The sequence below is a fragment of the Amphibalanus amphitrite genome, unplaced genomic scaffold, assembly GCF_019059575.1.
Source record: "Amphibalanus amphitrite isolate SeventyFive unplaced genomic scaffold, NRLGWU_Aamphi_draft 000050F_arrow, whole genome shotgun sequence".
NCBI lineage: Eukaryota > Metazoa > Arthropoda > Thecostraca > Balanomorpha > Balanidae > Amphibalanus > Amphibalanus amphitrite.
Window position 1 is genome coordinate 813,153 of NW_024881546.1, and position 144,179 is coordinate 957,331.

At 48.8% G+C, this 144,179-nt stretch overlaps 2 protein-coding genes across 3 annotated transcripts; both read right to left on the bottom strand.

Annotated features, from left to right (window-relative positions):
* Positions 1-6,250: 6,250 nt before the first annotated feature.
* LOC122377760 (homeobox protein abdominal-B-like) lies at positions 6,251-99,439 on the bottom strand. 2 transcript variants are annotated; one of them, XM_043358154.1, is made up of 5 exons: positions 99,054-99,439; positions 52,959-53,056; positions 16,720-16,797; positions 14,040-14,684; positions 6,251-7,331 (listed from the first exon to the last, which is right to left on the bottom strand). In XM_043358154.1, exons 3-5 carry the CDS (start codon positions 16,724-16,726, stop codon positions 7,048-7,050), a joined length of 936 nt encoding a protein of 311 aa, XP_043214089.1. In that variant the 5' UTR covers positions 16,727-16,797; positions 52,959-53,056; positions 99,054-99,439; the 3' UTR covers positions 6,251-7,047. The 2 variants fall into 2 exon arrangements, with proteins under 2 accessions (XP_043214089.1, XP_043214088.1); XM_043358153.1 differs by having other exon boundaries at positions 6,251-7,343; positions 99,054-99,180.
* On the bottom strand, positions 35,025-49,037 carry LOC122377785 (basic proline-rich protein-like). The gene is made up of 4 exons (XM_043358202.1): positions 48,958-49,037; positions 47,931-47,953; positions 44,805-44,975; positions 35,025-35,938 (listed from the first exon to the last, which is right to left on the bottom strand). Exons 1-4 carry the CDS (start codon positions 49,035-49,037, stop codon positions 35,025-35,027), a joined length of 1,188 nt encoding a protein of 395 aa, XP_043214137.1.
* Positions 99,440-144,179: the final 44,740 nt, after the last annotated feature.

A 144,179-nucleotide genomic window follows, 5' to 3' on the forward strand; every position in this document is an offset into this window, starting at 1 on the left:
TTCACTGCGTGACAACCCACACAGGCATTCCGAGGTCATGGTCAATGGCATGGTGCCGTTCCCACCCGAAATTCAGCTTGAAATGCTCGGCAGAACAGCACTTCAACTCGCCGGCCCGTAAGCTATTAGAAGAATAAAACATATTTCGACGTCAAAGCCTATTTTATGCTTATAATCAGACATCGGTAGGATTGTGATTGCAGGATTGCAAAATCCTGATTGCATTCCTTTTTGGTGGATTGCACCTGGATTTGAAATCCATTCCAAAAAGCAGGATTTGATTGCGGATTGGATTGCATCATACTTCCAATTTTTGCAATCCAATCCGGATTGTGTTTGATTAGTGCTTTGAAATGGTTTGTTGCGATTGAAAATTATGAGATCGGCTTCATCGGCTTAATGTACTTTGCTATCAAGGGCTTTACATCGAAACTTGAAATAATTTCAACGCTTTTAATTTAAACGCTCAAAATAATATACGCTGATGAACTGCATAGGAAGGGCAAAATTACTTATTTGAGGGCGAGTTTTAAAAATATAAAACACTGGTTGGGTAGAGGTTTAAATGTGGAGGTGTTTGAGGCAAAAAAATATTTCCCATAAAATACCTGTGCCTTAGATAGGAATTACTCGCAAGACTAGGTACCTACTAGAAATGGGTGATTTGGGGATGGAGGCACGGCCCTATGCCCCCCTCCCTCCCCCAGATCCACTAGTGCACATAATAATACAACAGGATTGCAAAAAAGGATTGCGGATTTGATCACAATCGAAGTTGAAAAAAGGGGATTGCGGGTAGGAATGCAATCCACTTCGGCACTAGGAATGTGGATTGGGAATGCAATCCTTTCAAAAAGGATTTTACCGATGCCTGCTTATAATCCATCTAACTTTGAGCTGAATTGATCTCACCACCAAGACTCGTCATCCGCAAAACCTACGCAAAATAAAAACATTCACAACCCTGCCAATCCATCATCGCTTCTATCATGTCGGAACTTCCGCACCGTGCGTCCCGGACCAGACTCGACACCACCAGGTGGAACCACCTGTCTGCTAGCGCCGCCACCGCCACCGCCACCGCCGCCACCGCCGCCGCCGCCGCTGCCGCCGTTACCGAGCCGGTTGCCGGGCTACACGCCAGGGCCACCGCCCGGGAACCGGCGTCGCCTGTTCACTGCCAGTAATGACGCCATTTAGACAGGGCAGGCCGCCGGCTGTCGACGCTGATTTGAGTGGGGGCCGGCTGCAGTCCTGTCGTTGCCCTACCCAGCCCGGCACGCAGCGGCCAGACCCGGCGGCTGGGGCCGTTTCGGCGGCCGGGCCGACCGGGCCAGCCGCCGCCGACGGCAGCAGTTAGTGCGCTCGTCACCGGCTCTATGGCCGCTATAGAGGTAATGGGTGTGTTTCAGTGGCCACAAGTGACACCTCTGGTCGCCGCCAGACACCGCACGCGCTCAGAACGGACTAGATGTCTCCGCCTGGTACTGAGACGGCAGGTTTACGTTTTACGGGGTAACACTGGCCGTGGCTGCTGTAGTCGGTGATCTCAGCACCTCAACACTCGCTTTGCAGGGGCTTCTGGTCTGTGGAGTGTGAATAACACATTCACAAACAGGAGGCCTAGATGTTGTTCGCAACATCAAAGTGACAAAATATCGAAAAACAAAATATCGAAATGGCCATTTATCGAACAGCAAAATGTCGAAAACAAAATATATACTGATAAACAAAATACTGGAAGGACAAAATATCAAAAAGGCAACACATCGGGAGACAACTTAGAACGCAGGATATCAAAAGATAAAATACCGAAAGCAGAATATGGAAAAGACGAAATTTCGAATGTGGAATATCGGAAACGAAAGATAGCGAAAGTAGGGCAGTAACAAGAAGAAGGCGATCGGAAGCTGGAGAATTGCTAGAAACATCTTAAAAGTCATCTTCATCCTCCAGCAAGGGCATCCCAAACAACGCTTGCATTATTGTAGCTACGATGCTGAATGCTGATATCAAATGTGCAGCGATGAGACATTTCCAGCATCGTCTTGGCGCTTGCACCTCTCGCTACGAAGCTTTTTTCGGAGATCATCTAGAGGGATCATTTCATTTGATCATTTGATCATTTGATCATTTGATCATTTGATCATTTGATCCAGGGGTCATTTCATCCTCTTAGTCGTTTGACCTAAGGCTCAGTCGATACCTACGTTTGTGTTTGATGTCTTGCTAGATTATAAATCAGCTTTTAAATATTTTGCACTTGATTAATTTGCCTTTTGATAAGTTGTCTCTCGATTTTCTGTCTTTTCGATTTTCTTCATTCAATATTTTCTCTTTTCGATATTGTGCATTCAATATGTGTTCGATATTTTCTCTTCTCGATATTCTGAATTCGATATTTTGTGATTTGATATTGTTCGCATCGGTATTTTGTCCGGAACCCGATCGGGGAGTCGGGCATGATGTCACGCATGCCCGATTGGTACAAATCCCTTGAAAATGAAATAGATGTAAAAAATAATTATAAAATTAAAATGAAATGCCTCTAAAATGGCACGTTTCAATTATAATTTAGACTATATTTGAGAAGTGTGCTTCTACTTCGTTTGGTTGCTTGGAATAGTCATTACCTACCTGTTGCGTGCATGCCATTCGCTTATACCTTTTTTTCCACGTAATTACTTCTTGTTGAGTAGTTGAGATAAAAAACACATCTTCGCTTCCGTTAATCCATCGCTTCAATGATTAATATGAATACGCAGCACGCTTAGTGAAGCGCTGAATAAAAATTACATTCGTCGTTTTGTGTCATTAGTCAAACCGATCAAAGGGCTAGAGCCGCTTACAAATAAATCACCGAAAACAGATGTAACGCTTCATATGTAACATGTCTCAGTGAAATGTGCTTTTATTTTAAGCTGTTGCAGAGTGAATCGACTTCAATGAAAGTATTTGCCTATAACTAAATGGAACCCTCTGTTTCCGGTGAAAAAAAAAACATTTACAACAACAAAGCGGATGACAATATCAAAATTTAGGGCAAAATTGTTGACCACGGCATGACACGTCGGAAGTCATGCGGTCGTTGCGAGTCGTTGTAAACTCATTGTGAGTCGTCTAGGACGGTTGCACGTGCTTACTTTACGTGCCATGAAGCATCACGGTATGAATGCGCTACCTCCTCTCACCCCCCCCCCCTTCCCACGCCGCGGTCCAAAACGTCTACATATCTGCATTCTGTCCGATGAGTTCGTTTCCGCTGTGAATGAACACTGTGCCGGAGCTGTCTGTCAGTCAGTGGATTCATGTCAGCGAGCGACTGTCTCCAACACTTCAGCTGGGGTGGTGTATCACCGGGTGCACGTTTGTCGTTACCTCATTATCATCTATTTACTTACCAGAAAGTCGCCGCTCGCCGAGACCACCGCTCGTCGCGGTCGTCTTTGCTGCCACCCCTGGCCGTCGTCGCTACTTCCATCTCGCCGATGTTGCCGTCGACCGTCGTTTTCCCTGGGTTCCAAATGGACGTGTGCAAATAAACCAGACAAATGTGCGTTGTCAGCCCGATTAAGAGGGTTGCAAGTCGACGTGTATTACATACATTAGAATTATTAGACTGTTAATACATTAGTCATACGTTTGAGAAGGCAGTATATAAGATCATGTTCACGTACCTAATATCGGTTCTCTCTCTCTCTCTCTCTCTCTCTCTCTCTCTCTCTCTCTCTCTCTCTCTCTCTCTCTCTCTCTCTCTCTCTCTCTCTCTCTCTCTCTCTCTCTCTCTCTCTCTCTCTCTCTCTCTCTCTCTCTCTCTCTCTCTCTCTCTCTCTCTCTCTCTCTCTCTCTCTCTCTCTCTCTCTCTCTCTCTCTCTCTCTCTCTCTCTCTCTCTCTCTCTCTCTCTCTCTCTCTCTCTCTCTCTCTCTCTCTCTCTCTCTCTCTCTCTCTCTCTCTCTCTCTCTCTCTCTCTCTCTCTCTCTCTCTCTCTCTCTCTCTCTCTCTCTCTCTCTCTCTCTCTCTCTCTCTCTCTCTCTCTCTCTCTCTCTCTCTCTCTCTCTCTCTCTCTCTCTCTCTCTCTCTCTCTCTCTCTCTCTCTCTGTATATTTATCCATATATCTCTCTCCTCTTTCCTCTCTACATCAAACGAATAAGAAAAAACGTCATGTGACTGATCTCTTTTGAGCTATAAACTGAATCGTTTTTTTTTTCTTTTTTTCCCCTACATGCATTCTGCTTTGTGGTTCAAACTCTTCCGTCCATTGCTTCACCAGGACATTGTTATTTTCGTTTTATCCAAGACATTATCTTCGTAATAATCCATAAATAAGTCCTTTTGATTACAATTTACAATCACAAATATTCTAACGAATGCTCTTGCTCTGTATGTAAACATACTGACCTCTCTATTTTGCATTATCCACCCTAAGCACAATTGAAGATTTCACCAACTGTCGGGATGATGCAGAAACACATTCCGTCCCTCACACAACGTTCACATGATTTTCCTATCAGTCACTCGCCCTCCGCTCCGTTGAGGGCTGAAGCTCAGATGTGGCATGCATAAATCGCCATTATCTAACATAAGCCGTCATAGTGACGACTGCCCAGCACCGCGGCGCCTATTAATGTGGGAAAACGGTTTGACCCATTGCCCTGCTCGCTCGCGGCAGTGCGTACCAAGCTTTCTCGGTTGCAACACTCAAATTACAGTGGCGCTAGCTCGAGCAGACTTTATCACCGCTTGTAGACGCACATCAGCCGTGCCTTACCTGCTTATGAAGCGGTTACAGGCTAATGGCATTGACTAACAACTGGCGGCGTGAAGCTGGAACGCTTGATAGCGCACACAATATCAGTGCGTTATCAGCATGTTTTTTCCAGTGAACGTATGCATCCGTAGCTTCCGTAGACAGAAAGGAAGTTGGTGCTCGGAAGCTGTTAGCTTCCTCACTCATTGTGGCCTACGCTCGTTATTGCTCGATTAATGTGCTGTATAACTGGGTTATGGCGGTAATTTCAATGCAGCCTCAGGAGGATCTTATAGGAGTGAGACTGTCTGCAACTCAGCAGCGAACTTGCGCTCTGCAGGATGTTGATTGCGAATCAATCATGAAATCAATTGAATCGTCTGAAGTGTTTTAGCAGTAATTGGGAAATGATTATTGCTGATGTAGTAATTGCGTTTTTTACTGCTGAAAGATGTGTCCCTTCATCCCCATACATGGTATGTGTGGCTGGTCTTTTCTTGCTAAAACTGAACCTAAGCTATCAGTTCGCCACGTCGGTGAGGCCCAGACGCTTGGCAGGTCCGTCCGACCGGCTCTCACCTCTAGTGAAGATATCATCCACATAACTGTCTCATCTGCATTCCCAATACGCCTCTGCACAGTGCGGAAGCGCCGTCTGATTGGGGCTAAATATGTCTGAAACGACTCGCGTCGATCGCCCATTAGACCGGCTGACATGCCGCAAATCGGGAGCAGCCGCTCGCCGGCCTGCATGGTAATTAGACAGTCTGGGGCAGAATTCACTTCGTTCCTGGACGGGCGGCGATTCTGCTCTTATCGCTATGTATCTGTGTTGAACACTGTGTTCCTGTAGACCTCCTATTTATTTGTCTGCTGGTTGTTTGACTTAGATTTGTGCCACTGATCGCTTCAAGTAAACCGTTGATCCGATCATGACGCGATCGAGTCTGCCTGTCTCCCAGAATTCCGACAGCATTAGAGTGCTGCTGGCGAATTATGCCGGTAACCATCAGCCGTCTGTCTTTCCGAGAATAACCGTCTCCCCCGCTGCCGTTACCATACATCGAGACCCCGTCTCCCCGTCGCCGTTTCCCGTTTCCCAGACGCCGTTTCCCTCCCCGATCCCTTTGAGTCTGTCTCCCGGCGGTGACTGACGCCTTGTCAGCGGACCATTCAAACCATTCAATCCACCGTCCGGCGGTCCTTTGGACAGACACCGCCAGCCGGCCTGCATAATCAGCGCGGCCGGCGCGCGCCATTACCGGGCGCAACATAAACACGCCGGTGTAAATATGCCCGCCGAGTGACTAATAACTCCGAGCTAATTGCCGGGTGGCGCGCGTGATGTGGCGGCGTAAGTTGCCGGGTTCCATGTTCTGCCCCACATTGCGTGTAGCCGACGGCGGCGGCGGCTGCCGGCGGCGATTCGGCGCCGATCGGCCGCGACCGCAGCGCCATCTGCACCACCGTGACGTCATCGCGGGCTGTCAGAGTCGCCGGCCAGTGTCTCCGTTACTTTATTAGCTTCCATGACGCTCATATAAATGATAAATAACAAAATACCTCGTGATGAGCTCGCGAACACATTGATGACTCGAAGAGGCTGAGGCTCGGTCGGGGTGAGTCTGATCACAAGGACAGAGTGGAGGAAGGAGGGGAGAGAGGGGCAGAGGTCGCCCGGAATGAGCCGGGGCGTCAATCAAGTCGGGCATTTTCACAGTCGGGTCAGCTAAACGACACGTCAAATCATGGCGTAACTCGCGCGGCAGCGGGGTCAGAGAAGTAGCGAATTACTCGTGAAGGTCAGTGCAAAGACAGCGAGGCGAGCGGGCAATAACAAACGAAGAAAATGCATCGCCAATCCCATCATTTGTACCAATTCTACGGAAACACTCTCACGCGCGCGGTCAGACATACACACGGGATGATCAACTCGCACGACGAATGAAAGTGACAACACTATAATATCAAATCTTCCAACACAATAACAAAAACACTGCACAACACCTAGCGACGCCGGTCTGTCGACAGCCGTGTGCACCTGGCGCCGTCTCAGTCGACAGCCTTATGCACTATGTACAGGCGGCCCGGCGCCCACGGCCGGCGCTCGGGCGGCCACATATGACGTCACACACCGGCGGGCTGAGTGACGTCACTGACTGCCAGCGGGGGCACCGCGGCCCGGCCCGGCCCCCACATAGTACGGACATCTTTGGCCTGCCTGAACCCACGGGCACGCGGCTCGGAACACTCACACGCCTCTCGCACACACACGCATCGACTCCAACTCGCACCGAGCTACCCTCCTTTGCCGTTTATGCTGCCGTTCGAAGAGCTCTCCTGGCTCTGCGCCCGCTGCGTGGCCTTCTTGTTCTTCATTCGCCTATTTTGGAACCAGATTTTCACCTGGCGCTCGGTGAGGTTCAGGTTGCGCGCCAGCTCCCAGCGCTTCTGCTTTGACACGTAGGCGTTGAAGAGGAACTCCTTCTCGAGCTCCAGGGTCTGGAACTTGGAGTAGGGTTTCCGCTTCTTTCTGACCGACACGTTTCCGGTCCACTCCAGGGGGTTGCTGCTCAGGCTCCCTGGAAGGTAACCAGAACAAACAAATACTGTAAAAATCGACGAACTCGAAGTGAGGGAAGCTATGCAGTCAACAGTACCTAAGTACAACAGTTAAAAAGGGATGTGAGAATCAAGCAGCATGTATGAAAAGTTTCGCTAACGTAAAACGTTAAATTATTGGTTAAATAAGTAGCTTACTATCATAATGGCAACACGACCAACGAACAACATCAGCTATCAATGCCTGCTCGGATAGCTTATAAAAAAAAACAGGCTGAACGTCTTTATCAAGGTAGGTTAGCACTCATTCACACCCAACATGCGTTTGACAAATATGTAATTTTGCAGAGGTCGGGCGGCTACATGCTCAATTTGCTCATGGGGGGGTTAGTGGCGGTTAGTGGAAGGGCTCATGCAACTTCGGTTTGACCTGGGAATGCATGCGTATCAAGCACTTCAGTTTTAGTCAGGGCTGCGGAGTCGGAGTCGGAGTCGGAGTCGGAGTCGGAGTCGATTTCGGAGACTGGAGTCGGAGTCGGAGTCGGAGTCATCGGAAATCCATCGGCTTCGCAGAACTGGCAGGGCTGCGGAGTCGGAGTTGGAGTCGGTCGGAGTCGATAATTCTGCCTGGAGTCTGAGTCGGAATTGATTTTTGAAAACTGGAGTAGGAGTCGGAGTCACCAAAAATCTATCGACTCCGCAGCGCTGGTTTTAGTGCATCATTTCCGTAGTGCAAATCCGCATATTGTTTTTTTCTTATAATTGCTAAGCCCTTATAGTTGTAAGGCTGCTTAAAATGTAACGTTTCCGAAACGAAGTACCCATGAATTGTCGTGTCACACCAAACGTAGCCGTAGCTCACTGGCGTACGCAGTACTTTCAGCAACTCTATGTTCGTTTCGGGTTTGTATTTAGGAATATCATATCTGAGACGCATCATGACTTGCCAGCATTTGCACTCTGCCTCAAAACATAAACTACGCCGTATAATATAAAATGACATTGATAAACGACTAGAGGTACTCATAGTTCGGCCACAAGCGTGGTCTAGCTTACACTCTCGTATATGTACCGCAGTCTTATCTTCAGGTGACCACGTTACAAACATATACCACAACGAATGTTCAACTTCATATACGATCCTCTCAAGATGTGGCTAATGAACACTTCAATGATCTGCTGGCTACCTCGTAGGCCTCATGCCATAGTTCAGCGTTACGACCTATTGGGCTGGAAATGGCCAAATGAGATGCTTAATGTCTTGATTCCGCATGTTGCCGATAAAACACAAATGCAGTAAACGGGTGCACGGAATGAGTTCGGAATGTATGCGGCCCACCAGCGGTGGCGTAATCTGCAGCGGCTCTAGTTTCACATCAACGCCTGCAAACCAAGGGTTGTAGCGCTAACGCATGAAGCGAATTCGCCACGAGTTTCCATGTTACGTGTCAAATTAGTACGGTGCGGGCACTGAAATATAAATTCGTCTGCCGCAGGATTGTAACGGTGCATTGATTTCACTAAGATGTATGATGTTTGTGATGAGCGTAGGGTTCCCATAAGGGCGGGCTAAGCAGCGCAGTGCAGACCCAGCCCGGGTCAGCCCCCAGCTGGGCCCGGCAGGCGCCCACTGCGGTGGCGATTGGACCTCCCAATGCCAGCCGCCCCGACAGCTAATCACTGTCAATGCTATTCGACGGCCGTGATTCAGCGCAGACTTAGCTCCGGCGCCGGGCGGACTCAGCCGGGCGTGCCGGCGGCTGCGCTGAATGCCGCACCAGGAAGCTGCAATGGAGCATTAGTAGCGCGGCGAATAATGACGGTTTCTGGCAAATTGTGTAATTAGCCGGTGTCGGGTGTAGACTCGGCCGCGACCAGGTGATCTATTTCAATCTAGCGCCGGCTCGTTAGCGTGCGGGGCCTCCACTATGAGCCAGCCGCGAGAACAGAGCCCCACCCCAGGCCATCTGGATACAGGGTGGGCTATCAGCGGTCCCAGAAAAACCGCCGACTCTGCGGCAAATAGGCAGTCTGCCGTACCCTGTGCCACTGACGTCATTTCAACCAGACGGTATGTATTACCCTCACTGTAGGTGTCTGAATCACTTAATTACTGGACAACTATTTCATTTCCAATTCCAGTTCCATGAATACAAATAAATGTAAGTGAAGTGAAATAGAATTCTCGCATGTCGTCAGGCTGTCGGGTTTCAGAAAAATGCGGGGGGGCCCTATCGTGGCGACCACTCAGACGATGAGGGTCCTGGGCCGGAGCGGAGCGTCACAAATCGCCTCAGTCTGGGGCGTCACGGCGCCGGCGCTCAGAGCGCGGCGTCACGGTCCGATCGGGGCGTCACGTCACGCCCCGTGACGGCAGGCTGGCATGTGACGGCGGGGGAGGGGAAGGGAGCTCACCTCAGCTCAGCGCCGGCTCAGGTCGGCAGAGCTATCTGGAGATATCTATAAGGGGTAATAAGTAGAATGGAGTGAGAGGGGAAGTGATTGATAGAGGAAAAGGCTGGCTCGGAACAGTGGTCGATTCAGCTCGAGGCTTGGGAGGGTAAATTCAAAATATCAATCATTTCATTCACTAATGAATGAGTTTTTTTTTAAGTGGTGTTATTTATGTTCAAATATCAAAGCCCGTTTTCTTGAAACGTTTCCCAAATGTTTTCGGAAATACATTTCAAAAACTGAGGTAACAAGAATACGACAATTTAAAATTTCAATCGGTGACCGGTGTACCAGTTCTTAGAAGCAAATGACATTACAAATATATACAAACATACAAACAATACAAGCAGGTGAATGATCTAAATCCACTTTTTTCTTTTTAAGAATGGCAAAAGGAATTAAGCCCACAATAGATTTTTACAGCCACACTGCGCTAAAAATAAGCAAGCGGAATGTTGCCACGATGCATGCAAGAGACACTCCAAACGAGTTATTTGGCAGGCAAGTCGATGCATTTCATATTCATGCAACACATTTAAGCAAATTATCAGCAATTACCAGATGGCGTTGCTATCGAACCGCAATTTCGCCTCCTCGGCCCGCCCCTAAGCTGCACCTTGGCACATCGACCCCACGCTATTTCCCTTGAGGCCGTCCACCATTAAGCATTGACCGTCTCTTTGTCGTAAATTTTACCTTCCACTGCACTCCCCCCTACCGGTCAAACAGCCCCCCCCCCCCACCCTCGGTATAACATCCCCCTCGGTAGCGCAGTGTCTGCCGACCGTGGCGGGCTGGACCTCCAACACAACCCAGCCATCCGTCGGCCGCCGCCCGTAGGCGGACGCTGTTGACGGCATCGATTTGCCATGCATCAGCCGCCGCGGCCGCCGCCCGCCCGAGGTCCGCCCGTCCGTCCACCCGCCCGTCCGTCCGCGCAAGGTCCGCCCGTCTAGCTCAGCTGGGCCCTACATCAGCCCGACCCCCGCCGTTGACGGCGCGAGGGCGGGTCAGAGGGCACACACACACCCTGCACCGACCCGCCCGGGTCAGAGCCGGCCAGTCTCCGTGTCATCGCTCTGTGTACCGCCGTGTCCGCGAACAGCCCCACCGTGACTGTAAACTGTCCCACCGGCCGCCGCCGTCCCACCGTGTCCGCCGACTGTCCCACCGGGTGTCCGCGGACTGTCCCACCGGGTGTCTGGGGACGGTCCCACCGGCCGCCGCCGTCCCACGCCGTTCCGCGAACCGGCGTCATCGCGAGGAACGGCGCCCGCAGCACGGCTGTCTGGCGGCGGCGGCCGTGCCCGGCGGCGACCGACGCTCGCGTGCCGGCCTCCAATCTGGCCGGATCGCGTTACGGGGCCTCGCGCCGTGCCGCCCAGCGCTGCATAAATCGCGCACAGACAGCATACGCCATCTATTGAGGGGAATGATTAAGACATTAGAGGCGCTACGGTCGGCGGCGAAAACGGCCCGGCGCCGGCCGGCGCGGCTGTGAAAGGCGGTCGGCTGCGGTGGTGAATTGGCCAGGACCGGATGCAGGATGGAGGCTGGGAGCGCGGCGGCCCGGCTCCGTGGGCCCACGTCCCACGTCCCACGTCTCGGGGTCGGTCCGCGGTCCCCGGCCGACCGACCGAATAAGGCGCGACATCGGCGCCCGCTCCAGCCCTCCGCCCATGGCCGGCGAAAAACCGCGCGCGCCCGCGAGACAGTAGTTCCTCTGGCAAATAAAATCATCGTAACCGCTTGTCGGCAATGGTGTAATAATTATGTAAAGAGCACCCTGTTGACAGTATAGTCTCGTTTATGGCGTATAACAGGGGCAATAAAATTCGGCTATTCCCCAGGTTTAAAGGTACCCAGGTCGCGTGGCCGGCTCAGAGTTACGCCCCATTTACAGGTGTTTTTGATGGTTTTAGGGTGCCGATTCGGCCGCCGACCTTACTACTGGTCTCAGAATCGTAAACTGTGGTACCTCTTTTACACTAATCTTAACGAGCATTTCACTTTGTTTAATGGAGATAACTCGCAATAACTTCTTTACAGCCCATTTTCCGCTAGTATTTTTGCGAACTGTGTAAATGACTTTATTAAAACGTGTACTACGGCAAGACTACGACAATACATCACAAGCTACAGAATTTAATTGCTCCATATGTAAGCCTGCAATTCTTCTCTTATTACTTACATAGAGGTCTTTTTTTTGTAAACGACAGGGACTTCGACCATCTGGTCATTGTTACATTGTATTTTTTAGTCAATAACTGATTTGTAGTTTACTTTATATTTAGTTGTTCATCTCTGAACAGGGAGCACTCTTATGAAAACAATATTATAGTGAGCTTGCTTTTAACTTTTTAAATTTGTCCAATCGCTATTTATAAAGCGGCATTTATTACAATCCAAAGCATAATTTCTCACCGCTATGCACCCTTATCTTTAGCCCAAAAGATCGCTCAGAGGCCATTTTTGCCAACAGAAAAATCGTCAGCTGCCGTTTTTTTTTTTTACAAAAGTCTCTGAATTTCGCCATCGAGGTGAAAAGTGAGTGACGATGTGAAGAATGATAGCAGCCAGCCTAACTGATCTTTTTCTCATTAGCGGCTATTTTCTCGGGTTATGAGTTAAGCTTAACAGAGACTTCTAGAAATAAAAATACCGGCAGCCGGCTATTTTTCGTTGGTAAAACTGGCCTCTGATCCCCGTTTCACTCCAGCCTATCCTTATTCTGCCGCTTTCGGACTCGATGCCTAGCTATCAGCATCGCTCACCCAAATGCTCCCCTGTCACCACGTGTCACCATTATTTCACCGGACCGTCACTTTATGTCACCGGACCGTCAGCGTATGTCACTGAGCCGTCATCGCAGGAAATGACCATCACAGGAGGACCGCTCGACGATCTCCGACGCCCCGGGGCTCCGAACTCGGAGGACCGGTGTCTGTGACTCTGGTGATGCTTCGGTGACGAATAAGTGACGGCTCAGTGACGCTTTTTAGTGACGCCGACGTACGCTCCGCCGCCGCCGTGTCACCGGGCCGGGGAGGGACGTGCCGAGACGGTCCTCGGCGGCGGCGGCGGCGGCGGCGGCGGGTCGTAACTCAGGCCGCGGACGGCTCACTGCCGGACCCCTACAGCAGCTGAGAGGGAGGAGCGGCCGCAGAGGTCGGAGGACGGGGTCGGTGACGGAGACAGGGATATTTCACCGCGTCACCGACCGAGTCTGGGAAGTCACCGCGCACAGTCCGAGTCACTGCGGGAGGGAGAGGTCGACAGGATTGCAGAATTGGATGGGAGGTCTGACACTTGACAGGATTGCAGAATTGGATGGGAGGTCTGACAGGATGGAGGTCGCCGATTTCGGCTGAATATTCACGAACCACCAGAATTCGCCGGGTTGGGGCACAATGGGAGCCGTGCCGAACAGACGGGAATCCCGATTTCCCCCGTTTTAACTTTGCACTTGTTCGGTGTCTGGTACAGATCGGCGGAGCGCCCGGCCGCTCCCCTCTCCCCCTCTCTCTCCGCCGTGACAAACGGCTGTGCGCGCCCACCACCAATCAATGCGGGCCCAGTCAGCGGCGAGCCTCCACAGAACATCAGTCAGCGAGCTGCTTTGTGTTCAGGATGTGCCCCCGACCAGGCCGCGATCCACCTGCGAGGCGACACAATTCGGGACAGTATCGATTGCCCGCTGACCGAGAAACTGTGTCAGTGTGCGACGGTGCGTCGATGAATATTATCCGACGCGTGCGTGAGCGTGCGCCTGTGATGCCTCATCGGCGATCCCGCAAATCTGTGACATCTCACTCTGGTGAGTGCGACAGTAAGCTGGTCAGAGCTCACTGGGGTCCGCCGAGTGGGCCGTAAATAGGCTTTATGGCAGCCCATAAACGGGCCAAATGATTGACGTAAGCATAAACGGGGCGGCAGCGCAGCCACGGGCGCGAGCGACTCCTCGCCGAAAACGTCTTCGGAGACGCATCGTCTCCAGCATGCGTATGGACATGCAGAACACCAACAGTATATAAGTATAAGCAGAAAAAGCCATGCATCTACGGGGAGAGTAAAGCAAAGAGTGAAGACGAATTACTGTTATGACGCGCACAGGAGGGTCACTGAGATATGCAGGTAAAAAACTCGGTGGGAAGCGGAAGCGTTAGCGGGGACTACTGATGAACTGGCCGGTGCCGCGGGAGGTCCGGCCGGGGCGGGCCGGCCGGCGGGGGCGGCGGCGGCGGCGGCGATAGCGGGTCAGGGACGAGTCTCACCTGGGTGGTAGGGCGCCGGAGGGATGCCCTCGCCGCCGGGGTAGTTTCTCAGGCCGTAGGCGTCGTGCGGGTAGGAGACCTCCATGGCTCGGCGCGAGTCCTCGGCGGCGTGCAGGTAGGGCATGTGCTGGCCGGGCGCCTCCATCGGTGCCGGCACCCGGCCGTACGCCGAGTAGTTGCACCAGCTCTGCGCGGCGAACGGCTGGCACTCGGCCGCGCCCGGCATCGTGCTCGGCCCGGCCGAGTAGTCGTACTTGTTGGGCCAGAACGCCAGCGGCTTGCGGTCGTGTCGCGTCTCGGCCAGGTTGTAGTAGCTGGAAGCCATCGAGGTCATGGCGTCGCGGCCGAACGACGGCTGGTAGCCGGCCGCCGCCGCGTCGAAGGCGGCGCCGGCGGCGGCGGCCGGGTGCGGCGCCTCGGCGTAGCCCCACGGCTGGACGGCGCCGTGCCGGATGACGCCGTCGCCGGGCTCGGCGCCGCCGAATCCAGCCGTCAGCGTGGTGGGCGGCCTCTTGGCCGGGATGTGCAGCGGCGCCGGGGCCGAGGCCGGCGTCGGCGGCGTCACCTCGAGCGGCGCGGCGCGGTTCTCGTCGTACAGGGCGCCGTTCATGGTGTCACGCGAGCTGGGCGCCTCTGCCGAGGTCACTGCCGACAGCACATGCCGGTGAGGCGCGGCGAAGGGGGGCGGCCCGAGCGCCGCCGCGTCGCCGCTGGGTCCGAGCGTCGCCGCCAGTTCGCCGCCGTTGCGAGCACGCCGCCGCCGACGCGCAACTGCCCGCTTCGTCGGCACCCGTCCGAGTAAAGCGAGCCGGCGGCGGCAGCACGGCCCCGGCGACCGGCGCGCCCCTGGCGGCGGCGCTGCGAACCCTAATTGGCGCTGACGTCACAGCTCGGTCCGAGAAGGAGGCAAGTGGCTGGCTGCACGGAAGGCGGCGACGCGACGGTCGTCACTGCCCGCCGGCTACACTGCATACAGACCTGACATGAGCTGACCTGACCTGACCCGACCTGAGCTGACCTGAGCTGAGCTGACCTGACCTGAGCGCTCCCCGAGGTCCCCTACCCTCCCACCCTGGCCGGTCCAGCCGGGGTAGGCGGGCGCCAGGCGATGACAGACGCTCCGATGACCTCACCGGGCCCGGGGACAGCTGGGAGCGGACGGATGCGCCGCGCCGCGTCTGCCTCCCAGCTGACACCGCGCCGCGTTTGGCACCCGGCGCCGTTTGATCCCGGCACGGCCGGCGACGACCGACATAAATGTTTCTGTAACCCCTCATTGTTGATTAGGCGGCTTAATGTCTTGTTGATCGTTAGTTGCGGGTCTGCAACGTCAAATCAAATAATCCGCCGTCGGCCGTCTATTTTCGCTGGCCGTATGTTTTAGCGTGGCGAACATTGCGCGGCATGTGAGACGCGGCTGCAGGCGGCGGCGGCGGCGGCAGAGCGGCGCGGCAGGTGGCGACCGGCCGGCCGGCCTTTCAGACCGGCACCCGGCTGGTGTTACTATTGGCGCCGGCCAATAACGACTGATCACAGAACGGCGAGCGCCCCTCGGCTGTGGACCGAACCATGCGCCGGTACCGAATTAGCGAGCGTGGAATGAAACCCTGTTTGTTGTTGTTTATTTGTTTACTGTTTGCTGCGCGGGCTGCTCCTCGTCTGCCGTTCAAGCGGTGCCGACTTTTCAACGCGCCCGTTCGCTCTGAATGGTGAGTGCAAAGTTCTGCGGCTTCGTAAATCTTTTTCCACATGGCAATAGGCAGCTCGTATAGTTCTCTTTTATGCCTGCTTTTATGGGACGTTACGATAATCGTTTCCTCTCTAATTGGTTACATAAACCACGATAAACTGCCGAATGCTGACGATCTCCCGTGCCGCCACAGAGGAGAGTCGGAGACGCAGGGCAAGCTGCTGCTGAGGAGCAGCTTCAGAGCAGCTACCGCGGGAGCTGAGCTGCGGCAGCTCGCTCCGGCCGCCGCCGCCGCCGCCGCCCGACCAGCAGCCGGCCCTGCCCGAGGTACCTGCCGCGCCATCTGTCTGGCGTTCTACTAACTACGCGTAGCCACCTAGCGGTCGGTAGGTAAACTATCACTAGAGTACGGTCGGAAGTGTATACGCACGATTCGCGGTATTAGAGGACGAATTTAGTGCTTAAACGGGTGCGTAGTTGGTTTATGTAAACACGGAAAGCTATGAGTGTTTGAAGAGGTAATCAAACTTTCATAAACTGACCTGTAAGTGCCATCATGTTCACACTTGGCCTTAACAGCTAAATACAACGAGGGCAATACCATAAAATTTTACGAACTATCTCGAGGCAATAAAGCGGGGAAATTGCACATACCTTGTGGTAGGCACACGGTAGGATCTGAGTAGCCTTTTACAACTCCGTCGCTATGAGAAGAATGCAAATAAAAGAGGGATAAAGTGTGTCCGGCCCGCCTGACATGGGCACGCGCCTTCCCAAAAAAGATGTCGGTAAATAGCTATGAAACGGTTGCGTAAACTGCTCCTGGCGATTATGTAGGGGAATGTAATATCGTACAAGGATGATACAGCAAAACACCTTTGTTCAATGCAGTATAAAACAACATTTGGGTATACAGCTACTTTTACACACATAGCCATAATCATTTTGTAGACACAACACACTACGAGCAAGCATCGACGGTGAGCTTACCGATCATGATGATGCCTCATCGTTTTTCATGGCAATCAAAGCAGCAGCGACCCTCCCCCGAGCAGGTGGCACCGAGATCTGTAACAGAAAGCAAGTGTAACGTGTGAGATGGGCTGATGCTATAAGTTGATACTTGCACGGGTGGAGAATTAGGGGTTTGCAGTGCACCCCCTGAAATTCAAATGTCACTATATAACAGTGCTCCAGTGGCTGCTTAAATTACGTCTGAGACACAAACAAACTGCTTTGCGTAAGTCGCGAGAAGAGTGATGCTGTTGGGAAAGCGTACTTATGTGTGTTTTTCTACGTACAAATTCGACGCTTCCATTCGCCAGGTGCTGAAAGCACCCCCTGGGATTATGACGATTATCTGCCCCTGGATACTTGATCAAATGCTACCAGCTCTCCACCATGTTTTTTTTTACCAAGCGTGTCAAATCAAGATGTCTATGTAGGTATAAAAAAAATGTGAGACATGATCAGTCATTGTCCAGATTTGCTAAAAAAAAAATATTTAACTTCAAATGAGCATTCGATTCAGACTAGGGCATTTGAGCCACAGGTACGCAGCCGCATGCTCCTACCATAGGTACCGTCCAAAATGTAGGCGTGCAACTTGTCTGTTTTTCACTGATGTTAGGTATTTGTCGGACTTTGGTCACCGTCGCCTGTTTTTATCGAGCTTTGTACCTAAACAATTTTTATGATAAAGTGGCTCTTTAGGTCCACAACAACGCAAATGGAAACAGATCCGAGATTTTAAAGCTGGAGATTTAAAGGGAATTTCGCCCCCTCCATTGCAAAATTAGATGACAATGCAAGTGGACAATGTTACGTTATATGTTGATTTAAATTTATATCGAGTAGCGGTAAGCAAATATCTCTGTTAGCCTGTTAGGTTCACTGGTGGATCCAGAAGACCATTCTTGGACACTGGCGCATGCCCCCCCCCCCCCCCACCCCAAAGTGTCTTCAATTTTCAAAACTCCTCGGATATTAATCTATTTTTCCTACACTGTTGTGCAACTTGAAAAAAAAAGTTTCTACATATTAAATTTCAAGTTCTAGAAAACGGGATTTCGTTATCAAATCTGGCGTTGCGAGCGAGGGGGGGGGCGAATCCACCAATATCAATTGTTATTTGATAGGTACCTTATATCCTTTGACTTTCCCAAGGAAGTTTGTTTTCAATGGCTCTGATCCCGTGGTAGGTCTCGAAAAAAAAAAATATCGGAGGAGGTTGGATGAACTTCGAGGAGAGCCGTTATAGAGCAGCCACAGGAACATTTCTGCGAGGAAATCAGCTGTTTGTGGGCTGCAATGGTTGGCGATTTATGGCTCGCTAATATTGGAAATGAACAGGTATCTAAAACACTTTATTTTCTTCAGAGTCCGCAATTATTGATACGTCACCCAAAACACAAAACTAAATAATTCACCTTTTTATGGCGTGCGCCAGTAGGTAATGTCTACAACAGAACCTCATCAAAAAATCCAACTTTCGTTTGTAATAAGGGATGAGGCAAATAGTGGTGGTGAGATGTGGAATCAAGATGAGCTTGGAGGAGCTTGGAGGAGCGACGGGAACGATTTTCTGAACGATTTTTTTAAAGATGAACGATTTTTTTGGCGGGAGGAAGTTAGATGAGCTTGGAGGAGGTTGGAGGAGCCACGGAAAAGACCCAATGAAAAGAGTGATTCGTGCCGCTTTGCACGGTAAGCCTAACTACAGGACATCCGTGTGCGAAGGATTCTATTTCAAGCTTGCGTTTGGTCAACGATTCACGGTTCCGCCGCAGCGTCGAGCGTAGGCATATGACGTCATACCTACGAGCTCCGACTGTATGACGTCATCATTATTCCTGACATCTGGCGGAGAGATGGCGAACCTTCTCCACCTGTGTATGATGCTGAAGGCTCTAGTACTAATCGAGACCTGTAGATGTCGCTGTAGGCAGAGTTCGATCCCTCCGACTGCTACGGTTACTTGCATGCTCTGTGTAGGTAGCAATTAGCATGATTCAATATTTCAATAGAGGAAGCTTGCTATCATTCTCCAATGAATTCGCTAGCGTTACATTAATTTGAATGAATAAAAAATCAGAGATCATTAAAAGATCACGGCCTGCAGTGCAGTCAAAAGCGTGAGAAATGTCCCACTCCGGGGCGCCAGTGAACGCCTAACTCCGCCTCTCTGGGCGGACACATCCAGCCGTCAGCTGGCTCGACGCCATGCTTCGCTGTTGATTGGTCACTTTATGGCGGCCATGCTTCTCATTGGCGAATCGATGTGCAGCACGTGCAGTTCCCACGGAAACCAGTTCAGTGGATGTGTTAAGCGTGAGAATAATTGTCAAATGAATGGAATGGATTCACCGCCGCCGAAATACATCCTACGGCTTATGTTAAAAACGTACCTACAGAACTGAATCCACCGTGATTGAGAAACCCACGGCGACAGGCGAACACGACCGAGTAGGACTAGGAGCCCAGAGCTATTCGTGATCGTGCAAGCTGCAAAGCTGCTCGTGATCGTGATCGTCAGCAGCAGAAACTTCATATCAGATCAGCATTCAGCCAACAGAATACGGGGACAGGTGACATAGGGTGTCCACACAAGGTCAGCAGACTGCAAGACCGATCCTTGGGCACGACCTCAGGCAGCCTAAGCCTGCAAACTACGACATTTGAAAAATTGTTTACAATTTTCTTGAGAAGTCTGGAGTGATGTGTACTTATTCAAATAAGATTGCAACCATACGACGAACTATTTTTTCTGAGAAACCTTCAGGTATCAAACATAATCATAGACTGCAGCAAGAAAAGTGTAAATAAAAATTAAAAATGTAAAAGAAATTCGGGTAAATTGCTTAATGTTTCACCGATAGGGCAAGGAAAACCAAAAAACAAAACGGAATCGCAGAAAATGCATGATTTGGTAACTATAAACTACCAGCATCTTTCAACTGCTTAAGAAGAGCAATCACAGCATTGTAAGTTGAGGATAGAGGCGATAACTAAGGGGCGGAAGCACCAGTCACAGGAGATCGGCGCCTATTTTAGGGGTGAGTGTCTATCTGAGGGACTTGTAGGGTGGCACATATAGAAACTTATAGAGTGATGCCTATTTGAAGCGTTCCTAACTAGCTCTTTGAATCCGTTTCTAACGTTCCTAATCAAATAAATTTTAAAGCTTAAAGTAATAAACTAAACAATAAACGTTCAGAGATTGCCTCTATAAGCGGCACCTTTTTGGGGAGAGGATTGGCTCCTGGTTCAGGAACGGTTTCGTCTTCAGCATTGGGTAGGGGTGTTTAGCTGAGAAGCAGCTTCTACCTGATGGCGGTAACTATTTGAGGGACGGCATTCACCCTTCACGTGTGAAACTTACTAGAGAAGTGACATATTGAGAGCTATGCATATTGAGAAGCCACCTGCAGAAGCGATTGCAGACAACTGCATTTGTTGCGCTGCATATTTCAAAGTTAGGGCCCAATACAACCGCAAAAATAATTACACATTTTCATTCCGGCTCAGTAAAAAGTTATCGACTTGCACATAGGTGAAACAACAATTTCACTGCAGCTGCACGCATTTATAGATTTTTTTTTGATGTAAAGAAATTTGACTTTGGACGCTGGCCCTTACAAAAAAAACACACACACAAGCATGAACTACTTGCTGACCAGTGACCAGTGACCATTCATCTGCATGTCAGACTAATCTAATCCTACCGTGACATATTCCCCATGAACTAGCACTAAAATGATAACTTAGTTACTATGGCTAGCAGAAAATGGGAATTTAAGTCTCCCAATCACAGACAATAACACTGCTATCACCGATTGAGCTTATAAATTATATCATTTCCTCTTCTTCTCAGTACGGGAGACTGGGGCAAAGCGGCCACCTGGGGCAGAGCGGCCACCCGGGGCAAAATAGCCACCCATCGTTTTAGTCCTTTACAGGTGACGTTAACTCCAGCTTATGGTTGCCAGTTATGCACTTCTCTTTGCCGTGGTTTGAATGAACCACATCGGGGTTTCCGGCCCGTCACCATTGTTCCGTGACGGACGGAAGGGCACTTCTTCCCCACTTATTCTTACTATTCCAATATGCTTACGCCTTTTAGATGGCATTTTACCAGTGGCGCAGCCAGGATTTTGTTTCGGGGGGGGGGGGGGTCATCGCCTCCAAAGCGGGCCCCCTAGTGTGCGGGCCCCCACCCATTTTTCAGAATCTCTCCATATTTCATACACATTCTGCTGAGCGGGCCCCCTTTACCTGCACGATAACCCTGAGCGAGTTTGAATAAGAAAATGTGGATAGAACAATAGCTCGGATATCACCCGGTGTTCAATCTTTACGCAAATTGACCACGACAGAAATATGTTACTATGACGTAAAAATTCGTATCTTTCGAGGCCGAAATGTGCCTCTTCCGCAATATGCATAGCATACCTAAATGCAATCGGAACTGTTGCCTGCTTCTGTCGGACAAGATACTAGTTCCATGTGCCTGTCCTAAGTCACCTATTGGCTGCTGTAGTAGATTGTGCCCTTATTCTTCTTCATTACGTGAATTCGCTCACAAGAAGTTTTAACCCTCGCCGGCACAGGGGGGATGGGGTTGATGCAACCCCCTAAAGTTTTTTTTTCGCGAATTACTCGCGTAAAAAGCGGCTGATCGCAACGTAACTTTTAGTACCCTCGCGTTGATCAATTTTACACCTATCCTAGAATTTTCATGACCCTGACCCAAATGAACTTTGACCTTCTTTCCGAGACCATGTTCCGAGGCCAGAATCGCGGTTCGGCGTATGCCGGCTCGCATTAGCGGCGCGTTTGCAGTCCTTTCGTGGTTTCAAGCGTTCAAACATGTGATTTGATGTTGCTCCCATGCATAAGGGTGGATGTCAATGTCACCTGAAGGTCAGATCAGGTCATTGACCTATGAGGACCTCAGTACACTTTTCAAGCTATGCATGTTTCTAGGCTAGTTTTTGTTAGCTGAATTCGAATTTAGCAGCCATTTGAACATTTAAGAAGTAGTTTTGGTGCCTTCGTAACATGTTACGAAGCTGTCAGAGGCGGTTGACACGTATGCACTACGAATATCTACCCGTCACGATCCCTACTGGTTGACCTGACCTTACCTGACCTGACCCGACCTCGCCTAAATGTATAAAGACATCATCTGTGATCAAAACTAACATAATTTGTTCATGACTTACTTAATTACACGGGTTTTGCTGCATAACCTGGCACGGTTGACTATTGAAAATGGCATAGTTGAAAAGAGCATACAATTTTGTCCAAGATCCAATCATCGCTTTTGCATGACGAGCAACAATATTCTTAAAAATATAAATGTTTCAAACCTCTACATAAGTAATTCATCGATGGCCTTCATTTTTCAATAGGTAACTTTACGTCCTAAATAAATTACGTCCTTAACCTATGTTATAAAATACACTTGGCATGTTCTATAGAAGAACGCATGGTTATCAGACACGAGCACCTCGATGCGATGGATATTTTTCCCAAACCAAAATACTTAGCCGTCAAAAGGCAATCGACCGAAACGGATACATAACCCACGGAGTACGGACACAATAGCAGCCAAACGCCCACCGATCGAAAATACCCCTTATTCGCGTTGTGGAGCAAGCGGGTCACCCTAGCGGGCCCCATTTACCCGAGGGCCCGGGCCCTATCCACACGGGGGCCCGGACCACGTCCACCCGAGGCTCCGGGGCCCGTCCACCCGGGGCTCCGGGGTCCGTTCACCAGGGGGCCCGAGCCCGATCCACCCGGGGTCCGGGCCCCCTCCACCCAGGGCTCGGGGTCCGTTCTGCCGGGGCCCGGGCCCCATCCACCCGGGGGCTCGGGCGTGGGCCCGTTCTCCTCGGGGCCCGGGCCCATCCACCGGGGGTCCCGAGCCCCATCCACCTGGGGGCCCGGACCCGTTCTCCCGGGGGTCCGGGCCCCGTCCACCCGGGGCTCGGGGCCCGTTCTCCCGGGGACCCGGACCCATCCACCGGGGGCCCGGACACCATCCATCGGGGGCCCGGGTCCCATCCACCCAGGGGGCCCGGGCCCGTTCTCCCGGGGGCCCGTGGTGTCCCAGTAGGTATTTCTCGAAGCGGGCTCGTCCGATTAGATTAGGACATCCCCCTCTCTTTCTCTTTCTTTCTTTCTTTCTCTCTCTCTCTCTCTCTCTCTCTCTCTCTCTCTCTCTCTCTCTCTCTCTCTCTCTCTCTCTCTCTCTCTCTCTCTCTCTCTCTCTCTCTCTCTCTCTCTCTCTCTCTCTCTCTCTCTCTCTCTCTCTCTCTCTCTCTCTCTCTCTCTCTCTCTCTCTCTCTCTCTCTCTCTCTCTCTCTCTCTCTCTCTCTCTCTCTCTCTCTCTCTCTCTCTCTCTCTCTCTCTCTCTCTCTCTCTCTCTCTCTCTCTCTCTCTCTCTCTCTCTCTCTCTCTCTCTCTCTCTCTCTCTCTCGAGCGGGCCCCTGACAGAAATTTCGGGGGGGTCAACTGACCCTCTGACCCCCCCCCCCTGGCTGCGCCACTGCATTTTACTTCATAACCGTTTTGAAATTTATCTAAGCATTCTCATTCTTTGCATTGAGTGTTTATCGTGCATGTCCCCTGCCAACTTTTGAACATAATAGCGCAAGTTTTTATGCATTATGTAAATGGGCTTGCCGAAAATCAAGAAATACATCCAACTTAACCCGCGCACCGACGGGGGTCTGCGCCAACTTCGCACCGACGGGGGGCGGATGACCACCCCCCCCCCCCCCCCCCCTGAGATCTCGAGAACGAAGCAAGATAGCGACAAGCGGTAAACGGCATCGGATATGCACGGACAAGGTCTACAATTTTTACAAAGATCATTTTCAGGTCAGGTCAAAGATGACGTCAGAGGAGTCGAAAAAGTCAAAATGGCGGCGCTAGATATGGAGAGAGTTTTTCTCGAACAACTTTCGAATTAGTCAAGATAGGAACAAACTAAGGGCATAATTGTGATCCTCTCGTCAATCCGCATCGAATGATATATATGTTGACCTCGAAAGGTCAAGGTCAAAGGTTAACCTCAGGTCACGTGACCTCGAGGTCATCATGTATATCATTCGATGCGTCTTGACGAGCTGAACACAATGAGACCATCCGCGCGGCTGTATCTTGTTCCTGTACGGAGTTATTGGCAAAAAACCGCTGGTGACCTTTGATGACGTCACATGACCTTACAGCTGCCCAACAGCAAAACAGACCTCAAGGTACTGAAGGCTGATCGTATATGAAGTCATGTATGGTATATGGGGCCATTCCGACCCGTTTTAGTGGTAAAAACAGGGAGTTGATTTTTCCCCCATTGACTTATAATGGGGAGGTCGCGAAATTGACCTGACCTTAGGTCACCGACATCAAAATTCCGAGATATACAAATTGTAGCTACTAATGACCTAATAACATCCTGCGACTTTCAAAGGCCTCCGACATCTACTGTAGCTCTGGCACGGTGACAAAGTTGCAAAAAAGTGACTTGAGGTTGGGTCATTCAAAGTGACCTGGTGACCTGACCTTGAAAGTTAGGAGGTTCAAACTTGCACACCATGTGCAAAATTGATGAGAGAATAGTCGTACCAAATTTCTTTTCCCGCTATCCGCGAAAAACCTCAGGGGGGACGGATATCCGCCCCCCCCCCCCCCCCCGTCGGTGCGCGGGTTAATTTAGGTAATATTTTATGAAGCCTATAGATGCTATTTCTTTTTATATTATCTGAGATAATTATTTAACGCCTGTCTTCAATAGCTGTAAGGTGCTCATCTAATTACCAGGTAAGATAGATTTGAAAGGGATATGACAATGCAACATACATTTTCTGAAGTTGTCAAGCTGATGAAGGAACAACTGATATAATCAGTCATCTGTACAGGTGTGCAAGCTCCCTTACCCATGATAGCAAATGATGAAACCATTACAGGTTTGCACAGGCTTCACCACTTCAATGTTGCTGGGCATCCTTAGCGTGATTTTTACCGGTTAGACTGCTTATCAGAATGTAAGTTTAAACGTTAAAAAAATTATACTTCAGTATCTAAGACTGAGCTTGAAATCTCACAACCGTGGCTACAGCCGTAGCCGTGCTCTTAGAGATATTTGGAGCCGCCCCGCCCCATAGCCGTGGGATGCAGCTAGCCGCGGCTGCAGCTGGCTGGTGCAGACATCTCACCTTTTTAGGCGCAATTTCAAAAAGTTAAAGACCAAATTCAAAAAGTTTACATTCGAAATGCACGTGAACGTTTTGAATTTGGTCATTGAATTTTTGAAATTGCGCCTAAAATGCTGTAGTAGCAGTCACCGGTATCTGCTTTGCCCCATGGTTTTAAGTACTAAGTGGCCAAATTCATATGTTTAAAGTTTTGTCAATATATTCTTCATGTGATCGTCTTTATGAAATAAAACGTAGAAATGAAAGGCAATTTAGTAACAAGGATCACATTGGTACAAAAATATTAGTTTAAAAGTGAAGCGCCGGCATCGAGAAAACCTTTCGGGTGGCCACTTTTCCCCGGTCTCTCCTACTCGATCAACCATTTGACGTTAATAATTCACCGACTATTATGGGCATGGAAAAGCTGCGTAGCATTGTTCCAGCACAGCCACCCCGAGCAGGAGTGCGGCACACGACAGAGAGGTTCTGGCCGGAGCTCTATTTACTCTATTTACGGAGCTCTATTTACCGACACGGCGCGGCGCCGGTAGGTCGTTTCGTAAGGTCACGAGTAGCCCTCCCCCCAACCACATGCGACTGGAGGCAGTGTGGGGAATTGGATTCCGTGATTGGTTTTGGCCGTGCGACACCGAAGGAGTATACCAGGGCTGCTTGATTTGGTCACTATTGTTTGTGTTGTTTGGTTGCTAGTTTGTGGGACTTACCACAGTTAAGTTCGGGTAAAAGTGAAGTTTTTGTCGTCATGTCCAATGTGACTTTCCGGGTGTGCGGTGTGACCATCATCGGTATATCACCGTCTCACCGTCATGGTTCATAAGTGCATGTATACATGCTAGGACATGTTTTGTATTCGTTGATTATTGTTGTGGAGCTGTTATTGCTCATGCATAGGTGATAGATAATGCACATTTTTTCTGAACTGCCTTCCCCTTTTCTTTTCAAGGGTGAATGGTGTCATTAATTGTATTGGGAAGTATCAAAATAAATAAATAATGAATAAATAATGTCATACCCAATGTAAGTTAGAGGCCATCATGTATGTATGTACCTATGTATAATGCATTGTCGCTCAAAACATTGTATTTCCTTTCAGTTGAACCACTGTTTGAGTGTCTCTCTCCTCTATAAACTACCGATCATGCTGTCAGAAGTATTTACTATATATAGCATCGGGTCGATTAATTAAAAATATACATACATTTAGCAATATCCAGCGCAATGTCGTGTGGTAAATTCCTTTAACCCTATTCCTGGCGGGCTCCGCCGGGACAAGAAACTGGCGGGGGGGGGGGGGCGCCCAGTAAACATGCCGACGTCGGCCCGACGTCGGGGTGACGTCGGCAACTCGGCATCCGCATGCCGACGTCGGTCCAACCTCGGCACGACGTCGGCTGGATGTCGGATATGCCCGCATGTTCCGACGTTCAGCCGAGGTCCAGCCGACGTCGGCCCGACGTCGGACCGAGATCAATTGCTGAGGTCCAGCCGACGTCGGGCCGACGTCGGGGCGACGTCGGACCGACATCGGCCGCTGTTTTGACCGTTAAAATAATATAAAATGCATGTTTCATGTTTCATAAAGAGCTTCTGTATTCAAAATATCCTCAGGAAACTCAAATCTTCCTCCACGCCGCTACCCCCTGATCCGGACTGGACGGGAAACTTTATCCCATTTGGGATTGCCCGTAAGCCGAGCTCGCCCGTAGCCGGGTGCGGTGAGTGCTTGCGGGCTGCTCGGCCTATCCTTTGGTCAGGCTCAGCCCCGGCAACTCACCAGGGCCGGGCCCAGTTCATATAGAATAATAGAAAGGCCAGTCGGCAAGTGTCACTTTGCCAAAGTGCCACTTATCAAAGGGACACTTTGGGAAACGTTGGTGCAGGTGTGTAAGAGTGGCTATATGAATCCATTGTGGGGTCGCCCTTTCTAATAAGTGTCATGTAACAGCAATGGGACCAGGGACTCTATATGAACTGGACCCAGGGTGCTCGCCAAGAAGACCAATGTCTCCATCCTATGATCCTTCCGGCTCTGAAATGGTCTTGTCAGACCGAAAGGGCATAACCCAACAAAACAAACCTAATACGTTAGCCGGCAGCGTGGTGTAGTGGTTAGCGCACTAACCTCGTGTTCGAATGACACGGGGTTCGAATCCCGTCGCCGGCTGATGCTTTTGGCGTGTTGTCCCAGTAAACATGCCGACGTCGGCGACTGGGGGGCTCGAATCCCGCCGCCGGTTGACATTTTTGGCGCGTTGTCCCAATAAACATGCCGACGTCGGCCCCGTCGGTCCAACGGCAAACGATCTCGTCAACCTCGGCAAACGATCTCGGCCCGACGTCGGCTCGACGTCGGCTGGACTTCGGCTGGACGTCGGAACATGCGGGCATATCCGACTTCCAGCCGATGTCGGGCCGAGGTTGAACCGACGTGGGGCCGACGTCGGGCCGAGCCTCGGCCCGACGTCGGGCCGACGTCGTCATGTTTACTGGGCGATTCGCCCCCCCCCCCCTTCAGATCTCAAAAACTACACATCGCAGCGACAAACGGTAAACAGCATCGGATGCGCACGGTCAGGATCTACAATTTTTACAAAGGTCATTTTCAGGTCAGGTCAAAGATGACGTCACAGGGGTCGAAAAAGTCAAAATGGCGGCGCTAGATATGGAGAGAGTTTTTCTCGAATAACTTTCGAATTAGTCAAGATAGGAACAAACTAAGGGCATCATCGTGATCCTCTCGTCAATCCGCATCGAATGATATATATGTTGACCTCGAAAGGTCAAGGTCAAAGGTTGACCTCAGGTCACGTGACCTCGAGGTCATCATGTATATCATTCGATGCGTCTTGACGAGCTGAACACAATGAGACCATCCACGTGTCTGTATCTTGTTCCTGTACGGAGTTATTGGCCAAAAACCTTTGGTGACCTTTGATGACGTCACATGACCTCACAGCTGCCCAACAGCAAAACAGACCTCAAGGTAGTGAAGGTTGATCGTATATGAAGTCATGTATGGTATATGGGGCCATTCCGACCCGTTTTAGTGGTAAAAACAGGGAGTTGATTTTTCCCCCATTGACTTATAATGGGGAGGTCGCGAAACTGACCTGACCTTAGGTCACCGATATCAAAATTCCGAGATATACCAATTGCACATACTGGTACCCTAACTAAAGCCTGAAGAGAAGAAATTGATCGGTCAAAAACTCTAGCTCTGGCGTGATTGCAAACTTTTCTGAGGTAGGGTCACCAAACCGCCTCTGGTGACCTGACCTGAGGTCAGATCAACTCAAAATTTTCAGACATGTTGCGTAGAAGCCTTTTAGGAAAAGTCAGAAAATTTGATATTCCTAGCTCAACGCGTTTGGGAGAAATAACCAAAAAACCTCAGGGGGGGGCTCCTGAGGCCCCCCCCCCCGCCAGGAATAGGGTTAAGAGCGCAGGCTAGGCTCAATGATTAGTGGAATGAAAAGCGGGCTACAGCTACGATGCCGCACATAGTATAAGCCTCATATTCGTGGGCACAGGACATGACGCCCATTGCTTTTTAACATTCACAGCAAGCGATATCCGTGTGTCTCTTATAGCGGAACTAAATCATGAGACGGTTGTTGCTGGAGGCGCCGTGCATTGCATGGCGATGTTCTGCTCGTATCGGCTTCTTCAGTCAGAATACCCAGCAGCCAGGGTTGCGTGGCAGCCAAATCCAAAGAAATGAAGAATCAGAACATCGGAAGGTAACTTCGTAGTAGAAGGTCTTAGTGTATTATCGATGGCCGCCCATGACTCGCTAGGTCAAACAAAAATTCACATCGCAAATAGTAACATCGTCAGTTTTCAACCGGTGTAGATAATAAGGACCAGTAAGCTCAACATAATTCTGCTATATTCTCGGCGACCTGTCATATCGATAAAAGTATAAAATCAAGGCGAACGGAAAAGATGATAGTGAATATTGACCCTCTCTCAGTCGTAAGACCGGCAATAACGGTCAATGTGTGAGATGTGAGCTGTTGTGAGCTGAGTTGTGAGCTGCTGTGAGTTGATTGTTAGCTGTTGCGAGCATTAGCTGTGAGCTGTTGTGAACCGTTGTAAGCTGAGTTGTGTTTTTTTTTTAATATCTTTGGTGCCCGACCCGGGCTTTTTGTCGTTAGTAGCTCACATTCATACAGGGTTAGTACACTATATACACGGCAGTGGTAGGGGAGAGTGGAGTAAGATGCCCAGGGTGGGAAAGACGCCCCACCCCCTCTAGCGGCGAAACAAAGAATCGAACCTGGAAATTAATGTTCTTAGCGTAAAGCGGAAGCCTGCCTTGTTAACCCGCGACCGCCTGGGGGGGGGGGTCGGATCCGACCCCCCCCCCCCCCCTCCGTTTTTCTTGAATAACTCATGAACCGCTTGCGCTATCAACTTGAAACTTCGCATACCTTCTTCCCCATCAATTTGACGTCTTCTGTGCAATTTTTAAGAAAAAATTTTCAAAAATTTCTGAGTTATATCGATTTTAGTGGTGTAACTACATGGCGTTTTCAGTCAAAAAATGGTAAATGTTTAAAAAATCGCCAAAAATCGAGGTTTTAAGCAAATTGCAAATTAAGGACATGAAAAGACGCAGCTTAACGATTTCTTTAAAATGGCTATCTCAGATTTTCCATAAAATGCGTTTTTCACCCCTAAAAATTCAAAAAACTACATTTTTTAGAAAACAGCTAATAAAATCCAAAATTTTGAGAATTTCCAAAAAACCGGAATATATGTTATAGAGCTCTATTTGAACATTAGATGTCCAAAATTTCAACTTTCTATCTTGATTTTTGACCCCCAAATTGTAAAAAATAGCTCCAACATGCATAGGGAATGGTGACGTCATAAGCATTTTCGCGAATTAGAGGCACTTCTGAACATCGCATGTGAAAACAAATGGCACCACTAGATTCCTGGGACAAAGCTCGTCTAGAAAAGTGCATTTTTATGTCAAAAATAAAAAGTTGAAAAATTGACTTTTTTTCTTAGCCCTCGTTTAGTTATGTATGGTATAAACGATTTTTTATGCTTTCAATGCACACCTATCACCAGCACAGTGACTTGAGGTCACATATAACCATTACCATCGGATTTGGCGTGAAAAATAAGCCATAAAACATGTGTCGCACGCCCATGTAGCAGAAAGTGAAAACCGTGACCTTTCGTGACCTGACCTGACCTTGACCCGTACTTAGTATGACCCCTATACGCACATGGTACCTTCACTAGGTCTTTGAGGTCATTTGTGGTGATTTTCGAGCAGCAGCTATCGATTCCGCTGTCCGTAAGCCTAATCATGCAAAACCCCTGAATTTGACCTTTGACCTGACCTTGACCCGAAAGTTGACCTCAATCTTAAAATCTTAAGAGTGCTTTGGGAAGGTCTCGTAGAGACCTTTCGAACGCCGCCTCGCGGGGCTCGATACGACCATTGGTTCTCGAGATAACAGGGGGGGGTCGGATCCGACCCCCCCCCCCCCAGGCTGATGTGGGTACGGAAATAGCCCAGGCGGTGCCGGGTTAACTGCACAAAAATTTGCTAGGCTCAGTTGGGCAACGGCTGGCTGGTGATTGCATGTTTTTTATTTGCTGCTTTCAAAAAATATTTTGGTGTCAAAACATTGTAAATATCAAGGAAAGTAGATAATTTTTGCGTCCCTTGCTATAGTCGTGATAAATTAACATGCGTGTACTGTGTCCCAAACAGTTTGTTTCAGGGTGTAGTTTCATGGCTAACAAATTGTACTGATTTAATGTTACCTCGGTACCTTGGGGTAAGATGCCCCCTGTCCTGATGGGGAAAGACGCCCCCTTAAATCCGTAGGCTGTCCATCAAGCAGCCCGTCAAATCATTTATTACATACCTGTGATGAGAGACAAAAGCCGATCTGGGACTATTGAGAGTCCAGTACGGTCGGGTGCTCCCCATGCCGGTCTCTCGGCCCACACAGCGACTTTTTGGGCGGCATCTGACTTTGAGAGCCCTTACGACGGCCTCTGTGGGCCACATTATTGGCTCCAGGGCCCCTCACGACATCCTTTGAGGGCTCCCACGTTGGCTCCACGGGCCGCGCTGGCATCTGAGGTCCCCACGATGGGCTCGAGGGCCCTCAAGCATCATGAAGACCTATAAGGGCCCCACAGTGGTCTCCGAACGCCACCACAGAGGCTTGTTTGGCCGCGCTGGACTATGATGGCCCTAACGATGACCTCTGAAGCCCCTTACGACTACTTTTGAGGGCCCTTACGATGACGTTTGGTGTCTACTGCAGGCCCGAAGGGACTACTGATTCGTTCAGGCGATTCACGTGCCCATTTATGTCACTTATAGTGCAGGGGGCATCTTACCCAACGCCAGGGGGCGTCTTTCCCACCCTGCGGGGTAAGATACCCCTTTCACTTCTTCAGGAAAATGCTTAATAGCAAAAAAAGTTATCATATTTCAAGCACGAAAGTGTGACTTTTTTGGAGAAAAATGATGTCGGCTTCCGTTGAAACTACAAGTTTTTGCTTTCCGATCGTCATTTTCGAATAATATATGACATAGTAAAACCCTGGGCATCTTTCCCCACTCTCCCCTACGAATCGTTTTCGGCACCCGCTACGCGGGACAGCCTTGACCGCACGCTTCCTGTCACGCACCCCAGGTGGCACCGCACTGGTGCGCACGCTGGGGCTATCCCGATTTCTCGGGCCCGGCAGGTCAGAGGGCTGCTCCGGGACATGAAGCGAGGCCGTGCCCTCGGGACATGTCACCGGACCGAAGGATCTGTTTAAAGGCGGATCAGGCCCGTGTACCTGCGGCCGGGGGCGCTGACTGGCACAGCGTTAATCCCCATTCCCCACGACCGAGCGAACACTCCCCAGTTACTGCCATCTCCTGGGTAGGAGCCGGCCGAGGAAAACGCTGCCAGAGGTCAGCTTTGATCCAAGGACCTCCCACACCAAACGTGAACGCACTTGCCAACTGCGCCACAAGGGTGGTTAAGCTGAGTTGTGAGCTGGTGTGAGCTGAATTGTGAGCCAGGTGGTGAAAGATGGCGCTTCAGCCGACACCACCTGGCACAGATTGAATATCCGTCACGCTGTTTTTTCTAGGACTGTTGTGACAGGTCAGGTGCCAGGCTGTCTGGTTCCGTCGGAAAACACCTGCCACGTGTCATTATGACGGAGCTGACAGGACACCTCTGCTGACAGGGTGGGTTGATAGCGCCGAGACAGCCGTCAGATTTAGCGGGTGACATGTTTGTCAACATCAATTGAGCCAGGCACTGTTAAAGATGCGAGTAGCTCCTTTATTACCGCTTATCAAAGTAAGTTTTCATTATGCCTAAGATTATGCGATTATGGCATTATGCCATTATGCCTATGTGCAAAGCAAGCATCAGAGGATACTTACACGCAAACTAAGCCTGAGCAACGGCTTCATTGAAAATTTTGTCCGACCATTGACGAATGATCGAAACATTATTTCACAATTGAGAAAGCATGAGATAGAAAAGAAGACTCGGGCGATATTATGTCCTGTGACAATAGCCACTCTATGCAGCGGAATTGCCTTACGATGTGAAATAAATAAATAAATGAATAAATAAATAAACACATATTTGTTGCTAAAGCTATCAGTCAAGATAAGAATTACTTTGCCTTCCATGCTAGCCGCAAAAAAAACCTTCTCTACACATGACCACTAGCAAGCCGTCATTTTGGAAACAGAAATTCTAATCGGAAACAAGCGATGAAGCCACATTATACCAAAAATGTCATGAAAATCAGCCAAAAGCTCATATATGCGGCAAAAAGCAAACGCATCATACTAACCAATGGCCTGGGCTCATTTTCTCATTTTACAAAACATCCAGACCTCCAAACTCAACCCCCGAGTTGCTGGATGCTAAATGCCTCCATTTTTTTTTTTTTTTTCGCCACACTGTATACAGTGTGGCGCAGTCTTTTTAGCTATAGCTAAAAAGACGGCGCGTCGCAGGCCCGCCAAATTCTGGGTACCTACTTATAGGAAAAAGCTCGGAAGTTTATTATGACCAAATTTCACACACAAAAAAAAATGTTGGGAAGGTTTATGAGGCATTGAGGTTTTAGTGACGCCATGACTTCTGAGTTTTCGACCAAAAACGGCATGTTCGATGTAATACGTTTCTTAAATTGATCTTTTTCGACCGAATACGTACTTGTATAATAAAATGAATGTCACAATCGTGCTCTATGCCAAAAAGTACACATAAACATGTGTCATATGCTGCGAATGCCAGTTTTGATTTTCGGAAATATGTCTCTACCTGATTGCTCTGACCTGGCCTATGCTTGACTGACCCGTACATGGATCTGGCACTCGCGAAGCACTTATATGAAAGATAGTGCACAGTCTTGACAGAGTTTATGACGAGAGACGCCCAGTATGAAGTTCTAAAGTCTACTCGTAGGCTACTGAAAACCCAATTTCAGGTGTTTGACCTGACCTTGACCCGATCTGTGACCTCGAAATTCAACTTTCAAGTATTAATCCGAAGCGTCTTGTCCCGTTCTTTCGCTTGCAGCCTCGCGCGTTGCGCTGCACCTATTGGTCTCGAGTTATAGGCTGAGGGCTATTAACGCCCCCCCCCAGCAGCTGCCGGGGGGGGGGGGGCGGAATGCCCGATGGCAACTACCGCGGTAACGTGAGACGAAGTTGATACAAGTATCGTTCCACTGCAATTTGCAAAAGCTCGGAGTTACGTGTTTTTGTTTCTATTCGTGCCAGCCTGGTGGGTGGCGTGTTGTTTCAAGTACGGTAGAGCGCTGTTTGTCCTTAAGCCACATGCTCAGTACATAATGGGAACAGACTACATACATGGTGGGTCCACTTTGCTCGGGAATAGCCGCCTTGACTCGGAGCCAGGCATGTATAGCGACTCAACCTCTGCCAGATCCCTGATTAAACCAAAGCAGCATGAAATGAGCATTATCACTTCAGGTGACAATAACCCAACCAACTACGTGTTTCCGGTGAAAAAATCCACTGAGCTTCCAATAATCCTGAGGACATTAATACGCATCAACTGATAGCAATCACCTGAACCATCAACAAAGCTCGCTGCATTTCCCTGACTCCTTTTCGCGTTTCACAACACCTTCTTGTGTGAAATTCTGGTAGGTATATGACTACCAACTATGCGCAATATAATGAGGGTCTCATTACTTTGATGGTCAACGCCCATCAATTTTATGACCTATTTACCAAGACAACGTTAACGTATGCGTCATGGTACAGTCAACAGGCCGAAAGCCACCTGCCAGGGGGCGTCAGACATGCCCAACTAAGGAATCAGCCACCATGAGCTCTATGGGCTATCAGAAGTCCACTGATTCGCTGATAAAGCACGCATATGTGTCGATGGCCAGAGATAAGTTCTTCATTAACGTGTTTATGCTGCTTATTAGTTTAACAGTGAGCTCTGTTTGTGACAGCCTAATTGATAAGTTGAACGTGGAATGTCTGCGACCTGAGTAAATAGATTGCAATGGCTAGCTGAAAAAGTAGGCATATGGTTTCATATATGACAAAGAGGCTTTTTTGTGTATGGAGGTTATGGTAGGTAATTGCAAAAATGCGGCACCGGGTACGGCAATGGCATTGTGAAGAACAACTTTGTATGTAGTTTAAAATGTCTTGATGCATAGTCGGGAAACGATGTCTGATAAAACATGCTGCGATCTCAATCGATTAGGAATAAAAGAGAATCCCTCATTTCGTTGATTTTGAAATACTTCAATTTGTGCTCATTATCCCGGCTTATGAGACGAAGGCGAATTTCCTCAGTATGAATCATGTACCCGGTGACCCCACTGTAATAAAAATCAAACAATGCCTTGCCGGAATGACGAAACAGGTCCCCTAAAAGCAGTACGTACAGAGCCCATCCATTTGCATCCGTCTCAGCAGAGCTAGCAGAGCCAATCAATAAAAATCCGTCAGCGGAGGTCAGGACCATCACGATACGACGTCGGCCCGTCTGGTCGGGCGGCGGCGCCGACGGGCCGTCACGAGCGGACCATGAAGGAGGACCACACAGCGGGCGGCCAGATCGGGTCACCAGATCGCCGACCGAGCGGGGAGGGTCCGCGGAGTGCCGGCCGGGCGGGGAGGGCCGGCGGAGCGACCCGGGCGGGGAGGGCCGGTGGAGCGTCCACCGGGCGGGGAGGGTCCGCGGAGTGCCGGCCGGGCGGGGAGGGTCCGCTGAGTGTCCACCACCGGGCGGGGAGGGCCGGCGGAGCGACCCGGGCGGGGAGGGCCGGTGGAGCGTCCACCACCGGGCGGGGAGGGCCGGCAGAGCGTCCACCACCGGGCGGGGAGGGTCCGCGGAGCGTCCACCAGGCGGGGAGGGTCCGCGGAGCGTCCACCAGGCGGGGAGGGTCCGCGGAGCGTCCACCAGGCGGGGAGGGTCCGCGGAGCGTCCACCACCGGGCGGGGAGGGTCCGCGGAGCGTCCACCAGGCGGGGAGGGTCCGCGGAGCGTCCACCAGGCGGGGAGGGTCCGCGGAGCGTCCACCAGGCGGGGAGGGTCCGCGGAGCGTCCACCAGGCGGGGAGGGTCCGCGGAGCGTCCACCAGGCGGGGAGGGTCCGCGGAGCGTCCACCAGGCGGGGAGGGTCCGCGGAGCGTCCACCAGGCGGGGAGGGTCCGCGGAGCGTCCACCAGGCGGGGAGGGTCCGCGGAGCGTCCACCAGGCGGGGAGGGTCCGCGGAGCGTCCACCACCGGGCGGGGAGGGTCCGTGGAGCGTCCACCGGGCGGGGAGGGTCCGTGGAGCGTCCACCACCGGGCGGGGATGGTTCGCGGAGCGTCCCGGCCGCCGCTGGGACCGACTGCATTACTGTCACAGACAGACAGGCCTTCGGTAAACTTCGGCTGTCGGTCGGGCGGTTCGGTAAACTTGGGAGGACTGTTGGCCGGCCGGGCTGTTGATCGGGAGGGGGGGCGGGGAGGGATGAGACTTCGGGAGGGCTGCTGATTGGGGGGATTAGGACTTTGGTAGGGCTGCTGATCGGGAGGGGGAGGGACGGGACTTTGGGAGGGCTGCTGTTCGGGAGGGGGAGGGACGGGACTTTGGGAAGGCGGTCCGAGGATGGGGATTGGGGAAGTTTGCTAGTCGAACTATCAGTAGGTCGGGACTCGGGAAGGCTGTCGGTCGGGGGACTGGGAGGTCCGGGATGTGCTGCTGGTCGGTCTATCGGGCTGTCTGTCAAAATGTCCGTACTAGCTAATTGTAATACATTACTCATAACATTATTTGTCATTTGTACTGTCTGAGTATCTGTCTTCTACTCATAATTAAGTATCTGATCACGTGGCTGATGTTTGCATGTCTGTACGTACGTCTGTCTGTCGGTCTGTCCATATGTGTGTGCAAATCTGTATGTCTACCGCATACTCCATCATCGAGAGTGAACTTTCGACAGGACTGTTTCTTGGAACCTCTCCAGTTTTGGAGTGCGATTCTTGCTTTGCTGCTGACCAGCCTATGAGCCTAGTGACATGACCCTAGAGACAGCTGGGAGGACAGCATAATGTCAGATGATTTTAGCGTCCTACGAGCCACTCATGACCTGGAGATCACCAATGGTCATAGCGAGTTGGCACCGATCCAAATGATATCACCAGTCACCAAAGCGACAGGTAGGTAAAAGAAAGATCATAAGAAACTCCGACATCCATTGCGGACTGTCATTACCGATAGACACATTAGTTGAGCGGTCATTTATGTCAACTAAAAACAATATAAAATGATTCATGAGTTATGGGCAGGGCGTGCTCTCTATCCCAACCGCGGCCCACAAGTGCAACCAGAATGATGAATGAGAGATTACACTTCCTGATTTTTTATCCAATTAGTGGCATTGTTATCCCAGGCCTTGGGTGGTAACTGAACGTTGAGCTAGGTCTTTTCCTGAACAGGGACGCACGTCGCACAATTGTAAAATATTCTCACTCGTTCACGGCCAGCTAAAGTGCATGTATTATCGATCATCGATGACAGGTTGAAAATGTGACGTTGAGAGATATGGTCAACGTTTATCACAGCAGCCAAACTCATCCATTCATTGTCAGCATAAATGGCCTGTCGCTGTGTGCAGTCTGAGCCTGAGGTCAGAGTCGGCCGGGCTCCGGGTACCGCCACCCTATCACATATGATCGGAGCTGCGGTCAGATTCGATTTCATGTATTCCGGAGGGTCGGAACCATATGCAGATGGACCGGCCCGGCGCGGGGCCACCGGCGGCGGCACACGCGGCAGGTCTGCAGCCGGATTGCAGCCGATTCGTCATGTCAGACGCGTGTCGCTGCAAAGCTACATGGACGAGTGCACTGTGCGTGTGGCCCGACATACTGGTCCGTACCGCTCAGCCGGCGGACACGACCGTGTCTTACCGAGCGGTGAAACCGTTCCAACGGTGACCAATGAGAAAAATACGGCGCCCATAAAACGGCTGATGGTGGTCCGCACCACGGTATTGCGGGCTGAAACCAAACGGAATCGATGTCCAATCAGACCTACACCTCCAGTAATGAGTGTTCGCCGCGCCGAACACGACTGACTCAGAGGACATGTGTGGTCGCGGTTTGTCTCGGAATAGCCCACATGAACAACACTTAGTGACGTCATCTCGTCACCACAGCGCCGCGTTGGCCGCAAAAACCACGCCGTGCGAGCGCGCCGGGCAAAGACACGACCTCATTCAGCGGGAAGTGACTAGTCCCAAACTCTCAAACAAGTTGATACGTTCCTTTTTACGCGGCCGGACATTTTATTGCACTGCAACTGACAGTTTCGCAAGGAGTGAGTACGTCGGGCAGTGGAGGTTCAGTGCAGTTTGCGGTCGCGGCTCAGACGGGTCCACGGCTGATCAGTGATCGCGTCTGTCGGCTTACACGCTCGCCGGCTACCGTGCGTTGTTCAGCGGCCACTGAGGACGCTGGGCAGACCTGCATCTGCAGACAGGTGGCTCAGAGGACCGCTGTCGCGTCATCAGACGACAGGTTACGACGTGGTCAACAATCATGGTCGTTATCGGGAGCTATTGCCGGATCCACAAGCACCTCGTGTTATCCGCAATAGCTTGATATGTTTTCAGAGTTTCGTTCAGAGTGTTGAGATAATTAAAGGTCACTGGAATTTCCGGAAAGAATACCGTTCTTGCACGGTTTATTGTAGGGTATGTCTGATGTTTTGGCAGTACATACCTAATCTCGGCAGGGAAACTACGCAAGGCCCATCAATGTTAGATTCGTGCCTTGAGCCCATGTATACTGTTCAGACACATGCATTAGAAAGATAACTTACGATAAAAACAACAAATGTTCCGATATCATCTATGAATCTGTTGAGAGGGAGAGAGAGAGATGGAAAGAGAGAGGGGGAGAAAAAGAGAGAGAAAGAGAGAGAGAGGGAGAGAGAGAGAGAGAGAGGGAGGGAGGGAGAGAGAGAGAGAGAGAGAGAGAGAGAGAGAGAGAGAGAGAGAGAGAAAGAGAGAGAGAGAGAGAGAGAAAGAGAGAGAGAGAGAGAGAGAGAGAGAGAGAGAGAGAGAGAGAGAGAGAGAGAGAGAGAGAGAGAGAGAGAGAGAGAGAGAGAGAGAGAGAGAGAGAGAGAGAGAGAGAGAGAGAGAGAGATTGAAGTTCGGTTGTGCATGACATGATGCAAAGGCGCTTGAATTTGCTACTGGTGAAATCCGTGCAGGGCATCAACCATGCCATACAATGTTTTAAAGTAAACATTTGAGCTTCATTCTTCAGTAATGGCTCTTATCCATGCCTACATTTTCCCAGCCTTCCGCAGAATATGAGAGGAAATCAGCACCAAGGATTCAAGAAAAGAAGATGATAATACCATTCATCATCAGACATCACCCATTCTGACCAGCCTTGACGGTCAGTCGCCTCAAAACTTTTGGTCAGTTTCCATATGCTAGAATTATTTCACGGGCCTATCTATGGCAATGCCTACCTGCCTAAGAAGGCCCCGAGCCGCCTTGGCTCCCTTTACGTGCTATGATATTATTGTACTTACATATATGGCTGTCCAGGCCTTTCTAGCGTGACTTGATGATAAAACGAACACGGTTAACTGACAGCGCGGCCCGCAGATTCTCGGTACGTGTTCTTGGGGTGCGGGCGACGCGCCTTTCCCATGGTTCCCATCCATTAGTTGCCCACCTCACCAGTAGGCGTGGCGGCCGATCAGCCACCCCCGGGCCGGTACATGATGTCGTTAAATGATGTCACTGTGGACACAGGTGGTCTTAGCGTGGGACGCCTCTATATAGGACCTTTGGTGACGCCCAGTGCAACGGACAAAATGTCTGCAAATGTAACGGCAGGAGTTCATAGTTGTAGATATTTGTTGGTAATCATCTAAAAGCAGCCATTAAAACACTTTTCGTGGGCGTGAGACTGCAATTTAATTTTATCATTATCATTCACCGTGACTTATGTTTTGAACTCATATCAAAACGCTCTACACGTATGTCACGGACGCTTTGAGTGATGACCTGTAGGAATATGGAGAAAATGCATAGGTGTTTTCTGAGTTGTAAAAGTGACCAGATTGCCAACATGATTCTCGGCAATGATCAATGCTCACAATTAAAAAAAAGCTTGATGCGTGCTTCCTGTGATTATGATGCCTAGCTCAGCAGGATAGTTGGCTTCAATTAACTTGCAATGGATTGTTGAGCATTGAGCAATGAAAAGCACAGCCATGAAACATTGAAGATTTTGTTTTCTACTGCAATGACACAATTTATTCCGCAGAGCAGTTTGTCGACGGGCCAAATGCTTTGCGAGTTCTCGATCTTTAGAAGCTTCAGCATGTTGCAAAATGTAAGACAACGCGTTGTCTAGTTTCTTGGTAGAATCACTCCCCGTAAATGGATTCGAATTGTGACATGTGGTGGGGCCATAAAAGTGCCTGCACATGGATATGTGACCTCAAACACATGCCCTAAAAATATATATCTTCGCGGAGAATGGATGCACGTCACCTCAGAACGCCTGGCCTCTACAGCCCTTCATATGAGCGGCCATGATAAATTTCATATATCCTCCTTTCCAGTCACATTTACCAAGAAAACTGAGCAAGCAGGAAAACTCTAACGGACACGAAGAAACAACTGATTCCGTTGTGAAATGATGTCTACTTAACTACGTGCTCATTAGCAGAAATGTTCCCCATGAAATTTCGTCATTTGAACAGCGGTGGTATCTCAACACACTTTTACTGCACAACAAAACATCTTTGCTGCATGTCATGATATAGCCAACCATGCATGTTCGCGTAGTCAGCACTTTTCGTTGAGGTATTTTAGTCAGGTGCTGGTGCAACTTTAAAGCAATAACTGAGCCAATTGATAAAAAGTTGTGTAGCCTTGGTGTATCAACTGACGAAAGGAAGCATGCCGCGACCGAAATTTCCCAGCCAATACAATCGGTTTCGGGAAGTCATTAGTGCGACTAATGGTAAGTCGCCTTAGCAACACGGCAGTAATCCGTCTGGTTTAGCAATTGATAGGGTAAAGGTCAGACTGAGATCGCTGCAAGCAGCCAGGGTATATAATTGAAGAAGACGAGCGAAGCATGTTGCATTGCATTATCACCCAAGTGCACATAGAAAAACGCAGAAGTGTGCATAGAACAAGAAGCAGAGTCGAGGTGATCGACAGCTTTCAAGATACACCTGAGAAGGCTCAAATGACACGGATGACATATGTGTAACTCATATACGATGCGATATTAGTGCATCTGTGAAAAGCTTTGCCGCAACTCATTTTATAATAATACAGGGTGTCCCAGAAAAAAGTACCACATTTGTTTAGACAATATATTTTTTGTTATTCGGCACTAATGCTTTAAACGCATATCAAAAGCGAGCCAGTTCCATGGAGATTTATTTGCGCTACAAATGGGCCATGCCACTCCTTCCTGTCACTCACACCGGCACATGTTCGAAGTGCCTGCCTTCTTGGGCCAGGCACCGCTCCGCCCTGCACCTGGCTTCCTCTGCGACCCGAGCACATGCGGAAGGTGGAATCGCGCGAATGGCCGCGCGAATCGCCCGTTTCAGTGTCGCTAGGTCTTCTGGTGCCTCCTGATACACCACACTTTTCAGATAACCCCACAGGTAAAAGTCGAGGGGCGTGAGGTCAGGAGAGTGCGGCGGCCAGGTCACCGCGGCCCGTCGGGAGATGACACGCCCCTCTAGACACTCGTGCAGCCAGGCCAAGTTGGCGCGTGATGTATGCGCCGTTGCGCCATCTTGCTGCAGCCATTGCTGGTTCAGGGTGTCCGCACAACTCGCTGTGAGTGCCCGCAAAAAGCGTTTAAGCATGGTAAGGTAGCGCCGGGAATTGACAGTGACCGTCTCGCCAGCACCATTTTCAAAAAAGAATGGGCCGATGATTCCCTGCGCGCTCAACGCGCACCACACAGCCACCTTCGGGGAATGCAGCGGAGCCTCGAGAACTTCCTCTGGTGGCCGTTCCGCCCAAAACCTGTAATTTTGGCAGTTCACTTGCCCGTTCAGATGAAAATGGGCCTCATCAGACCACCAAACACAAGACAAGAAGTTTGGGTTGTTTGTGCACTTTTCCAAAAACCATTTGCAAAATTGTTCCCTCTGCTCAAAATCCGCAGCAAACAGCTTTTGAGACACTTTAAGCTTAAAGGCAGATAAGGCGAGATCCTTCTTGAGAATCCTGTGAGTGGAGGACTTGCTGAGACCGACCCTAGACGCGAGGCGCCGCACCGACACTTTCGGCGTCTGACCAACCTGCTCTGCGACCTTTCGTATGGCCTCCTGGCTGCGAGATGTTTTTTCCCGACCACTGTTTCCAGCATTCTGGTTACTAATGGACCCTTCTGCCAGAAACTTCTCAGTCAGACGCTGTATGGTCTTTATCGTTGGAGCTTCTCGGACCTTAAAATGTCTGCGATACTGCCTTTGCCTTAAAACGGCTGATCCGTGTTTAACCCGCGCCCCACTGGGGTCTGCGTATAACACGCCCTACTGGGGGGGGGGGGGCTATTCATATCCCCCCTCCTAACTCCGAAACTACTGGGCCGATCGTCAAAATTCAAACGGCGTCTGATAGCCCCGGAAAAACTGTCGAGCGAAACCTAATTTCATTGACCTCGAGGTCACCGATGACGTCACAGGTCAGGTCAAAGTAAAAATTATTAGCATTTTGGATTCTTCACGTTTTGGGCTCTGGCCGCCGTCTTACAAGTCAGATCAGGCTCATTTTTGGTTCACACACTCGTGAACAGATGCTCTAGATACTCTGAGGGTACCAAACTTGTACTTTGATTTTCAGGTCAAGGTCAGGTCATCACAGGTCACGAAAATATTATATCATCCGTCGGTCACGTGACACATGTTTTATGGTCCATTTAGGCCAAACATTTCGAATTTGATGTCATCTGTGTCATTCGAGGTCATTTTGAGTCAAATTTAGCTCAGGTCAGGTCATTTACAGGTCAAAAAAGGTCAAATTTTGAAGTTATAATTTTTCAACAAAAAAGGTGTCTATTGGATGCAGTTTGAGCTCAGGAACACGATGGTGCTATTTATATTGGCGTACGATGTCAAACTCGTGCTGAAAAATTGATTTGAAAAATTAATAATTGTTAATTTTTTGCAATAATGCGTATAACTTGGCCATTTTTAAAGATATTTAGCTAAAACTTGCTAGACTTAGTCATAATAATGCGTTCTATCACATATATTCCGGTTTTTTCGAAAAGTCAAAAAGTTTTTGAAAAAAATATAAAAATATAAATTTTGAATTTTATTATATACAATTTTCGGAATTTTCAAAATTTCGAAAATCCGAGATAGCAGTTTGATAGCGCAGTCTATTCTGAGTCCGCTCATGCAAAGAAATTGGATCTAGCTTAAAAACTGAGCTCTTGGGAGCGATTGCCGTGGTTCAATGTTTTGCGTCGAAATCGGCCGAACATGACGTCACTCTGACGTCATTTCCGGCTGACCTATGGTAGGTACGAAGTTCAAATTTTGACACAAGGTGTCAAATTGATGCAGCCGAAGGTGCTGAAAGTTTGGCGTCGATACGTCAAGCGGTTTGGAAGTTATTGCAGAAAAACGGGAGGGGGGCTATAAATAGCCCCCCCCCCCAGTGGGGCGCGGGTTAAGATAAAATTCGACTATTTTGGTTTTTTGTTCAGTATTAAACGGCTTCATGACTGACAGAGCGCTCGAGCCATACAACATAATTTCCATGATTCACGCTTTCGATTGATGTTAAAATTTTACATGTCACGCGCATATTTTTATTTGTACTTCTAATTTAAATTTGGTACTTTTTTCTGGGACACCCGGTAACAAGCTTGGCTGCTATGAGAGCGTTTCTTATCCTCAAGCTATTCAAGATCAATCAAAGACAAAATGCTTGATATTCTGCGCGCCTCGTCATTGTTATGTACTCGAAATTCAAAATTGGTCAACTCCAAACCTTTGGAATCCTCGTCTGCATCCCAACGAAGTTGCTTTTGCTCGGCACAACTGAACAATTTATCTTTTTTACGTCTTAATGTCAAAACACTTCACAATACCTTTAGCATGTCATACCCACATTAATTGCAAAACAGAGCTGTTTCATATCATATCAGACGGATACTTGCTTAGACACCATGTCTTAGAGCTGGGTAGAATGATTATAATTTTAAATGTCATTGAACTCTGCATTCCTACCATGAATTGGTACACAGATGCCTATGTACCTATTACCTAAAGGTATATGTTTATACAATTCTAACTTCATTTTAGATGGCTTCTTGAAAGAAAGGAAGTACATCGTCCTTCATTTTATCGTCCTGGGTGTGGCAGGCAGCTTGGAAATTCAAGTTTTCTGACCTGCATTCATTGCGGGCTGGAAGCTCTAAACTGCAGAACAGAAGCTGCTCGACAATGGACTAGTAACACGCGACATATCTAATAGCTCGTGCAACGCAAATATACCACCGGTGACTGACAACCCAGCATGCCGGCTAAAGACGGACTTTTCTGACATGATAATACTGCCAAACACCTGGGCTGTGACAGCTACGGTGTCCTATTATTTACAGCACTGTTTGCAGGGGCCATGCTGCCGCACAGAAGCTGGACGTCACTATTTGAATCAGTCATAACTTGTCACACAATTTCGCAGTTTATTCGCTGCGACACCGCACTGCAGCATAAAACGGCCATAAACGTCCATTTATTACCGCACTGGGCATCAGCTCTGTAAATATATTACCGGCGTGTCGTTGCATTAACCGCAATTAGGGCAGGGGTCGGACGGGCGACACAGAGTCGGGTTTCCAAGCGAGATGATGACTGCATTGTGAGGCAGCGCAAATTAGCTGCTACAGCGCACGCACTTTGCAACAAGCTCCCGGTGTGCACGCGCACCCTATATCTGAGCAGCGGCCGGTGGCTCGAGCTTACCTGGTGAGCTCCGGGCTGAGCGCGAACCAGCTGCATTCACGTGCGGCCTCACCACTGGGAAAGACGTCGTAAAATAATCGTAAAACTGTCGCCGGCCCGGCGAGGGAGGAGCCTCCTGCTGCCGACCAGCGGGCGACCAATCAGCGACTGCCGTGCAGCGACCTCGCCGTGACGTCACTGGCCGAGTGGGACCGGGTGATTGCAATAGAATGCCGCGATGAGGCAGTAGCGACTGACAAAGTGTCGCAGCGGACATGATAGGAAGGGTGCCATTGCGCACGGCCGACGCAGCAGCGCGCACGGCGCAGGCAAAAACGGCGCACGTGCTGGGCGCGAGCGACGGGCGCGGTGCGGCGTGGTGTGGCGCAGGAGTGGCGTTCCGGGCGGCGGCGATGACGGAGTGGTGCGGCGTAGTGCGGCGCGGCGCGGCGGGTGGTGAACGGAGCGGTGATCGCGGCCCGGCAGCGGCGGCGGCGGCGGCGGCGGCGAGTGGGCTGTGGCGGCAGCGCGGTGACCGAGCTGACGAGAAGAGTCTAGCTGCAGAATCGGTCCCCAAAGGGCCAACGACGGCAAGTGTGGGTGTGTCTGAGAGAAGTGAGTGATTGCGATAAATCACTTATTTGAAACGTTGCTTCATCCGGGACAGGTGATCTCTAAAGAAAGCTTATAGTGTTCATTCAAACTGTGATAGAAAAAAAGATAATGTTTGAATTTGATTGTCTCCGTGTTAAGCAATATTGCAAATATTTGACATTAAAGGCTGTAAGTGAACAGTGCAGCTCCCACCGCGGCGAGGGACTCCAATTCACATTTTGCGGAGTGAGGGCAGCAATGTTCCTGGTGCCCGGAGTGCTGCCGTGCCGTCAGTTCGACGTTATTTATGTATGCAACACTGTCGGCACAAAAGCAGGGCCATTCGTCAGTAGCCGATCTTGCAGCAGCGAGCTAATTTGCATAGCAGGACTAATACATTTTCGCATGAATGTTGTAGTGCCGTATGTCGTTTTGGTCCATTGCTACCGCTCTAGTGTTATACCATGTCCGTCGCGTCACCCTCCACAGCCTAATGCTCCTCATATCAGATGGTTCCTATGACAATGTCATTTTTCCATATGGTTGTTATTAATGTATAGAAGTGATATCCACTGTCGAATCGACTCAGCCTTGAGGCTGGCGGACGCTACCCATTACGGGCACACGACTGAGACGACGGATTATGTTGTTATGCGTGAGGTTATGTGCGGTTACGCTGTGTCTCGACACAGATCTTTATTGCGCCGGGCGCGCTGTTGCGCTGTAACCACGTGTCGTGTCGTGCTACCGTGTCAGCGTCAGGCAATAGACGAACATTGCACCGGCGCATGTATAAATAAGCCACCGATGGCACACTCTCAGACGGCCCATTTACCCGTCCCTGCGGAGCTTTTGAGGCTGATGGAATGTGTGGTTCGGCTCATCATCTCGGGATCACATGCGTTTATCAGCAGACTTTATTACTTTCAGAGCGACTGGGATGGTACTCCGGATAAGACATCAGCTTATGCATGGCCTTACAGTCGGGTGTCATGAACGCTTACTGCACAAATGTACCCAATCCCCTGACGTGCGATTTTCCTTGGTGACTTCATCGCCTCATAGAAAAGTATCTTCCTCTCGCTCTCATCCGAAGGGGCCGAGCAATCGGGGACTGCGGCCGTGCATAGAAAGCTATCACCATATCCAAGTGTATGGGCATTGGGCAGTGGGCGCTCAGTGTAGGGTAAACAACATCACTGGCGCAATGCAGTGAATTATTCAAACCTATTGTCTTGCAATTGCAAATTTTCTTCTGTGAAATGACTATTGGCACAATGTATGATTTTACAATACCTGATTATGAAAATGTGGCGGTATCATGCTAAATCTCTGAGTTTTATTGCGAGGTTACAATAATAATTGGTGCACATTGTCGTCAGAAAGGAATACGAGCTCATCAATTTCATGGAAGCTGAACATAAAATCCAACGCATTTGCTTTCATAAAGCCAAAAATGCATGCTTTAAATCCGCTACTGCAAAGTAAAACGGAAGAGTTATGACATCCAATTGAGAGGGCCTCGTGCATCAAAACTCTGCCCGTCAGGCGTCATATACCATTACGTTTATCTACCAGCGGTCTAAATCAAGCATACAGTTCAAGCTAGAGTCAGCACACATTTGCATACTCGATCCACGCTGTCACGATAATATTTCTGATACTTTGCTATTCAGTGCCTTACGCCATGGCAATTATTTGCCTGTCACGAGCACACATGTCCAATGAGAAGAGGTGTCGCCAGTCCTAACGACTGACAGTTCCTGAATGCACACAAGCTCTGTGAGACAGGCGCCAAAGGGGCTGTGTGGTATGAAGTACACTTCAAACAGCACCATTACAAATGACATGCTAAATCCAGATCAAAGACAGACATAGTTTGGCCCTTCACCAATCACAGGACACAGTGACATTATCTAACATCGTATTTGTGTAATGTTGTGGTGTGAAGCGATAGCTACGTCCTATTCAATTCATTACACAATCTGTTAAAACTCAAATCCGGCTGTTCTGCTTAGCCACGTATTTTCAGGCACAGGCCACCGTCATGCTTATGTCATATAATACCCACAGGCAAATCCCCCAAGCTGCATAAATCCAGCTCCCAGCTAAAAGCAGCGTCATGTTGCGCATTTTTTCAGCTCAGTGACCCCCTCGGCAGCCCCCCCCCTCCTCACGCTGCCACATAGCCTGTGACATGAAGCCGGCACCCAGCGGTAATCCCTCAGTTGAGTGGCCGCTAATCGGCGGCGAATCGATGTCTGCCGCCGGTGGGTGTCAGTGCCGAGTTTCCTTCTGTAGACCGGCGCGTCAGCCCCCCCCCCCCCCGAGCTGCCAGGCCCGGCGCCGGCCAGCCGGCCAGCCTTCCGGCCGACCGTCGCTGATAAATTATGTGTGCGCTATTGGCCAACGGCAGCGATAGAGTGGGGTGCAGGAGAGGGTGTTTTTTCCGCGACCAGAGGACCGCAGGAAGTGAGGATGATATACTGCGCTCAGCTTTGGCCCTGTGCGGGATCTATGATGAGCTTAAGTCTATTCATTGTTGGATAAAATGCATAATTTTCAACAATATTCACATCATTGTCTTTGAAGTGGTAATGCGAACCACTCCATATCAATTATTTATGCTATCAACTGAAAGGTATAGCTGATAAATGGTTCCGGGAAATCTACTAAACACGAGGCAAAGCAAAACGCTCCAAAAATACGATCAAATTTACGATTGTGTCTCCAATCAAACAGGAAAGGCGTCAATAAGTCGAACTTCAAAGTCCACTGGGCGACACTGCACCGATCGGCAATCTGTTGATAGAGATCACAGTCACGCTCGCCTCTCGGAGCCGAAACTGGCTTCGTACAATCGGCAGCCGACTCACAGCAATAGGCTAGCAATGTGCAGCTGGAAATAGGTACGAGAGCGGTATCAGAACACTCAAGTCAGCAAATTTTGTGTGGCTTATCGAAGTTCCTGAGACCCTGCAGACCTTTCGTGACTTCAAAACTTCCCATGCCTTCCCGAATCTCCCTTGTGATTTTGCTAGCTACTGTGACTTTCCCTCTGCTGGAGCTCCGTGATTTCCCAAACGTCTCGTGACCCCTATTTCGTCGTGGCGCCGAGCTGTGATCCAGGAGTTTTGTCCGTATACCTGTTTTTTTTTTTTTAGCTCAGGGACAGCGGAGGTTATTGACTGATAAGGCGTGACTGGCAACCACGCCTCCTCAAAAGCAGTGCTTTGGTCAATACGTATCAACATTTACAGTGAAAATGCAACAATCATCGAGCGACACAATAGCCAGCTTCAAAAGATCCGCCACGAGTCGGTCCTTTATGACAGTGCGACCAGTTGCCTCACCATCCTTCTCCTGCGCCCCCGTCAGTGCCCACAGCACAAAGTCACGAGTCACGACCGTGTGCCGCACTCATGGCTGGAGTCGGTAACGGTCTGTGACAGCTCTACGGGATCACAGCGTCCAACGGCGGGGCAGTGTCGTGCCGGTATTAAGCTCTCAGCGGCGGCAGACACCAGCGCCCAGACAACAGATAGCAGCACCTAGCGTCGTCAGGAGCCAGCGTCCAGCTGTGGCAGAATTCAGCGGCCAGCCAGCAGTAACAGACTGACACAGAGAGACAGACAGACAGGGCAGTAGTGCCCAGAGGCAACAGATATCAACGCCCAGCAGTGACACATACAAACACCAGACCGGCGATGACAGGCACCAGCGCCCAGACCACAGACCTAGCCAGAGGTGACAGGCTACCCAGGCAGGTGACAGACACCACCGCTACCACCGCCGCCGGTGGCCGACGGTAGCGCCGGCCGCCATGTCCGACACGGGAGGCAGCCCTTTTTACACGGCCGCGCCTTGAATGTCAATACAAGCACGTGTCAGATGCCATCTGACCGCCTCTGGGAGGTGCCGTACGACGCCGTGACAGCCTCCCGGCCCGGTACGACGGACCAGCGCGGCAGACACAGCGACATATAGCGTATTGACGACACAGGAGATGTGTGAAAATGTCGATGTGTCGAAGTGTATGAGCCGTAGCAAACCATCATCAATGAACTCATTTGAGCAGGGAAGGGAGCTTGATGCTTTCCGATAACTCTATGTCATCAGCCAGATATTCAATTTGTCATCACGCATTACAAAAGCGGCATTCTCGGTATATAACGTACTTACCTACATACGTAAACAATCGCCAGATGAATGAACCAAATGAGGTGATCTTTCGAGAGTGTCTTATTGCAATATGAGTAATTTCTTATCAGCATCCAATTAGCAGGGGCGGAATCGCCAGTCGTGTGTGAAACTGGTTCTCCAGCCCGCTGCACTGGTTGCCACAATCGCAATCGCAGGCGTCAGAGAGCTCGATTGATTCCGGTGATAGTACCGGGCGGTGTCTTTCGCGCCGCCGCAAACGAACTAAAAAAACGACAAAAGTACGTGCGCTCAGAGCACTTAAGAAGTCAGATTAGACCCTGACAAGCGCGAATCGAGAGAAATATGACTGGTAGTCTGCTTCTGGGAGTTTAAAATCACCGCCCACTGAGTTTCCCATAAATCTTTGCCAATCAGGCGGACTGGAGGCGTCAAATCCACATAAACTGAGCGCCCAAGAGGTTTGGAGCGAACACCTAAAACTATTCAGAGTCTTTGTGAATAGTTTTATTCTTCGCATTCTTGTGACATATATGCAAAAGAAGCTTTGCATATAAGCCGATATTTCTATCGTTTCAGGTATATCGATCATATTTGAAAGAACCGTCATTTGCGGTGAGCCTTTTACTTTTGGCCTCTATACTCTTATGTTCACTTGGTCCCTGTCATTAATGGGAAACCGACACTCGATCTGCTATTACTTTTCAGGTCGATTAAGCCATAAAACACTGAATGACATTCGGAAGAGCCCGGGATGGGTTGAATTCGACCTGATGTTCGTAATTAAACGTGCGGCAGTTCTATGATGTCGGGGCAATCACAACGAAATAGATTAGTGCCATCAGATGCCGATGACAGGAAACCGAGAGACAACCCATGCTCGGGCTGGCGAGCCCGGCTCACAGACGATGACGAAATTGCCGCAGCAGAATTACCCTTTATCCTGAGACCGACACATAGAAGGGCTAAACGCAGCGGTCTGTCAGATCTTTTATGACACCAATCGGCCGCTCCGTCCATTTTTGGGTCGGCGGATTCGTTTGACCGAAGGTGTTAAAATGTTCTGAATGGGAATTTACTGCTCTCTGTTCTGGCTTTGTGTGGGGAGACTGACGGGTGAGAACGGCAGACTTTTGTGAGGTGATATGGCTCCGAGGGCGGTATTAGATGGACAGTGGTAAATGAACAAAAAATGAAGGGCTTGGCTTCAACCACGGTTTTACGGAAAAGTTTTTCAACACGCTCAGATATACAACCAACCGTTCAAAGAACGGGACCGCTTATCGTTGACACATATTGATCTATGACTCAACCAACACCTATACCAGTTTCAATGGCCCGCAATTTAATTGTGTCTTCCTGATAGCAGCACCAACCCGGATTACCAATGAAAATTTTGATCGCGTCGAAAACGGATATCAGCATTGAGAACTGTTACTGGTCACGGACATGCTGCGGATATTCCTTGTCTCAGCTGGCGGATAACTCAGCTGCCAAAGAAGACTCCTCAGTGCTCAGAGCTTTGCAGCACTGGAAATCCTTGGTCAAAGGTCAAGGTCATCTGTGTTCTGATGTCTCCTGAGTGAACGAAAACGTGCGGCAGTTGACTGAACAGTGTTGCATCATCGGGACAAGATTCATTATTACTAAGTTCCAAGCCCAGGAGGCGAAGAGTCATTTGACTGAGTTCAGCCAGCATCCGTCAGTAGAAAACATACTGCCAAAATTGAGGTGCCATATGGAGGTAAAAATGGTAGGGTAATCAGTTCAGGCCACTGCACTGGTTGGATCACAAATCAGCTTTTGGATGGTAGACACTACCAACTTATGGGTGATTTTGCTCATATAATTCAATGTTGACTCTTTCACTAAGCAATGTTAGCAAAGGGTAGACAGGCCTTGAACATGACAAGGGACATGTCAAAATTCAAAGTCGGCTGGTGAGAGTAAAAATAACTGTGTGTCTGAGTTAGCTTTATTGAGCTGATAGGTTTTTATTAGCCGTTTTCACGACGGGCGATCTGGCGAATGCACCTAATTTGACCAAATCTCTACCAAATTTCTTTTACAACAAATATCTTTATATCATGAATTTATTTCAGTGCTTAGAACGAAAATAATGTCTGATGATTTAAAAAAGGTCTATAAGGATCTGTGCAGCCCAAACGGACAGCTTTTAAGAAATACAATTAACCTAATTTGACCAAATCTACGCCGAATATGCACCGAATTTGCACCAAATGTGTACCAGATAGCCGTCGTGAAAACGGCTACTGTGAATTCATGGTTGAATTTGTATATCCTGTATGCAGTCAATAACTATATGTTGTGTTTTTTTACAGCTTTCTAGCCCTAGCAGGCTTTGGGGTAAATGAAGCAAGTTTCATGTTTAATGAAACACGTGATCATTTCGTGTTAATGCAAGCCATTCATTCACTTTGAGATGTATTTTGCCATTCATTGCCTTCACCATCCCGAATGGTGACTTTCTTACTTTTCCGGCATTTATTGCAATGCTTTACAATGATGACTTATTCACCAAGCCAATTGCGTAAAAAGGAAATCACAGTGCGTTTCGATAGGTAGTCAATATCTTTAGTGTCACACATTGATTATGAAAGCGATTACTCTGCTTTCGTTGCTTTATTCATGTCATGCCAGGTCATGGTGCACGGTAGCCCATTGTTTGCGATAGACTCATACCTATTCCTGGAAGTAACATCTCGCAGCGTATTTGGGTGGCCCACTCTGAGAGCCCCGGCCCGCCGCAGCAGAGCGGACTAATTAATGACTAGCTCTGAGCTCATCGGGCCATCGGCGGCCCATAAAACTGTCGTTAGCATACGTCGTGTCCAATGTCGACCGTCCGTCATCCCCCTCCAACAGCCGCAGTCGTCTGCTGTCGGCGCATGCGCACAGCGGTCAGCTAGTGCCGCCGGCCGCCGCGACCGGTCCAGCGAGAATAAATCATTGTCAGATCTATAAAGCAGATTCTGGAGTCACAACACAACAGTAATTACTCTAATGGATGCGATAGATTAAATTTATGATCACAGCGACCGAAAACAAGTATGCTGCCGGAATCGGCACTGGCGCTCTCGCCGCTATCAGCTCGACCTGTTGGGGCGGCGGCGGCAGCCGGGGCTTCTGGTGCGGGCATTCCGGGACCGAGCTGAACCGACACTCGAGCCGCGCGCGCCGACCGATTCTGGACCGACTAATGGCACCGGTAATTGACGCCGGCCTGCGATATGCGCCCTCCTTCAGTCGACGCCGACGCCGACGCCGCCGGTGTGCTCTAACGTGACCCCAACGGGACCGAACAGGGCCGGAAGCGGCACCGGCAATAGCAGACATCGGCCGGTGGAGTGGACATTGGACGTCGCGGGACCCGGGCCGTTTGTAGTGGCGTGTGACGGCACACGGCGCCGGCTTGTACGGAATCCAGTCGGCCGGCGGCTCGGAGACACAAATGTTTACTCGTCTGTGTCGCCCCGATCCATTTAGATACAGAGATCTCCCGAGATGAGACGCAGAAAAGACATGCTTGTAATGGTGGATGTCTGGTAAAAAGGCACCGGCGACACGGCCAGTTCGGGTGTCAGTTGGCGCGGCTGAAAAACTACACCTCTACACCGGATCGATTACAAACGCCACTGGCTCGTTAGTCTGACGAGGGACATTAATAACGCCACCGCCGGTCTCCGGGCTGGGTTAAAAACAGCACCGGCAGCAGCACTCACCTTTTGCCGGGGCTCCCGGGATGTGTTTAGAGGTGTCGGCAGTGTGATTTCGGCAGGTCTGAGACGTGTCTCCACAAACTAGCGGCGGCAGATCAATTCTGAAATATGACGTGTACGTCAAATTTTGCACTATAGGTAGCTGGTCAGTGTGGTCAGGACAATGATGTTCTGGAATCAACTAACTGATTCACAAAAGAATAATGTACCAAATTCGATGAATTAGGTATCACACCACGAACGTCTTTGTCTTACAATTATAGTTTCAACCACCTTCAGGCAACGTCAGTGCTCATTATTATCGATAATGAGGCTCTGCGTCATCTGTGTATGTTCCCCATGTGATATCCATCATCAGACACGAGGAAGTCCAGCCGCTAATATGGCCGCCAGCCCGGCGGCCACTGTCGTTCACGCCTGCAGTATTAGCGGATGGTCCCACGGCTTAACCGGGAGTAAAACTGCACACAGAAGCTTGTATCGGTGGCCTCAACATGTGCTTACATGCTGCTACCAGTCTCCTTCAGTGCCGTGACATCTAACACTGCGTTTTTCTGCCCGGTCCATTTTTGCAGCCGGGTTTTGTTCCGTGCAGTGAGGGGAGCCCAGTTCGGGGGCTCAACATTTCCCGAAACATGGGGTACACACCACTACGAATTGATGTTCCTCGCAAGGACATGTGACGGGCCCCATTCAGTTTTTAACCGCAAACACGTATACAACTCGAGACGAGCACCTAAACTTTCAAAGAAAGTGGATCGTTATTAACGCCAAAACGACCTAAGAAAGTGAATCGTTATTGAAAGTGCTCCGAGGTAAAACCGACTTATATAATTAATTCATTTGGATGAAACGGCACTGCAACATTAGCTAAATGCTAATCGTGAACACCTCTAAATCTGCAGACACCTGCTCTCTGTAGACGGTGCATATAGACGATAGAGGTCTATAACACCAACTATAGAGGTCTATACCAACAACAGAGGTCTATGGCTAAAGCTTTTACATTGACACAAAGCTATCACTTAAACGAATGTAAGCCCGCGCACCGACGGGGGGCGGTTAACCGCCCCCCCCCCCCTCTGAGGTTTTTCACGAATGGCTAAAAAACCGCAGTGCGTAGCGCCGCGAAATTTGACATGACTTTTTCCTCATCAAGTTTACACATGGTGTGCAGGTTTGAGCTTCTTACCTTTCAAGATCAGGTCACCAGGTCACTCTGAATGACCCAACCTGAGGCCACTTTTTTGCAAGTTTGTCACCGTGTCAGAGAGCTCTGACAGTAGCTCTACACACGGTTCGTCGGAAGGTCATCTCAGGCTCAAAAGAAACGGTATATACCATTCGAAAGCTGACGGAGAGCTGAATCCAAAAATGTAATTTCTATCAAAATCGATCGATGGCCTTTTTTGAAAATTGCGTTTTTGTAAAAACTTAATAACCTTTTATTCAACGGGCTGTCCCGGACATTCTTGAAAACATAAACATGCATTATTGAGTTCCAGTGAAAGCTGAACGCCAAAAGAACAATATTTAGCGAAGCAATATTTCCAAACATTAATATGCGTCTCCCACAGCCGAAAATAAGGCGCAATCACACATCTCAGTGTCACGATGGACCAAAGTCAGCCACACAGAAGCGTGAAATGACCCTTATCGACTCGCAGACCTGGCGCTCTCGGCTCGCCTGACCGGCCACGGAAATAACGTTCGGCTCTCGTTTTACTAAACAAATGTCATATTTGTCACTTTAACTGTCCACATCGCTATAAAAGTTATTCAGGATACCTGGGAAGAAAATTCATTGTTCTGCGTGATTTACAACATGCTTTAATTTACATTTTTCTTATACATGTTTTGTTCCATCCAGCTGCGATCAGTGCCCGCGCAGGGGAAGTGAGCGGGGTTTCACTGTCAGAGGCTGTACTGGTGACAGCTGCTCGGCCGTGCGACCGGTCAAAGGTTACCCTGCCCCGCCGGGCGCTACCCCCACTCCACCCGAGCTGAGGCCGGTGCAACCTCTGACATTTCAGCGCGGCCAATTTTCCTTATATGGGCATGATACCAAGCTCAATTGAGCAAAGTAGACATGATCAAATGCAAATTAATGCATGATGTGAAAATGACAGAACAATGAATTTTCTTCACAGGTATCCTGAATAACTTTAACAGCGATGTGGACAGTTAAACTGACAAATTTGACATTTGTTTAGTAGAACGAGAGCCGAACGTTATTTCCGTGGCCGGTCAGGCGGGCCGAGAGCGCCGGGTCTGCGAGTCGATAAGGGTCATTTCACGCTTCTGCGTGGCTGATTTTGGTCCATCGTGACACTGAGCTGTGTCATTGCGCCTTAATGTCGGCTGTGGGAGACGCATATTAATGTTAGGAAATATTGCTTCGCTAAATATTGTTCTTTTGGCGTTCAGCTTTCACTGGAACTCAAAAATACATGTTTATGTTTTCAAGAATGTCCGGGACAGCCCGTTGAATAAAAGATTATTAAGTTTTTACAAAAACGCAATTTTCAAAAAAGGCCATCGATCGATTTTGATAAAAATTACATTTTTGGATTCAGCTCACCGTCAGCTTTCGAATGGTATATATCGTTTCTTTTGAGCCTAAGATGACCTTCCGACGAACCGTGTACAGTAGTTTGTCACCGTGTCAGAGAGCTCTGACTGTAGCTCTACAGTAGATGACGGATGCCTTTAAAAATCGTAGGATGTAATGAGGTAATTGATAGCTACAATTTAGATATATCGGAATTTTGATATCGATGACCTAAGGTCAAGTCAATTTTTTGACCTCCCCATTATAAGTCAATGGGGGTAAAATCAACCCTCTGTTTTTTTTTCACTATAAAACGCGTCGGAATGACCCAATATACCATGAGTGACTTCATATACGATCAACCAGGACTACATTGAGGCCTCTTTGCTCTGGGCAGCTGTAAGGTCATGTGACGTCATCAAGGGTCACCAGTTTTTTTTTTGCTAATAACTCCTTACAGGAACAAAATACAGCCGCGCGGGTGGTCTCATTGTGTTCAGCTCGTCAAGGCGCATCGAATAATATACATGACCTTGAGGTTACATGACCTGAGGTCAACCTTTGACCTTACCCTTTCGAAGTCAACACATAATTGATTCGATGCGGATTGACGAGAGGATCACGATGGTGCCATTAGTTTTTCCCTAGCTTTGCTACTACGAAAGTTATTTGAGAAAAACTCCTCATTTCTAGCGCCGCCATTTTAACTTTTTGCCCCCTGCGACGTCATCTTTAACCTGACCTGAAAATAACCTCAGTAAAAATTGTAGACCTTGTCCGTGCGTACTCCATGCCGTTTACCGCGTGTCGCTATCTTGTTCCGTTCTCGAGATCTCAGGGGGGGGGCGGTCACCCCCCCCCCGTCGGTTCTAAGTTGGCGTGGACCCCCGTCGGTGCGCAGGTTAGTTGAAGAGGAAGAATTCAAGTAGCTGCAGGTTGTTTGAAACAGAGAATTTTATTCGTTAGAATTGTGTTTTCTATATTGATAGCGAGTAAAATAACATTCATGCCGGTAAAATCATCAGCTGATACTTTTTTGAATCCTTTATGTAAAAATATAGCTCCGGCCCTGGAACAACTTTGCTTGCGCAGACCAGCGCAGACGGCCGTACTACATCCTGCTTTTGACATGACTCAGAAATCGATGTTATTGATCGAGGGTTCTTAGGATATGCAAATACACATGTCTGAATCACTCCACTCTTTTAGCCATACAAATAAATTACCGGCGTCGTGATGCAGTATATCTACACAATTTTGACCCACATGTTAGATTACTTTCATCTACATACATTCATGCTAGATTATCTGAATTTTCACTCTCGATAATATACACGTTCCTTGGGAAAGTTCGTTAGGAAGCCAGACGCTTTGTAAGAAGAGTGCCTATTTATCGATCTAAAATACTGGCGTCAGCTCGCTTATGACGCTATTTCATATTTTTGTATCCAATTCAATAACATGGGACTCATAAAGCCTGTCTTCGAAACATCCAGCTGCGCCGAAACAAAGAGCTGCGCCGGTACCTGCTGAGCGCTCAGGTCACATAGTGCATCGTGTAGTGAACGGAGCATGGTTTGTCACCGAATGTGGTATGTGTGCTACTCCCTGTGTAACCTTGTGTACTGCTGACGTACTACCCGGAATAGCCACGGTGTCCGTGGATGGGTAGCGAACTGTGAAATAAATAAATAAATCCACTGAACACAATATTCAAGGTTATATTCAAAACCGAGGTTGATCTTTCGGGCTAGGTCTATGACCCAAAAGTCGGAGAAATCGGATTTGCTAGAACTTCTCAAGGAGCGGTTATAATTGTTTTCAGGGTCCCAATTTTGAATGTCATACGAATGTAAGTTCTGATCAAAGATGATGTAGGTATTCATTTATGCATTTAGGGTAGGCTGGGTCAGGTCAGGTCAGGTCAAGTCAACCAGAAGTTGTCTCGTCGGCTATCCATACTAGGTGTGAGCCAGAACTGACAGCTTCGTACCATACTGCAAAGTGCAAAGGCGCCATAACTTCTTCTCAAATGTTCACATAATTGCTAAATTCGAATTCAGCTCCAACAACTACCAATAATAGTTGCAAACCTCGGAAACGTCACCCAGGGCTACCAAAGTTCAATGAACTTGACCTGACCTTCCAGTGACCTTACTGCATGACACAAACATAATTGCACATATCATGTATACGCGTTTTTCGGGCTTAGCCTAACCAAATAAAACACCGTTTAATTTATCCTAACGAAACTTAAGCTAACATTTTTGATCGTTTAATTGCAAGTTAGCCTAAATCTGGCTTATGCTGATATGAAGGGAATATGAAGGAGCCGTTGAAACAGAGCCAGAAAACTTCGCCACGGTTATCATGCGACCAGCTGAACTTTCCGCAGAGATTGGTGCTACGGAGTTGAAGAGGCTAGTCCACGGGCGTAAGTAATTCTTTTTTCCAATCAAAGTAAGGCGCTATACGGAGTATCTCCCAGTGCGTCATTGTCAAGTGACTTACAACACCTTTATCCGGCCAGCTGTCTGCGAGGTAAAGTGGTTGGTTAGCGCACTCGCCCCGTGTTCAGAGGACCGAAGGTTCGAATCCCGCCGGCGGCTGAAAATTTTGGCGCGTTGTAGGTTTGTAGGCTGTAGGTTAGGTCAAGTTAGGTTAGGTTAGGTTGCTAGTTTTTGTTTGGTTTGGTTACAAAGAAGCATCTTCAGGTATAGTGCTTACCTTTGGTTGCAAAAAAGAAACACGCAGTCCATGGATGGCTCACGCCGCGCTACATTTATGAACAGGCATTAGTGACGCAGTTCCGAGTCCACGGGTCCGGCACTAACATCAAATTCGGTTGATACGTTCAGAGCATATTCCCAGGAATATTCACCGCGGACGGTAAATTTCCCGAAAATGGCCGATCGGAGTCGTTCCCGGATGTAATAGGTGTTCTCTATGTGATGCCACAATGCGTGCGTGGTCCTCGGCATCAGTATTTCGGCTCGTGGGTCGTTCACATAAATCTGAGCGAATGAGGGTGGCTGGTCTCCGTTGGCTTCGAGTGGTTCAAGTCGGTCCCGCAGTCCGCACCACATGTACACGGCACGTACCCGCCGGTGCCAGCAGGCTGTGGCACCCGTCACGGCTCACGCGCAGACATCGACGACAGGGCCAGCGCCGAGTTCAGACTTCAGATGCCTGGAAAACTGACGGAAGGTACGCGCTTCCACACCGTCGCCAGCCCAAAGATGGCGCAGCACAGGTGGCGGGGCCGGCACGGGGTCAAGGAGGACCTCCCCCACCCCACCCACCCCACAGCAGAAGGTGGCACGTTCACCCAACCACCGTAAGGCCGCACGCGCTACGCCAGCCTACAGCCGCTCCCCTAGCATCATAGCATTAGTTTGCACTAGAACATACAGGGTGTAGCGAAATTATCCGGACATCTATTTTTTCGCCATATCTGCTCGCACAGTTTCTTGTTTAATGTGGAAGCTGGAAAATTGGATGAATGCATATTATCACAGACGGTGTCTCGGTCCAAACTGTATTCGAGCCGGCCAGGTAGCCCCCGGGTCACAGAGGCAACGCCACCACGGTTCACATACGAGTGTCATGAGCGCATGTCACGAGCGCAAGTACGCGTGCACCGGCGCGGCGGCCGCCAGCTCAGCTCCATGACACTCCTCCACCCCGAATACTTGCACAGCATGGACAAGCAAATAAATACGCACCTCACAGAACAAATAACAACTGAAACAAAACGCCTACTCATAGCTCGCCACGTATCGGTCTGGGGGCCGCAGGGTGGACCGGTCTCTCAGCCGGTACCGCGGCGCGCTGGGAGAGGGTGCGGACGGCGGGACGGTGGTCACACGCGGCGCGGGCACCGCTCCGGTCAGCCCTGGCGGCGCCGGAACAGGCGGCCGGCCAGGAGCAGGCGCTCGATCAGGAGCCGGCAGCCGGTCGGGAGTGGAGGCCAGTTGCCCGGGAACGGGAGCATGCCGTGCAGATGCAGCGGCGCTCTCCGTGACCGGATCAGGAGCAGGTATCGGTGTCACTCTGGAACGGAGAGGATCGTTAGCGACATGCGGAACAGCTGAATATCGCTCACGAACCTGGTCGGCGTGCCGCACAATCACCCTTCCGTCATTTAGCTCCACAGTGACCTTAACTCCCTCTACGAACACTACACGACCGGGCGCCCACCGACAACGCTCCAATCCCTGCAATCTATCGACAGCAGGCACATACACAGGGTCACCCGGGTTCAGACATCGTTCACGGGCATTTCGATCACGGTACTTCTTTTGAGCCTCCTGCTGTCTCCGTATACGCTCCTGCCTATCTGGTAGCACACCATCTAAATGAGTGCGTGGCACACGACCCAGAAATAATTCGGCGGGCGTACATGAGGTCGTAGTATGCGGTGTTGTGCGGTACCTAAACAGAAATCGAGAGACCTTGGTCTCAATGGACCCCGAGATCTGTTTGTACAGCCCGTTTTTGAAGCTTTGCACGCTTCTTTCGGCTAAGCCGTTTGATTTGGGTGATAGGCTGGGTGTCGTTAAGTGCCTGATCCCATTTACACTGCAAAACGTTTTGAATTGCTGTGATACAAAAACACTGGGCGTAGTCTGTCACTAGCACTGTTGGCACTCCCCAGCACGCAAACGACGCTCGTAATTTTTCAATCGTGATCAGTGAGTCGGAGGAACGAGTTGGGTAGACGTCCATCCATTTGGAGTGGGCGTCGACTATCACCAGAAACATCTATCCGTTAGCCGAGCAATAGTCTATATGGACTCGCTGCCAGGTCGAGTCGGCCACTGCCAAGGATGCAGTGGAGCGTCAGGGGCCCTGCCCCTCAGTTCCTGACACTTCACACAACACTTCACGATATCACGAATGTCGTCATCGATTTTTGGCCACCAAACATACATTTTAGCCAACAGTTTGGTTCTACACTCGCCAGCATGACCTTCATGTAATAACTTTAACATGGCACCCCGTCCCTGCGGCGGGACCACCACTCGTGACCCCCACAAAACACAGCCATCCTGCACACTCAGTTCACCTATACGGGACCTGTACGGCTGAAAATCAGGGCTGAGGGAAACACTATTGACATCCGGCCAGCCATCTCTGACATATCGATGTACCGCTGACAACACGGGATCCAGAGCGGTCCACCGCTGTATCTGGGACACATTCACTGGGGAATGGGGATGAGTCGATGAACTCAAGTAAATGGACCGTCTCAGCCGGAATTGGAACGCTCGAACAAGCCTCCTCGCACGAAGGCAGCCTGCTAAGCGCGTCACAGTGGCCTTGCTTAGATCCTTGCCGGTACTCAGTAGGCCCCAAGCATCAGAGCCCAGCGGACCATCCTAGGTGACGCCATCACGGGCAAAGGTTTCTGCTCTCCTATGAGGCCTATGAGAGGCTTATGATCTGACTGTACAGTGGAAGTTCGCCCCGCTAGGTAATAGTGAAATTTCTTAACGCCGGTCACTACAGCTAATGCCTCTTTATCAGTCTGTGAGTATCTAGTTTCGGTGTCATTCAACGTGCGCGAATAGTAGGCCACAGGTCGCTCGCCCTGTGACGTCCGCTGACTCAACACACAGCCAATGCCGACCGGTCCCGCGTCACAGGCGAGAACCACCGGAAGGGCGGGATCAAAATGGGCTAGTACAGGAGGGTTAACTAGCATCTCTTTGGCTTTCCGAAAAGCAGACTTCTCTGCCTCAGCCCACTGCCAGGGCTGATCTGCCTTTAGAAGACGATAGAGCGGAGCCAAGACACTCGCCAGGTTCTCAAGGAATTTCCCATGTAGTTGATTACTAGCCACTTACGCAGTTCCTTAGCATCCCGCGGTTCCGGGGCACGGACAATCGTGGCCGTTTTTTCGTCGGTGGTCTCCACACCACGGCTGCTTATCTTAAGCCCCAGATAGGTCACGCTGCTGACGCCGAAGCTACACTTGGCCTTGTTGACCCTAAAACCCGCTTCCTCCAGCCGTCTAAGAACCTGCCGGAGGGCCTCGTCATGCGCAGCGGCATCGACACCCGCGACTACAATGTCGTCCAAGAAGACCCGAACGCCAGAGATACCAGCCAGGACAGTTTCCAGCGTCCGCTGGAAGTTGGAACAGCGACACTGCACTCGAATAGGCGAAGGTCAACCGAAGGGGTCAAAGAAGACCCCTCGGGGTGTCTACCGTGAGATACTCGCGGGCCTTTTCATCTAGCGGAAGCTGAGTATACGCGTTTTTCAAGTCGATCTTTGAAAATATGGTACATCCCGACAGTTTTGAGTACAGTTCCTCCACACGCGGCAAGGGATACTGCCCTGCCTTAGCAGCCCTGTTGACGGTCAAGCGGTAGTCCCCACACACCCGTATTGACTGACCCCCAGCCTTGGGGACAACCACCAACGGAGCCACCCATTTGCTGTGCCGTACCTGTTCCCAGAGTCCTCCACGGAGCTGGTCCTCCAGCTCGGCGTCCGCAGCTTCCCTGAAGGCCAGCGGTACGGTGCGACGCTTGAAGAAACGAGGCTGGACGTCCGGGTCTACGTCGATGCCGACTTCCCCGCCTCGATAGCAGCCCAGCTCCTCCTTGAAGACGTCAGCGAACTCGTCCAGGATGGGCTGCACACGGGTCTCCGCAGTCACTCAACAGATGGAGGGCCAGTCGAGCCTGATGTGTCCCAGCCAGTTCCTGCCGAACAGCCAGGGCCCGCCACCTTCGACTACGATGAGAGGTAGTCGCTGAGCCTGTCCGCCGTACTGAACGTTCACTGCAGCCTGCCCCATGACTGGCAGCTGCTCACCGCTGTAGGTCTTCAGCTTCACCGAACACGGTTCCAGCTTCGGCCCTCCACAGGGCCAGAGCTGCCGAAACCCGGCGTCAGAGCAGACCGACAGAGTCGCCCCGGTGTCCAGCTCCATCTCGACCTTCTGACCGTCGAGCGCTACCGGCACCATCAGCGGCGGTCGCCTGACACCGAGGCCGGTCCGGACGGTGAAAATGCTGTACACCTCCTCACCGGTCCCGGGACTAGAACTCCTCGGTTGCGTAGTGCCGTCCTCTCTGCTACCCTCCTGCGCGTCCGACCCTTGTAACGCGTCGCCATCAGCCGAGACATGGCGGAGGTGCTGCATGTTCTTCCTGCAGGCAGCTCGGACGTGACCCCTGAGGCCACAGCTGTAGCACACCTTATCGATGAACGGGCACGTGTCCGGCTGATGATACCTCAGGCACCTGAAACAGTTCGCCGCCGTGCTGGCCCGGGCGTCGTCCTGTCATGCTGAGAGCGCAGCCGACCACCAGCTCTGGAGTCCGCTGCGCCGCCACCGCCGTCCCTGTAGCCGGCAGGAGCGCGGGCAGCACCGGCACCCCTAGAACTGCTACGCAGCCGCAGCGGACCCCGGGCACCAGTCAGCCGATGAACGAAGGCTCCATCTGCTCGCTGCTCAGCACCGCCGCTGAGCTCAGCCGCACTCGCTGCCGCCGACTCGTGCGCCTGGGCCAGCTGCTCCGCCGACTGGAGCGTCAGCCCCGGCTCACTGAGAAGCAAGGTTGCAGCAACTCGTTCCGTATGCCACAGACCAAACGGTCACGCAGCATTTCATTAAGGACATTAGGTGCGAACGAACAGTCTTTAGCCAGCTTACGAAGCCGCGCTAGAAAATTAGCAACTGTCTCACCGTCATTCCTGAAGCACGAATGAAACCGGAATCTGGCCACTATTTCAGATTTATCCGGCTCAGATTTATCCGGATGCGGACTTTGCAAAACGCTGACCAGCTGATCGTATGTTTTCTCACTTACAGTGGCTGGATCGATAAGATCTTCCAGCAGACCGAACGTTTTTGCGCCGATCGCACAAAGCAGCACGGCCCGCTTCTTTGCTTCTTGATCACTCCCGATATCTTGCGCCACAAAGTACTGATTTAACCGCCGCGTATAAGCACCGAAGCACTCAACGACCGCATCGAACTCGGGCGCCCTGCCCGCCATCGCCGCGTATTCGAGCCGGCCAGGTAGCCCCCGGGTCACAGAGGCAACGCCACCACGGTTCACATACGAGTGCCCCCAGCACGGATGTCACGAGCGCAAGTACGCGTGCACCGGCGCGGCGGCCGCCAACTCAGCTCCATGAGACATATCTCTGGTATCTACTCTCAACTCAGCAGTGATCTGACCTTGCGAAATGACTCTAGCTCTGAGTAAGAGTCGAGACGCCAACGGTTTCATTTGATAGTTCTCGTTCAAGGAAGTGGAGAGAAGGGAGCAAGATACCTATAAGAAACAGGTAGATCCGATGTTTGAAAGTAAAGCCCCAGTCACAAATTTGACGCACCTGTGACATTTCCTGACACCCACGTGACTATCGTATTAACTTTTGTGTTTTGCGATGTTTTGACCTTATTTAAAGTACTGAAAGCTCAAAATGTATGATTAATGTTGTTTAAAGCAGCATATTAATAATTATGTTTGTAAATTATCGATAAGCTGCTTAAAGCAGGTCACGTGATTGCTACCAGATTATGTGCTCAGAAAGCATCTTTTCAACTTCGATTTTGAACAATTTTTACCTCCTTTGAGGCCAAATGATGGACGGTTTGAGGCACACGATGAAATGCTGAATCTATTGATGCCAAAATTTGTTCATTTTTTTTGCATTTTTAGACTAGTATATCCTGGCTCAAACTTTGACCAGTTTGTGTGTAAACCCTATGGTGAAGGGAAAACTTCACGCCCAGCAGGCGTCCTTACAGTGCTGCCAAATCGTGTTTGGTGGGGGTCGGAAGGGAGTACAGTCTCTCGTTTCGTAGTAAGGCTAAGTGTTAGTGGCATGGTGGCATGAGCCAGGAGCTGGTCTGTCAGCAGCTGGACATCAGCAGCAGCCAGTAGCACATCTGCCTGAGGCGTAACAGACTGGGACTTGGTGGCAGACTCAGTCCGGCCTCGATCGCAAAAGGCGCCCTTTGCCAAGTGGTGAGAAGAGTTGTCAAGATAGCGACAGGGAAACGCAAACAGACTCAAATTCTTACCAAGGCAGATAATAAGAGGTCCCACATCATGATTCACCATTACCCGCCCTTTAGCTTGGTTTTGCTGCCCTTCAAACTGAAAAAGACAATGAAATTGACGGGAAAACAACCAGTCCACCACCTTTGGACTTAGGCCAGGGCGTGTCCACTGGTCGAAGGAAGAGATGAATGAGGTGGCCTGGTCGGATGTGAAGCCGTTCGAGCTGCGATATCCGTTGAGCCGTCAAATTGACCATGTGTGGGCTGCCAGCAGCTCGAACGGCGTCGCCCGGCGTCAAACATCCGGCCAAAATCTAGACCTGAAGCATGTTCAGCTGCTGTGTAATATTCAAGCTGTTCATGACGCCACAGAAAACCACTATCAGTGATAAGTATTACCGGCGCAACATCCTGGCTAGCGATTGGTTAGAGCCACTCAACCAGGCTGCACAGGTGGGCTCAGTTTCTGAACGTGTACTGATGCCTGATTCAAGCCGCGCAGTTTTCATGCGGGGCGGCGCACCACCATGAAGTCCCTAGCAGAACGATAAGTGATGCCGAGAGGACCTATTTTTCTTTTCAGCTTCACTGGGGGGCCAGCGGCATCACTGCGGGGGCCACGCCCCCCCCCCCCCTAGCATCTCAGAGGAAGCCCTGGGGGCCAACCATGTGTTTTGCCCCCCCCCCCACACACACACACCCACTTTTTACTCGAGGCCCTCTCGTCTAGGACGTGGTCACCTTCCAGAATAAACAAACTCGATAAAAATAAGTTCCACGAATCCCCACGCACAGAGTCCAAGGGACCCTTGTTGATCCAAGGAGGCCCTCTATCCATACTCGTCAGCGGAGGCCCCTGGAACTGATGCCCTGAGAGGCGCTAGTGCTAGTGGATCTGAGGAGGCCCCAATATCCACACTAGTCTGGGGAGGCCCCTGACACTGGCGGTCTGAGAGGCCCGTCTGGCGTCTATCCACACTAGTCAGAGGAGGTCCCTGAGACTGGTGGTCTGGGAGGCCCCTCCATCCACACTAGTCAGAATTGGCCCCTGACATTGGTGGTCTGGGATCCCCCTACCCTCACTAGTCAGAAGAGGCCTCTGAGACTGATGGTCAGAGAGACCCTTTTATTTATACTAGCCACAGCTGCACAGGAGCCCCCTGAGATAAATGGTCTGAGAGACTCTTCTATTTATCCTAACCTAAGGCGCCCCTGGGATTGATGGTCTAACAGGCCCTTATATTTATACTGGCCGGAAGAAGGCCAATGAGACTGATGGTCTGAGAGACCCTCCTATTCACACTGGCCAGAGGAGGCAATTGAGACTGGTGGTTTGAGAGGACCTACTATTCATGAAAGGCAGAGGAGGCCCATGAACTTAAGGGTCTGAGAGCCCCTCCTATTCATACTAACCAAGAGACGACCCTGAAATTAATTAATAATCTGCGAGGCCCTTCTATTCATACCAGCCAGAGAAAGCCCCTGGGATTGATGATCTAAGAGGCCCTTCTATCTATAGTTGCCAAAGGAGGCCCCTGAGACTGACGGTGGCCAGAAATGGCCTTTTAGACTGATGGTCTGAGAGGCCCTTCTATTCAAACTAGGCATGGGAGGCCCCTGAGAATAATAGTCCGAAGTCTCAGATACTATACCTCCTCTGACTAGTGTGGACTGTGGATAGACGGGCCTCTCAGACCCTCAGAGGCCGGTATCCCTCAGAGGCCGGTATGGGATATTAGAGCTCAGTGAGAGCTTGTGTGGTGTCTTCAGTGGCCTTGTGGAGCCGTTAGTGTTCTCTGGCGCCGGTGTGTCCTCACTCCTCGTCACCGGTGTCGGGCATTTAGAGCTCAGAGATACTGGTGTGGGGCCCTCAGAGGTGTCGGTGTGGGTCCTTCAGATGCACCTATAGAGCCTTGAGAGTTGAGATGCACACATGTGTGGGCCCCAGAGGCGCCGGTGTGGGCCCTCAGAGCCACCGATAAAGGGCCTTGAAGGAAATTGTTCATTTTCCTGAAATTTGTATTTTACTACAGATTAATGATTTTCATGATCATAATTATCAGAAAATAAAATAAAACTTTTTTGTATTAAGGATTATTTTCCATATTTTAATCTAGGAAGAACTATATTCTATATAAAATTATGTTTATCGCGGAACCTTACAACGCGTTGACCAATCATATTGTGTAGTTCAAACCTACCCATGCTGATTGGCTGACGATGAGGTGACTGCATTCCTCTGCAAAGCGCGCATTCCTCTGAAAGGCACTCTTTTTGGAATGAGAAATGGAATATCTTCGTCTAGGGTGATTGTTGAGCCGTAAAAGCCACAAAGAGCCAATTATCTTTGTGCTAGTCTCAGCTCAAGCTACAAAGTACGAAACTGCTATTCCAGTAAAAGAAAAACATGTGAAAAGTGAACTATTTCCTTTAAGAGACACTGGTAGGTATGACCTTCAAAGGCGCCGGTGTGTGCGCGCTCATAAACACTGGTGTGGAGCCATTACAGGCGGGTGGAGCCGTTAGAGGCCGGAAGGGGCCCTTAGGTGCCTACAAGGAGCCTTCAGAAGCTGGTGTGGCACCCTTATGGAGATAAGCGTGTCTACTTAGCAGCCCTCGAGGTGCTCTCACGAGCTCTGTGGGGCCCTGCCGAGCCGAAATATGGCCAGATTTTTTTTTTAACGGCCAGTGCCGCCGCAGGGCTCTTAGGACTTTTATTCTCAGGGACATCCTCTGCATAGTTTGAATAGAAGGTCCTCTCAGACCATCAGTCTCGAAGGCCTCTTCTGGCCACCATCAGTCTCAGGGGCCTCCTTTGGCAAGTACAGATAGAAGGGCCTCTCAGATCATTAACCCTCGTCCGCACATGGGGGGGGGGGTGGTTGCCACCCCAGGTAGTTTTTTCTGCTCTGCACTCAACATTTTTAGAGCTAGATGCCTGATTTTTCGTATAGCTGCTCCTCTATCCTTTCTCAATGTCCACTGAAAATGTCAAGTCTCTGTGGTTTTGGGCTTCGGAGATATGACCTTGTTCATCAGGTCATGTCATGACCCAAATGACAAATACCCAATATCTTGCGTTGGCCATGGGTCTTGTGAGCTTTTGACACATTGATTTCGGCCTTTTTTCCCAGTCTTACCTCCCCCTATCAGTGAACATGTTGTTCGACGATATACAGATGTCAAGGTTAGGGTCAAGGTCAACCTAGGTCATCTGGAAACATTGCGTTTTAGGCAAGCGGAATTTACTTTTTGTGAAGTTTCTTTGACTGTATTTTTAGTAAAAGTTTCTCATTTCATGATCTCATGTAATATGGACACATAAACAATCGGTGCACACATCAGTATACACACAGACACACACAGACATACAAACACATATCATTGACCTTGACCTAACTTGACCTGAGATGACCTCACCAGCAAAAACCTGGTCGGATAGTGTGACATAGAGGTTCTAGCTGGCTTGGCACCACAATACGTCATCGTCATCGGTATATGATGAGCAGCGCACTCGATATCCAACGGTGACCCAAAACAGTAACATTTTTTAGTTTGACCTGACCTGGAAGGTCAATGCCTGACCTGAGAAGGTAAAACTGGGCATCATTGGATTCGTCTTTTCCCAAAGAATCTTTTTAGTCTTTACCGCAAAGCTCTATCTCCAACAGGAACGAAATGGCGCGGGGGGGTGGCCTTCCACCCCCCCCCCCATGTGCGTTCTAGGATGGGAAAATGGCATGTGCCGGCGAGGGTTAATCCCAGGGGCTTTCTCTGGCTAGTATGAATAGATCCCTCTCAGATAATTAATTTCAGGGTCTTCTCTTGGCTAGTATGCATAGGAAGGGCTCTGATACCCTGAATTTCAGGGGCCTCCTCTACCTATTACGACTAGTAGGACCTCTCCAACCACCAGTCTCAGGTGCCTCCTCTGGCTAGTACAAATAGAAGGGCCTGTTAGACTATCAATCCCAGGGGCCTCCTCTGGTGAGTATAAACAGGAGAGCCTCTGAGACCAAAAATCTTAGGGGGCTCCTGTGTTCAGTATAAATAAAAGGGCCCCTCAGACCATAAGTCTCGGGGGCCTCCCTAGAACAATGTGGAGAGGGGCCTCCCCAGATTCACTAGGACCTCTCTGACCATCAGTCTCAGAGGCCTCTTCTGACTATTGAGGATAGAGGGACCTTCTCTGACTAGTGAGGGTAAAGGGCCTCCCAGACCGCCAGTGTCAGGGGCCTATTCTAACTAATGTAAATTGAGAGGCCTCCCAGACCACCAGTCTCAGGGACATCCTCTGACTAGTGTGGATAGACGGGCCTCTCAGACCGCCAGTGTCAGGGGCCTTCCCAGACCAGTTTGGATATTGGGGCCTCCGGCCTCCTCAGATTCACTAGCGCCTCTCAGGCCATCAGTCTCAGGGGCCTCCGCTGACGAGTATGGATAGAGGGCTTCCTTGGATCAACAAGGGTCCCTTGGAGTCCGTGCGTGGAGATACGTGGAACTTATTTTTACTGAGTTTGTTTATTCTGGAAGGTTACAACGTCCTCTCAACTCGAGACGAGAGGGTCCCGAGTAAAAAGTGTATGGGGGGGGGGGGGGCGGCAAAACATATGGTTGGCCCCCAGGGCCCCCTCTAGCATGTTAACTTGGGGGCCGTGGCCCCTGCAAGTGATGCCGCTGGCCCCCAGTGGAGCTAAAATCGCGTCACTGGGGCGGGGGGGGGGGGGCAGGCAGTTAACACTTTTAGTGGCAGGGGAGTTGTTGTTTTCATCCATCCCTCAGGTTTTCGAGAATATCTTCGAAACGGCTAAAGATAGGATGCTGAAATTTTGTGACTTTTCTTAGAACTAAACTAGGCACATCATTTGAAATTTTCAAGTTGATACCCTGATCAGGGGCGGTTCCAGGGCATCGGAAGGTCCATTGGGAGGTCCTATTCACGAAGTGAGTCATTTGGGTGAAGATCACTATGCTGGTGCACTATAACTGCAGTAGGTATTCATTCTGTGGGTGGATCAACATTATTTTCGGGTATTAGAGGTTCACAAGTGATCACAAGAGATGGATCATAGGCGGTTCCAGGAAAGCAGAAAGGGAACTCGATTTCACCTCCCAACTTCGGTGCTCTGACGCCGCCTATGAATTGCCAATCTACTATTAGTCATTCTATCACATATTTTGTAACATCAAAAGACCATTGCAAATCCACTTTGGTAATGGTATTAGGCCCGGTGGCCGCGCCGGGCCTGCGGGCTCGACCTTGACATCTCTAAACAGGACCTCGGGGAAGGGCAGGACACAGAGTCTGAGCCTTAAGGACAGGGCAGGCACTGGCCATGAGGCTAAGATAAGACACATTAGGCACGTGAGGACTGGGTAGGTTGCAGGGTCCGAGGGCAAGGCAAGGCGCGGGTCTGAGGCTGTCATTACACAGGGCTGGAAAATAGTGCAAGATTCAGGGCCTTAGAACACCTGATGAACACCACACCTGATGGCAGGGCAACACACACACACAGGATCTTAGAGCAGGGCAAGAAACAGTACCTAAGGGCAGAGCAAGATATAAGGACACAGGTAGGGCACAAGGCCTGAATGTATGACAAGACAGGGTATAGGGCCTGAGGGCAAGACAAGGCTCAGGGCATGAGGGCAGAACAAAGCACAGGTTGTGAGGACAGGTAAGGGCATGAGGACGGGAAACGGCACGGGACCTGAGGACGGGGGACACCACAAGGCCCGATAGCAGGGCAGGGCACAGCGCCTGAGAGCAGTGGGACACGAGACCTTAGGGAAATGCAGTGTGCAAGGCTTGAGGGCAGAGTAGGACACAGGGCTGATGGCATGGGACAGCACAAGGCCTGATGACAGGGCAGAGCACAGCAGCTTAGTGCAAGGGCGGGGTCTGAGGGCAAGACAAGACAATGCACAAGACTTAATGGCAGAATACGACAGGGTCTGAGGGCAGGGCATGCACATGGGGCCTGAGGCAGGGCAAGGCATCAGGCTTGAGGAAGTTCGCTGGGCCGGGGCATGAGGGCATGGGAAGGCACAAGACCTGATGGCAGGACAGGGCACAGCACCTGAGGGCAAGGCAGGGCACGGGGTCTGATGGCAGGACAAGTGTACGAGGCTTGAGGGCAGAGAAGGGCACAGGGCCTCAAACTAGGGTAGGACAGGGCACGGGCGTAAAGATGGGAAGACAGCGCATACAACTTCAAGGCAGAGTACATAAGGTATCGGATTTGAGGGCAGGACAGGGCGGGGCACAGGGCCTGAAGGAAGGGCAGGGCAAGGTACAAGACGTAAGGACAGGACACTGGGCAGGGCACATACCCTAGGGGTATAGTAGGGGAGGATATAACATTATAACAAGGTGTACGACTTCAGGATAGAGCAAGGCACAAGGAATGGAGAGGGTATGTTTGTGCTTAGGTACATAGTAAATCATGGCACAAAGCAATCGAAAAGCAACATCTGTTACACAGTAAAAGACCGAGGCATGTTACTTTTTTTGCTAGCACTTTTCCGCTGACACCCTGTCATTTCAGTGTGGGACGCAGTGGTTCAAATTTCGCGAGGGCTACGTCCCAAAGGCAGGGGGCTGCGTCCCCAAATGGGACGCAGTCAGTTTGTTAAAATATACCCTGAGTGTTTGAGAGAAATTGAACGTCGCGCTTATTGGGAGGTCGGATAGACCCACCCATGACCCTCAGTTAAAAAAAAAAAACTCGTAAAAGGTGGCCGATCGCGGCGAAACTTTTCGCATTCACGAGCTAATCAAAATTACACACATCATGACAATTATATGACCCCGAACCCCATGACCCTTGACCTATGGCGTGTTTCTAGAGACCATGGCATGGCAGAATCGCGATTCTGCGTGTTAGCGCACATTATCGACGCGTTTTCAGACTATTTGTGTCTTAAAAAAACGCGCAAACTTGTGGAATGATTGTAATACCATGCCTTATGGTAGGTGTCAGGGTCGCATTAGGGTCAGGTGGTCAAGGTTACTGAGCTTAGATGACCTTGCTTCACCTTTTCAAGTTTCAACATGTATTAGTGTCCTTTTTGCAGATGTCGAATTTAGGATCAATTTTCAAGAGAGGTTTTGGTGCCAAAAAATATGTTACGAAGCTTCCCATGTTACGAAGCTCCCTTTCAGTGGTGATTGACAACTACTTTGGCTACCTGGCATGACACCTAGGCTAGCTACTGGACACTGGTTGACCTGAGCTTACCTGACCAGACCTACCCCCAGGCCCCAAATGCTGACAGGGGATTCAGGTTCAGCGCCAAATTTTGAGCAAGATAGCATTAAAATTGGGAGGTTCGTATTTCCTTTGTATTTCATTTTTGTAACCACCTGGTCGGGCAATATGAAAGGGTTACAAATAAATATCAAAGCATGGATAAGATAGGCTACTATTTTTATTTTTCTTAGTTAAGAAAAGATAATCGTGTCAGGGCTATGACTAAAAATAAGTGGCCTAAATCCGATGAGAAAACAGGATTTGAGGGAACCCTAGGTTTGGCTCCTTGAGCCTCTGCCTGCCCCCCCCCCCCCCCCCTCCAGCGAAAATCCCTTACAGGAGGCCCTGAAGCCCCCGGCCCCCCACCTCAAAAAGTAGGTGGGCACTTGCCCACCTGGCCCCTCCTGTTCCTACGCCTATGCAATTTTGTTAATAGCCAAACTATAAAAAATAAAACACAAACTAATGTTTGTGGAATCAATAGTTTGATTCTGACACCAGATTGCCTCTATAAAAAATTTCCTGATTGTCTTTTAGCATGCTTTGCATAAAAAACAGTCATTATTTTGGCTGTATTTTTTTGTGTGTGGTTAGCTTCATCATTTTTCTTTGCCACCTGCTAGCAGCACTGCCAATCAGTGTTTTACAAGAAGCATGCCAATTGGGGAAACTATGAGGCAGAAATAAAAACATTGATCGATCAATAAATGGATCTTGTACCTATAACCATATATGGGCATAAATGCAGTCACCGCTATGACGGGGTGCATTCAGTGTAATGGGATTGCTATAATTAACAATATTGTAAACAAATTAATACAAATAATAACTATTTACCATCTCTTAATTACTCACTTTTTCTGGCATGTTTCTGTCGATCAGCAATTGCCGTCAAACGTCGGTTGGCCTTGAGTCACAACTTAGGTACTTCATTAGGACCGCCAGCTAATTGTGCGCTGAGGGAGTACAGGTCTTGTGTGAATTACAACTTGCTAATGTCTTATTTTTTCATTTGAAAGCTAGGATGCACAAAATCACATCCATTTTTTCGTTACATGGTCATGGCCCTGCCCACTCCAACCTTTCATTGGTCGATCAATATTTGGATTTGAGCCTCGTCCTTTACCCAACTGATGCACAACCTAACAGAACAGCTTCCAACAAAGTATGGTTAGTTTTACAATTGTAAGAATGCCCTGCTCCTTCATTTCAAAATGAAAAGTGATGTAACCATTAACAACACATGAGCCTAGTATCCGCCATCTTCACACAACTATATAGCCGCCAAGATAAAGCAAAAAGGGATACCGGTATGGACTCTAGTCATGTCATGGCAGGCACAAGCTAGCTACAGGCAGTTTTTGCAAGAAGGTAGGTGGAAAAACAAAACAAAACAAGGAGACAAGTGACAACAATATGGGTGGGTGGAGTTCTTCTGGCTGTTTACTTAACCTGATCTATCATATATTAGGGAGAACAATATTTAGCTTACCTGTTGTAGACACACAACGACCACCATCCTTGAAACTGCACGTGCAACAACAATAACGCTCAAAGATATTCCGGCGTGCAAACAGCTGCGCCGAAATTGTAGCTCAGTCGTGCTTCCAAATCGACGTGGCACATCGCTGCCAGATCTTTTACTGGACGAGGAAGGCCTTTGAGTATGAAGCAAACTCTGGTGGATAAAATATGAACTAACAGAATCGTTTAATTGGCCGGGTTAGGGTAAATCTGGTTTAGGCTAACGTGCTCCAAAGTTAGTATAAACTCGGATCTGGGCTGTTCCTATCAAAATACACTAGTTTTAATTTATGCTATCCAAAAAGTTAGGGTAAATTAAAATAAATTGAAAATCGGGTTTAGGCTAACGAAAAGTTAGCCTAAACCTGTTTCACAAAAGCAGCACGTTTCTACTCACAAAAGACTGTAACCGCACGGACAATATGCGCCGACATACGTTGAATCGAGATTCGGACCTGACCTGGTCTCGGGAAGCATGTCACAGGTCAAAGGTCACCTGTGTCAGGGACGTCAGTGTTATGCAATTTTTAGGGTATGTGTAAAATTGATTGACTTTAGGTTACTGAATGTTTCGTCGCGATCGGTCGCTTTTATTTGCGAGTTGTTCGCGAAAAAAGATATTGGTTCGTCTGACCCCCCTCCCCTCCCATACCATATAAGTAGGTAGTTATGCGTCGTTTTGAACGTGTCACGTGCAACAGCTTGCTCATATGAATAGGTCGATATCAGTAGTCACACTCGCGGTAGGTGTCAGGCTATCGGGGGAAGCAGACGACTAGTCATGTTTGGCCTCGCTTGGCTCATACTCAGATTTTCCCATGAGAAGATGAGGAACGAGCGTTCGCGGCAGCTCCAGTTCATAATGAATTTCCCTTGCCTGCCTTACCATGACTCATGCTAAACACTCAGCTGGCCGGTCTCTAAGTGTATATGTTACAGACCGTATGAAAACCCAGTCCGTTTGCAAACGGCCTGGCCCAGTCAGGCCGTTTGAAAACGGCCTGAAAAAGCCGGCCGTTTGCAAACCGCCTGAAATATCAGGCCGTATGAAAACGGCCTAGGCAGTTTGAAACGGCCTAGACAGTTTGAAAACGGTCTAGTCAGTTTTCAAACGGTCTGGCGAAGTACAGCAGACTCTGAAGATGACTTAATGGATACAGGTTGGTCGATGATCAGGTTGTATCCATGAATGCTTGCGCATTCTGCCGAATGACTCGTCTACGTCCAACATTTTCTTACTGTGCAGATGCTCAGCCCGGCCGTTTCCCCGACAATATTACTAATAATACAATTTCTCGGTCCGCCTGTTTATCGGCCATCCAGTTGATGGAGCCTGGTGAAGCCACCACAGGCAGTACGTAGGGCGACGTAAGCAAATTGTGTTGCTGATGCACCTCTGCTTTTTGTTTGAGGATGCCGTTTCGTATTTATTGGTGTGTGGGGAGGGGGAGGTGGAGGGAAAACTTCAGGCCCGTTGGGAAAGGGAAAAGGGCAGAACCCTGAATATAAGCGATAGAGTGGTTTAGTCGGGGTAGAACCAAGACAAATTAAATTAGGGATTATGGTAGTGTTGTATGAAAACTTCATCATATCTCGGTCCTCACCGCGCCCGGTTGACCGCCGCCGGCTGGCCGGTGGCGTACGCCGGCAATACTTGACCATTGCGGTGGAAGGCGAAACTTTGAAGTCCGGGGGGAAGCCCGGGTCGACCGGGCGCTATACGGGCCGGGCCTCAGTTCTGCTAATCTCTTCCTGACCATCATTTCATGGTGCCATGTAATGTCATGAAATGGTCATGCTTCAACAAACTCAGCATTGTCCAGCTATCTTCATGCAGACCAGATTGTTTTCAAAGTGCCTAGACCGTTTGCAAACGGCCTGGTGTCTCGAAAGTTGTCATACGGCCTAGCCGGTTTCCAAACAGCCTGAAAGTTCAGGCGGTTTGCATACAGCCTGGAATTTCAGCCCGTATTCAAACGGCCTGAGTTTTCATACGGCCTGTAACATATACATGTTACAGACCGTATGAAAACCCAGTCCGTTTGCAAACGGCCTGGCCCAGTCAGGCCGTTTGAAAACGGCCTGAAAAAGCCGGCCGTTTGCAAACCGCCTGAAATATCAGGCCGTATGAAAACGGCCTAGGCAGTTTGAAACGGCCTAGACAGTTTGAAAACGGCCTAGTCAGTTTTCAAACTGTCTGGCGAAGTACAACAGCCTCTGAAGATTGAACTTAATGGATCCAGGTTGGTCGATGATCAGGTTGCATCCATGTGAATGCTTGCGCATTCCATGCCGAATGACTCGTCTACATACGTCGAACATTTTCTTACTGTGCTGATGCTCGGCCCGGCCGTTTTTCGACAATATTACTAATGATACAAGTTCACGGTCCGCCTTTGTACGGCCATCCAGTTGATGGAGCCTGGTGAAGCCACTACTGGTGAAGTCTGGTGAAACGTATCACTACAAGACTCACCGATTATTTTGCGGCATAAAACGCAGGAGCGCGCAATGGACATCAGAGTTCACATCAGTGGCGCGGGAACCGGGGGGGGGGGGGGCTAGCGGGGGCTGAGCCCCTTCAACTTTTCGGCTGGGGGGCTCGTAATGTATTTGAGCCCCTCAGCTGGAGGAATCGAAATCGGAAATCTACCAACATAATTTCATAGATTCATACATATGCGCGGGAACCGGGGGAGGGGGCAGTGGGGGAAGCTTGCCCCCACAGCTCTGGGGCCGTGGCGGCGGTGCCCCACAACTTTTCATGAGGTCAGGAACCGTTGGGGCAGCTTGTCCTCCCCTAATTAGGGGTTGTGGGTCGCAAAGGAAGAAAGCATGTAGGCAAGTGAAAAATCGATCTCTTTCACTGGCTCGGCAACTCATTTGGCAGATTAAGACCTTTATTCCAGGTTGCCCAAACGGTAGTTTCTTCACTCAGCTGAGATGGAATGCCTCACTTTCTTGCAAATATTTTTCTTTTTGTTGAAAAGGCCAAGGTCTGAAAAATAAGTGGCCTAAAACCGGTGAGAAAACTGGATTTGGAGGTACCCTAGGTTAATATCTATTATGGTTCAGCAACCCCCCCCCCCCCCCCCCAGTCTGGAAGAAGTTCCCCGCTCCACTGGTTCACATAAGAGTCCTCACCGCGCCCGGTCGACCGCCGGCGGCTGGCCGGTGGCGTACGCCGGCAATACTTGACCATTGCGGTGGAAGGCGAAATTTTGAAGTCCGGGGGAAGCCCGGGTCGACCGGGCGCTATACAGGCCGGGTCTCAGTTCTGCTAATCTCTCCCTGACCAGGCCTGAATTCGTCATCGGGAAAATCAGGGAGAATTTTCAGGAACTAGCGAGAATCATCGGGGATCACGAACGGTATCGCAATAACGAGACATGCTGAATATAGGCGCTCAACAATAATTTTCCGACGGAGAATATCCGTGTGACAACATTTTTTCCGGATGCCGAATGCACCTCAGGACTTCATGGTGCCATGTAATGTCATGAAACGGTCGTGCTTCAACAAACTCAACATTGTCCAGCTGTAACTTCATGCAGACCAGATTGTTTTCAAAATGCCTAGACCGTTTGCAAACGGCCTGGTGTCTGGGAAGTTGTCATACGGCCTAGACGGTTTGCAAACGGCCTAAAATTCCAGGCGGTTTGCATGCAGCCTGGAATTTCAGCCCGTATTCAAACGGCCTGACTTTTCAGTCCGTTTGCATACTGACTGGGCTGTCCAGGCCGTTTGCAAACGGCCTGAATCGGGCCAGGCCGTTTGCAAACGGACTGAGTTTTCATACGGCCTGTAACATACATACCAAATCGAGCACGATAGGCATAGTCGTGGCTGAGATATATACAGGACGATTTTCGACACCACACACTTGCACTTGTGTGTGTCATGCGTAAGTGTGTACAATCCTATTTCTGCATTACAGGGGCGGATATCGGCCAAAGATACCCATTTGACGTGTGCTGTGGCCAAGACTGGCTCACTGTCTTGATCCTGGTACCTGCACGTCACCAAAGAGTGACAATGGACCCGAACAAAAAATTGAACCAACACAATTATATCAGTAGTGCAGTCTGCACCGGCCGGCGCCAGTTTTGCATGTGATTAACATTCACCAGCTGTCGCTGTCAAATGGGCTTCCCGCACTGAAACAGGCAGTGCCAATTAGCAGCGGAGAAGCACAGGCAAACTCGCAACTATTGAAACCCTAGAGCATTGTCACACTGGTCACAGAGCGTTGTAATATTGTAGAATTGGATGAGCAGGTATTGTCACTGCGTAAGTTCAAACCCATTCGGGACAAAAAAAAAGAATGCTTTTGAGTGGAAAAAATGTATTCGATTTCACAATAAGTTTGGTTGAAGTTATAGTCATAGGTCATAGCTCATTTGGAAGTCACTGCATGTCACTGCACATGTCAAAGACAACATAAAGCATGCTAATTGAGTCTAGATCATATACACCTCGTGCAATTTTTTCGCATGAATTTTTAAGCACTTTCAGCAAAAGTATATTATGCTAAAGCATTACTTTGCATGTGACTGACAGGTGACCTGCCATTTATAGCAAGCCCATATTGAATGGACGCTGAAGTTTCATCAGCTCCCTCTGGCAGGCTCCACATCACGGAACTATACCACGTCTGCCTCTACTATGAAATGATCCGAAGATTCCAACTGCAACACCTCGCGCACGGTTAACCGCTGGACTAAACACAAGACTGAATGGTGCTCTGCCACCAAGTCTGGGTAATTATGTTACCCAGACTTGGTATGTCGTAATTAAGGTGACAAACTACCTGCTGCCAGGCCGAGAAAGGCATCAATCTTATTGATGACGATTCATTGTTTCAATAATTTCCTAACCACAGAAGAACTCCAAAAAGTACGCAGAGCATTACAGTCATTTGTCCTCTGCAAGGCTGCACTGCCGATAGGTCATGAGCACACACTCGTTATGCATGCTGTGCTGCGCTACGAGCACACTTTTAACATGATTTACAATAAAAGCACAGAGTTCAAGTTGAATGTTGTTCAAAGAAAAACGCCAACTAGTTATAATCCGCGTTCTATGCTGCATATTGTACTGTACATTTGCATGTATTAAACCTACTGTCCACATAATTATGTTTTAGTTCCATTCCTCTGCACAGCATCGCAACACATTGAATAACGCAACTTGTATTGAGTGAATGGCATGAGTCCTGGCCAGAGTGTAGGTACAGCATAAAGACGGTATCAATCTTTGCTTTACTGACATGCAGTCCGGTATTGATGTTAACTGATGGCCGAGGAGCGCTCCCGATACTCGTCATTGTCAAAGGTCATGGAACTTTTTATCAGGGTGGGCGGTCAAACCATGATTAAACTGATAAGAGATGTCACTTTATTTACATTATATAACTGATAGCAATACTAATGTGACAGCTGCACACATTATCGAATTATAAATTACTGAGCAATCCTTCAATGTCAGATTCCATAGCCGCGCCCTTTCAACCTGAAAGGAAACGTGTTTGAGAGTAGCAGTAGACTGATGGCTGCTGATGGCAACATGCCCATCTTCCATCGGAATAGAACTTATCACAAAGCCACTAGGCACTAGCTCACTTCTCAAATCGGATAATATTTGAGGCAGCACCCAGACTTTCTATTGTTAATGCAAGATGCCAGAAAAGATCGATAGCAAATAATTAGGCTTCTGTTTCTGGCAGTGATCGTGATATTCTCATCAAACGGCACAACTATTACACATTGCACATTAACGGACAAATGCTGCAGCATGCACGGTTCAACGGACTGTTCACAGCATAGTGATGAAGTCATGGTTCTCAAACCCAAAAGTCGATTCATTTGGTTTGCACTTCTTTGAGAGCGCGTATAATTGGCAACTGATGTTCCACCACACCCGTACGGAATGGAATGGTCGAACATTTTTCACCAACGCGAGAAGCCGAACATGAAAAGAATCCGGCGGCCAACGATCAAATCATCGGAAAGGGGCAGCCTATCACCATATCGGATCAGATAGAGCGCCGCGACATGAGCCGCACACAAAACAGGCCTGTCCTTATCAATGACTCATTATATCAGTTTCCTGAACGGGATGCCCTTCAAAAGGGACGGGCCCGGACAGCTGGTCAGTAAAAAACGGACAGTTACGAATAAGGTCGGCTCAGGGTACAGTGTAACTGACGCTGTGACTGTATCATATCACCGTGAGATCACCGCGCGTCTATCCCGATTATAACGCCACTTCAAACCCCTTCACTGGCGGCTGGACGCCACAGACAGCTGAATAATTATCCCGTGCTAATCCGATGCCAGACGCCGAAACCTGCTAGCGCTGAAGGCACTGATACTTCTGACGTCAGAAACCACTGGTTTTCATCCCGTCAGCATTGTTTTCTGCCTCGCATGTGTCCCCGATTTATAGACAGATCTGCTTTGAGGGTCATCGACCACCAGCCTCACACTAAGCCGGTGCCCCTCACCCCAGTCTGTGATTTCTCCGGTGCAGGCCACACGGCGTTACTCGTGTACATATCTGTCTAACATAAGGCCCCAGAAGTCGGATGTAAAGTTCGACGTTCGATTTCTTGTGACTGGTTTGTATGTCTGGGAAGGCCATTGGCTACTGTCTGCGAAGGTGAAAGGATAATAAAGTGGAATATGTAGTTGAAGAATGACATCGATGTGTTCAATGTGGGCGGCGGACGGTGGACGGTGGACGGTGGACGGTGGACGGTGGACGGTGGACGGATGGACGGCAGACGGTGGAAGCTTGACGGTGGACGGTGGACGCTGGACGCTGGGACGGTGGACGGTAGACGGTAGACCGCGGACGGCTGGCTCGTGGCTCACGACCGGCTGACGGCTCACGGCTGACTTCTCACGTCTCACGGCGGACGGACCCCCAGCTGACCTCTGACGTCACGGCGGCGTCCCATTCCGTGACGCGGCGCCGCGGCGAGGACCGGACGCCACCACGCCGGACGGACGGGTCGCCGTACCGACGGGAGCCGGTTTCCCGGTATGTGTCGGTGCCGGTCTCAGACGGCGTCACTCCCAGCGCCGCGGCCGCACCCAACCCGCACTGTTCTGAGCGATAGCCAGCCGGTGGCGGCGTGGAACCGAGTGACCGTTTTTAACATCACATCTGGACTGGAGATGTAGGAATTCCGGAAACGAAAACCCAGTATCACTATTATCATTTCGATGGAAAACATTCGAAATATACCATCTATTCATGGGGCCCCGTAACGAGGTCAGCCGACTATCCCTTTCAATGCAAGGTTGTCTGCATAACTAGCATAAGACCGGCTTAACTGAGTTCAGACATTAGACATGCCATTGATTTCATTGGGTCTGAGTTTCAGCCCAGCTCCGGCTCCACAGGTTTGAAATTTGCACCACTATAGTTCGTTTTTTTTTCAAAAGGACGCTGGCTCCAAGTATGTTTTTCGAACAAGCACGTGTTTTAGCGAGCAAAACGAGCAAAAACTGAACCTGAGAAAATCGAACGTCGACTAATTTTAACATGTGATTTCTTCCCGATAATTTCCATATGTGCGTTTTGGAACCAGATATGAGAACAGTGGTGACGTCATGCTGTCGAACATGTATTGCAATGTAACGTATAACTATCATGGACGAAACCGCTTACTCGATCATAAGCTCGGCAACAGTGAAAAACTAAGTTTCACCCAAATTCGTTGACACTTGTCCCATTGCACGGACATTTGGGTGCCTGCTGCCACCAGTGACGTCATAATAATATGTTCATTTTTAAGAAACAATTTCCAGCTACTTATCATACACAATTTGAAATCGATTGTTTTTTCGGTAAGAAATTCTTGGCCAGACACTGAAGTTGCCAAAACTCACGTGAGAGCTTCGATATTGAACTTTGAGCCAGCGTCCTTTTGAAAAAAAAAAACGAACTATAGTCCTGTCTACGCCACAGAAGAGCCGGAGTCGCATGGCGCTGATGGATTATTCTCCTCGGGCTTTGCCAGACCGCAATCCACTTCTACGCGACTGTCGAGTGTCAGCCCATGTCGCGGGCCTGTCGGTGGGTCCCGGGGCCCGTGACAGATTAGCTCCGTAAGCTGCATCGGGACGGGCAACAGACGATACTCCCGTGACGGGCTGAGTCGGTGACCGGCACATGGCGTGCAGACGAGGATACTGAGGGCATGGAAGGCTGTAAATGGTCCCACGCCGTACCCTTTACACTCCAACGTACACAATTACCCACCATCCTAGACTCATAGCTGGTCTAACCAGCCCGTCACCGACTTCTTTTCCAGCCAGCCCCGCCCAGATGAGCCCTGTGACTTCATCTGATCATTCTGCGGCGCAGGTCACACGCCCATGAGCAAGCCGACTCATCCCTCATTTCCCGGATGACCGTCCAGCTGGCAGGATGGGAGTCGGCGGCGGCGTACTTACGGATTTGCATGATGAAGGCCATTTTTGGTCGCGCGGAATGTTAACGAGCTAAGTGGAGAGACAGCGTGACGGGAGGTGACACTTGGTGACACGATAGGACACATGTGAGACGACGTGACAGTTGTGACAGAGCTGAGCTGCAGCTGAGTCAAAATGAAGGATTAGGGAAGAGCGTCGTCGCCATGAATTCCAGGTCGGTACGCGAAACTGCGCGCCACCTGAATCGAATGTAAGGATTTAGTCTTGAGTTCTGAGCAAAGGTCATCTTAGAAATTAAACAACTGTAGTTCTGATGAAAATGTTTGTCCTATGTTGGTCAGCAAACAGCATGCATTCACTGGGAACATGCACCTTTATACGGCGAGCTATTTGAAATGCATGGTTCACAATAAATGTATGGCAAACACAAACATACTCGTAGTATTTCAGCGCGGCATAACAGCTCTGTAACCTAACACATCTTACATACATACAACTGTGGAGAAGCTAGAAATATGGTTTGATCACATTTACATGCCAGATCCAGGCGTCCCCGAGTTCGATGTTTGCGGTGATCGTCAATATTTTATTTTTGATGCTGCGCTGCGTCATTGCATTCTCGGTTTGTGCTGACGGCCAGTGTGAAAATGTAAAAACATCCAATTTATTCTAGCCAAGTTTTGATGAGTAGTAAGCACTAAGCATTTCAACTTCCAGCCAGGATAGCAAAAGTCGCCGAATTCCGTATCGCTGCAGTCCATAATCTCCGCCCGAACAGCGTCCTTCCTTGCAGCCAGACGTTCGCCAGTTTCTGTTTCCATTCCATTCACCACCTATTTGCACACGACCCGCTTATACTGCCTGCACCACCCCAGACACGTCACCGTGGCTTTCCTAGAGTACGAAATGCGTCATCAAGGTGGGCTTTGCCGGCGGCAGCATGTGTGCATTATGAATACAGCCGGTGCAGCGATCCAGCGCAGACCGCACTGATGATTTAATTTGCAGAACAGCGTCACGGAACAAGAGAATTGGTCGTGTGTCTTTTCATAATACACAGCATGTTCCTGGTACTCATAGAAGATCGATCTGTCGAATACACTGAAGACACAGTTAGGTGTAACGACGCGTACAAAAAATGAATGATAACATATCCAACTACATGACCAGGTGAGTCCGTTTGGATACAAGTTTCTAATTGGTTGGATAGGTTCCGTCCGATAACGTATAGCTTTATGAGCAAAGATTAACGCCACACTTGAATTGATTTACGACGGCTCAAGTTAAAACGGACTACACCTTTTTAGCCGCGATTTAAAACAGTTGAACTCCATTTTAAAAAAGCTGATCTGTGATTTAAAACTGTTAAACTTGGGTTTAAAACACATGACTTCCGTTTTAAAAGAACTGAATACGATTTTAAAACAACTGACGACGATTTTAAAACAGTTGAATTTATTTTTAAAAGAACTGAACTGCATTTTAAAGTGTGCTAAATGTAGCATTATCTCATTCATTATTATTGCATTTTGTTGTCATGCAACCTTATCTAATACCTTGCCTTTTCTGTTGAAAGTGTAACTAATTTTTGTTTGCCGATGTGTTATGATTATTGCTTTTTGCAATGTTTTTAAAGATAAAAAATCCCACTGCATTTATTGCAAGGCTATTCAGATAACATTGACAGTGGTTTCACTGCTTAACAGTCGTTAGCTGACATCGAAATTATTCGAAACTATGTACACATGTAACTTTGCATAGAAGATCGTCATGCTTTTGTGACGCATCTATCTTTGCACATCTTCGGGCATTCTACATGCAGCCGGTACACAGCATACCTTATACACCCAGCATAGCGTATGCAGCCGCCTGAGCTATTTCTTCTCTTACAGCAGTGACAGTTTTTTCATCATCGGTGACTATCAAGTCACCGATACTGGGTGATGACATTGTCTAAAGTAGATACTTTCCTTGAAGTAAATGCGAATATAATATGCCTTTTATAAAGTGAATGCAATACCTACTATGTAGAATCTATGTATATGTACAGTCGCTCGAATGTTGAGCCCAGTGACAAGTGACCCAAGTGATCTATATATGGCCTGGTGCGCTGGGAGTGGCAGTCTTGCATATATACTGAACAGAAAAAGTGGGAAAATGGAAAGTCATGAGAACAACATTTTACATGTTGTATTTATGTAGGTACTCGAACTCTTCCGGTTTGAAGAAGCAGCGCTTCATTCAATTCTAGCAGACGACGCAAAACGGGGGAGCATATAGCTATTATCATTATTAGTGTAGCTGAAGTGTTACTGGCCCTATCATGCTTTTTAAGGTGCAGTTCAGTTATTTTAAAAATAAATTCAACTGTTTTAAAAACGTCGTCAGTTGTTTTAAAATCGTATTCAATTCTTTTAAAATGGAAGTCATGTGTTTTAAAACCCCGTTCAACAGTTTTAAATCACAAATCAGCTTTTTTAAAATGGAGTTCAACTGTTTTAAATCGCGGCTAAAAAGGTGTAGTTGCGGCGTTTAAGATGCCTTTGATCTAGCTATGCCCCTCATGGCGTGTTTCGATTTGCGGCAGATTAGACAGGTCTCGTGAAATATGAGTGCGCGCAAATAGGGCACTGCAGAGCGCGGCTAATTACTGGGCACCGCGGTATTTTGGGCAGTATCCGAGCGACATCGATCTGAACCACTGGACCGTGTACGGTATGCACTGAGTCAGTTTGTCGTGAGGCGTCTGCACGACAGCCGAACGTCAATCTTTGGGATAGTGGACATCGTGGCATGTCACTGCTCCAGTGTTCCACGCATGTGCTTGTGATTACATGGTCCTTAAGCATCTGGCTATTTTTAGCCATGCAAGCAGCATGAACTCAAGCAAAGGAAAGGAAAATATCTCTCTCTAGCTATCCCTCGGCTACAATGTCCCAGACATCGGGCGAGAGACGACGAGCCCCGCGAGAGTTCATATCAACGTTACACGTCAGCCTTTTTTGTTTAGAAAGAAACCGGAAACCAAATTGCATATCACTCGCTCGAAGGCAAAAGCCTCTGCTCGGGCTCTATGCAGTATGCACAATGCACATCATGTTCATTATTCAGGGCAGCGCATGACACGATATCTCAAATCTACCAACTTATATCCTGTCAAGCAGATACCCCAGTGCCACGGACTCGGTTCAGCATCTCTGACCCTCCCCCCCCCCCCCCGCCTCTGTGCCGTCCGGCTGCTGCAGCCACCGAGAGCAGAAGTCACCTGCGCCGCCGGGGAGACCCGATCCGTCTTATGCAAACCGACAGCGCCGCGCCGCCTCTGTCATCCCCGATCAGCGCTCTGCACGCGGCGCCGGCCGGGCGACAGCGACGCGGCGGCGATTTTTCATCGCCGGCGACAGCGCGTCGCCTAATGCGAGCGGCGGCGGCCGGGCATCGCGCCGCGATCGCTCGCGATCGGCCGCGCTTCCGTGCATTCCGTGCCGCGTCACGTGACACCCGGTGACGTCAGGTGACAGTGGATGACGTCACGTGACTGGCCGGGCGCCGCCGCTGGTGGCTCGGCTGTCCGACGGACACGGCGGGGACACCAACACGGCGCAGACACGGTAAGGCCGGTTTTCCGTGAGTGATCCTGTGTTGGATAGTGAGTGTCGTGTACGACACGACGCTGGGCGGCGTGCGCCAGCGGCCGTGGTACGGTAGCCGTATGGAGCACGCCGGCTGTACTGAACACGCCGTCCGTACCGAGCACGGCGCTCGGTCGGCGGCCGTGCCCGGGTCGCCCGATTGGGATCTGCCCGGTGCACAGTAGCCGGGCGATTACACGATCCGCGTGGCCTTGGACCCGACAGGAAATGGAGCGCTGGACATGGTAGACGAGCTACTGGTGTTGGAAGAGGCAAAATGTGCCACCGCCAGCACTGGTTCCAGTGGCGAAGTCGTGTCGACTTTTGTTGTTAGCTACTGGATATTAAACAAGCGACTTATTCTGATCCAGCAGCCATAAATGGCATAAAAACAGGCAACTACCGAGGAAAACACTATCCGAATAACTGGAAACCTGTGTCAAATATTTAGTCACGGTCAGGATTGCTGGATTTTCCCAAATCACCATGAGAATTCCGTCTCGTACCGCCTCGGCATCAGACCGGTCGTACCGCCTATAGATGTCAGAGAGCTGTTTCTAGTTGGATGTCCCATCTTACACCCAGAGAAGGCGTACCTTTCGTACAGCAGGCAGATCACACTTGCTTCAGCTTACACCCAAGGAGGAAGGAGGGCTGAATCATCCGCACCACAAATTCAGATTAAAAATGTCCCTGCAGATCACACCCATGAAGTGCTGCCTCCTCCGCACAACAGTCTGATCACAGAAGCCATGAGCTACACTCGGAGGACTGAATCCTCCGCATAGCACAGACCTCTCTCCTCTGCCGCATACATTAGGTTTAAAGTTACATTGTGTTTAACTGGTAACCAGCGCAAGCTGAGATTGCTTTCAATTGAGGCTCCAAAATCTATCTCATCAAAGACGTTACAGAGAGTCAATTCTGCCGAGTTGCGGTGTTCAAACATGTTCAAAAAGTCAGAGCTAAACAAACGATTTAAGCCCATGAAACAAAGTTTGATTTGAGACAAATTCATGCCAAAGCAGTCTGTTAGCATCGGTATCATTGATGTCACATACTTGGATAAACGAAGAACCGTGGAATCTTCGAGTGCAGATAACATATGCAGTGTTGGGAAGCCATCTCCAATATATGGAGCCTAACACCGCAGTTAAAACTATGCTTTGAAGTTTTCTCGAGCCAGATTTCGATCATATCTGCCCTGAAAAATGCCTAACGCTTTCTGTGTGGCAATATAAATGAAAAGAGTCAACATGCTGAACTCATAGGTCACCATGGCGGATCCAAAAGGTGGCTTGCGACGCTGCCGGTGCATAGTGCATATACTGCATACTCTTCCAGAAGTTTTTCAACTGCCAAAATTCCTCCGATTTTGCCTCCTGATGGCTTGTTGTGTGGGTTAAAACAATTCTCTTCCTGAAAAGTACCTTTAAGTTTTCTTCATATCCGAAGAATGAAGATACCATCAAAATGTCGTCAATGCCAGGCGTTGTGGAGGGACAAATGCCCCAAATGCCTCCTTTGGACCCACTAGTGAATATCAACGGCTTCCTGTGGCGCACGCTGCAGTGCATGATGCATAGAAGCTCATGAAATAAGGGAGTAAATGCGGCGCATACGATGTTTCAAGGGCAGAATCTCATTTGAAGACGACGGAAGTGAAATTGTCTAGCTTGGCCTATAACGCACCACTAGCAACACGCTCAGAGCCGTCCATTATAAATGGCAAAGGTGCACCGGTAGAGAACGTATCCAATGGTGATGGATTTGTGATATCAAGCAGGCCGAGAAGTCTGCCATTTGTTATACCTACTCCCGGTGCATATGGTGGGAGACTTGTTCCTTACTTTGCATCATATAAAACATTTGGCTACTGCCAGCGAAAGACGTGAAATTAAAAAGGAAAAAAACGATTCGAGATTTTCAGTTGGCGACAAGTGAATCTAAAAAATCGTCAAAATGTGCATCGAATTTTGTTCAACTGGTTCAGAAAATTCATTAACTTAACCAGCAAGTGAAAAAGTACATTTCAATATTCAATAAAAACATTATATTCACATGGGTAAAGACTTAAGCTATTAGGATCAAGGTGTGTTTGTACTCGACACCAATCCTCCTCATTTTAAGAACAAACAATTCGTGGCCGAGAAGAATCGCAGATAAAAAAAAAAATGAAAAAAAATGATAGAGATAGAGCGAGAGAGAGAGAGAGAGAAGGAGAGAGAGAGAGAGAGAGAGAGAGAGAGAGAGAGAGAGAGAGGGAAAGAGAGAGTTTCTCACAAAATCATCAGTGTCTTAATAAAAGACTGTAGGCATTGGAAATATCGTTATGCAAAATTGTCCGAGAACTCCGATTTATTTTTTCAATGGAAAGAATCGTGTTTAATTGTGAAAGAACGACAGAAAAACAGTTCTAAAGAATATGCTTTAAAACTATGCATCGCAACAAAAAACTTCGGTTATGACTATCCGATGGCTAAGCTACACATTCAACACAGGTGACTGAAACTTATTTCAATTTTGTTTAAGCTGTTGGTCGTTTGGACCAATGAGTCTTTTGTATATATGCACACAAAAACATGACGTTGTTACAAGAAGGTCTAGCAATGTTCTGCCTTAGCAAGTGTCACAGGTTCATGCTGAGAACAGAATTGTGGTATGTGTATGTGTGTGATGATTACTTACCATCACGCTAACATATCTCACCCAAACAAAAAGTATACCTACTTTTCGACGCTCCTGTGCATGGTGAACACGATGCAGTGTCAAAACCGCAGCTCTGCAAAGGTTTTTGGCGAGGTTATATACGAAAAACGAGCTTGTGCCTTGGGCACTTGACCTGACCTCAGGGGTCACCGGCTGACCTGAGACCTTAACGTAGGGTACCCGCTGCGCCTTGTAACGGCGCACACACTCGTTTTTACCACGAGGCTCTAGCTCAGTTAGGGGCGAAACGACGAGGGGGTCGTACCCGACCCCTACCCTCTCGGCCTGGGCGTATGTAATAAACCGATAGGTAGCAAGGGTTAACCCGCGACCGCCTGGGGGGGTCGGATCCGACCCCCCCTCCGTTTTTCTTGAATAACTCATGAACCGCTTGCGCTATCAACTTGAAACTTCGCATACCTTCTCCCCTATCAATTTGACGTCTCCTGTGCAATTTTTAAGGAAAAATTTTCAAAAAATTTTGAGATATATTGATTTTAGTGATGTAACTACATGGCGTTTTCAGTCAAAAAATGGTAAATGTTTAAAAAATCGCCAAAAATCGAGGTTTTAAGCAAATTGCAAATTAAGGACATGAAAAGACGCAACTCGACGAGCTCTTTAAAATGGCTATCTCGGATTTTCCATAAAATGCGTTTTTCACCCCTAAAAATTCAAAAAACTATATTTTTTTGGAAAACAGCTAATAAAATCCAAAATTTTGAGAATTTCCAAAAAACCGGAATATATGTTATAGAGCTCTATTAGAACATTAGATGTCCCAAATTTCAACTTTCTATCTTGATTTTTGACCCCCAAATTGTAAAAAATAGCTCCAACATGCATAGGGCATGGTGACGTCATAAGCATTTTCGCGAATTAGAGGCACTTCTCAACATCGCATGTGAAAACAAATGGCACCACTAGATTCCTGGGACAAAGCTCGTCTAGAAAAGTGCATTTTTATGTCAAAAATAAAAAGTTGAAAAATTGACTTTTTTTCTTAGCCCTCGTTTAGTTATGTATGGTATGAACGATTTTTTTATGCTTTCAATGCACACTTATCACCAGTACAGTGACTTGGGGTCACATATAACCATTACCATCGGATTTGGCGTGAAAAATAAGCCATAAAACATGTGTCGCACGCCCATGTAGCAGAAAGTGAAAACCGTGACCTTTCGTGACCTGACCTGACCTTGACCCGTACTTAGTATGACCCCTATACGCACATGGTACCTTCACTATGTCTTTGAGGTCATTTGTGGTGAGTTTCGAGCAGCAGCTATCGATTCCGCTGTCCGTAAGCCTAATCATGCAAAACCCCTGAATTTGACCTTTGACCTGACCTTGACCCGAAAGTTGACCTCAATCTTAAAATCTTAAGAGTGCTTTGGGAAGGTCTCGTAGAGACCTTTCGAACGCCGCCTCGCGGGGCTCGCTACGACCATTGGTTCTCGAGATAACAGGGGGGGGGTCGGATCCGACCCCCCCCCCCCCCCCCGGCTGATGTGGGTACGGAAATAGCCCAGGCGGTGCCGGGTTAACCCTATTCCGGGGGGTTTGAAAGTTCGGCATTGGGCGGGGGGCTTTTCGCTCCCCCCCCCCCCTCCCCAGATCTAAAAACTATGAATCGGAGCGACAAACGGTAAATGGCCTTTGATGGTTCGTTAAAAAACTTACAACTTTTATTCATAACTTTTTTGGGTCAGGTCAATATTAAGGTCACCAGAGCTCATCATTTTTTTTTTTGACACGGATACTTGCATGACCTCGATAGGTCAGCTTCAAAATTTGACCAAGGAAGTTTACGCTGGATATCGGATACCATTCAACGCGTCATGACCTGGTAAACAGTTTGGTACCATTTACAAGTCTTTGGCAGCAGCATCATACATATATACTATGCGTTTCAGACCCTGTGGAACAGTCCTTTTCGGCTATTTCTCGTTGTATATGCGTTTGATTTTAACCAAACTTTGGCATTGGTAGTTTGAGATCCCTACCTAATTTTTATCAATATGGTCTATTAACGAAAAATGAAAAATAAGGGCACTTGTCATTGACTGATAATGTTAAGGTCGTCAGAGCCCTGCTTAGAGGCTGACACAGGCTGGGCGCTGTCTCCCCTCTGATTGGTCGAGACGCACTAGCACACTGCGGCTTGGCTCCGCCCACTTGCGGTCCAGCCTCGGGTCATGTCGGCGGCAGTCGCAGTCTGGCCGGCCGGCGTGTGGGCCGCGCCAGGGAGGCACCGGTTCTGACGTCACACGAAAATGTCAGTCGGCTGGTTGTGGCACTGCCCCCTGCCGGCGCGACTGTGCTGCCACCTAGCTAAGCCTAGTCAGCCTAGGACGGGACGGTTTTACTTTTTCTCCTCGAGTGGGGCAGCTTGCGACGACACTCGGTCGACATAGCTGTGCTGCAACATACCCCAGGTTCGGAGTCTCTCGGACGGCCAATCCTGTTCCATAACCACAGCTAAGTCCCCGCTGACCTTAAATAACCAGGATTGGCCGGACGACGTTGAATCTTCGTAGTTCGAGAGACACCGAACCCGGGGATAGTCTGTCGAAGCCTTGGCGGCGGAAGAAAGGCTAGACATACCTCACTTGATTTTGGCGTGACCAGCCTCACTTCTGTAGTTTTGCTTCACAGAATTCCACGTCCTATTGAGTTTCCGGTTACGTAGTACACGACCACGTTCAGGAACTTGATGTTTTTTTTAGACATATCACGTAATGACAAACTTTTGGCAGCATTTACATTGGTTACCTGCATATTTTGGTGAGGAAAAATCACTATCGCAGTCGTACAATCAAGACATACCACAAAGGGCCGGGAGGAGGAGCCCTCCTGTAAATGGGACAACCAGAGCCCGTTGGATTGAGGCCTAAATAAAAAAGATCAGAGCTAAAGCAGCATTATTAACCAAAAGTGTATTGCATTGATCACCAGCATGTTCGTAAAATAAAATACATCACGAATAACGATGACAACCAAGCCGGACCAGGACACATAACAAACATGAACGCTAAAGTGGCAACAAAAATGAAAGAGAGAAGATGAATCTGCCCTACGCAACCGTCAACTTAAAATAAAACTTCAGACAAATATACAACAGACCTCTGTGCATTAAAAGAACATGAATATACACGATTTGTCCTCGACACATAATGGGAACATCCTGCCGGCCCAGCCAAACAGCGCGCCCGCCTTCGAGTAGGAGCAGCGGCCGCAGAAGTGGCCAACAGATACCACATTGTTCGTCACGCCACCTGCACTGAAACGTAACAGCTAGTTAATCGTGAAATGTAGCTATCCATCCAAAAATGCTGCACTACACCAGCACCACCGCACAGTTAGCAGATAGGTACGGAACGCAAGTCCTGGTCTCTGTCTCTTCCGAGTAGGGTCTCCGGACCGGTCACCAGCGCCATCATCTCCGCGCGGCGCGCGGTAGCTATAGCACAGCTCTCCGGCCGGGGCCCGCAGTTCCTCGGCCTCTTCGTCCAGCCAGACCAGCACGGCTCCCACCCAGCGCCTGAAGACTCCGCCCTCCGCAGATCCGTCCGTCCAAAACCCGACAGCACACAGGGGCAGAGACGCGAGGTGCAGCGTAGCCACGCTTTCCCTTTCCGCCGCCGTGGCCCCAGCCCGGATCGGGCACACGTCCAACCGGAAGGTGACGCCAGTCGTCTGTTGCCACGGTGGGATTCTCGCTCTCGCCCAGGCCTGGCGGCCTCGCAATCTCCAGCCTCGGACCGAAGACAGGCGCGCCGGTGCCGAGGCCTCGGCGGTCGCGCGTAGGGGTCCCCTAATGGCAGAGCCAGCGCCCTCCCCTGCAGCCTGGCAGCCGGCGTCCAGCTTCTCTCCTCCATCGGAGAAAGTCGGGCTTCCGCCATTAGTGCGTGGCACGGTGTTGAGCGCGGACACAGGTGATGATGCGGCCGCCTCTCACAGTCCTCGCTCCAGGAGATCCACGTGCGAGGGGGCGGCCGCCGGCAGCCACGCGACGGCAGCGTGTTCGAGCGCCCCTCGGACGTAACCGATTGGCCACCGTACTGAGGTCACCCTCGTTCAGGCCCCAGCTATTCAACCAGGTCGACGGCGCCGTAGCCGTCAGAACCTGGTGATCACTCGAGTCACGCCACAGAGCTCACGCCTCAAAGCGGTTGGCTCTCCGGTCCTCGGCATCCGGCATCCACAGTGATTTGGCGTAGCCAGGACAGGTGAGATGCCGGCCTCAGTCATAACCGGAAAGCCTGTAAAAAATGTGTGATTGACAAATGGAAACATATTGTATGCACAGAGTTGAGAAATCATGACGCACACTGCATTGTGACAGTAGATAGTTTAGTGCGATTGGCAGAGGAGGGACTTATTGTAAGAAAACAATAAACAATTGAGGCATTGGTTTTGTAGCTAGCTACCTACCCTTCTCATATGAATCTGGATGATTTGTGCCATTAAGGAAAAAAACATAGGCGTAGGAGCGGGGGGGGGGGCACTTTTCAGCTAAGCTAATTTTTAAAGTAAAATATTTTTCATTTAAAGTCAACACTAAGAGTGAGAAATGGTTCGACAAGGTGAGATGAGCACAAAACTGCAAAGAATTTGTTCATAGGGGTATTGGGGTTCCCACAAAGTGACATTGAAGTTCTCTGCCCCCCCCCCCACTTTCGTGAGGTTCCTCCGCCCATGGAAAAAAACACATTGCATTATGTGCATCAACACTTAACCCTTGCACTTAGAGAGGGCCACAAAGCCCACTATAAAGCCCACAAGACACCACCTGAAAGCGAAGCATGTCGCATGACAAATGATAGCATGTAGGCACCCGACCTACTATAACCTACTGAACAAAACATACCCCACATATCAATATGCATCTATGTGTAGATAAAGTATGAATGGTAGATTGATACCTAGGCTGTTTAGTAGGTCGTATGTATGTTGAAAGGATGAAAGATGCATATTTGTTCACAAAAATATCTGATTTACAGTTGATATGAATATGCAACATGGGGTTAGGTAAGGTTTGATTTTTGTTTGGATTTGCATCATCATACCTATCTGGATTCAGGATGTCGAATAGCGTAAGAATGTACAAAATGTATGCCTGAAAAGTGAATCGCACTCTTTCTGAGCATTTACCAAAAGTTGTAGTGTAGGTTAGCACGCAAGGTTAGGCTAATGTAGATGATGTTTATTATCTTCACCATAGTTTATCTACACAGTAACCAACAAACCCTCGTCAAGACATAGGTAGGCATGGAAAATCGTAAAAAAACAATATTTTTCTGCTCATCTGCATTTGACCAAAATTAAGCTTCTAGCATGTCTGGTTATTTGATTTCAGATTATGTTAGGTTATATGTACGTGAGATTAAAGCTTAAACAAGCTCTAAGACATATATACGGGCTTCATCTGAGATTAATATTGAGCTAGGGGTAAGGGTACCCACCTTCCTGTCAGGTCAAGATACTTGACACACCCGACACACCATCCTGCTATCTGAGGCGGCCCAGGAACCAGCTCAGGCAATTACAATGAAAGTCAACAGTCGTGCGGGCATTACACCACTCCCCATTAAAATTTCATATCAAGTAACTAGTTAATGACGATAATCACGCCGCCACAAATCTTACGAAACATATTGACCCCAAGGCCATATATCAATATAGTACCTATTGACCCTGCGATGTTGATATTCCGAAAAGAAATATCCACAATGATTTATAGCGAACGTGTTCTTACGCAGCTGTGACATAAGCTGCGCATGCGAAAAACACCCGCTAGACCAATTGATGGCAAATGAACCTGTTGATGAAGAAATACTTGTCTCCCATTGGTCTGTGAACACAGTCTGCAGGAAACGCAGCTTAAACTACAGTAAAATTTTGCAGGAAAATCTGCAGAAAGTAAGAAAAATGCAATTTAAACATATTTAGCCAATGAGTTTGGCCAATCTGTTGATATATTCCGATAGATATTGAGCACGATCAGTCATTTTGAAAGAATTACGGTCCGACTCTCTTTATTTTTAAAGCAATGACGCATAAAAGGATTATTGAAAAATTGACAACAATATTTTCATGGGAGGAAAAGTGGGACAAGCATTAAGTTAAAAATCAAAATTAATACACTGATCGAGACCTCGCTTTCAGAAGTATATATCAGTGCATTTTCGCATCGAATCTCTCTCAATCATGAGCAAACTTGGGTAAAAACAGCAAGATTGCCTGTTTTGTCGATTCACACATTTTCAGATTTGGGGGCGATTTTCAAGTTGATGGCCAATGTTTTCAAAGTCAACATTTTTACAGGAAAAAATACAGCTGTTTTTCTTCCAAACTCATTCATTTGTAGAGTCCGACTCTCTCTTGTTTTCTCGCAGTTCCCGTTGTGCTCTGAGAGAAACGACCATGTGTATCATAGCGTTTGGTTCACTTCAAGACTGCAGAAATTGCACTTGAATTTTCTGCCGTGTGGAAGACCAGAGGGAGTCAGCTAATTTATGACAGAATGTGCTTAAAAAATGACTGGTGAATAATATCTTTTGTCAGTATCTGACAAACATTTATATTTTAAATCACGCTCTTCAACTGTCAAGTGAGTTCCAAATGGCCTAAATTGTCAGCTGTTTATCATCCTAGGTCAGCTCAAGGTCACAGACGTCAGCTGAAGAAAGTGGTCACCATTGGCCCTGTGTTGAGCGGACAAACCGGTGTTACCTAGTATTCTATGTACCGTGGGCCGCGCGCGCAGCGCAGCGGAGTGGAGCACTTGTTTGCATGTCATGAACTTTTAATAAGTTGTTCTACGACAAATAAGGACGGAGTAAGAAAGAGAAAGGAAGAGGAGACAAGGTGACAATGAGACGAACGGTAAACGTTGGCTAGTGGACAACAAACAATATGCATATAGCCGCTAGAGCAGAGACAGGAGACAAAGACGGTAGACGAAAGACAGACAAAAAGATGGTAGACCAGAGACAAGTGACGAAGATAGAGATTAGGCTATAGACGAGAGACAATATACTATAAACGTATAGACGAGAGACTGACAAGGGGGAGTGAAGGATGGGAGATCATTAACTCTCGATATTGCATATCTACATTTTCAGATTGAGTCATCCTATATCTTTCCCTGTTTTATTGTTTTTCGGGCCTAAGATCTATCAACAACATTCTGAAAGCATTGTGGAAATGTCATGGAAAGATTTACCTATTATTTTCACCCCCCCCCCCAAAAAAAAAAAAAATATTCTTTTAAACAAAAAAAACGAAATACCTACAAGTATCTATGTGGATATCTTCAATTACATAAGGCCGTTGAATGCAAAGACAGTCCGGTGAATTATGTCCCGTTACTCCTTAAATGCACAATAGCCTGTAGGAAAACGGCTGCGGAGAGGCTCGCTATAAATTATTGAAAATAAGATTATTTTAAGTCTGCATAGGGAATAATACTCTGTAGCTAGAAGGAGTGCTTACCTATTGTTTTATACATACACCGATCTGCATTGCATTCTTTATCCTTATTCTCTCCGCGCGAGATACGACATTTACAATATTCACGCAATGATGCCTGCGTTAGCGTGTGTCTCGTTCCAGTCCGTCAGAGCTCCGCACCGCTCTGACCCCGAGCGGCGAATGACCGGTCCCGGTGTCGCGGCGCAGTGGGCGGAGCTTAGCTGCGGCGCAACAGCTGACGCTGCAACGCCATGCTAGCCTCTACCACGGTGCAGAGTTTTCCGATCAATTTTTACCATTACAAGTCAACGACAAGTGCCTTTCATTTGGACATTTTGTTAAAAGACCATATTAGTAAAAATTAGGTAGGCCCTTGAAACACATTGTGTCAAAGTTTGGTTGAAATCAAGCATATAGGTAACGAGAAAGAGCCAAAAGGGACTGTTCCAGAGGGTCTGAAATGCGTAATAAGTGATTTATTGGTTAAAAACTACTGATGACATCACATGACCTCAGGTGACCCTTCCCGGTGTCCCTACTAGTAAATGGCACCTTGGCCAGTACAGATCAGATAATCTGTCATTATCCTGAAAGAGTTTGGTGGGTTTGACTCATTAACTCGAAGCAGGCCGCATTTCAACATTTTCCCATAGGCTTATAATGTAAAAATCACGACTCTGAGTCTGACCTGACCTCAGGTCACAAATATATAAATTATGAGATATACAAATTACACATAATGGTACTGTAATGAAATCCTGAAGAGAGGAAATTGCTCCGTGAAAAAAACTCTAGCTTTGACTTGTTGCAAGCTTTTCTGAGGCTGTTTTCTGAAATGTGCGCAATGAATGTTTAGGAAAAGCCACTAAGTATAAGCTAAATATTTTGCGGCGTTTGGCAATGGCACAAGAAAAAAACTGAGGGGAGCCTTTTCAACCTCCCCCCTCCCGCCCGTAATAGGGTTAAATCATAGGGTGAGTGCCTACATCCATACCAAGTTTCAGCGCAATCGCCACAGCTACCACTTTTGTAACAGTAATTGCAAAGTGATTGTAATGGAAAGAAACTTGACACCTCTCCATTTTGCATGTGGCACATGCGGTGGAGGTCATGTACACGTGCATCGAGAATATCCGATGTTTGGTGGAACGAATGTAACTACCCTACACTATACAAATCCGCAAGTCAATCGCCCCAGCCCGCTGCAGTAACCACTGCAGTGGTTGCTGAGATATAGGGGAGAGTGGGGAAAGATGCCCAGGGTTCTGCTTTATCATATATTATTCGAAAATGACGATCGGAAAGCAAAAACTTGGAGTTTCAACGGAAGCCGACATCATTTTTCTTCAAAAATATCACACTTTCGTGCCTGAAATATGATCACTTTTTTTGCTATTAAGCATTTTTCCGAAGAAGTGAAAGGGGGCATCTTACCCCACAGGGTGGGAAAGACGCCCCCTGGCGTTGGGGAAGATGCCCCCTGCACTATAAGTGACATAAATGGGCACGTGAATCGCCTGAACGAATCAGTAGTCCCTTCGAGCCTGCAGTAGACACCAAACGTCATCGTAAGGGCCCTCAAAAGTAGTCGTAAGGGGCTTCAGAGGTCATCGTTAGGGCCATCAAAGTCCAACGCGGCCAAACAAGCCTCCGTGGTGGCGTTTAGAGACCACTGTGGGGCCCTTATAGGTCTTCATGATGCTTGAGGGCCCTTGAGCCCATCGTGGGGACCTCAGATGCCAGCGCGGCCCTTGGAGCCAACGTAGGAGCCCTCAAAGGATGTCGTGAGGGGCCCTGGAGCCAATAATGGGGCCCACAGAGGCCGTCGTGAGGGCTCTCAGAGTCAGATGCCGCCCAAGAAGTCGCTGTGTGGGCCGAGAGACCGGCATGGGGAACACCCGATCGTACTGGACTCTCAATAATCCCAGATCAGCTTTTGTCTCTCATCACAAGTATGTAATAAATGATTTGACGGGCTGCTTGAAGGACAGCCTACGGATTTAGGGGGGCGTCTTTCCCCATCAGGACAGGGGGCATCTTACCCCAAGGTACAAAATTAACATTAAATCAGTACAATTTGTTAGCCATAAAACTACACCCTGAAACAAACTGTTTGGGGCACAGTACACGCATGTTAATGTATCACGACCATAGCAAGGGACATAAAAATTATTTACCTTCTTTGATATTTACAATGTTTTGACACCAAAATATTTTTTGAAAGCAGCAAATAAAAAACATGCAATCACCAGCCAGCCGTTGCCAAACTGAGCTTCGCAAATTTTTGTGCAGTTAACAAGACAGGCTTCCGCTTTACGCTAAGAACATTAATTTCCAGGTTCGATTGTTTGTTTCGCCGCTAGAGGGGGTGGGGCGTCTTTCCCACCCTGGGCATCTTACCCCACTCTCCCCTACATACTCGTAGGTCTCTCAAAAGTGTTACTTCAGCAGAACAGCAAGAACACCATTGACTTTTCACGTGGCACGTGCCACAACGGTCACCATAGATGAATCAAGAGCAGTCAATTACGGGGTAGAAGGGATAGAAAAGACCGCAGGTCCATCGGCCCAGCGGTTGCTGTAATAACTATAAGCCTCTCAAAAGCGTTACCGGCCGGGTCGCGCCGAGCCGGGTCGGGCCGCTCATACTGACTTTTTCCATTATATTGAAAATATTTCGCTTTGTTCATAATTGGACTATAATGACATCAGGAATGGCTGAAGCTAGCTGGAGTAACGCTCCACTGAAGCACTTTTTGTAAAAGCTAAGCGATTGTTTTCAAAAAAATTTGATATTCATACAGGCTTGAGCATAAAGGGGAAAAACACGGTTATTGGCGGATTTACATTGTTTTTATATCCGTCACATCCATGCAAATTGAAACGGCAGGTATTCGTAAACCTATTTTCAGAAGAACCATTTCATTGAAGCAAATACATGTATGTAGATGTATGTATGTAGATGCTACCTCTTGAAAGGGCAATCGCTACATAGTTTCTTTTCCATGGATGTTTGGATTTTATTCATTAAAGCGTAGGCCCACTCATTAACCATTTCCCGTCATGTATAATACAAGTGTTCTCACATAATCTGCCTAAGGAAAATATATCAATTGGGTATCAATTTTGCTCCACAAATATTATGTATGTACGAGCACAAAATAGTTGTTAAATAGTTCTGTGAAAATTAGTTTTCTGAATTACCAAATCGAGCGCTGAATAAAATAAGTTTGCATTAAGAGGTCGTAACTTCCAAAACTCCGCAGAGCAGAGTGCACTATGCGTAGGTATGGATACAGCCCAAACAATCAATCATGTGCCGAGCTCATTTGCATGCGCAGTCGACGCAGGTAACTGTCAGTCGGTCGTTTTGCCGTAAAAGGACGGCTATAATCTAACAGAGGGCTGTGATTGAGGAAGACACGTTACGAGATGCGCGCGTGGGAAACCGGCCACATTGTCAGACACTGACCTCGGAGAACTCAGCGCAGCGTGGCTGGTAGTTCGGTGAGGCTCCTCAGTCCTCAGTCTCAGCGGGTACCTCTCGTTGAAGCGGTGGGTAGACCGACAATTCCCCTAACTCCCGGGCGCCGTCCTAGAGCACCGTTCACCGCCCCGCGGCCGGCGTGACTCGGGGCCGTAAACCCCGACCTGCCGTCCACCGTCCACTCACCGGCGGCCGTCCACACGGGCCCACCGCCGCGTCCACCGCCACGCTCCACCGGGTCCACAGCGCGCGTCCACCGTCCACAGCGTGTCCACCGCGCGCCGGTCACGCGTGTCGCCCGCGCGGCCAGTGTGCGCTCTACTGTCCACTGACGGTCGGCGGCCGCGCCGGTACTGTACTGAACCGAGTGTGGTCGCGGTGCCGCCGCTGCGGTGCCCGGGCCGGTGCCGAGTCGCCGCGCCGGTGTCCGGTTGGCGGCGGGCTGTCGCCGGCCGCGCCCCCAGCCCCGGCGAGCTGACGGGCATCTGTCGCCGCAGCGTCGCCACCGAGCGCGGCGCGTTTTTTGAAGAATTCGACCCTCATTCCACGGCGGGACAGGAATGGGAATGAGCGCTCGCGGCGCGGATTAAACGGCCGACTGGCAGCTGGACGGCCTGGTTACCGCACCCGTCACAGGCGCTACGGTCACTGGCGATATGGCCACCCGTCACCGCCGACCCGTCACAGCCGTTACGGCGCCCTTCACGAACGTACGTACTGGCGTTATGGCCACATGTCACCACCATCACCTATCACTCCATACCTTTTACCGGACACTGGCGTCACGGAACACGTCACCAACGTTACGTTGGCGCGCCACTGCCGTTGTTCGGAAGTGTTAACCCGTTTCCAAGACCCACCACTGTTTCCACCATGGGACGCGTGACGGCGTAACTGAAACAATGTCCGCCGTCACACACTGGGTACGGCGTTTGTCAAGATATATCCCGACAATATGTCACAATGAACTTTATGTGTTATCGCGTTACACTGTGGTCGGTATGATAATTGAAGCATTAATTTTCTTACCAGAGTAGGTTTTAAATACGCATTTGGGTTGGGTGTCATTATTTAAGTTTGGGCTTTGGCATATGTTAACTTGGTTCCAAGATATGAATGGAACGTGAACCTTATCTGACATGAAGGTCACACGTCATAGCTATAAATTTAGTCCACTTTCAATGTTCGCTGTCTGCGACATACCTACAGGTGTAGGTAGTAGCGTGACGGTAAGTGCTGTGAGTACGTGAATACGACAAATTACATTATTTGATAACGACATAACCCTCAAGGGAATATGTAGAATACCCCATCGGAGCGGGCTCCTCCGTCGGCCGACAGTCAGTGTCCGATCGTCAGCGCGCGGCCGAATCGCCGCGCCGGCGCGTGATCGCAGCTGATACCGGACTGGATCCGGCCGATAGCGCCAGAGACCACCGGCCGGTCCCCAGAGATGAATTATAAAACTGCCGGAGACACGATCACCGCGTGTCCCGGCGGCTGACAGGATGCGTGACCCGGGAATATTACTAACTGAACGCCGCATGTAAGTGGTGAAAAAATAATGCTGCAATGTCTAGAGAATGCTGGCGGCGCTGGCGGGCGTCGATGTGGAGGCATTTGCACGGCAGTTTTTCTCCGAAGTTCGTGTCGGGCGCGAATGCAGTGGCAGTTTTGTGCTAGCGATCCTGTTCCGGGAGTGATTTGCCAGGTCGGTGCCGATCACGTGACCCGAACATTGTGGCGTGCAATTTGTGCAATCATCCATTAACGGAACGAAGCACGCTCAGCGCCCCGACCTGACGTATGGGACTCGTTGCCACTTTTTGCATGGGCAGATTGCGGCCCGCGTGCGATTGTGTTTCGGTCACCGCTGCCGTGTTGGGCGGCATTAGGCCGTCTGCTGCATTCCTCGTCCATGGGGCAGCCCCAGCAGCTGCCTCGCGGCGTCGCCACACCGCAGTAATATTGCACCCTGGCAAATTTTGACGACAGGGTAAAACCATAAATCAGGTCGTGCAAATAGGCTTCTGCTACCGGAGTTACACCTTGAAATAGCTATCGGCTGATCGCAGAACGGGTTCTAGCACTTACCGCGCTGTCGGCGCTGTGGCGGACGGCCGGGCATTTTTACGTGCCGCCGCTGCGGCGAGCGCTGCGAACCGGACAGCGATGCAGCGAGCGACGGGCCGCCACCGCAGCCGCGAGGATCGGTCCCTGGACAAACCCAGCACGGCAGCCGGCGAGGAGAGGTGTGCTGGTGGAGAGGGAATGAGACGAAGGGAAACGGGAAGAAGCGGACGAAAACGAGTCGAGACAGACGGATATGAGGTGGAGATGGAACTGAGACGAATACGAGACAGAGACGGAAAGACGGAGACGATGCAGAGACAGATACGAAGACGGAGACGGGGGCGAAGACGTCAGCAAAGTCGTGACATGCCTGGCATGCCGACAGGCTGACTAATTTAAGTGCCTCAGTAGCGAAGACCGGTTGTTTCATTTAATCGCATTAGCATTCTATGCGGATGAACGCCTGGCTGACAATCTGTTGACGAGACCTTGTCCGAAGAATTGTTGCATGCGTGTTTGGAATATCAGAAAATGATACTAACTACACCGAATATGAATGTATTCAAAGTCATCGTAGCAGCGGACCATTTCAAATCTAGTCCACCTAGATGTGATCCGTGAAGAGCGGATTGGGTGAGCAGTTCGGTTCGGCTGAAAGAGGCCGCGCCACTCGCCGGTCCCGGTTATTATGGACGTCACATTTCCGATCGGGCTTCTCTCCGAGGAATGTCTCTCAGCTCTGCCGGCCGTCGTCTCGCTTCAGTCTCGCTCGGCCGACGGCGAGCCGTCGTCGACATGCCGTCGGCGCCGGCCGCAGCCATAAAACATTCATAAGAGGCTGATTGGTCCGATAGCGCGCGCGTCGTCGGCGGGGGCCGCCTTTGCCGCACCGCCGCCGCCGTCGATGTGGTGATGTTGTCTGCAACGCACTCTGCTACCGGTACCCAGAGCTGGCGCGATACGCCGCACGCGCTCGGACCACACACGCCGCTGGCGCACTGCGAGGCCAGCGGCGCGGGAGGCGCGGGGGCGGCGGAACGCGGTGTGAGACAGACGCGCAGCGAGCGAAAGGCCACAGGCTCGGTGTGAGTTCCGGCCGCGGCCGCAGCGCGCAGGCCAGGGGGCGTCGAAGTCTAGTTCCTACCAACCTGGCACTCCCATGCCTACGTCACCACGAGGACGCCCGAGGGCATTTACATGTTGAAGATAGGGAAATTGCCATAGTTTAGAGCCGCCTGGAGGGCAACCTTGAGATAGATGATAATGTAAATGTGTGCTGATATGATCATCAACATGTTATTTATCCAAATCCAGGGCCAATTAATCGATATCTTGTCACGTTTTCCAGTGGTGATGCGCTAACTTTCGTGGCTCTTGCAGCCAATAAGGGTGTTTCATAGTGCGATTCAGCCGCATTATCGACTTTAATGCCATAAACCGCCACGGAACATATGATTTGCAGCTCCCTGGCGTGATAGCTGCCAGTAGGGCTCCGGAGTCGGAGTCATGAAGTCGGTCGGAGTTGACAGTTCTGACCTGAGTCGTCGAGTCGGAGTCAGAGTCGATTTTAAAAGCTGGAGTCTGAGTCAGTCACCGAAATTCGATCCCCTCCGCAGACCTTTCAGGGTTCCGTAGTCGGAGTTGTAGTTGGTCGGAGTCGACAGTTCTGACCAGAGTCAGAGTCAGAGTCGATTTTGAAAGCCAGAGTCGGAGTCGGAGTCACCAAAAATTCATTGCCTCTGCAGACCTGCTAGGGCTGTGGAGTCGGAGTCGGTCAGAGCCGACATTTGAAATCAAAGTCAGAGTTTATTTTTGAAAGTCTGAGTCAGAGTCGGAGTCATCAAGAAATCCATGGACGATCAGCAGTACCATGCAGTAAGGGCGCTGCCGATCGATGCCCTAAATTGCCTATGATTTATGAATTGATGGCAATTAATTAGGTACCTGCTATTATTCATCCCTTGCCACTTGGAGAACTTACTTTCAGTAGAAAAAGACGCATTATTTAAAAACACGGAACAAATAGTGCATGGACGCGTTTCGATTATTAAATCTTCATCAGCATGACATAATCACAGAGAAAACAAGATAGTGATTATGTCATGCTGATGAAGATTTAATAATCGAAACGCGTCCATGCACTATTTGTTCCGTGTTTTTCTACTTGTCTATATCAATATACAGACGCATTATTTGTTTGTTTATTTATTGACAAATATTTTTGAGCAGTTAGGGATACAGACACAAAACACAATGATAGCCACCTCGCTGGTGCAAATCATTGCTAGATAGATGTTGAAATATGTTGCCATTGAAGAATCTGCTGATTTTCCTGGCGGCTCTCGTTTTCAAGTAACTACTGGTCTTGTAAGATCTCTTGATTGCTCACCGTCTGGCGTATAGTTTCAAGGTTTTCTGAAAGCTAACCAAACGTTATCATGGCTGCTCTTGATGGCATGGCGCTTGCTGGTTCTGGGCTCTTCATTGGTGGTTCTTGCGTCTGATCCTGTTGCTTCATGTTCCAGCATATCACATTAAATTTATAATGGAACAGACACTTCTACCTTTTATTTCACTATCAGTCGACTTGCATTTACCCCTGTGGCCTGCTGGCCCTTTTATTTCCACGATAGAATCTACCAATTATTGAAAAAGCCTCGGATAAAAAAGCAAGAAAAGTATGTCAAGTTAAATAATTGCGACGGTCCTAGAAAACCAGAAAAAATATCAAACAGCCTGTCCATCTCACTCCCCTCACTTCATAACAAAAACACAAACCACGCAGCAAAACATGCGAAAGAGTCCTTAGCAACGCCTTAGCAACGCATTTGTCTGAAGTGCGCAATATGTGTCACATCTGGAAAATTTAGTAGCTACTTGATTATTCAACTAGAATTGGACTATATAAGCTAGGCTTTTATATAAAAATTAAGTGTTTGCTTATCGAATTTATAGTAACTGGTTGCTTAACATCGAAATAATGATTTATTACAGAAAAAGCTTGTTTGCGACATATTTGTAAAGAAACAACGGAAATAGCTTTGACTCGTACGCTATTCTAGTACATTTTTGGTAGAAAACTTCGTCCAACCTTATGTTTTAGGGCCTTGGCGCAGGCTACCGTGAATGCTGAGCGGTGAGCGCCGGACCCGCGGCACATGCCGCGCCGTTGCCGCCTTTCTTAGCGCTATAAATCATCTGTCAGAGTCCGGTCGCCGGGACGGAGTTGGCATTCCTGGCGGAGGCTGCGGCGGCCGCCGAGAGACGGGTTCCTGTCGGCGGCATCCCTGGCGGAGGCCGCCGCCACGAGTGCCGGCCAACGACCACCAGACAAATATTTACCCGATGCCGATGTTGAGATAGAGGCGCTCGCGCTATCGTCCGTCTAATTAGTTGAGGCGACACCTGCAGGGCGGACAGCCACCGCGCGCCGGCCGCCGCGGCGCCGCCGCCAGTAGCCGATTTTTCCGCCAACCGGCTCCGATGAAGGAATTATCTTGTTCACAATGTAATGGCCTTGTCACAGAGACCTAATCCGGCCGGACAGTAGCACATTTTCAGCCGGGCGTCAGTCTAATCCGCGCTTTCCTCGGCCGAAGCGTCACGTCTCGACTGCAGGCCGTCGGGCTGGCCCGGCTCGGCTGACGCTAATCATTACTGGATACCGAGCGGCGACCGAGCGTCGGCGGCGGTGGTGGCGGGCCTTTTTACAATTAGTACACGTGAGCTAACTAGCTAACCTGGTGGATGGACGGGGCAGACAGCTAGGGACGATGAAGGGGCACGCTGACGACCAAACAGCAAACGCGACGGCCAAACAGACGAACAGACACGGCCGGCCGGACAGGCGAACAGAGGGCCGGACAGACGACAGACTGCCGGACGGACGGACAAACGAGCAGACGGCCGGGCGGACAAACGATCAAATTGGTAGACAATCAGATAAACAATCACCAGACTGGCCAAAGTTAGCAGCCCGACGACCAGTCCGTGGGGACACGAACAGACAGAGAAATGAACAGCCGCACAAACAAACATGGGGTGAGAATGTGGACAAACGCGAGTAAAAAAAAGAACAGACAGAAGGGTGGACAGCCGGACGATGGACAGACAGACGGACGGACGGACAGGCAGACAGACAGACAAACAACAAACAGACAGACAGACAGACAGACAGAACGGACGAACAGACGGACAGACGGACAGACAGACAGACAGACAGACAGACAGACAGACAGACAGACAGACAGAGACAGACTGGGCCGAACCACTGGGCCGATCCACTAGCGTCCGGAGAGTGGCGGCATTCGTAGACGTTATCAGTGATCTCCGTTAGTTCGAGACATTTCTCATGTCGCCGACAGCGGCACACCTGGACTCGGACCGCGCAGAGGCGGAGACAGGACCGGAAAAGGGGAGGACGAATAGGTGGGCATAGGCGGCACATCATTGGCAAGGTGGCGGATAGAAGAATAAATGAAAGATGAGATGCTGGAACGCCTGATGATGAGGCAAGTCGCATTACGGATGGATGGAATTCGTTCGTACCTACCTACGTGACTACCTATATTGTCAGTAAAAGTAATGGAGCAGAAGAAACAGATAACATATTAGATTGAGCTGCGAGCCAGAGTCCAGCGCTATCCGCGTAACTCGGTAAGGGGGGAGGGGACGAGAAGGAACTTTGGTTAGGGAAAAGAAAGTGTTAGCCCGCGCCCCGTAGGGCTATTCGCAGACCTTGCCATCCGTAGGGGGAGCACCCGGAGTGTCCTGAAAGTCTGTTGACGACCTCTGCAACACTTTAGGGGATATCGACAGAAAAGGAGAATATGGGGCGTTTCGGCCTCCCTCTCCTTACGGAGTGCGGGTTAAAGATATGTATCCTGCCATCTTAACTTTCAAGCAAATAATTCAATCATAGTAAGTACTCTACAGTTTAAGTCGAGTCACTAAAACTCACTTATTTTTCATGTCCATTCAGAAGTGGGTTGTCTATGATAATAATCTGACGTGAGACCACTTAAAAGCAAATATTCTAGGCAAGGTGAAACGTCATGCAATTTTCCATCACATGTGCGGAATTAGGCGGCAATCGTAACAAACCTTTATTGTAACAGACCGAATAAACACATGGAATCGTTCCAACCAATCGAAGTAGCGTGTACTCACTTGCACTTGCACCTTGAGCTGGATTTCAGAAATATAACAAGTTCAAACAGTGATTGCTAACTAAGCAGGCATATAAAGGCGGCCTGAGTGACATCCATAAATCCAAATGTTTGTAAAGACAGGGAATACCGGTCATTAAAGTGGCTCATGAAAAATACATTTGGGGGACGACTACTCTGAGTCATGCTCCAATACGCATTGAACAGGCAATGCCCATGTACGGCATACTGCATGACATGAAACAATACATTTAGACTTGTATCCTGGTACAAGTCTAAGTGATGGGTGTTCAGGTGATGGGTGTAGTGCCTAGCGAGTTTTGATGCCGGTAGGGGGCACACTGTACCAGCCTCCTGACTATAAATAAGACGAGGAATATGAGACGGTCACAACATGCGGTGTGTCTAATCTCGCCGTTTATTATCTTCACTTGGCTCGCCTGTTTGTTTGATGAAAACCATAACGTTCAGATACGCCACATTTTTATAGTTTCAAGAAAAAGATCATGGGACAAAGGTCACTGGGGTCAGGGGTCATATTTTTTCAGGGTGTATGTAAAATTAACTGACTGGAGGATACTGAAAGTGTTGCCCCGATCGAAGAACCAAAAGAAGTTCATCCGACACCCATATAAATAACTGGGGTGACATTAACCCTATTCCTGGCGGGCTCCGCCGGGACAAGAAACTGGCGGGGGGGGCCGATTCGGCCCCCCCCCCCCCTGAGATCTCGAGAACGAAGCAAGATAGCGACAAGCGGTAAACGGCATCGGATACGCACGGCCAAGATCTACAATTTTTAACTAAGGTCATTTTCAGGTCAGGTCAAAGATGACGTCACAGGGGTCGAAAAAGTCAAAATGGCGGCGCTAGATATGGAGAGAGTTTTTCTCGAATAACTTTCGAATTAGTCAATATAGGAACAAACTAAGGGCATCATCGTGATCCTCTCGTCAATCCGCATCGAATGATATATATGTTGACCTCGAAAGGTCAAGGTCAAAGGTTGACCTCAGGTCACGTGACCTCGAGGTCATCATGTATATCATTCGATGCGTCTTGACGAGCTGAACACAATGAGACCATCCACGCGTCTGTATCTTGTTCCTGTACGGAGTTATTGGCCAAAAACCTTTGGTGACCTTTGATGACGTCACATGACCTCACAGCTGCCCAACAGCAAAACAGACCTCAAGGTAGTGAAGGTTGATCGTATATGAAGTCATGTATGGTATATGGGGCCATTCCGACCCGTTTTAGTGGTAAAAACAGGGAGTTGATTTTTCCCCCATTGACTTATAATGGGGAGGTCGCGAAATTGACCTGACCTTAGGTCACCGATATCAAAATTCCGAGATATACAAATTGCACATACTGGTACCCTAACTAAACCCTGAAGAGAAGAAATTGATCGGTCAAAAACTCTAGCTCTGGCGTGATTGCAAACTTTTCTGAGGTAGGGTCACCAAACCGCCTCTGGTGACCTGACCTGAGGTCAGATCAACTCAAAATTTTCAGACATGTTGCGTAGAAGCCTTTTAGGAAAAGTCAGAAAATTTGAGCTTCCTAGCTCAACGCGTTTGGGAGAAATAACCAAAAAACCTCAGGGGGGGCTCCTGAGGCCCCCCCCCCCCGCCAGGAATAGGGTTAAACATACGAGTAGTCACAAATGCATGCCACACCACAAAATTGTTAATCAAAAGTCATTATGAATATTTTATCTGTAATAAACATATACTTATTAGTGAGCAGGTTCATTAGTAAGCAGGTTAGGTGAAGAGAAAAGGAGGGGTAGAGGAAGGCGAGTGATAGAGTGAGACAGCAATGAATACAGAGAGAGGTGAGAGGGAGAGAGAGAGAGAGAGAGAGAGAGAGAGAGAGAGAGAGAGAGAGAGAGAGAGAGAGAGAAAGAGAGAGAGAGAGAGAGAGAGAGTGAGAGAGAGAGAGAGAGAGAGAGAGAGAGAGAGAGAGAGAGAGAGAGAGAGAGAGAGAGAGAGAGAGAGAGAGAGAGAGAGAGAGAGAGAGAGAGAGAGAGAGAGAGAGAGAGAGAGAGAGAGAGAGAGAGAGGTTTCTCTGACAATGAAAGTAACCAAAGTTCAAAGAGTCTGCTGCACACAAAAAGCAGCACTCGCAAGCCAATCATCTTGAACAATTGCCGTAATTAAAAAAAGCAGACTGACAGTGTGGCATTTGTGATATTGCGCTTACTCATCTTTGCAGCTGCATGTCTGTTAAAGCTACCTGTCAATGTTGCACACGCTGTCTGTTGCATGACCCGAACCGATTTCTAGTGACTAGCACAGACTAGGAAACGGCATTGTTATTATCGATCTAGACAGCGGAGTAATCCCCCGAACACCGCCACAAGGCGCCTTGTGGACAGGGTGCTGGTCCGAGTCGGCGGCCATTCCTGGAACTGAGGTTAGGTCATCTTCCCGCGATCGGTCCGGCTGTCCCCGGACCAGGTCGGACTCGAGTCACCGACTCAGCACTCGCCCGATGTCCCGTGCTTTGTTCCCAGCACATGTTGCACGCATTGGACAGTAGACAGTAGCTGGTCGTCAGACGACCGGCCGGCAAACACCAAAAATGGTGCACCGATGTGGCACCGCAGGACGCTCGCTGGTCATCAGCACGCGGATTTGTGAGTCGAGCTCTTTTCAGAAGTAGACGTGTCGAACATGACAGCAGCACGCGGAGCCGAGGCCTGGCTGCACCGTAGCACAGTAGCACACCAGAGCGGGCCATTTTTACCCGGCTGGGCGTGTTGGCCGCGGTTTTTCGTGCAGCTTTTCCAGGACGTCACTCGAACCAAGGTCAGGTGAGTTGTCGCGGACAGGAGGGTCGCCACCTTTCCGCCGATATCTGAGAACATTCTCAGCAGCGCGCTGGTAAAAGTTGACCATCGATGAAAACGTTATAACAACTTAAAAAACAGCATCGGTAATACCCCAAGTACGTCTCACAGTTTACACCATTGCTGCTTCAGTACGGAGAATAATGATCCCGGCTCTGTGACTTATTTACTAAGTTTGTAGTGTTTTTAACTAAGCAGTCCATCTTTTCCATGTTCGTCGCTTTATTTGCAGACACAATATGCAGACAGTATGATATGTTTCAACATTTTAGGTGCAAGTCCTCAAGAGCGGTTCAAGTTCATTTTAGTCATGCGACGCAGAACGCTTCTGGCTTGAGTTGTTAAAATCCTCTCGTCTAAAAATTATCCTCAAAGTGACACACTAATGACACTCTTGCTCATTGACAGCTACAGAGGGATACGTTTGAATTAATCTAAGATCCTGACGGTTTATCCATGGTTCAGAATTCCTGCGGTCGGCAGTGGAAGTGGTTACAGACAGTTGAGATTACTCCATGCAAGAAACGTCTGCAGGCATTGATGTGACGCACTTTTTGTTAGTTCACATGGGTAGCAACTGTGCATTGTTGCTCAGGTGTGATCATTCAGTGTTTCGATTTTAGAATTGTTGCCTCGGCTGACACCAGATTGGCGTTAGGAACGGTTTAATTAATCAGCTCTGCGTCTACCACCTTCACAGGACAGAAGATAATATGAGTGGAAGACAGAAGTAAACGGTAATGACGTGAAACGGTGCCTAATGATCGGCTGTCGTGAACAACATTGATACAATGCTGGACAGAAACTGCATGTCGGTCAGGCGATCGGTTCGATCTTGACAGCTCTAACAGTGAAGAATGCTGAAACAAGGCTTGTTGCTGTGTCCGGGCTTAATTTGATCCATTGCGTAGGTACGTTGTTATCCCCAGCTCAGCTACATAGCGTCTGGACGTTACACAGGCATCCATAATTTACGCCGCACACGTGTTACACACTAGAAACATCTAGTTTGCGTAAAACGAGGTGTCACGTAACAATTGAGGGAATTTGGTCGATGTCATTTACGCTTTAAATCGTACGCGTGTGACGGATTCGCACTTGTTAACGATTTGTCAGAGTCGTTAGCTCTGCGTATCCCGTCTCCCTGTCATCCTCTCTCTTGTTCGGCGCTGGTGCGGACCGTGTCGGCTATGTTCCGTGCGTCTCACGGCGACCACAGACCGGCCTATTGAGCGACAGTGCACCGCCCACCGGGTCTGCTCCGCGACCGCTGTCACCCTATCTCGACAGCTAGCATGGCGGACTACAGAACCGACTCCCAGAACTGGCCCGTCCGACGCGATTAGCCTTCGACGGCGCCTATTTTTGCCGCACGCCTGATGACTCTTGTTCCCGTGCATGTTCCCATTGTGTAATCATGATAAAGCACCGTGTACACTGCTACTGGAATTCAGTCCGACGAGGTCGCCACGGCATTTTATCCGCTCGAATGCACCAGTTGTTGCATTATTTCACCAACACGCGATTGTGGCCAGAAAAGAGCGCAATGTCCAGCTCCCAGATTACGTGCCAGTGTGAACGAAAAAGGCGCTGACTCTCCGTGTCGTGGCGGGTTAGAACATTAGTGATATCAGCGAGTAATGTGGAAGACCATAAAATGTCATTTCGATAGATAACTTAATCCTTCCTCGAGCGTATTTCCCCACCCCTGATTTCGTGCGGTCGGGTACTTTTTCTACCATAGGCCCTTCCACATATGTTCACCGTGCAGAGATGGTGTAAAAGAAGTGGCATAGAACTACCTGATAGGCAGGTCAAATATCATACTACTCGTGCTTACAACAGAGCGTAGTCCAAGGAGCAGGTTCCCGATGAAAGTACGGATACGCTGGCAACGATACAACTCCGATACTCCGATCCGGCAGTTGTGAAAAATCAGCCTCAAGGAAATGTTATTTTGGTCACCGGAACCAGCACAGAATAACTGACCAAAGGGCAATATCTGAGGCAATCGGCCGTCACACAAACTCCATTTCCGGAGCTGGTTTTGATGTCCAGCCAACTTCTGATGGAACGTCATGTCATGTGAACATTTTGGTGGACGTTGTGTGATTAGCGAAAGGGCCGACAGACCCACCGACCTTGTGACAGTCCAGTTCCAAAGCATGAGCTCCTGGATGCATGCACAGCCTTCCATTGTACACGTGCAATTAGGCATGTATAGTCTTCTTCGTGCTTTGATGGCGCACATAGGTCATTATTACCGACTCAGTGCGTTGCGCGATGTTGTCGATCGACCACCGTTCGTACTGGGCCCTGTTTGGAGCGCCCCGTGGACGCTCTGGGACGTCTGCCCGTCCGAGACGGGTCATCCCCTCCCCTCCCTTCCCAGCGGCGCAGCCTGTCGGCCGACTGCAACGGCGGGCCGCACCAGCCGACCACTGGACGCCCCGACCACTCGTCACATTAGAGTGCCGCGCAGGATCAGTGTCGGCCGGCCATCACGCGACCCGGGGACCTGTCAGCATCCGCCGACACGGCCCGTCACCCGTCACCAGGCAGATGTCAGCGGTCAGACATCAGTGGTCAGAAGTCAGATCACAGCGGTCAGAAGTCAGTGGTCAGACGTCAGTGGTCAGCGGTCAGACGTCAGTGGTTAGCGGTCAGACGTCAGATGTCAGCGGTCAGAAGTCAGCGGTCAAATGTCAGTGGTCAGCGGTTAGAAGTCAGATGTCAGCGGTCAGCGGTCAGACGCCAGCGGTCAGGTGTCAGCAGTCAAAGTCAGTGGTTAGCAGTCAGATATCAGCGGCCAGACATCAGTGGTCAAAAGTCAGTGGTCAGTGGTCAGCGGTCAGAAGTCAGCGGTTAGGTGTCAGCAGTCCAATGTCAGTGGTCAGCGTCAGCGGTCAGCATCAGAGGCCAAATGTTAGCGGTCAGCGGTTAGATCCGTCATCTGCAACAGTGGCTTGGTCTGTCATATGCCCGGGATGTTCGAGGATCGGCATTTTTTGGGTGATAAGATCTTTGCTTTACAAGTGAATCAGGCCGTTTTGCTGGATTGTAAATGTGAGCAAAATGGACGGTTCAAACGTATCACCCCCCCCCCCCCCCAAAAAAAAAACATTCGAAACAGCCCAAGACCAAGACAAGTGCTCAATTTCCCCTTCTTCACACATTTGTCACACACCAACCAATGCGTTCATAAATGTATGTCATGCATACCTGATACCACCCAAGCCGTAACATACATAGGTATATCATCCCATCCGTAGCATAGATCACCATACAAGCATATTAGGTAGGTACTAATTACACCGTCGCTACACTATGCAATAGGTGCTTGGTAGTTACACATCATAAATACTACACCATCTGTCACACAATATACCTACCACTACGAGTATATCTGACATACATATCTGTCAGATCCCATCCCATCCGTCATACATACCGCCCCATCCATCATACATACCACCCCATCCGTCATACATACCATCCAATCCGTCATACATACCGCCTCTCCGCGCGGCCCGCGCGGCTCGCGATCGGTGATCTCGGCAGTCGCGTTATCGACAGCCGTATCACACTGCTGGCCGCAAAAACCGTTTACCTACCGCGCTGCGCGTCGGCGAAAAACTGGTCGTCGGGTTTCACCACGCACCGCGCGCTGAGGCTATGTCCGCGTTCGGCTGGGGATGTGAAGGGGGAGATGGAGGGATGCGGCGGTGTAGGTGGCACACTGTCCCACCCACACCTCACCTGTCCCAATGGGACAGGTATGAGGTGTGGAGTGGAAAATGGGATGTGAGGCGTCGGGACATGTATGGCAGGGCGGTGGCTGGACAGGACTGGATGGGTGAGGTCTTTCGCTGATTTTACACCTTCACAAGGTAAACTGAGAACTTCGGAAAGGAAAAGTTATAAGAAATAAGAAAGACATAGTACAAGCTTCTAAAGAGCAGATTTCTGGATTTTCAAACCCAGCTTGATGGGTAAGGAGGCCTGAACAGTGAACACCCCTCTAACGCAGCTGATGGATGAGTGACGTAGGTGTGAGGGGCAAGTGGTAGGCGACTAAGAACGTAAAACACCATCAATAATTATTTCCGAAACTTTTGTGGGATAGTCAAAACTTGGGTTACCAAAAGTTATTTAGAGCTTAGACAGCCACCTGACCCGCAAGGTCATATCAGGATATCAGTCGAACCGTACCTATCGTTGAGTTGAAAATATTTTCATTACTCGCATTTTTTCTATAAAATGTAATTTTGAAAAGTTACGGTTGGCACCCGTGTAATTAGGATGATAATTTGCTTTTTTAGATGAAGACACTTAGTTTGACCTGGTGACCTGATTTTACATGATCTGGGGCTTAGCTTCTCACACCATATTCAGAAAAAAATACGTCATGCCTACAGTTTGTATAAAAAAACAGCTTGTGGAAGACACCACCCTCTGTGACGTTGCGAAATCAAATAAACCACACGCAAATCCATCCCACTCTCTTACTTTACAGCTGAGAGTGGGTTCAGCTACATCACGGTGCACGGGGCAAGTGTTTTGTTATTGATGCGCTTTTTCTCATTTCTGCTTTGAGCAGCCATCACTACCGCTAATGCATCCCTACCGATAGGCAGTGGCGGATCCAGGGGAGGGCAAAATGGGCATTTGCCCTCCCCAAAGCCAAATCGTGTGGGCAAGACTATCGTTTTGCCCCTCCCAAAGCATGTAGCGATGAGCAAATCTAATACGGCGTCGATGCCTATATGGACGAAAAGCAGGGCTTCTGTCCGTGACGGCCATTCCGAAGGAAGGAGCTGACCACTTGCTGCTGATATTTTGGGTCGATATGCTGATATTAGATTGAACCCCCTGAACTGAATGCATGCATAAGCATATGCAGTGTGGCCAATGGCCATGGTGTGGGGTAACACGGGGCAAGATGCCCAGTCGGGTAAGACGCCACCACCCTATATTCGAAATTACCTAAGCAATCCACAGTTTTGTCATTTGTTGGGAGCCTCATTGCTGTGGAGCGTTCCGTTCCGCGTAAAAAAACGTCGAGGTGCCTAGCCGCCATTTTATACCTATTTTTTGCATATGTTCTGAAAATGTCAGACCAAGATCTCTCAAGGTCACGAAGTCACTATAGCTGCACGTCAGGTGACATAACCTAAAAACATTTCCAATGCTTGCCATAGCTAAACCGAGTGACGGATCGCTTTGAAACTTTCAGCAGTTAATAAGGGTAACAGTACCTACGTACAAAAATGTTAGTCACATGATTTTTATATCGATGACCTAGGGCTAGGTCATTTTTGCGACCTCCACTATAAGTCAATAAGAGAAAATTGAAAGGCACCTTTTTTGGGCAAACCTCCTGTCCGGTAGCTCAGTTGGTAAAGCAATGGACTCCCGGTAGTGAGAGCCCGGGTTTGAGTCGCTCCGGCGCTCGATATTTGAGACTCCTGACGGGGATGGTCTGAGGTTGGTGGGAGCAGCCGCAGCCAGTCAAAGTCAGGAGTGGGACAGGCCGTGTCCGGCTTTGAAGGGCACGTTAAACATTGGCATTGTTAAACGTTCAACTATTATGTATTTCAGACCCTGTGGAACAGTCCTTTTCGGCTATTTCTCGTTGTATATGCGTTTGATCTTAACCAAATTTTGGCATTGGTAGTTTGAGAGCCCTACCTAATTTTTATCAATATGGTCTATTAACAAAAATTAAAAAATTAAGGCACTTGTCATTGACTGATAATGTTAAGGTCGTCAGAGCCCTGCTTAGAGGCTGGCACAGGCTGGGCGCTGTCTCCCCTCTGATTGGTCGTCACTGCGGCTTGGCTCCGCCCACTTGCGGTCCAGCCTCGGCCCCTCGGGTCATGTCGGCGGCAGTCGCAGTCTGGCCGGCCGGCGTGCGGGCCGCGCGCGCAGCGCAGCGCAGCGGAGTGGAGCACTTGCTTGCACGTCATGAACTTGTATTATTAAGGTGTTCTACGACAAATAAGGACGGAGGGAGAAAGAAAAAGGAAGATGAGACAAAGTGACAATGAGACTAACGGTAGACGGTGGCTAGTGGACAGCAAACAATGTGCATAAACGCTAGGGCAGAGACAGGAGACCCGAGGCAAAAACGGTAGACGAAAGACATCTTTCTCTGTTTTAATGTTTTTTCAGCCCTAAGATCTATCAACGATATCCTCAAACATTGTGGAACTATTATGGAAAATTGAATATTTTTACACCAAAAAATAACACAATTTTATTTAAAAAAAAAACGAAATGCAAGTTCATATGTGCATATCCTCAAATAAGGCCGTTGAATGTCACATTCCATAGCAAATACGTATCTAAAAGTAAAGACAATCCAGTAGATTCTGTTTCGTTGCTCCAAATGCACCATAGCCTGTAGGAAAACAGAGCAGCGGAGAAGCTCGTAAATTATTGAAAGTAAGATTCTTTTAATTTTGTAGGCAATAACACTCTGGAGCTTACTCTGTAGTTGAAAGGAGTGCTTATCGCTTTATACATGCACCGATCTGCATTGCATTGCATTCTTCATCCTCGTTCTCTCCGCGCGAGATACGACACATTCACGCAAGGACACCTGCGTTAGCGTGCGTCTTGTTCCAGACCGCCAAAGCTCCGCACCGCCCTGACCCCGAGAGGCGAATGACCGGTCTCGGTGTCGCGGCGCAGTGGGCGGAGCTTAGCCGCGGCGCAACAGCTGACGCTGCTACGCCATGCTAGCCTCTACCACGGCGCAGAGTTTTCCGATCAATTTTTACCATTACAAGTCAATGACAAGTGCCTTTCATCTTAACAATTTGTTAAAAGACCATATTAGTAAAAATTAGGTAGGCCCTTGAAACACATTGTGTCAAAGTTTGGTTGAAAGCAAGCGTATAGGTAACGAGAAAGAGCCAAAAAGGACTGTTCCAGGGGGTCTGAAATGCATAGTAAATTCTCCTGTCACCCGGAATTACGCGATCGGACGGTAGGGGTCGGTCTCTACGCAACAAGCTCTGCTTAGCGTAGAGCTCCCGTCAATCCGCCCTTTCAAACATTCGTGCCAAATTTATAAGAAACGTCACTCTTACCAATACCGAGTTACAACCTGAACAGCACACAGTGAACCGGAAAATAGCACCCGTGACCCCTCCTTATGTCCCTGAGATCATCTCAGGTCACGAAAGATATGCAATAGGTTGCAGCAATTCGCTAATAACTTCTGCTGGAGGCATTCTAGAGCAATAGAAACACCTTAGATGTGTTCAGCTTTACGATACGGATCGACTGATATGTAACACGACCTTTTCCATGGTCATGACTTGACCAAATGTCAAAGTTGTAAGTTCACTTTTTAAGATCAAATTATAACTCATTCGACGCGTCTTCGCGAGAGGAACACGATGCCGGTAAAAGTAAGATCGCACAAGGTTTGATTCAAAAGTTATCGCAGAAAATCCGTTCCCGTAAAAATAGTATATATTATGGCAGTTTCCCCTGGAGGCTAAACCGCTGATCTTAGGTCCAATCTGAGCGAATTATCCAGAAAGAGCAGTAACAGAGCTATCAAATTAGCTTTTCTGGGGCGCTCTAGCTCTATTCGTTTCCGAGTTATGCGCCAGTTCTTCAAAAGTTGTCGAAACTGAACCTAAATATTATCGGGATTTGGCCTTTGATGGGCTCTGGTGATCTGGCATCTGACCTGACCTTAAAAGTGACTGGGGTAATTTGGTCATTATGTTTGACACTCTTTCAAACGCCGCCTACCTACCGCGTGTTGCTACACGTACGTACGTGGTCCAGGAGCCGAGTTAGAAGGGATATGGGTGTTCAAACATCCCCCAGGGGCGTGAAAATCCAGGAGCCCCAGCGCGGCTGGCACGGGTTAACATAAGACATTTTACACCATCTTACGGTAATATAGTGTAACTGGCGTTGTGAAGTAACTTGGTCACTGGCGCGGTGGTGGGTCGGGGTCGCCGATGGTCGGCTAAACTTTTGCCCTCCCCAAACGGATCGGCTGGATCCGCCCCTGCCGATAGGTTGCACACTGCTCCCTATGACCTTATGTCATATTGTCATAGAAGAGCCTCACAGCGGATCAAACGCACAACCGTGGTCGCACGGCGAGCTCAGTTACCGACCGCCCTGACAATGCACCTGGTCGTAACTCAACCGGAGTGCCAGCCTCCGACAAAAAGGCCCTCGATTTGAGACGACAATGGGAAAACCATAAATTGACGCAATGAAAATGTCAATAAAATGAAAGGGTTAACAGGACATGGAACCGTTACTGGTTTCTTGGACTTGGCCAACGGAAGTGCTAAGCAGTCTGAAGGTCACCAAACTAAAAGAAAGCACTGCGCTTTGGCACGAGCTGATATACCACACTTTCGGATCTATAGTCGCGGCAGAACGTAGGCATATGTGGTATGCATCGCTTCATTTGTAAAATCAAGGTCTCAGAAAATCTTTAAGCAGAGAACTAGACAATATGGCGAAAAATGGGTACTTATTATGTAAGTACATAGCTCACCTTGCAATAGTTTGAGCCGAGCACTTATTGACTTATCCTACTTAGTAACCTTTGCTGGCTGTTGATGTACTTGTATACAGCGGGGGGAGGGGGAGATACTCGAAGGAAATGTTTTTCTCCGCTGTGCCTAAAATCAATGAAAATTTGTCGTTTTCCAGAGCAGAAAGGATTAATTACTTGCAGGGAGAGTTTGATTTACCTAAGATGTCGCTTGATCTCCCTTGTTTTTTAAGCAAACATGGAGAGTTTGTTTTTAGTTTGCACTGCACAGCAGTGTACCTATGTAGAATCGAAATCAGAGGAGTTTCTTTTACTTGGAGAAAGTTTTTCAGGAAGGACCCCCCCCCCCCTCTCCTCCTCAGCGTCCAAGTCTTTCTGAATCCACCCGCGTGGCAACATAAAGCATGTATCTGTAAAGGTAATTTGCATATATTGTCTGGGCAGCATAGTGTATGCTGGCTCAGCGGAATTGCGGCAATGAGCTACAAACACAAACGGTTGCAAACATGCTGCGAAGCCCCCCCCCCCCCCTCCCCCCGGACACTACGCACATAGTAGGTGGACCGGGCACAAATGGCGCGCTGTGTCGGCGTACCGCTCTCCGGCCTTACCCGACTAATTGGCCCAGCCGATTACCTGCCCGGTCCACGGTGGACGGACAGGTGATGCAGCCAGATGGCCGCGACTAAATAGATGCAGAGCCAGATGGCCAAACGGATGCCGACGTATTACACGTTTGATTAAGACTTCCCACGATAATGACTTCAAACGCTCGCCGACACGCGTTTCTATGAAAAATGACGGCCTTTGGCCGTGCGCGCCTGTGATGAATAGGCTAGATCGGAAAGAATGCGGACCCTCCCTCTCGACCATTAGACCGGGCCAGTATTGTTGTTTAGTTTTTACCCGCTGACGCCATGCAGAAATCACATAGCCCGTGCAATGGCGGGGCCTGAGATCCGGTTCGCCATGCTTTTCCATCTGCAAGGAATTAATCTATGAGAAAAATGTCAAGCCCATCCAAACGGTAGTCTTGAAACTATACCCGAGGAAGCCTGCCAATGCCATTCTTTAACCTTCCCACAGCCACTTCATCCTTTCCAATTGTTGTATCTCACTTCGCCGCTGCTGTCTCTCGACCCAACGCATCTCTCCCTTCCCATCTGTTCTCACCCTGTCTGCCTTCCACTCTGTCGTGCCGTCACTTGCGCAGCCGGCGCATCCATTGTTCGGCTGCCGCCGCGCGGTGACGCCGCCACTCAAGGTGATCCTGCACTCGGAGACGGCGGCAGCGGCGGCGGCGGCGGTGACGGCGTCGCTTGCAATTACGCCAGCTGTCAGGGCGACCAGAAAAATCGGCCGTCATATTGACACTCGAAGGCGGGGAGCCGCATACCTGTCAGGCACTGACGAGCGGCGCCGGCGAATTTCCAGCGCGCTGCAGCGGGATTTTCGACGCCGGAGAGAAAAAACGCCACCACCGCCGCTGCCGACAGTCTAACCGTGCCCCTGAAGCGGACGAGTGCAAAGAGCCCGGCTACGGCGCCGGCTGTCTCGAAGCTGACAGCTGTCTCCCCTTTTGGCATATGTCATGTGATGGGTTTTATCTTCGAGATAAAAAATGAGCTCGGAGCGGATTTGTGGCATGTACGGCTCTAATGTGGGATCACTGTTCGACTGTGATTCCGGGAAAGGACCGAGAAGGATCCTAAAAGTGGAATATTCTACTATTCGCGAGAACAGCAATCACGTTCGTGATTTCTGGTCACCGATGATGGATGTTAAGTTTTCATGTTTTAATGCCATTCTGTTTCTCGACGCATGGTTATCTTGCGGCATTGCGGCACTGCATTGCAGCATTGGTGGTTTATACTCTTAAACCTGGTGTACTTACAGGTGTCTATGGTGATATTTTTCTCATGCATTGCATGACAATAGTCGTATTCACGACGGGCTATCCGGCGAGTGCACCTGATTTGACCAAATCTGCACTTATCTCTTTTACAGCAAATATATTTATTTTATTAATTTATTTCAGTGTTTTTTAATCGATGATGCTCTCCGATAATATGACAAAGCAGGCATATAAGCAATTAGTGCAACCCTAGCTGATAGCTACTAAGAGACACACTGAACCTACTTTGACCAACTCTGCACCTAATCTGCACCAAATGTGCACCAAATGTGACCAGATGGCCGTTGTGAAAACGGCTAATACTTCATATTGCCTTATTCTAAGCGCAATCCAGTGATAAAAATTAGTAACTTATCAGAAACTTGCAAGCCAAATTTTGCAGTGTAGGTAGTTAAAATAGCAATTTATACGAAACAATGTAATGACTTATTTAAAGTGATATAGCATATTGTCGGCACATAGTTATGATACCAGTCATAAACCTCATCAATATATACGAGCACCGATTTCCTTTAGTAAGAGGCAATTTAGATAAGAATGTTCTGTTCATGGGTTAGGTACGTACCTCAAACCGCTTCAGAATGAGATAAAGGATCTTAGCGCATTATGTATACAATTTTTATTAAAATAGTCGGGCCGTGCGAAAAAAGACTTGTGCTCAGTTTCGAAACGAATGCAACACTTACTCAGTGGTGCACTCGGAAAAGAGAGACATGCAATCGGCAGCTTTGTCGTAGAAGAAGGGTAACAAAAGATACTAGAACTTTGGTGCCAAAAGATACCAATGTAAGTAATGTTCTTTATCAAAGTCGCACCAGCGCTTTCAGTAGGAACAAAATTAGGTACACCTCAGCGCCTCACTTTGCGTGTTAAAGGGACCCTCCCACCTTCAAAAAAGTTTATTAATTGGCATGAAAGTGATGTCGCTCGGTTCAGAAAGAGCGGAAAGGAATATCTGCCAAATTTCACCGAAAAATATTCACCGTTTTTCAAGATATTAGACTTTTACTTTTGTTTACTTTTTGGGATCTCCGCTGTTCCTAGCGACTTTATTTGAAAGTGCGGCATTTGTTGCGCGCAAAGCAGCATATACCACCGCGTGCTACAAAACGTTTTAGTCAAACATTTGACGGACGTTCGAAAGCCTGATGACGTCATCAGATTCCCGTAATGGTTAAGAGATAGGGACCACGCTGGTCCCACCCTGCAAGTAAAGGGAAGAAATTTCTTGAACACCATAAAGCTGCGGGGGTTGCGACCAGGATAAATGGTGGTTTCTGAGCCTGGCCGCAAACTTGGCTATCTCAACTCAAAACTAATGTTAAGGTGGGAGGGTCCCTTTAAAAGAAACAGGTGCATACTATGAATGGTAAAAATGCGATTGATTAAAGCTGCGGCTATATCAGTTTGGTGTTCTTAATCAACTATTTCTTCTTAACAAAAGAGACAAAATAATTCTCATAGCCATTATTTCACCTATGACGCAACCAATGCCACGGACTAAGCATGCCAGTGTGACCTACCACTGCTCTGCTCACCCCGGGAACCCAGCGCTCCTTCACTGAGGTCCATCCATGGCTGAGCTACCGAGTACCGGGGCGGGTTCTGTGAATGATTTTCGTCAAGCCATTCACAACTGTACTTCAACAAATGACCTTGTACAAAAGTCTCTTGAATCCATCTTTATGAGAAAAAAATCAGCCTTTTTTGCTTGCCTTCATGGATGTGATATAGAATTAGCGTCAGTCAAACCGTATTTAAGCTGTTCACTGATGTTGCTGTCGGCTTAGCTCATGCACGAGAAGTAGACACCCTAACGCCACCCTAAGCCTTGTCCTTGAGTGAGCATTGTAAGGGACAAATGGAACTCAGAAGCTGCGCTGGAGGGGTTGTATAGCTTGCTCAATGCTCGGTTTCTAGCCCTCACCCTGGCAGGGGGGGGGGTCGATGTAGGGGGGGTCGGAGGTAATCAAAGGTTGTAGTCCATTTTAACAATTTTGGAAACTGCAAACGGCTAACTCGGGAACCAATAGAGCTACAGCGCCGCAGAAAAGCGCATTCGATAGCCCTTTTACAGACCTTTCTGAACATTGTTCTCAGATTTGACCTCAGGTCAACGGTTTAGCCTCCAGAGGGAAAAAACTGTAAAGGTAGCAGATTTCACAAAAAAAATTGTTTTTCGTTAATAACTTTTGACTCAAGAGAGCCACGACATTACTTTTGGCAGCATCATGTTCCTCTCGTCGGGCCGCGTCGAATGAACTATTTGTTGACCTTGAACGGTCATTTTGAAAATTTGACCTCAGGTCAAGGCCATGACCTGACCGGAAAGGGTCATGTTTCATATCAGTCGATCCGTATCGTCGAGCTGAATACATCTGACGTGTTTTCATCGCCGCTCTAGCACGTCTTTATCAAAAGTTATAGCCAAAAAACTGCTGGTGACCGTTCATGACCTGAGATGACCTCAGGGGCACACAGAGGGGTCACAGATGCATTTGCTGACTTTTCTCCCAATGTCAATGACTTATTGACATTGACCTCTCCCACTTGAGAGGTCGCAAAATTGACCTGACCTTAGGTCACCGATATCAAAATTCCGAGATATACATTTTGTACGTACGTACCTGCTGTTACTCTTATCAATCGCTGAAAGTTTCAAGGCGATCGTTCAGTCGGTGTTATAGCTATGACGAGGATTGGAATTTTTTTCTGAGGTGAGGTCACTTGACCTGACCTGGTGACCTGACCTTGAGAGCCTTGGGTCTGAAATTTTCACAACATGTGTGGAAAAAATGCATGAACAGGTGTGCCAAAAACGGCGGCGCTCCCTCCCGTGTTCAAACACCCCCCCCCCCCGGCCTGGCGCGGGCTAGCCTATGAGTTTGACTCTAAATGTAATATAACCTGCGAATAAGGACTGGCCCATCGATAGATTTTCACTTGCATAGGTTATGCATATTGGCACGCACTTCAAGCACATAAATTCAAACCTGAATGTTCTTTTTATCGAGTCCCTCCCTGCCATGAAGCAATAACTTTTATCACATGAAACACGTGGCAATTTACATAAAACTACCAGCTCCTTGTTCAATGATTCCACTTTTATGTTATTTGACACGCGTTTTGAATTCCTTAGAGGGCAGTTAGAAAAATCGGCGCCCTTTCAATAGCAGCTAATGCATACACTGAGCACCTCATTGGACTGCAGCTTTAACACCTTAAACACGATTCACGCGCACACTGACAGCGACATAAGACCAGAAAAGCACGCGTCGTGCGCCGAATGTAGACGCTGCGGTCGCAGAGAGGCCCCCGTTGCCATGGGAACAGTTAGGTGGGTATGCACCGATCACGCGAGTTCGATGTCTTGTGACTCGGTCGTTTGGAAATGCTGCTGATAGTGTGAACATGATGGATTAGTAGGACTTGCGGCCGAACAGCAGCAGCCTGGGACATTCCACGTCCGCAAGGCAATGCTTTCCGAGTTCCTTACGGACAAAGGCTCATTGAGCGAGTGACGTAGGCCATGTTTTGGTTATGTTGCTAGAAACAACAGCTTGTTGCATGCTTTGTTCCGCACAGGATGTGGTAACACAGCTTTGCCCCGCCTGCTAATACCCATACTCTGAGTTCTGACACATGCCCCAATGTGCCGGACTTCTGGGTGTTTTTTTAGTTAACAACTCATTCTCCACGTAAGTATGCACTTCTCTTTGTCTGCGACGGCAAATTATTCATGCATCTGTTCAGCAATATCAATCGGTGGTATCACGAGTCGATGTAGCATGTTCGACGAAAATTACGGCACATGTTCCGAGCGGCCGTAAAGCTACCGTTCGCAGCTGTGCACGGCAGATGCGGAGACAGCGCGGGCTCGGAGGGACGAGTGTGTGGGCAGACGACCGCATCAAAACGACAAACTAAATGCGGTTGTGGCGTCCCGTGGAGACGATTCTATTGTCATGGAGTCGTTGCCATGAATGATGCATGTGCACTGCGGTGGGCGGAGCGAGGCAATGCCAATCCCCGTGATGTGTGGCGGACGGATGCGACATGAGAGGAGGAAAACCCACAGTGGATACATGTTTATCCACTTGCAACACGCCCGACTGGCATCTCGGCAATGGCCGAATCCCTAGAGTGCATTTTCTGTAAGGGTTCTGATGGGAATCTATAGAAAGTAAAACGTTGCAACAACGAAGCTTACTCGATAAGACAGCCAAAACGAAATTTCTTACTTGAGCCCATGGCTATCTGCAAGTCTTGTTATATCGAAAAGGGTGATATGAGCAGCAAACAAATTGAAAATAAGTTTCAGTCACTGTTTCAGCGATGTATCCTCGCGAGCCCAAGAAGTTCAACCATGGGAGACCCAAAGGCTCCGTGAAGCTCATTGTGGAAGTAAGCACTCCGGTAAGTTTCAAAAGCACGGGTCAAGCGAAATGTCAGGGACGCGCAGGAGCGTGGGAGGGCGGGTAACTACAGGGTTAGAGACCGACCAATTAAAGTCCTAATGAAAATAGCCCTTGTTTGTTAAGGTTTGCTTTGATGAAGCCAAAACGTGACCTAAGCCATTCGGCGCCATTCCTAGCCGTTTGACCTACATAACTAGGTCAACAAAGAACACGGTCCCCAAATTGGCACAGTAGATTGTGGTCCATGTAGTGGGGCTAGATCGCTGAAAATGGCACCAAAAGACTCGTCGGGACCAAGCTATTTGCCCACTATCGATTTTGCCTCTGAAGGTCACACAATGCCCTTCGGTCATGTACGGGTCAGGTCGAAAAAACTTTCACATCAGTTCTTGAATATACGAATAGGAATAACTTATGTCATCGCGTGACCTTCAGAGTAAAATCGATAATGATAAGGTACCTGCAGGTCATGGCGAGTCGTTTTGTGCCATATTCAGCGCTCTGGCGATTTCTGGTGCTTGTGATATTCTCATAGGTGTAGGAACAGGGGGGATGGGGGGCCGGTGCCCCCCCCCCCCCCCCCACTTTTTGCCGAACTTTTTAATGTATTTGTAGGTATCACCCCGAAGAACAAACTTGACGGTTCTCTGGCCTGTCCTTCCATGAAGATTTCCATTTGTGCTTCATCGTTATTGAGTGCAATTTTCCTCCACCCAATGAAAGGTAACTTTGTCAGAAGCAATAAGTGGCAGCTTAGGGGCAACGCGCGCTGCAAAGAGAGACAATACTGGCGCAGCAGAATGCGTAAACGGCGTAAACTAACAATTTATGTTAGGCGGCCTTGCATTAGTTGATCGGTTACTGGCATAGGCGTAGGAACAGGGGGCAGGGGGCAATGGTCCCCCACTTTCGAATAGGGCCAGCAATGTTAACTGTCTCCCCCCCCCCCCCCACACACACACATACACCTTTTGCTGACTTTTCACTTCTCACGTTTCACGCTCGCTCGTAATAAAAAATGTTTTTGGATGCTTCAGGAATTCGCATGGGTGCCAACCAGTGGCGGATCCAAGGTGGGGTCACATGGGTCATGCTCCCTTGGGGCCCGGGGGCACCACAGGCCTACCAGGGGCACCACCGACCTATCAGGGGCACCACAGACCTGACAGGGGCACCGCTGGCCTGTCAGGAGCACCATCGGCCTAGCAAGAGCACCACTGGTCTGCCAGGGGTACCACAGACCTGTCAGGGGCACCACAGGTCTTCCAGGGGCACCAAAGGCCTTCCAGGGGCACCACCGGCCTCGCAGGGGCACCTTGGGCCTGTCAAGGGCACCACGGACCTGTCAGGGGCACCTCAGGCTTGTCAGGGCCCAGGGGCACCACAGTCCTTTTAGGAGCACCACAGGCCTGTCAGGGGCACCAGAAGCCTAGCAGGGGCACCACAGGTCTGCCAGGGACACCACAGACCTGCCAGGGGCACCCACTGGCCTCGCAGGGGCACCTTGGGACTGTCAGGGGCATCACGTGCCTGTCGGGGACACTTCAGGATTGTCAGGAGCACCACAGTCCCGTCAGGGCCCGGGGGCACCAGCGGCCTAGCAGGGGCACCACGGCCTCGCAGGGGCACCACCGGCCTCGCAGTGGCACCACCGGCCTCGCATAGGCACCATGGGCCTGTCGCTGGCACTTCAAGCTCGTAAGGAGCACCGCAGTCCTTCCAGGGGCACCACAAACCTGCCAGAGGCACCTGTGGCCTAGCAGGGGCACCACAGGACCGCCAGGGGCACCACAGGCCCGCCAGGGGCACCACAGGCCCGCCAGGGGCACCACAGGCCTGCCAGGGCAAAAACAAATAAATAAGAAATAAAAATAGGGCACCACCAAAATTAAGTGGCCGAAATCAGTTGAGGTTTTAATTTTGGGTATAGGTACTTACTACTACTTCGATTCATGCCCCTCCCCCTGGAGTTTTCCTGGATCCGCTCCTGGTGGCAACGCGGCTGCGGAGGCCAGGGGGACGCGTCCATGAGATTTAATTTCTGGACGGGAGTCTCTCCGAGATTTTGGTCGATTTTTTTTCTTGTCACGTTTTTTTACCAATTTGAGCATGCTTGCGAAAATAAAGTGGCCGAAATCCGAGGAGAAAATGGATTTTCGGGGTAGGTGAGGTTTTGTGCCTCTGGGAGCCTGCCCCCCCCCCCCCCACTTTCGAAAACGTTCCTACACCTATGGATATTCTTAGTAAATAATTTTCAAATACCAATTTCTATGTTTCCCATTCGATAAGCCAGCGCCCTGCTGGGATCTTTGAACAACCCCGTAGTGTGTTTCGCAGTTAAGTCAAATAACATCAAAGACGGCGGCGCATTATCATGCACATATTGTGAAAATTTCAGACCCAGGGTCGCCCAAGATCAGGTAAACACGTCACGCCAAGTGACCTTACCACAGAAAAAGTTCCAATGCTCGCCATAGCTTTATTGATTGGCCGATTAATTTTAAGCTTTTAGCGATTGATAAGGCCAACAGTATGTATATAAAACACATATCTCAGAATTTTGATACGGTGACCTAAGGTCAGGCCAATTTTGCAACCTATCCGTTATAAACAATGGTTGAAAATTGAGCTGTGCTTCTTTTGGAAACAACTCAAACTAAGCACTCTGTCACATCTGGTAACGAAGTACCGAATAGAAAAATTGCACTTGTGACCCCTCCTCACACCCCTGAGAGAGATCACCTAAGGTCACGCAATGTCCTTAGCAAGTTAACAGCTTTTTTTTTTGCTATAACTTTTGACCGGCCTGGGCGCTGAAAACACCTTGGATGTGCTCAGCTCAACGATACGAATCGAATGATAGGCAACACGGCATTTGTACATACAGTCAGGTCATAAACTTGATCTAAACACGCGCCGCAGTGCAAGGGTTACGAGAACTCACCCGGTGGAAGGGGGGGACGAATGTCGCCCCCCCCCCTCTCCCAAGCTCTCAGCTCCTATGGAAGCCAAAAAGAGGAAATTTGGAAGGTGGGTACTCTATTATGTGATAACTTCATGAACCTAGGTCAATATCTTGAAGGTCAAATGATGTCTAACGGGGTCAAATTTGCCAGATGAGGGTTTTTTGTGTCTACACGCCCATACCTCAAAAGTTACCGGCCGATTTTTTCTTATTTCTTTCACTATACGACGGCAAATGCATTTTTGAGGAAATATCAAATCTTTAGCTAATACGGTCATAATAAGGACAATAAGAACTCTGCTAAGAGAAAGAAGTCTTCCGGTTGGGGCGGGGAACAGCCGAAGCGGGATGCGTTTCAGTCCTAGTTTGTGTTTACACACTCGTAACTCAAAATGTTAGCGGCTGATATTTGCATTTCTTCTACCATGAGATTGCCCGTACATTTCTACGTCTTCACAGAGATATTTAACAATCATTAGCAGCGGTAAGCAGCGCATTACAAAGACGAAACCGTCCAGCGCCGGCAACGAGAATCAGCCGTCGCCGGCCTTCGCCCCGTCGCTCCGGGGAGATTTTTAGTGATTTTACTTTACCACCCCTGTTTCTAAAAAAAATTGTAGAGGCCAATTTAATTATTGCTTTCACGGCTAGATGCACGATTCAATTTTAGGTAGGTAAGAAAACAATTTACGTTAATAAGACAATAACGGCGTGAGATATTTGTGCAAAACAAGAGGGGTGGGCGAGATTTCCCCCCCCCCTTCCAGTGAGCGTGTTAAGTAAAATTTTCAAGTTAACCTTCCGATGCCAAGTTTGTTTAACGCGTCTAGACCAGAGGAACCAGGAACGCGAAGCCGATTACAGATATTCCGTGCAGGATTTGAGTCAAATGTTATTGCAGAAAACTGTCAATTTTGGCAGTTTTGCCCCCTGCAGGCTAAGCCGTTGGCCTTGGGTCAAATATAAGGTCAGTCAGCAGAAAAAGCGTCAAAAGGACTATTCAATGCGCTTTGAGGCGGCATTGAAGCTCTATTCTTTCTCGAGTTATGCACCGATTAGTCAAAAAGTGTTGAAGTAAGACAAATTTGACCTTTGATGGCGTATAGTGGCTTGACCTTTAACCGGAGCTAAAAACAACGAGAGCAGTTTCTTCAAGATATTTTACGCGTTTTTCGGAGCCCTACCTATGTGTCGCTACGAGGCCTCGGAGTCGAGTTTGAAGGGGGATGGCGTTTATGTTCAATAGGGTGTGGAAATCCAGAGGGCCTTTAAAAGGTAAGGTCATGCGACCGACCTGATCTCTGTTGAACCTTAGAAAAAAAAAAGATTCAAAGAAGTCTTGAAAGGCCAGGCATGCTAACTTTAAGCTTTCTATCGCCATTGCGTTCCGAGCGACCGACAAAACCGCCATGGTTGGCATCCACCCCCTCCTCTTCCAGTCGGTGAGCGTTAAAACACTCGTGCATTACACAAAAAAACTCATTTTTTTAATATACTGTAATTTCTTGTGAACACAAATGATGTATAAACAAATGATATATCCCCAAAGTACGTCAAAAAAATAATGAAAAATATATTCTACTTACTCATACCATGATGTTTGTGCTTAGGGCAAATGTTACCCCATAGTTTGAAAACAGGATGTGTCAGCTTTTCTCAACATCCATGCCAATGAAGCGAGGAAAACCCAATGCATGCAAAGCATAAGATAGCGATGCCAAACATTGCACATGCTTAACTATTCCGCATTGGCCAACCGAACCAGCTAAAAGGAAAAAAAAATGAAATGAAAGCACCGAGGGAGAGCCATCAGGAAGCAAGTACCTAAACCTAATAATAAGATTGCAATTTTTCAGCGACCTGGAATTCGCAGAAAGCCGTATTTCTCCAAAATTGATAGAAAAAAATCGGCAAAAGTTGGTAAACAATCGTTAAAGATGCTCTTCAATGAAGAACAACATTTTTCAACGGATTCAATGACTTCTTTTAAAGTGGAAAAGTCCCTTTAAAACTGATCTTGGATTGAACATAGGAATAATTAGAATACTGTATAAGCAATGATGAAAGGGCCAGAGTTGGACGGTCCCTTCATTGACGACCGGGAGCAGAACCCAAAGATCGCAGATGACATACAGCCATACAGCTATTTTCGGTGTCTATGTTTCGATCTCGTTACGGTCTATGTACAGTGGAGCCACATTCTGTTCGATAGATCCAGCCATCTTGTGGAATAGTAGTCAGAGTTGTGATGTTTTTCGAAACGTCATTCCGTGCAATGCATGCATCGGCTCATCTGCTAGCAACAAAGCAATACCAGTTGAGGTTCAGCTATGCACCGAACATTGCATTACAACAAGAGACAGCCGCGAGACCGACGAGAATCAAGGAGGCTTCGTGGCGTTTTCCACTCACAACTCGTATAGCATGCAACGGTCCATTGCTCTGCATAAACAGACTGCAACACCGGGCACCAGTCCAAATGTGATCTCCCAGCCTTTCGCTATGGGAGTTCCGAGTCACAAAATATTGCTGTCTCCTTCCGCTAAAAAAAAACATCCTTGTGCATGGTTCACATTATTCTCGGGTCTATCCATGTAGCTAAAAAGAAAAGAAAAACAATGTTGGATGAGCTTCGATGAGAGCCGTTTCCGAGCACCCACGGGAAGATTGCTGCGAGAAAATCGGCTGTTTGCGAGGGGGCGCGCACTCCCCACAAAGATTCTCCAAATTCCAAAGCTATTCGAATTTCGTTTCCGCATGCCTTGCTATGCCAATTGAAGCAAATGCTTCCTGAAAAAGTTCGTTAGTTAACAGTTTTGCCCACACAAGAAACACGACCAAGCTTTGTCACTTGAGGACACTGCAAGAGGGCGCACACCCCAACTAACCCTCCTCCCCCCCCCCCCCCCCCACACACACACTGAATCTGTCAGTCATTGATGTTGGCTCATCTCTAAAACTAGATGCCGGCAGCGCTCGTGCGTTGCCTTGGGCCAGAATTGGAGGCAGACTTGTAAACGATTCAAAAAAATTCAATCAATTCAATCACGACTCACTTGATGAAATGACCGATTCAATCATAACTCAATCAAACAGTCTGATTTTCCAAGCGATTCAATCACGACTCATGGACCTTGTGATTCAACTCAATCACGACTCATCCCATTATCAGTGATTCAGGGAATGACTCAACTCATGATTTGACTCAACGCGATTCAATCAAGATGTTATATAAAATATATTCATATGTGATATCAATTTAAGACATTTTTGGAAACTGATACCAAACAGATATCAACCAAATACACTAGGAAAATACCAAAAAACATAGAAAAGTACTAAATCTATGCTTGCTCACAAATGTCCTGATGAAACAGGGTATTGAAAATATAAAGATTAGCATGGTATCTAAAACATGTGTGTTGAGCACTGAACTCTATAATGAGCGTGAGGTGTTGAGCAATGTGCGCCTGCTCCTACTGCTACTGTTAACTTGATTACTATACTGATTTTAGGGCACTGGAAAGAAACTTTACATTCATTTTTTCATCTTCATGCATTGACATTTATGTATAATTTTGTGTTTACAGTTTGATTAAAAACTTTAAAAAATGTTTTTTTTTCCAATACTGATAGCTATGCGCATTTATAATACTGACAAAATACCTAAAAAATTTGCAGTGCATTGTGTGTGACTATGATGCAAATGCCACATATATTTCCACATAATATAGTACTAAATATGGTCATAACTTCAATTTCCAGCACATGGTGATTGAATCATTTTGTTAATTGAATCAACTTGAATCGATGAGTTGCCGATTCAATCACTTGCAGTTGCCATGTGTGACCGATTCAATCAGGATTCATATGGTGACAAGAGGTGATTCAACCGACTCAATCACAGTGAGTCGGCATTTTCAAGCGATTCATGAGAATCGATTCAATCAGAGTTGAATCGCTTACAAGTCTGATTGGAGGATCCATAGCCCAATGACTTCATTAAAAACCGACTTTTGTGTCGCTAGATCGACGTTTCCCGGGATGCTAGTGTCCTGCAGATCAAAAAGTTCACTGTTATCATCGTCAAACAGTTGGAAAACCAGATTCCTATGAGCGTTAGAAAAGTCGAGATGTATGAGGCACGTAAGGCCACTCATGGACAGCTAGATGTTAGGTGATTGACAAGGATGAGAGGCGGCATAAGCGTACGAATATCGTTATGAAATATCGAGTCTGGAGCGAAATAGAGTTATCTGACGCCAGAGGTGCGAACTTCACAAATTTATGCATCTTGTACCACCGCCATTTTCAATGACTCACAGGCCATTGCAATGCTTATCACCTGAAAAACTATGGTATTGGCACACCGTATGTTGCAGCGGCGAAAATTTCATAGAAAATATTGGAGTGCTATGCCCACTGTATCATATCTAGTATCCCCCAAATTAGGGGTCCATATCTTTGACCCTGAAGTAGCTGCGATGTTTTGCAACATACTGTGATAAATGCTGGACATTTGTCTCACAGTATACCAAGTTTCTTTCCAAATAACTATTTTTTGTTTTTTAAATGCTAAAATTTACACTTGCATCTCAAATAGCTTTTCAGCAAAGGACAAACTGACCCTCTTCAAAATCACCTGGTGGGAAACTGAGAAATCATTACTTAAAAATTTTGCCACCAGGTGGTTGCCAAGACGCACCACTTCTGATACAGCAGGGTTTTCAACAATTTTCGCCTTCAGGATTAGCACGCGAATTTTATGCAAATTGACTTACAGATATGATACCGGGGGCACTAGAGGGTTAATACCATTTTAATCCAGAATTGGAGGATCAAAGCATCCGGAAATTCCCATTGGTGGGTCGCTGAAAAAAAGTTCGGCTGAACCTGTTTGTCAGTGAGTGAGTATGTGAGTGAGTTTGTCCAAGCTTTTTTGGACCTGGAGTCAAAATGGGTGGACCGATCGGGACGAAAGTGGGACCGTTTGATTCGTCTCCGGCGAGGTAAACTTTTGGTGCTGGCCTCGGTTCGCTCGGTGCTTCGTGGCACATGCTATTCCGCTTCAAAGTTTCGGTGACACGAAATTTTTTGTCAAGGCTACAGGTCAACCCGAGGTCACGGGCAAAGCCATACTGGCGGGACACATCGGTAACATCTTGAACCAGTTTCCAGGGGGGTCACCGTCTGCGAGGGGTGCAGGCTGCACGTGCTGGGGTCGGAAAACCGTTTTGACGTGAGGTCCTCTGGCTCAAAGAAATTTTAACCCTCGCATGTGTGCGGCGTTTGCCAGCTTCTAATGTGTAGGGGGGGGGGGGTCGGTTGGACCCCCCCCCTTGCCGTTTGGCCCCTGATCGAGCTAGAGCTTCGCGGAAAAAACGAGCGTGTTGCCCGTGACGAGAGGAAGCCGATGATACCCAATTTTAAGGTCCTAGGTCATTGGTTGACCTTCCAGGTCAGGTCAATGACCCAAAGTCGGGAAAATCGGGACCTGTTAGAAAGTCGTAAAGTGTGGCTGCTAAGGGGTTTTCGGGGTGCTGATCACGAATATCGTGTTATTTTTGATCACAGATGATGTCTTGAAGCATTTAGACCAGGTCGGGTCAGGTCAGGTCAGGTCAACCAGTAGGCGTCGTGACGGGTATTCGTAGTACGTGTCAACCGCCTCTGACAGCTTCGTAACATGTTACGAAGTCACCAAAACTACTTCGTAAATGTTCAAATGGTTGCTAAATTCGAATTCAGCTCCAAAAACTAGCCTAGAAACATGTAAAACTCGAAAAAGTGACCCGAGGTCACCCGAGGTCACCAAAGGTCAATGACCTGACCTGACCTTCAGGTGACCTTGACACACACGGGAGTAACATCAAATCACATGTTTGAACGTTTGAAACCACGAAAAGCTTGCAAACACGCGGCTAGTGCGAGCCGACATACGCGAAATCGCGATTCCAGCCAAACATGGTCTCGGAAAAGAGGTCACAGGTCAAAGGTCATTTGGGTCAGGGTCATGAAATTTTCAGGGTAGGTGTCAAATTGATCATTGCGAGGGTACTGAAAGTTTCGTCGCGATCGGCCGCTTTTTACGCGAGTTATTCGCGAAAAACCATGGGGGGGGTCCATCCGACCCCCCCCCCCCCCTACACATGCGAGGGTTAAGCTATCAACCTCAAAATCGGTTCAATGGTAGTCCCAGGCAAGGCCTCCAAAATAATGCACATTTCATTGGGCTATGGATCCTCCAATTCTGGCCCAAGGCAACGCACGAGCGCTGCCGGCATCTAGTGTAGCAGATAGAGCCAATGCCCACTACATTGTCATCATCATATGCCACATGGCTAGCGCGAATACAAAAAGCACATAAAAAGATGATGGTATTAATTAAAATGTAGGTACCGAGTTAACATTTATCCCTGACGCACGATTATTTACACTGGCGATCCCTCAAAATCATTTCAGATTGTCAGCAGCGTGGAAAATCCATGCGCCTCAGCGGGGTTTGTGATAGGGACATCACAATCTGTCTGACGGCTGACGGAGACCGTCATCCTGCCGTGGCGTCATGATATATGTGTGCCCGACACAAACAGATCCGGTGCGTGCCGGCAGAGCAGCTGCCGACACCCCGGCCCGAGAGTGATGGGTTATCACCCACACCGACCCATGCACATCGCGCCGCGCTAATGCTTCATAAAATCGCCGGTTATGACCAATAAAGTTGGTTTACGATCCTATTGAAGAGACGCTTCCGAAAACAAGCCGCACGGCCGGCCGGCCGACCGACGGGCGGTCAGTCTTACCTCTGCCGCTGTGGAGAGTGCATCCGGAGCGCGGGTCGCCGGAACCAGTCGCGATTGGCGCCAAATATCGGTCGCGCCAAAAGTGTCAAACACGTGCATATTGATGGTGGTGTCGGCGGCGCGGTGGCGGTGGCGGGCGCCGGGCGCCGTGCGACGGGGCGCCGGGGGAGGAGCCGGGCGCCGGCCGGCCGTCTGGATTGGTCCGTGGCGCGGGGTGCGCCGGCCGCCCGGGACGCGCCGCCGCCGCCCCGGGCGCCCATTGGTCCGCCGCCGGCCCGCTGCAGGGTCCTCTGCCCGCCGCACTGCCGCCTGCATCTGCCGCCGCTGCAATGTTGAACTGCGGTCAGCATTTTTACACATTTCGCCATGAAATCGTGCCAGAAATGACGGGACTGCACCTGCTTTTAGTGGATGCGGTGAGGTGATGGTTATTTCGAGCTCTGATGACTCAGTTTTATGGTCATCAAGAGCGGTCCTCGTTAAATTGTAAGCTTTTGTTGGATCAATCACGATTGAATTGTAACGAACTTTGATGGGTGTTCATTAGGGATTTCAAATTAAATGAGTAGACATAAAAAGTTTATTGCTGACGTATGTGGCTATTGAGTTATGGCTTATTTATGTAGCCCAAACTACTAGGAACGAGACAAGACGTCAAATGCAACTCCCCTTATTGGCTTCGTTAAGCTGGTGCCCCAATGCAACGTGTCATAATTGTTTACTGAGTGCGGCGTATTTGCCAGTCAAGATATTTTGGCAGGTGGGGTACACTCACGAGAAGTGTTGTATTCTTTCATAATATCTATTCTGGAAAATTTTAGGCCCAAGTAGCCGGCGTTCATACTCTTGTGCCGTTACATCTGGCCGCTCAGCTGAGCTTTGATTTGTAGGTAGAACTCATGTTGGGCTTTAGCGCCGTTCTCTTGCGGTACCTGTAGATTGGATCTTATTGAAGTCAACCTGGCCTGGTCAGATGGATGGCTTGGTCTCCACCCAAATGGTGGAGACTTCCACTGCAGCGACCAACTGGCGTCTAACTGAGCTGACGTCCAAGTTGGCGTCTAACTTGGCGTCTAACTGTTGGACGGAGACTTCAAAGCTAGAAGCGTCTAAAGTTAGCTGTCGCCAGATAGACGCAGCCGCCGTCCAGCTGGACGCGTCGACTTAGACGCGTCTAAGACTTAGACGCGTCTAGCTACATAGACGCGAAATGGAAGTCTCCACCCAAAGTTAGTTACGTATTGGACATTGGTACACGCTGAAGTATTACAACACAAAAACGTTGAAATAGAGTGGATATCACCAACGTTTTCACAGTTGGGCTTTAAAAAAATTATTTTCAACGTTACATCATGACCTCTAGATGACCTCAGGTCAACGAAATAAAAAAACAGGATATCAGGATATGAAACTGGGTGAGCGTAGAACACCATGAAAGTTTGAGTGAAATCACTTAAGTGTTATGAATTTCACAGCCAAATGAGTGTGATTTCAGTGCTTTTCTGACGATCTACCGGTGTTGGTGACTTAGTCACTTGACCTGAGCCTCACCACAACTCAGCATTTTCAGAATTTGTGTCAAATAGGTACACTAAAAGGGTAACAAATGTCTCCATTTTGGTGTAGACACTATACCACTGTTTGTGTGCCTCTTGTTCTCCTTTTAGACGCTGATGACGGTGATTTAGCCGAAACGCGTTCGTCTATCATTTTTGTTCCGTGTTATTATACTTGTCTCAACTGAAATACAATACCACTGTTTGTTAGTGCGCTATCTGCGAAAGGCTTAGTTTTTCCGATGCCGCTAAATTATTTCAATTTTACCTTGACTACGTACCGGCTCTTGTTGTGACTTGACCTGAAATGACTGGGACTTGCAATATTGAGAAAGGTGTGCCCAAAGAATAATAATATACCTAGGTCATAGCGTATGCCAAAGTCGGCGGCGCGCCGCCGTCGTTCTTACGGTATCTACGAAAAGACTTGAGGGTTTGAAATTGAATCACCTCCCCCTGGTCTGGCGAGGTTTCAGGACATTTGCACAGTTTGAAATACCTACCCACGGGCTAGCTTGAAGAAGATGACATCAACTGTTCTAGAAAATAAAGTGCATTTACGCCCATAGGCGGCGGAACGGGGAGGGCACCGGGGCACCGTGCCCCCCTTCGATTTTGGCATTTTAACATTAGCCCTATGGGCGTTGCATGGAAAGAATGGGACCAAAAGTCGGCAGTGCCCCCCTTAATTGAAGGTGTTCCGCCGCTACTGTTTACGCCCAGTTCTGCACATGAGCATCACACCAGTTATCACATGATTTATGGTGTAACTAAAAACGAAAACAACGGATAGTAATTGCCACCGTGAAAGTTACACCACCTTGATTTGGTTGGGGAGTGGGTTGGCTGGTGGCCGTTAATCGACTCTTTTCCAGGATTCCAGAAAGGCGGCTCCAGCACATGTCTTTGGAGGGACAACACCCAGAACATAATTATAAGATAATTGTTGAGCTTCACAACATGCATTACACATTGCAATAAGCTGGTCCCTAGCATGATATCAATGGGCGACACATCGCGGTTGTCAGATAATGTGAAGCGGTCAATACAAAATAAATTGCTAATACAAGCATGTATTGTATTACTGGTCATTTGGCTCCATTGTTTTTTGTTACGACTTCTAAGAAAAATAGTTTGCATCGATCAAAAACTGCCAATGTTGATGAATGTCTGGATTGGTAATTGTTTAAACCTGCCATTTGTGATTTATAATAATGCCCATTATTGCGCGACTCAATGCCATAATTTAATGAGAAATATCCGTAAACGCTATCGCATCGGTAGATGGCAACAGCAAGCCCCTTCGTCGGTGTTCCGATGTTTCGTTCCGAGGCAACAATATCAAGCATGGCGTCTAAATTCACTGCCACTGGGCATTTAGGGCAATGCAATCCGACCACAGAATCATAGTCCGTGGAAGGGGGCACAACTCAGCCACGTAGATAGCAGAGCTCGGCCATAACCATCAAACCTAAATATTCGAAATACCTGCATATTGCATGCATAGCTGCACAGATTATGCAAGTAAAATAATGGCCACGTGGCAGCAGGCTCCATGTTCTTTTGCAGACCACACACGTCGGCCCACCGAGACGGGCGCGCGAGAGAATCTGTGTACTGATTTACCAGTGCTGCAATGCTGTAATCTCAACACAGACCCATAGGCGGCGGAAGGGGGAGGGCACCGGGGCACCGTGCCCCCCTATGATTTTGGCATTTTAACATTAGCCCTATAGGCGTTGCATGGAAAGAATGGGACCAAAAGTCGGCAGTGCCCCCCCCCCTTATTTGAAGGTGTTCCGCCGCTACTGCACAGCCCTCTGTATATAGATTTTGTGCCTCTGTATGTGACGTAAAATAGTTAAGTTGAACTAGTTTCAACCTTTGTTTACACTTATCAGTGGCCACGTATATTTGTTACATATATGAAAGAATGTGTCCGTTCTCAAATTGTAACACTTTGAGCTACATCGCTGTCATGTCACTCATGCCAGTTTTACCAATCAGGGTTAACTTGTACGAGAAGTGTACCTAGAAATACCTACCTGTCATTTTTTTACGATCCAGCTGACCTTTTGATATACCTAAGTTTGAGCTGCGTACCTAAAGGCTGCAACAGACTCCTTTCACAATCAGGAAATCACATGCGAGAGCCTGTTTAATGCTCACTCTCGAGCGTGATTTTATGCATTTGTATAGGCTTTCGCATGCGATTTCCTGACTGTGGAAAGAGCTGTTTAAAGGGACCCTCCCACCTTCAAAAAAGTTAATGAATTGGCATGAAAGTGATGTCGCTCGGTTCAGAAAGAGCAAAAACGAATATCTACCAAATTTCATCGAAAAATATTCACCGGTTTTCAAGATATTAGACTTTTACTTTTGTTTACTTTTTGGGATCTCCGCTGTTCCTAGCGACTTTATTTGAAAGTGCGGCATTTGTTGCGCGCAAAGCAGCATATACGGGTGAGACTAAATGCTTACTTCGAAATCTAAGCTGCGTTGCGGCATTGGCGGTTATGTGCGGCGTGTATGCCGCATGATTAGTAAGCGGCGACCACTAAATTAAAAACTCAATAGCTTTGACCTGTTTTCAATGGATAACACTGCATACCAAAAATGTCCATCGCTCTCGTCATAGGATATTTAGATTTAAATAACTAACTTATCTACATCATTGTTTTGAACCAAATTAATACTCAGCCGCGAACGTATAAGGTATAACCCCTTGCCGTTTCGCTCCTGATCAAGCTAGAGCTTCGCGGAAAAAACGAGCGTGTTGCCCGTGACGAGAGAAAGCCGATGATACCCAATTTTAAGGTCCTAGGTCATCGGTTGACCTTCCAGGTCAGGTTAATGGCCCAAAAGGCGGGAAAATTGGGACCTGTTAGAACGTCGTAGTGTGGCTGCTATGGGGTTTTTCGGGGTGCTGCTCACGAATATCATGCTAGTTTTGATCACAGATGATGTCTTCATTCATTTAGGCCAGGTCGGGTTAGGTCAGGTCAGGTCAACCAGTAGAGGTCCTGCCAGGTATTTGTAGTAGGCGTCAACCGCCTCTGACAGCCTCGTAACATGTTACGAAGGCACCAAAACTACTTTGTAAACGTTCATGTGGTTGCTTAATTCGAATTCAGCTCGAAAAAACTGACCTAGAAACATGTCAAACTCGAAAAAGTGAACCGAGGTCACCAAAGGTCAATGACCTGACCTGACCTTCAGGTGACCTTGACACCCACCCTAATGCATGGGGGCAACATCATATCACATGTTTGAACGCTTGAAACCACGAAAAGACTGCAAACGCGCTGCTAATGCGAGCCGACATACGCTGAATCGCGGTTCCGGCCGAACATGGTCTCGAAAAGTAGGTCACAGGTCAAAGGTCATTTGGGTCAGGGTCATGAAATTTTCAGGATGGGTGTTAAATTGATCAATGCGAGGGTACTGAAAGTTTCGTCGCGATCAGCCGCTTTTTAAGCGAGTTATTCGCGAAAAACCTTAGGGGATTGCATCAACCCCCCCCCCCTGTGCGGGCGAGGTCATGTTTTGATAGCAAGACTGAAACAGACTTTTTTGGGTAGCCAGGAAATCGCATGCCAGAGCCTATTCAAATTCTTTTATCGGCCTTTATATGCACCAGTCGCATACAGGTACGGGATTTAGCATACGATTTTCAGACAATCGAAAGACTGTTTGGAGACAACAAAGGAAGGAATGAGTGAGTTAAGTTGAAAGTATTAATTTGGTTCAAAATGATGATGTAGATAACCTAGTTATTTAAAGCTGAATATCTTATGACGAGAGCGGTTGGCATTTTTGGTATGCAGTGTTATTCATTGAGAACCGGTCGGAGCGTTTGAGTCTTTAATTTAGTGGTCGCCGCTTACTAATCATGCGGCATACACGCCGCACATAACCGCCAATGCCGCAACGTAGCTTAGATTTCGAAGTAAGCATTTAGTCCCACCCGCATATACCACCGCGTGCTACAAAACGTTTTAGTCAAACATTTAACGGACGTTCGAAAGCCTGATGACGTCATCAGATTCCCGTAATGGTTAATAGATAGGGACCACGCTGGTCCCACCCTGCAAGTAAAGGGAAGACATTTCTTGAACACCATAAAGCTGCGGGGGTTGCGACCAGGATAAATGGTGGTTTCTGAGCCTGGCCGCAAACTTGGCTATCTCAACTCAAAACTAATGTTAAGGTGGGAGGGTCCCTTTAACTTTAGTGAATCTATAACAGCTGACTGATAGTCGCGAATCCGCTGCTGGTAGACAGACATTCGCTGTTCCCCGAATAGGTATGCTGCCTATGCTGGTACTGGTGTGTAATTAACCCGCGCATGACTGGGGGGGGGGGGGGCGGGCTCTACAGAGCCCTCCTCCCGTTTTTCGGCAATCTCTTCAAAACCGTTTGACATATCGACACGAAAATTGCGGTACGTAAGTACCTTCCGCGGCATCAATTCAACACCTTGTGTTCAAAGTTCAACAACTTTCTAGGTACCATAGGTCGACTTAAAATGACGTCAAAGTGACGTCATGTCGGCCGATTTTAGTGCAAAACATTGAGCTATGGCATTCGTTATCAAGAGCTTAGTTTTTAAGCTAGGTCTATGTTTTGCATGAGTGGACTTAAAATAAACGTGGCTATCAAACTGAAAATATAATCTCCCCCAGCTCGCCATTTACTCCAGAGCAACACCGCTGGGTTGTGCTCGAGTATAGAACTGTGAGAAACATCATACTCATGCGAAACTTCGGCACCTAATTTGAAGAAAACCCCACATAAGTTTTCAGCAGGACGGCGCTACACCCCATTTGCCGGCAAGAAATTGGCTTGATGCGTCTTTCAATGGACGAGTCATAAGCCGAGGATAGCATCATGCATGGCCGGCTAAGTCCCCCGATCTGTCCTGCCTCGACTTCTGGTTCTGGGGTGCAGCAATGCAAGAGGTGTCAAAGAGTTGCCCCTCGACCATAAACGAGCTTAAGTCGGTTGTGAATATGTTTCCTGCTGAGTGCTGAGCTTAGTGAGCAACACCCGAGCAACGCAACAGTAAGAAAGAATGCTCAGGCTTGCGTGCATGAAAAGGGTACTCACTTCGAGCACGCTCTGTAAGCCTAAAAGGAGCTCAAACTCAAAAGTTGATGTGTGCAGATGAAATGTCAGAATGTGCTTATTACAAAAATATATATTTTCTTGCAGTGACGAGTGTTCTGGTACGCCATTGCTCTTTACCTTTTGCTCTGTATAAAAAATCACCCTGAAAGTCACCCTGTGTAAATGTAGTTAGGTATGTTCCGTAGCAAATTTATTGAGACACTCTTTATTGATTATTCACCTGTTACCCTGACAGTAGCAGACACCTGGTAGATACTGGTAGACTGTGCCACTCGACTTATTGATAAGCGGCATCGCTTCTTCACGCCGTATGACACCGACCCGGGTCGCCGGAGGAGGTTCATCCCCGGTTTCATGGTCTGGTCCTCATTCCGTGAAGAGAGTATTTAGTAGATCTGGGTGTTGTTAGAATTAGATGTCTCAATTCTATGGATGTCTCGGGCTGCGGAGGAGAGTGTCAGATACATTCACGAGTCCCAGGTCGAAAAGTCGGAGGGGCTCAGCCCCCGTGAAACCCCTGGCTCCCGCGAATATGTTATAGCCCTCGCGCTTATCGGGGGGAGGGGGTCAAACGGACACCCCTCGGTCTTTCGCAATTAACTCGCGCAAAGAGCTGCTGATCGCGACGAAACTTTCAGTATCCGCGAGTTGATCAGTTTCAGTGAATCGGGAAGGCCACCAATGGACCAAGGAAGACCTGCCAAATCGAATGCTATGCAACATGACCTCCTTCGACCAACTTCGTGGTCTGGGGGCTCCGACCTGACCTTGACCCGAGGTCAATACCTTAAGTTGACCTCACCCAATTAAAAAGTATACCAATCGACGCACCTGAACAAGGTGAATACGATGACGACAAAATCGCACCATTGCGAAAGTGTTTTTGTGAAGTTATTTACAAAAAAAAAACGTGCCTTGGGCCACTTGACCTGACCTAAGAGGTCACCGGTTGACTTGAGACCTTAAAATCGGGTACCAGTCGCTACGTCTTATAACAGCACACACGCTCGTTTTTCTGTGACGCTCTAGCTCCATCAGGGGCTGACAGCGGGGTCGTAAAAGTACCAACACATCCCCCCACCCCCTCGGCCGGCACGTCCTATGTAGAAAACCAATAGGTCCGGCGAGTGTTAAAGGTAGTGTGCCACCTTTGAAAGATTTCCCATTTTATTTTTCCTAGGATAAGAAGCTTCTGTTTTTACCTAATATCGCAAAAAAATCAAAAATGGGCCTGGGATAGTGCCTTTTTCGCCTAAAAGTTTATCGGTTTTTCGATGTGTATAACAACTGTAGTGGGCTGAGCTGCAAACAGGCGTCGGCAACAATCACGAATGCGGCGCACATGTGACAATAAGCAAAGGTCATTATAGAGTTACGACGTACGGGAATGAGTTATCAGCTGTCTAATCGTAGACAACACAATGTCGAGCCTTAAACTGTAAGCCTGTATTGGTATTGTTTCTTTTATTTGGCTGTCGAACATTATTTATGGTTTGAAATATGATTTTATGTAAAATAATTGATATGAAAAAGCCGTCTCTTAAGTTATGACCACATTTCACCACACGCAAGTGGCAGAAATGACAATGATCAGCTGACGCATTTTTCTTGGCCGAAGTCAGAGCGCGCGGCCCGACGCACCACCATCGCACCACAAAGTATGAGCAGAAGCCGCGCCCAAAGCCAGGGCCCCGGTAACGTGAGGTAGCCGAGTCCAGGCCCATGTCACTCCACTTTTGATTACATCATAAGGGGGCCTCAAGACAATAATAGCGTGGTGCGCCACAATTGCTTCCAAGCTTCTTGCCAACAGCTGCCATTTTTGAAAATATTATTTTGAAATAAAGTTACAAATACTAAAAAATATTGTAATTAAGTTATTATTCATATCAATTACGTTATCTAAAAACATACTGAAAAATGATTTACTTATAGTAAAAATATAGGCTCGATGCGTTTTTACGTTGCTTTTCTGCTACTGCAGAGGGTTTTTAAATCACCGTTATCTTCAAAACCGGCCATTTCTTAGCATATTGCTGCTCTTTTTTGTCGCTAGAAAATTAGTTGGGCTTTCCAGTGACATCAACGGTTGAGCAATATGTGAAAAGTACCATAAATAATCTTCAAATGAAGTTTGTCATTTTTACGTTGTTAAGGAACGGAGTACCCCTTGCGAGCATCAGGGATGACGTCACTCAGGATCTGTCTCTGATTGGTCGGCGGGGGAGTAACTGTACCTTCTATATATGGCCTTGGCCGAGTCGGGGCAGCGTGCGCTGACCCAAGCCGGGGCCGCAGCTTTGGGCGCGGTCTACCGCATCCCCGCGGGCAGCCCCGGGCTATCACATGACACCGGGAGGACGCGCGGCCCCGGCTTGGGTCAGTGCACGCTGCCCCGACTCGGCTACCTCACGTTACCGGGGCCCTGGCTTTGGGCGCGATCTACCGCACCACCTAACAGGCGTGTTCGAAACCGCAGGAGCTGATGATGAACGGGTTTATCGAAACTTGATTGGATGAGCATATCGGTAATAACGATTTCAGTGTGTGCATTTATTGTTCATAGTGGTGTGAAATGTGGTTGGGGTACGACCGACAACCCGTCGGGGCGAATTTCGCACTGGGGTACTCAAAATTTGAAGAATTTAAGACGTTTCCATGAGTTTTGAAGGTATGGATAAGTTCTAAAAATCCGGTTCTCCTTATTTGGGCCATTAACTCCATACGGTCCAGGAAAGCTGGCACACTACCTTTAAGTTAAAAAAAAACTGAAACGTTACATGACATGAGATGACCTCAAGGACATAAATAGGGGTCAATGGTGCAATGTTGCGATTCAGTGTGTCATGCTTACCAGTATCCCGAAGTCTGGTATTGTTTTCGTCCAAAAGAAGAGTCGCTCAATTTTCCCCCATTGGGGAGGTCACAAAATTGACCTTATCGTAGGTCACCGATATCAACATTCCGAGACATACAAATTATTGGTACTGATTTCCTCATGATATTACCTGAGTCTTAACCCTAGCCGGCACAGGCCATTTTGCGTCCTTCGACGGCACGGGGGGGTGCGACCCCTCCCCCCGCGTTTGGCCCCTGATCGAGCTCGAGCTTCGAGGAAAAAACGAGCGTGTTGCCCGTCACGAGAGGAAGCCGATCATACCCAATTTTAAGGTCCTAGGTTATCGGTTGACCTTCCAGGTCAGGTCAATGACCCAAAAGTCGAGAAAATCGGGACATGTTAGAAAGTCGTAGTGTGGCTGCTAAGGGGTTTTGGGGTGCTGATCACGAATATCGTGTAAGTTTTGATCACAGATGATGTCTTTAAGCATTTAGACCAGGTCGGGTCAGGTCAGGTCCAAAAGGCACCAAAACTACTTCATACATGTTCAAATGGTTGCTTTATTCGAATTCAGCTCCAAATCCTAACCTAGAAACATGTGAAACTCGAAAAAGTGAACCAAGGTCACCAAAGGTCAATGACCTGACCTGACCTTCAGGTGACCTTGAAATCCACCCTATTACATGGGAACAGAATCAAATCACATGTTTGAATGTTTGAAACCACGAAAAGCTTGCAAACGCGCGGCTAATGCGAGCCGACATACCTACTCCGAATCGCGATTCCGGCCAAACATGGTCTGGGAAAGTAGGTCACAGGTCAAAGGTCATTTGGGCAGGGGAACT

What these genes read in the sequence shown, in the direction of transcription:
- LOC122377760 (XM_043358153.1), bottom strand. An exon ending in TCCGGCGCCCTACCACCCAG is followed by an intron (nt 7,344 to 14,039) that starts GTGAGACTCGTC and finishes TTGTTTGTTCTG; the next exon opens with GTTACCTTCCAGGGAGCCTG.
- LOC122377785 (XM_043358202.1), bottom strand. Translation starts at nt 49,037, where the DNA reads ATGTCGCTGTGTCTGCCGCGCTGGTCCGTCGTACCGGGCCGGGAGGCT. An exon ending in TACGGCACCTCCCAGAGGCG is followed by an intron (nt 47,954 to 48,957) that starts GTCAGATGGCAT and finishes ACCTATTTCCAG; the next exon opens with CTGCACATTGCTAGCCTATT. An exon ending in CACATTGCTAGCCTATTGCT is followed by an intron (nt 44,976 to 47,930) that starts GTGAGTCGGCTG and finishes CTGCCGCCACAG; the next exon opens with CCCACTCGCCGCCGCCGCCG.